The sequence below is a fragment of the Anoplopoma fimbria genome, chromosome 13 (genome assembly GCF_027596085.1).
Source record: "Anoplopoma fimbria isolate UVic2021 breed Golden Eagle Sablefish chromosome 13, Afim_UVic_2022, whole genome shotgun sequence".
Classification (NCBI taxonomy): domain Eukaryota; kingdom Metazoa; phylum Chordata; class Actinopteri; order Perciformes; family Anoplopomatidae; genus Anoplopoma; species Anoplopoma fimbria.
In genome coordinates this window covers 6,042,367-6,185,169 of record NC_072461.1, presented here as the reverse complement: position 1 = coordinate 6,185,169, position 142,803 = coordinate 6,042,367, and the positions used below count along the sequence as shown (strand labels likewise).

At 39.7% G+C, this 142,803-nt stretch overlaps 9 protein-coding genes across 16 annotated transcripts in view; 2 read left to right on the top strand and 7 right to left on the bottom strand.

Moving 5' to 3' along the window:
- Positions 1–8,176, bottom strand: part of rasef (RAS and EF-hand domain containing) — a 17,321-nt gene extending 9,145 nt beyond the window's left edge. Inside the window, exons 1-6 of the mRNA XM_054611524.1 lie at positions 7,872–8,176; positions 3,378–3,524; positions 2,351–2,441; positions 1,091–1,186; positions 425–502; positions 191–306 (exon numbers count right to left, since the gene is read on the bottom strand). Of these exons, the coding sequence (XP_054467499.1) occupies positions 191–306; positions 425–502; positions 1,091–1,186; positions 2,351–2,441; positions 3,378–3,524; positions 7,872–8,176 (833 nt within the window). The remainder of the gene's footprint in view (positions 1–190; positions 307–424; positions 503–1,090; positions 1,187–2,350; positions 2,442–3,377; positions 3,525–7,871) is intronic.
- Positions 8,177–23,538: 15,362 nt separating this feature from the next.
- Positions 23,539–68,085, bottom strand: frmd3 (FERM domain containing 3). The gene is made up of 17 exons (XM_054611273.1): positions 67,981–68,085; positions 53,988–54,092; positions 52,857–52,899; positions 48,657–48,738; positions 45,229–45,326; positions 43,266–43,389; positions 41,874–41,961; positions 40,304–40,392; positions 39,176–39,239; positions 38,798–38,833; positions 38,172–38,180; positions 36,540–36,628; positions 34,332–34,406; positions 32,998–33,066; positions 32,620–32,744; positions 24,627–24,864; positions 23,539–24,019 (listed from the first exon to the last, which is right to left on the bottom strand). The coding sequence occupies exons 1-17, from the start codon at positions 68,083–68,085 to the stop codon at positions 23,539–23,541; spliced, it is 1,920 nt and encodes a 639-aa protein (XP_054467248.1).
- Positions 68,086–69,055: 970 nt separating this feature from the next.
- Positions 69,056–73,998, top strand: LOC129101431 (probable gluconokinase). Of its 2 annotated transcripts, none has more exons than XM_054611261.1 (5): positions 69,056–69,485; positions 70,425–70,455; positions 70,568–70,654; positions 72,502–72,545; positions 73,127–73,998. In XM_054611261.1, the coding sequence occupies exons 1-5, from the start codon at positions 69,448–69,450 to the stop codon at positions 73,506–73,508; spliced, it is 582 nt and encodes a 193-aa protein (XP_054467236.1). In that variant the 5' UTR covers positions 69,056–69,447; the 3' UTR covers positions 73,509–73,998. The 2 variants fall into 2 exon arrangements, with proteins under 2 accessions (XP_054467236.1, XP_054467237.1); XM_054611262.1 differs by having other exon boundaries at positions 69,078–69,485; positions 70,428–70,455.
- Positions 73,999–76,908: 2,910 nt separating this feature from the next.
- LOC129101797 (ubiquilin-1-like) lies at positions 76,909–81,245 on the bottom strand. Its single transcript, XM_054611724.1, has 11 exons — positions 81,105–81,245; positions 80,842–80,984; positions 80,139–80,275; positions 79,737–79,999; positions 79,227–79,388; positions 78,974–79,133; positions 78,634–78,764; positions 78,259–78,342; positions 77,802–77,917; positions 77,504–77,654; positions 76,909–77,052 (listed from the first exon to the last, which is right to left on the bottom strand). Exons 1-11 carry the CDS (start codon positions 81,228–81,230, stop codon positions 76,909–76,911), a joined length of 1,617 nt encoding a protein of 538 aa, XP_054467699.1. The 5' UTR covers positions 81,231–81,245.
- A 424-nt stretch (positions 81,246–81,669) lies between these two features.
- gkap1 (G kinase anchoring protein 1) lies at positions 81,670–87,874 on the bottom strand. The gene is made up of 12 exons (XM_054611018.1): positions 87,687–87,874; positions 86,991–87,251; positions 86,138–86,296; positions 85,611–85,688; positions 85,239–85,377; positions 85,090–85,118; positions 84,796–84,957; positions 83,324–83,410; positions 82,969–83,032; positions 82,788–82,858; positions 82,621–82,698; positions 81,670–82,142 (listed from the first exon to the last, which is right to left on the bottom strand). Exons 2-12 carry the CDS (start codon positions 87,231–87,233, stop codon positions 82,101–82,103), a joined length of 1,152 nt encoding a protein of 383 aa, XP_054466993.1. The 5' UTR covers positions 87,234–87,251; positions 87,687–87,874; the 3' UTR covers positions 81,670–82,100.
- Positions 87,875–88,134: 260 nt separating this feature from the next.
- Positions 88,135–96,895, bottom strand: LOC129101160 (kinesin-like protein KIF27). Its single transcript, XM_054610830.1, has 15 exons — positions 96,598–96,895; positions 96,093–96,293; positions 94,811–95,811; positions 94,371–94,514; positions 94,069–94,245; positions 93,690–93,892; positions 92,673–92,794; positions 92,382–92,519; positions 91,781–91,992; positions 91,357–91,419; positions 91,013–91,183; positions 90,667–90,858; positions 90,320–90,547; positions 89,733–89,931; positions 88,135–89,589 (listed from the first exon to the last, which is right to left on the bottom strand). The coding sequence occupies exons 1-15, from the start codon at positions 96,893–96,895 to the stop codon at positions 88,982–88,984; spliced, it is 3,957 nt and encodes a 1,318-aa protein (XP_054466805.1). The 3' UTR covers positions 88,135–88,981.
- Positions 96,896–98,168: 1,273 nt separating this feature from the next.
- Positions 98,169–103,422, bottom strand: qng1 (Q-nucleotide N-glycosylase 1). The gene is made up of 6 exons (XM_054611736.1): positions 103,196–103,422; positions 101,948–102,094; positions 100,534–100,646; positions 99,805–99,948; positions 98,919–99,114; positions 98,169–98,805 (listed from the first exon to the last, which is right to left on the bottom strand). The coding sequence occupies exons 1-6, from the start codon at positions 103,383–103,385 to the stop codon at positions 98,576–98,578; spliced, it is 1,020 nt and encodes a 339-aa protein (XP_054467711.1). The 5' UTR covers positions 103,386–103,422; the 3' UTR covers positions 98,169–98,575.
- Positions 103,423–105,169: 1,747 nt separating this feature from the next.
- hnrnpk (heterogeneous nuclear ribonucleoprotein K) lies at positions 105,170–119,817 on the bottom strand. 6 transcript variants are annotated; one of them, XM_054611729.1, is made up of 17 exons: positions 119,719–119,817; positions 118,698–118,771; positions 118,403–118,575; positions 117,929–118,026; positions 116,477–116,533; positions 115,485–115,528; positions 113,912–113,984; positions 113,423–113,536; positions 112,926–113,054; positions 112,204–112,538; positions 111,349–111,396; positions 109,500–109,539; positions 108,713–108,728; positions 108,196–108,228; positions 107,979–108,046; positions 107,323–107,492; positions 105,170–106,098 (listed from the first exon to the last, which is right to left on the bottom strand). In XM_054611729.1, exons 3-17 carry the CDS (start codon positions 118,458–118,460, stop codon positions 106,068–106,070), a joined length of 1,314 nt encoding a protein of 437 aa, XP_054467704.1. In that variant the 5' UTR covers positions 118,461–118,575; positions 118,698–118,771; positions 119,719–119,817; the 3' UTR covers positions 105,170–106,067. The 6 variants fall into 6 exon arrangements, with proteins under 6 accessions (XP_054467704.1, XP_054467710.1, XP_054467707.1 ...); XM_054611735.1 differs by having other exon boundaries at positions 113,423–113,530; XM_054611732.1 differs by lacking the exon at positions 119,719–119,817 and adding an exon at positions 119,662–119,682.
- Positions 119,818–119,847: 30 nt separating this feature from the next.
- rmi1 (RMI1, RecQ mediated genome instability 1, homolog (S. cerevisiae)) lies at positions 119,848–128,302 on the top strand. Of its 2 annotated transcripts, none has more exons than XM_054611727.1 (11): positions 119,848–119,953; positions 120,087–120,152; positions 120,267–120,455; positions 120,633–120,850; positions 122,041–122,151; positions 123,031–123,180; positions 124,167–124,237; positions 124,612–124,735; positions 124,987–125,065; positions 125,216–125,405; positions 126,022–128,302. In XM_054611727.1, the coding sequence occupies exons 4-11, from the start codon at positions 120,689–120,691 to the stop codon at positions 127,241–127,243; spliced, it is 2,109 nt and encodes a 702-aa protein (XP_054467702.1). In that variant the 5' UTR covers positions 119,848–119,953; positions 120,087–120,152; positions 120,267–120,455; positions 120,633–120,688; the 3' UTR covers positions 127,244–128,302. The 2 variants fall into 2 exon arrangements, with proteins under 2 accessions (XP_054467702.1, XP_054467703.1); XM_054611728.1 differs by having other exon boundaries at positions 119,885–119,944.
- Positions 128,303–142,803: the final 14,501 nt, after the last annotated feature.

Sequence of the window (142,803 nt, the reverse complement as noted above, 5' to 3'; positions counted from 1 at the left end):
ATTTCAAGAAATTAAACATTAACCTGAAAAGTAACCTGATGAAGGTCTGTGAACTGAAACGTAGTCACCAAATACCCTTAATAAAAGTGAAGAAGACGGTGTGCGGGAGTTTCATTGCTCTAAGAAATTAAACATTTACACACAGCATACATAAGAGAATCAAACCCATATCAAACTTAAATAAGATCACCGTTCAGAGCTGATGCTTTGATCGGTCAGCTCCGTCTTCAGCGAGTCCATCTCACTGCGCAGACAGGCAACTTTGGTCTGAGACTTCAACAGCTCCTGTTTTAACCGCTGGTTCTCCTGCAGAAAGAAACAGTCTGAGTAGCTTGTAAAGTAGAACCTGAGAGAAAAGTAATAACCCAGTCTTTTACAAGATATACCAACATTTATCAATGAGTGGAGGAACATTCAGTCTCACCAGTGTTAGCTCATTTATCTTCTTCTTCAGCGCAGGACTCTCGTCTTTCACAGTGATGTTCTTGTACTTCTCTTCTATCTGATGGACGAGTTCACACATTTAAGATTAAGGTTATTTGACTTGAGTCCAGCGGACATTTGTGTTTTGATGAGTGAAAGACTAAATCAGTCTCGGTTCAGCTTCTTGTGAATGCAGTCAGTGTTGTTCATACAGGACTCTATTTACCACAATTAGGCAGAACCGTGTTTTTCCCAAACATGCACATTACACTTAACTTTTAAGAGGCGTTTTTTTGTTTGCATTTAATTATTTGAAATGTGAGCTTCCCTGCAGCAGTGCAGTCTTTATGAAGCCTGAGCCCTCATGACATGACATGACTTGTTCTTTAAGACTCATCTGATGTTAGTAATGTGCAGCTTAAATTTTTGCAGACATATCTCTAAACTGACATTTTATTATAATGCACCTATTAAGCAAAGTTAAAAAATGCAATTAAAAAATGAATTAGGTTAGAAAATATATAATTTGCTTATTATCTTCTTACTATACATAACACTGAGCAGAATCTAGTAAGAGGGCTGTGACTGCTGGAGTCTTTATTGACCTACAGTGTTGAATGTGTGTTGTAGTGAAAATCAAGTACAGTCAAAGAGGTGAAACATTTACCATCTGCATCCTCTGGATCTTACACTGCAGCTCACACACTTCAGTTTCATAACTTCTCCGTAACTCGCTCAGTGCGGCCTCTGTTTGCCTTTTCTCCTTCAAAGACACAAACAAACGCAAAAACAATCAAAATACATAAAATTATAAGTTGATAGATAGCAGTTTATGAAAGTGTGCATGTGTGTTTGTTCTCTCTGCAGTTATGTCATTTCTGTGACACATTAATCTGTGACTATTTTAGGGCAGGTTTTGACCAATGACGGGGGCCGCTGGGGAATCGATATCAGCAACTGTCTATCTACAGTTTCTAAAAATAAAGTCCTCTCTTATAGGTGTCAGAACATGAGTGCATGCACAAAACACAAAACAAACAGCAGCTCCCAGTTAGCTAAGTCAGTGAAGCACACTTACATAAGTTTATACACACAAACGGTGATAAAACAGCATTTATGTTCCCGGACAAGCTTTAAAGAAACTTCAGGGCCAAAGATAAGATTACAGATAGAATGAATACATGTTAAATAAATCACACGGTCTGATGCCTGTCCCAGCAAGTGATCAGTACTGTTTTCACTTTTCATTTGATGTCACGGAAAGCTAAATATTGTAATCAAATATTTATCATTTCACACACCGTACTGTTTCACCAGTTTCCAGCTTTCCTAGAAACTCACATAAAGTAGTTTATAATTTGTGAAAAAGATTGAAAACAAGGCTAACAATACAGAAAAACTTTGAAATAAAGAATTCAAAAGCACATGCTCCAGTTATATATGCCTGCTTCAATAGTGACAATGGTCAGTAGCACACAATGACAGATATTGCCTCAAATCGATGCCTAAATGTTACTTCTTTCATTTTGGCCATACATGAATTTGCATATTATTTGGAGCCACGGTGCTGGCATGTAAGATTCTCTGTAGATATTTTCATCAAAAATATACCCAGCCATATCACATTAAACGCTGGAGGCTCCAGCATAATCCAGCACTTCCACCTATCTATATTTTCATATCAGGGATCCACAGTGTTGTGAAATCCAGCTGATCTGCAGGCGTGTCTGTGTTTGGATGAGTAATCTGATATTCAGCCGCGTACGTTTGTTTGACATGAGGGAAGAGCTGAACAAACGCACCCTGCTTATCGTTTTTGCCTACATAAACTCTAGGGAAACAAACACATGAGCCAGGAATATTAAAACGTGCTCAGAGAGTGATGGTTTGGGGTTTAAGGGGGTTTTATGTCTGAGTTTTGTCCCACCTGCTCTCGTGTTTTTCTCTCCGCAGCATGAATGCGCTGGTCCATCTCATCTTCCATTTCACTGAGCTGCATAGATGCCTGGTCCTGCGCTCTGCAAAACAATAACAGGATCATTTCACCATCCATCCATAATCTACTGTATACTCACCAATCCTACTAATATAATAAAAATCAAAAATAACCTACTGGTAGCTCTCCAGTCTACTGAACACTGCGGCCCCAACAAGACTCTTTTATTTATTAAAGATCAGATCACTCACTAGCGAAGCCTTAAATACTTTCAACATGGTCTGGATATGATGGGTTTATGTGAAACATGACTTAAACCAAATGTTCTCTTACAATTAAATGTTGCTTAAGCTGCTTAACAAGATACAGGTGTTGCCTTAATCTATACATCAATTTAACCTGGTTGCCACATTATTCAATGCAGATAAATCATGATAATAATGAGATGCTGGTCATTGTTCTTGCTGAGTCTTGGTGTTGCATTTGATCCTTCCTTCTCTTTTAATCAACTCGTAAAGAAAATAACCAAGACTTGACTTTGAGCAGAGTTGACAACACAAAACTCAACTGGCAGATAAGCACGCGGAGTGAATTTATAAAGTGTTATTATCAGCATCATTATTACCTTACAGTAAATATAAGAATGTTATTATGTTTAGACACATTCTTATTTTTTGCAGTCCCATTGTCAACAAGAAGTACTTCTCTTTTATATCCATATCTTATCAAATGCCATTACAGTTACTTAAAAAGCAGCTTGTCTTTAACCAAACTGTATTAATCTAATAAAAAGGACACCAGTAGAAAATATAACTTTAACAATGAGACTCCACAATTCTGTTTCACATCAATGTCAGATAAAAATCTTAATTTCACTTAATTTGTATCATGCAAATGAGTGTTTATGTGTGTGTGTGTGTGTGTGTGTGTGTGTGTGTGTGTGTGTGTGTGTGTGTGTGTGTGTGTGTGTGTGTGTGTGTGTGTGTGTGTGTGTGTGTGTGTGTGTGTCGTTCCCCACCGTTTGATGGCGAGAGCCAGGTTCTCCATCTCTGAGTTCTGCTGTTTGATCTCTTTGGTGAAGTTTATGATGACTTTCTCAAACTGATTTATCAGTCTCGGCTCAGTCAGACTGATGTTCTGGTACAACGTAGCTGCTTGTTCATTCCTGGAAGACAATAAGGATTTGACATCAGCTTTGTTCTGTAGTACCAGCATGTGTGACAATAAGGCTTTGACATCAGCTTTGTTCTGTAGTACCAGCATGTGTTTCTGTAATGTTTCCCCCAACAATATTTTAGGACTTTAAAGAGTTTAGAATCCTGGTTGTTCTGTTTCAGACATAACTGTTTTTTTACAATTTTCTTTTCTATAATTAAAAAGAGAGAGAGACATAATGACAGAGCCAGGCTAACTGTTTCACCCTGTTTTCAATCTGTATGCTAACATAAACTAACCAGCAACTTGCTGTAGATTTAGGCTACTCTACGGACATGATACTCTGTCTTTAATAACTCTCTGCAAGACAGCAAATAAGTATCGTACGAAAGCCTGTGCTGCAGCCTTCCTTAATTGGTCATTAGATCAGAGCCACGCTCTGTGGTTAGTTGCTTCTCCCTACTAATCGTTGCTTCCCTTGTTACCATTATTGACCATGTGTTAACTTGTTGCAACCAACCAAAGGCGACCATGCTTTCGCCATAAGGACCACTCGGCTTTGGAACGACCTGCCGGAGGAGATAAGGCTTGCAGAATCAGTAATCTCTTTTAAATCACTTCTTAAAACACATTTTTCCAGAATGGCTTTTATGTGATGTCGTCATTTTATTGTTTCATTTTCATTTGGTCTTAGTATTTTATCTTATATTTGTTTACTATATTTTACCTATTTCACTTGATTTTATTTATTTTGTTTGTTTATTTGATTGTCTCTTGTTATTTCATTTTGTTTCTTTGTTTAGTTTTATCCTAATGATTGTTTTTAATGTTTCTTCTATTGCACTGTTTTGCTGGCTTGTCTGTCGAAGCACTTTGTAAACCTTGTTTTTAAAAGGTGCTATATAAATAAAGTTATTATTATTATTATTATATGTTTTAACTTGTGCTCATGCTAATGTTGTTGTTTCGGATTTGCCGTTTCAGTAACTGTTGTGAGGTTAATTTACGGTGCGGGAGACATTTTCTTTGAAACTTTAATTTGTCGACCTACTAATATTCTTATTTACTGATATTACTTGGAGACACATCTTAAGCATGTTAGTTGTAAAGCTGTATGTAACCTTAATGCAATACTTCAGTTATTCATTGATAGTTATTTTCTGTTATTTCCAGACCACACACACATCAACACATTGGAAATGTAGCCCATTGTGATATTAACTTTCAAGGTGAGTCTTCAACCATTTCATCATTGTCCAATACACTAAAGATGCAGTGATAAAAATGGACCAAACAAATAACTTCATAGCTATATGTGATGCACGCCTTGTTACAGTTAATTTACCAGAAACAGCATAACTACATTACAGCATGCACCAGAGTTCCCCCACAAAACCATACAGAAACCATAAGGATGTGTCAAGTTGAAGCTTAATCACACACTTAACCCCATGTATGCATATATAATTCGTACTGAAATCATTGTAATGATACAGTGATAAAGCGCTGTGTGTCACAGCACAGTAGTAAATGTGGATTAAATACGTCTACAGTGTGTTTGCTTTCTGACAGGGTGGACTGGCTGTAATGCTAAAGCATATAGACACTGCTGCCTGTCTGTCAATAACTCACAATGACACACGGTGCGCTGAAACATCATACAGTGTCAAACACAAACTGATCATAACAGAAAAACACACACACAAGCACGGAAAGTTGAACATAGAAACTGTTGCTAGGTTGTAGTTGATTTGATCATTTGTTCAGGATCCTTGTTTAAGTCGTGGAAAACAGCTCTACCAACAAGAAAATCTTAATCATAAAGTTTTGCAGACAGAAAGTGCTAGTTTTTTGTTTGGGTTATTCGTCACAGAATTAGAGTCACAAATGAAAAAAGTGACAAGTGACCCACATATTGCAAATAAACTCACTGTTTTACTGTGCCAAAAATGTTTTCCTAATTGTATTTACTTCAAGTATCTCTCCTGATTTCAACAAAACCTTAATTATTGTTCCTCTTTGTTAGGGAGGTGCCTATTATGATAAAGCAAGGATACAGAAATACTTGAAATGGATATTTAGCTTTTCTTTAACACACTCAAAAGCCTGAATCATAATTCAAACCTCTGAAACAGCGCCATGATTTGGTGCTTTTGACTTAAAGACATAATTTATATTCTTACAAAACATGCTGTATACGTAAAAACAAAAGGAATATTTCTGGAGCATTTAAAATAGAGGACATCTTGTGCAGAGGAGCTGTCTTCTTGCCACAGCTGAATAAAAAGTCCCTGCCTCAATCAGCTGAGAGATCCAAATCAAACACACTCATTACATCAGCACCAGTCAGCAATACAATTATTAATAGGAATGTAATTGATTTGTTCCTCTTTCCTCTCTATTTCATATTCAGACAAAATCTTCTTTCATTCCCTGAAAAACAAAGACTTGTCTGAACTGAGCTGTTTTCCAACTTGCCATTTCTCAGCTGACTGCTGTAACAGTGACTCAAACTGCTCGAAGATAAGAGAGTGTTTTTAGCAGACAACACCACTGTGACAATCAATGTCCAGATGTCACAGCAGAACAGCAGCACGAGGACGAGTCCAATGCCAGGCCTGAAGGAACGAGTTTAAAGAAAAGACTATAATAAGACTTTAATTGCATCATAAGTGAATTAGATGTTGGATTAGATTAATTAGAAATGGCCTTAATCTTCATCAGTCAGTTTTGGCTCATAAAGACACAAAACTGTATATTTGAGTCACAACTGAGTCTTAATAGTTCATCCCTCTCAATTCATACAAAGATTCAGGAAGTATCATTGGAGAAAAGGTCTCTACAGAGAAAATGCAAAGCGATGACATTTGGAATAAAAAACTCAAACAGTACTGTGGCTTACATATTCAGAAAGAATCTAGAAACTTGAAAAGACCTGATAGAGAAAATCATGGCTAGTCTATGTTAAGGTGCTAGACATCTATACATTATGTTATAAGTATGTTTGAAAACACCAATAAGGAATAGTAGGCCTAAGTTGTACAAAGGTGCAGGAAAGAATGAGGGTTGCATTTTAAAAATAGTGTCTCAAAATAAACGCAAAGTTAGAAATAGGCTTGACATTAACTGAAAAGTGGTTCACTGTGAATTTCCTTTAGTTTTGGTTCAATGTAGGACCAGTAAGTCTCTCTAGAAATGAGACATGTCATGATAAAATGTAATGATAATATACCATTCAGTGAGTTTTAGTTGTGGTTAGTAAGAGTACAATTTCACAATTATATAGGTTTTTATCTCACTCTCCTAAGGATTTGGACTACATGATTACGCAAAAATATAAAACATGTTAAATTAACAGATGTATAACCATATACCAAGATATTGTTTAGAACATTTATTTATTATTCTCATTATTCATAATTGGTTTACTATTGTCAATGAATCGTTTGATCTATAACATTTCATAAAATGGTGAAATATGTCCATCATAGTTTCCCATAAATTTCTTCAAAATCATCTCAGCAAAGAATCTTTTGGGTAGACTAATGTTTGCCGTTTTTTTTCCTGAAAAATATCTTAAACAGCTATTATGAAATGGTTGCCAACTATTTTTTTCTGTTGACTAATCATTATACATGTTTTAACTATTGAGCACCTGCAGGTTTCATTCTCCACACATCTACTTTGTAACAGATCTCATCCTAATTGGAACAGATATGATAACTTATTCATTCACATTTGGGCTATAATGAGATGCCTTCAGGTAAAACAGACACTCGAGATAAACACATGTATAAAACACAGTCTCTGTCACTGTTTTCTGAGCCGAAGCAAGTTATTCAAATAGCATGGCTGCAGGCAGGGGCGCCGCTAGGGATTTTGGGCCCCATGAAAAGAATCTTTACAGGGCCCCCAACACAGCGGCAAAATTTTTTGATGCTATTTTACATACAATTATGCATTTTAATGGTATTTTTGACTATCATTACCATATTTGTGAAAGAAAAAACATGTGTGATTATATGTTAGTTAATAACTTAGTGTCATTATTTTTTCTGTATTATAATTTCATCATCATTAGGGGCCTCTCTGGGCCCCCCTCCATCATGGGCCCCTAGAATCCGTCTCCTTTACCCCCCCTTTTCGGCGCCCCTGGCTGCAGGTGTTGCATAAGTGGTTTGTACGGTTTTTAATGTCATGGATTTCTCTTTAATATGTCATTTGTGGATCATGATGTCTCGCCATCACCTTTACTTAACCTACACTGCTCTCACTGTTTTGAATACATTCATATCATCTAAAGAATTTCCATATTTTAAGACCATCAGTACAGCACCACCTCCCTGTGTGCGCTCACTTGGGGATGAACTTGGCCTGCTCTCCTAGTCTCATCTCGAAGTTCTCCCAGGCGGCGGACACGTCTCCTCCGTCCGACTCCATGTCCTCTCCGTAGCGGTCGTGGAAGCCGCTGATGAACTCCAGCAGGGTGACGGTCCCGTCGTTGTCCACGTCCAGTCGGTCAAATATCCCGTCAGCCTCGGCCTCGGACACCTGCAGCTCCGCACAGATGGTGAGGAACTCGTCTCTCTCGATCCGCCCGGAGTTGTCCACGTCGTAGGCGTTAAAGAGGACACGCAGCCGGTCCTGCTCCTGTGCGCTCATACCCCTGATCCGGGGAAGAGGCTGGCTGGAAAAAGGAGAAGGCGTTTCAGTGAAATAAGGAGAAGCTAGACGAGCAAACCAAGAAACCCTACAAGTTGTATTCCAAAAACTCCCAACTTCCAGACTTCTTCGCTCTTATCCAAACGTTTCGACAGCTGTTACGCGTTTACAAATCGTCTGATCGAGGTAATCCATTTAAAAAAACCATTTAAAACGTTCAAACGTGGACGCTTCGGCTGCTGTATTGTCTTCAACAAATAATGAACCCTGTTGGTTTCAACCAGTAGTCAGCTGGACGGACAGAAAAGCCGCTGTGTCTGACTCAGGTAACGTGCGAGCCATCAGTGCCTTTGTGTGTGTGTGTGTGTGTGTGTGTGTGTGTGTGTGTGTGTGTGTGTGTGTGTGTGTCAACAATAGAGGAGGTCTGGGCTTCAGGCCCAACGGAAGTGCTTTCATTGTGGAGAAAGACTAATGGCCTGTAATGTTGTTGAATAAACTTTAGAAATGATAGAACCAGAGATTATAACATTTGTAGGATATAATCTCCAAAACATACAAGATATATACATAATAAACTATACCTGAGACGTATAAACATTGACACACAGTATGCTGTACTCCATGTCATTTTCATGTAAAACTTTAGTTTATGTTTTAATGAATTATTCACTTTTTAGATTTTTTTTTTATTGCAGTACATGGAGCTCAAAAGCTAAGGAAAAACGTACAAAATGGACGCATGTATAAACTTTAACAGGTGATCTCTTGACTATCTGTTATTACTTAATGTCTATATTTCATTAAGAATACATTTTAAGAAAAACTTCAGGGCCGGGTTAACTTTGGAGGCCCCAGGGCCAAAGTTCTGGGCCCCAGGGCCAAAGTTCAGCCATCCTCAAGATTAGCTACAAATGTCCCCATAAGGATCTTTCCCTCTGAGTTTATGAGGACGTGTGCATGTGTGTATCTGTGCTTTAGAACGTAACCTCCGTGAAACAATCAGAAAATGATGTTTCACTCTTCTGATTCACGGCTTTGTTCTCACAAACAAAGGTCCATCTTTTCATCCACTCTATAGCTCGCTTGACAATTTCTACGGTTCTCCTCCTGTCGCTCGCTCGTTGAGCCGGAGAAGAGGGGCGAAGTATGAATGCTGTGTTTACAAACGGCAACCAACAGTGTGACTGCATGTTACGCCTTTCATTTCCATGAACAAAAGAAAACCCCACCTTTCAGGCCTGAACATGTCTTTGCACAGTACATGTGACTTTGATAGCTCACCTGGATATGACGTGTTCCCTTTTGTTTGAAAACTCTCCCTCATTTCCTGATGTATTATTTTCCTCTGGTTCGGTGTCATCTTCTTCTACCTGCTTCCGATCTTTGAAGCCACGGATGAACTCCTCTAAAGTCACCGTGCCGTCTTTGTCGACGTCTAGGCGGTTGAATATGCCGTCTGCTTCTTGGGACGGGACATGGAGCTCCTGACAAATAGTAGAGAACTCATCTTTTTCAATCCGCCCTGAATGATCCACATCGTAGGCGTGAAAGAGTGAACTCAGGTGGTTCTGTTGTTCCTTGCTCATGCCTCTTGTTGATGCAATAGCTTTGCTTTAAATATTTTTGTTGTTGTGGCTTTAGAAAAATAGATGAAAAGTCAAGTAGACTAATTCAACATTGCACTTCCTCTTGGTGAGAATCTGATATGGAAGCCAGGTGCATGTCTGGAAAAATCATATCGCTGAAAGACTGAAGGATAAGTCTCAATCCTTCAGCAAACTCACTTTTATATCCTCCCTCCTCTTCAGTTTTTTTCCTTTTTTTACACGTGGATACTCCTGACAAAATCACATTTTTCGAATCTCCAACATTGTGTTACAAATGCTGTTAATGCCGTGACTGGCATCAAGCTGAAAGGCTGCCTCAAGGCAAGCCAAACATAGGAAAACAACACAGTGTCCAGGATCTGCCGGATATTTTTCCGTTTTCCCTCCAAACAGATTAAAAAGTGAATATCATCTTACAAAATATCACATTTGTTACTTTTGATTACTTTCATCTGCATTTCATGTTTGCCATTGACTGCATGCGTGTTCTGATCATGTTTCTAGTTTTAAATGTTATTGAATGAGTCCACTATTCCTTCTCAATACTCAAAGTGACATCCATGGGAAGCCACTGTGGGTTTTGCTTGCATGCATCTTGAATGTAGCAGAGGGCTGGTGTAGCCTCTACACACTAACCAGCATCTTTTCTTGTTTTTCAGGAGTTATCTAGCAGTAAAAGATCTGTTGAAGAAGTTTGTCTGTTTTTCACAAAGTAGCCATTTTAAAGACAACATGTTAATGACTCTGATCAAAACTAGAGGTAATCCTTTCAAATATTCTTAAATGGCTGGATTATATTGAGATGAAACACTGGATGCCCTGCAGGAAAATAAAGCCTTCGGGTTTGGGGGGAGAATTGTGTCTCCAAACACACAGTTTAACAGTTACAGGTCAATACAAATGCATTTTATCCATCTCTGAACATAAGTCATAATCCTCATTTAGACCCAGCAGGCCTCATTTATTACTGAAATATCACAGGTATAAATGCAATAAAAATAAATGTTAGTCTTTTTATTTTGATTCTTTTCAAGATGATCTATTATTACATAGCTGCATTTTGCCCTTCAATATGTTGTGTGTATCTGTCCAGTTGCATGCTGATGTTTGTGCGTGAGTCAGGTCAGGGGCTCAACTTTAACTGTTGCGTTAACTTCCCTGATCTCTCTCTCAGTGGGGAGACGTGCACAGCCGTAGAGATGCAGCACCTTCAACCTAAAGAGAGAGAAACATGGAGGACAGCAAAGAGGAGTAATTTTGTGCTGATATGTCACAGTGCTTTACAGATAACAGTTATCACACTTAGATGTTTGATGTTGGTTATTCTGGCATATCACTCTCATAATTACACCACTAGCAGCTGATCTGTTTTCCGAGTAAACGCAACACACAGTGCATTCGTGCTTGACAGGCTACATTATTGATTAACACTGAAATAGCTCTTACACAGTGCTCATTATAAGGAAGAGGAAAGGCCTGCCTGTTGCATGTTTGGGAATTGTTATATCTTATGAAAGTCCCAAAGAGAAATGTGTTTACCTTTTGCAGCGTCTGCAGAGCTTCAGTATATTCTCTAAGGTGATGTGGCAGAAATTGAGTTTGACAGTTTGGAGTTGTCCGCTGCAGTAATTTGCCAGCAGAGTCAACCTGTGTCACACACATCATTTCTGCAAGTTATTCTAACATTTTCTTCATCAGTTTTATAGCTGATTTCTGGGGATGTGGTGAAAAAGGTTACTCCCATCTTAAGTGGTCACAAAAAACACAATCACAAAAAACAGAGAAATATACAGCTCAGTTTGTTGTGTGACGTGTGTTGTACCCTCTGTTTCCTGTGCCAGTGGAACTAAGATTCAGCTGGTGAAGTCTTCTACATCCCAGAGCCAGAGACTGAACTCCTGCATCTGTGACCGCCTTGCAGCCACTCACATCCAGAGATCTAACACACAAACACACGGTAAAACACACATTACAGCTGCTAACTGTCAAGACGTCCAGACCACATTAGTCAAGACTACCAAACTGTGCACACATGAGTCTAAATTAAAAGAAAACCTGCAGTAAACATTACACATTATGGTACAAATCCTTCTGACGTTTCTGTTTCTGTAGGGATAAGGTAAGACGACACAACGTTAAAGTAAGGATACAAATTCAGGGTATTAATGTCAATCAATACAGCACATGTATGTTAGCTCAAGTTCGTGTGTGTGTACCTGATACAGGGTGTGTATTTACGGATGCTGTGCAGTGTCAGGTCAGTGACTCCAGGACAGGAGCTGAAGGTCAAACTCTGAAGTTGGACACAGTTCTGAAGCAAAGTTTCCACTGTGGCATCAGTGACCTGGTAACAGAAAAGACAGATGCAGAGAGTATATTTACATCTTTTTAAGACTTTGTACCACACAATTCAGAGATTCAATTTAATGATCACATTTGGAGTTACAGGTTTTTCAAACTCACCACCTGTAGTCCAGTGAGATTTAGTGAAATGAGACATTTGAGCAGTGATGTCATCACTGTGAGACAGAGTGCCGTTACTTTTGGCACCTGTCCGATGTTAACATGCTGGATGCCAGGACACATCTGAAACACAGAGAGTGAAAAAACGTACATACTGTACATGTAGTGGAATACATGCTGTTGTTGTTGTGTTGTGTTACATTCATATCACATCCAATCTACATTTCTTGAGAAGACATATAAAGACAAGGATTATTTTTTCACATTCTAGACTAGGCCGGTTCCAGGTTCCGTTCCCGTTTTTTTGCAGCTTACAACATGTTAAATTGTTTACCTTTCAAAATAAAGTGTTTACTTTTCAAAAGTACCTCATATACCGTCTGTAGACAGGATGAAGTGAGGAACTGACAGCCAAACACCTCCAATCTGCGCAGACTAACATGAAAACACACTCACACAAACAGAAACAGACAGACGTGTGTGCATCTCCTGATTATATTTGGATGGATTATCCACAAATAATGCAGGTAAAAATGTAAACGTGATTGTCAAGTCCACTTCAGGAGGTGAACCAAGACATGTTATAGCTAGATGAGAAATACAGCCACACAACCAAAAACATCTCCTGCCGCACATTGACATCCATTGGTAAATATGGACATTGTTATACTGACCTTTCTTTGTGCCTCATGACTAGCTTCATCAGTGGGTCATCAGTGACATGACAGCCGTTCAGGACAACAGATTTGAGTTGCAACCTACAGAGAACACAAATAAAGGATTTACACTTTCTTTCAACCTAAGTTGTCTGCCCATTGTTCCGTAAATTGTATTTCTGTACATTCATGTTAATAGGGTGTATTGTACTGAACTATGGTGTACTAAAGTTAACCAGTGTAGTGGTTAATTTAAGAGGCTATAACATTAGAAGTATGTGCTTCAGCAAAACTTTTCAAAGACATTTTCAAAACGTTTCTGCAGCATGAGGGTACATCATCCAGGGAAGCTTTTTAATGGTGGATTTTATTGTAGCTTGTGAGTTTTTGAATTATAAAATGATAAAAACATATCCAATGAATCGCTGATGATTGACAAGGTGCATATTTTAAATAATTGGGTGACTTTTTAGAGGGTTGGTTAAGACTAAGACATAGAATCATCTGAACCCACAAAAGAGCGTTTAACCCTCGAGTCTATCTGACAACCTAAAACCAACAAATATGGAGATGCATGGGTTTTACATTATAACAACAACATGTTCTCACCATATATACTGAGTCAACCAGCATGTTACCTTAGGATGCATGTTGTATGACAATTGAACAAATCGTTTTTTCTAGCATAACACAGCATTGGGTCAGTTGCTCAGTTTCAATGAGTGTGTGTGTGTGTGTGTTTATAAAAAACTGACCCCGGGCAGCAGTCACTCAGAGCTTTCACTCCCATGTCTGTTGCTCCACTCCAGCCCACATCCACACTGGTCACATGATGACACAGCTGACCGATAAGAGATAGCATCTGGTCACCATGGAGACCAGGACCAGTACAGCCAGTGACCTTGAGTTCCTGTTATTAAGAAATCAAAGGATAGATATAATATGGCATTGAAATCCAGAGCAAAACACTGAAAATGCAAATATATTTCACAGAAATTAAACTTTATACTCTAAATTTGGTCATTTAATTAAACTTGTTGTCTTTAAATGTATTTAAAACCTGTTGCATGTAAGAGAAATTAAGTTTGTAAAAGTATGTAATCTACTGTGTTATAAGAAATATTATAGGTATCATTCACAGAATAAAATGGTTTAGCAGGTGAGTTACTGTTCACTCCAGTAACACCTTATGCCATGTACTTTAATATGTTTTGTTGACATTGACAGCAGGCAGATTCAGGAGGGGGAGTCAATAAAGTCAATAGAAAAATAGAAAATGCATCTCATTGAAAAATTACAAAAGTTTCAGATGCGTTTTTCCCTTCCAAATGGAAAATATTTACATAGACACACAGTTGGTGTGGTAGCTTATTTATGAGGAGGAATTAATCCTACAACTTGATGGAAAACATCCATAAGCTTTCACCAAACATCCGCCCATTACAATATTTCTCTAGCTCTGAGCGATCAATAAAGTACCACAGACTAAAGAAATCTCTTGGTCCGCTTTTGACAGTTTTACCTTTAGAAAGTTTTACCTTTAGAAAGTTTTACCTTTAGAAAGTTTCTACACAGAGAGAAAAACATCTCCAGCCCACAGGAGGTGAGAGACAGGCCACTGCAGCTGTACAGACACAGACTGCGAGGACGACGTCTGCCCACCCAAAGTAACCACTGCTCCGTCAGGTTGGAGTTTGCAATCCTAAGATCTCTCCCTTCAGAAAGAGACAGATTTAGTGTATGAACATGTTTTGGTGATTCAAAATTTGGGCTCTGACCTACAGTGTGTGTACAGTTATGAGAGCATGTGATGGTGCAGGTCTTGGTTATCTTACTGTATGTTTGTCCAGGGAGTGGTACAGTACACCACTGCACTAAAAGTACTTACATCATGAGAACACACCATGTGCTGTGACACACTTTAGAAATCATATGTGGAAATACTGCAGAACATCCCACAGCTGTCTTTAACTACAGTGTTTGAAATTAACCTCAAGAAGTAAAACAGCAATAGGTTAATGTCTTAACACCACTTAATAGCCAAATAATGTTTTTTCCCCCCCAAGCGTTAACAGTGCAGCGGGCTGACTCACAGAGGGTTTGATCAGTGGCAAGTGTGTGCAGACTACAGCAGACCTGCATCACTCTGCACAGATCACTGTGAGGCAGCAGAGACAGGATGGTCAGCCACACTTCATCAGGAAGACACAACCAGCGGTCACACACAGGGACGCCTGGTGGCTGAGAATCATAAAAACACCACATTATTTGATAATAAGACAAAGGATTCTATTAATTACAAATTCTTCTGAAGTATGGAAGTGTAATGGACTTTTTAAGCATTTGACAAATGTGATCATATTGCATGTAGATACAAAGTACAGGAATTAAGATTTCTTACGTTGTATAAGTCAGTTTGGTTACGACATGCACCTGAAAGGCAAGCAAAAAGTTATTGGCTATAAAAGTTACAATTCTTTTGACTTTTTTATTTTTTCATATCATTTGATGTTACTTACTAGAGTCTTTATGAAAGACATAATCACATAATGAGTTAAGTTTAGAGCCACTCCTCCTTGCTGCTATTGCATAAAGTAAACAGAAATTCCTCAAAAGGAACAAAAGTAAATCTGTGTTAGGTGGCACCACGGGTATAAACCCTTAAAATTTCAAATTCATATGACTTGTGGTGACTTTGATTTTTGTAATTTATTAAGTTGAACTCACCTGAAGCTGATGATGCTGGTCTGGGGTCATCACAAAGGGGTGTGTGGGTCTCTGTAGGTGGCAGCCGTTTGTGTCTTAATCTACATGCTGAAGCTGCTTTCACTTTGTCTTCTGGTGTGTGTTTGTTTACTCCAGATGACTGAGGTCTGCAGGACACACATGGGAGGTTCAGCTTGACACAATAGCAAAGTACAATACAACAACAACAGAAAACATTTTAGCTGGCGCTTTTAGAGGAGATAATGTGAAAGAGCATAAATGTTGATATTTTGAGTTCATAATAATTTTGTCTCCATAATTGTGGTATCTTGGCATATGAATGATGAATTTGTAGAATTTCAGTGGTTTATTTTGTAGTGTGAAGGTACCGTGACAAATTCAAATTGATGTTCATGCCCCTATTTGGCAATATTTCTGTTACCTTTGGATTATAACTTTATTGGTTGGAGAAGACTGGGAGACACTTGACTTTTCAAAGAGTCTCAATGAGGCTGCTTGACCCCCAACTTTTGTCTTTTGACTTTTGACACCACTCTGACAACCCTTTACGCCTGGATTACGGACGGTTCTTTCTGGAAACAGACCTGAAAAGAGACAAAGGCAAAGACAAATCACACAAGGACATGTAGAGAGACAAAAATATATGCATGCACACCCACCCACACCCACACACATAAACGTATCATTATTATCATCATAAATAATTTTAATTGGCCTTTTTAAGCTTACCGCCCCTTAAAATGAAGACATGCCTCTCGTCACACGCTGTATAATTCAATGATTTTCAAAAACAACAACAATTTGTCTAGAAAAAGCATGTTATGTTGTGTTTTCTTTCCTGTCCTGCAATTAAAGTTTATTTTGTGAGGGGAACCATAACTCTAGACAGTAATAGGTGGCCCTGGTACAACATCTAACTTTATAGTAATGAATGTCTGCCTTCATATAGGATATTCAATACCTGGGTTAGTGGTGATGGCAGCACTCTCCTCCTCTCCAGGCGCAGTCCCCAGATGCTCCATAGTCGTGTTAATGACACAAACAGATCTACTCTCAGCACAAGTGGCTGCAGGTGTTTCCTTCAGGGTCAAAGTGTCACGATGTTTGGTTTGTCCATGTTCAGTAAGTGTTGCCCCACTTCTATTGTATTGAGATCTGTCATGTTTTTTATTAATGACTCGTGAACTGCTCTTCTTTGTGATTTCTGCAGCTGTCACCCTTTTACTTCCAGCTTTATGTAGATGTTCTTTAATCTCAGGATTTTGTGGTGTCGTTTCTTTAGATGTCATTCTCTCTTTTGAAGATGACACTATGGAGCATCCCGGTACCATATGTTGGCTTTGTCGTGCTCTGAGGTGATTCAATTGATCTACATAAAGCTGGTACTGCTCATATACAGTCAAAGTTGGTGGTATTTTCAAATGTATGTTCCTGTTATCCTTTGCATACACTGCAAAAGCTGAGCTAGATTCCCGTTCTTCATTTATCTTGCCCTTCTTTTTGCCTATCTTCGCATCCTCTGTTTCCTCCTTTGCAACTTCCTTCTTTGCGTTCTCCCTCCCCTCAACTTTAACGTTGTTCAGCTCCATCTGCTGTCCGTTGCCAAACACTGTGCTCTCTTCATTGCTCCAGCGTGATGTGGATTCTGTGGCACCATCTGACGCAAGCATTTGATTTGTGTTTCTGTCTGATAAGTTGGTGTGCTGTCCTTGATTAAATATGAACAGACTGCTTGTTCTGTTGTCTTGGCTCAGAGTTTGTTTATTAACTGCCTCCTGTAGCTCCATACTTTTCATATGTTCGGTAGTTTCTTTGTAGTCCTTCTCTGTCTTCGGGTTAAAGGAGAAGGGGATGCAGGGATCATCTGGAAAATGTCCAAATACCTCACTAGCATCCGCAGTACAGGTGAAGGTATGATGGTATTTAGCTATGGATGGATGCATGTATGCAGACATTTTTTTCTGTGTTCTCCTCTGCTCCTCATCGGTCAATATTAAGCTGTCAGCTCTGCAGAATTGGTAGTGAACCTCTGACCCATTACTGAGGAAACTTTGTGCCCAGTCCAACACATGGCTCAGCTTCTGCTGCTCACTAAATAGAGAGTCACTGAGAAGACGAAGGTTCGGCTCCTTGTTTATGATCAGTCTACAATTCCTAGAGTCCTCCAGGAGTTCAGACACAGTGCGTCCTGCTCCTGTGGGAGGACGCGTCTCCATAGTTGGATTTGCTTCCTGGAAAGTCATTTGTGGCTCATATTTATTAGATTACTCCATTGTCATACACTCATTTGGTGGTCATGTAATCCTTATGCATTCTCTCTTCTTTCAGGAAATTGATGATCAGACTGCACACACTAATATTTTACATGGTCCTGTTAAAACAAAAGAAGCAAAACAACCATTTACATTTGATCCACTATACAAAAAGAATCATCATGCAATAGGCCTGTTATTGTCTCTATGATTGAGAATTGATTTGTCTTTCGAAGCCATAAAGCAACAGCTACTCAACAGCATGATCCAGCATGATAAGAATCAAAAGTCATTCTTACCCCAAATATTTCCACTGTAGAGTAGTTATAGTAGAGCTTTCTTGAGATCATTGGATGAAGAAGTTTTAAACAGAACATGACATTTTCTCATCCAAAAGAGACTCTAATGTACCAGAGTTTGGTCTTGATGGTAAAGGTTTGAATACTCCCAGAAATAACAAAAACATCACCATAGAGACACAAACACAAAGTGCAATCTCAATTTCACACCACATGAGGGAGACAAAGCTTTAAGAAAGTTTTTGGAAACATTTTCTTGGATCTCAGTTTTAATACTTCAATGTGTCCCAAAGGGATAATTACGAAAAAGTTGAATAATTATATATATATATACTAATGAATTGAGATGTTTTTGGATGCCCAAGATATTAACCCAAACTTGATCTTGTTGACCACAATAAACATGTTAAATAATCCACACCTTAGGCGCCATATTTCAATATATATTCAGTAGGGAGCTTTATTGTGGCAGTATTAACATATAAAACAATCCATTTTTTTCTTTTGTAACATACAAACATTCAAAAATTTTGACTTCACAAAGTTCATAAGGCTTGGTTGTCCCAGAAGAGAGGGGAGTCATTACTTAGGGATATTTTTTTCTTTCTTCTTAAATTACATCTCCCAGGGTTTCTTATTAAAAGAGACTGAAAGACCCCCAAAAAACAATCTGACTAACCAATAAAACAACAAATCAGTTTGACTAACAATATAAAAACAACAAAGTGACCGTGCAAGAGAATCTGCTACTGTACATGCCAACACAACACTGAAATAAAATGCTAAACAACAGCTTATTTTTCTCTTTTACCATGTGATGTCCAATAGTTTTGCATAATAGTAGACCTGAGTTCAAATATTTAAAATCTTAAATAAATTATGCAAAATAACTATTTGTGTATTAGATTTAAACTGCTTTGAATTCTGGGTGTTTGTTATCTGTGAAGCATTTTTGTTTTAACGTTACTGATAATTAAAGGTGGGTAATTCAATTTAAGGATTGTAAATACTTGACTCATGTCAGGAACTTAGTAATACAGTAAACCCCTCAGATATGACATCAACTGGTGAGTGATCTTGATAATGTTTTTAATCACAGTTTTATGTAAGTACAGGCAACAAAAGTTGTACTCTCGGTCCATCTATATAATGTTAAACACAAGAGTTTAAGTTTAGTAGCTCAAAACAAGAGCTAAATCTCATAGAGGTGAAATTCCCCCTTAAACTCATAAAGGCTAAACTGATAAGTGAGCTACAAACTGATAAAATGCTACAGTGTCATATGAGGCCAGATGTCTGTTTGATCACAGAATTGAAAGGCCTTTTATTGTACCCAATGAGCTGAGGTGTAGTTTTACTATTCACTGGCCTCAGTTTTTTTTTTATACAGCTTAAAAACTGCACACCTGAACAATTATCGTTCTGAATTCAGTCAGTTAATAGCATGCTACGTTAGCAATGAGGTTAGGGTGTTAGCATTTAGAGTCTGGCTTTTAATGATGTACACACACAGCAAAAGCACAATGAAGCTAACTAGTCAAGCATTAGAACTGCTCTTTAAGAGTTTGTAAAATTATCTTTTCCAAACAGACATCACGAAGTTTCTCTTTTTGTCCTCAGACATTTTTTTCGACCAGCTCAAAGGAAGCTTACAGAATTAGCAACCACATATATTCAGCCTTGTCAAGCCAATGGTTGAAATGAAGCTCAAAGCACATGGCATGAGCTCATTAAACTGCTCCGATGACCAATGCCTATTTTTTATTGAGAGAAAATACTTAAATGTCTCATCTGTTTCCTCTTCCTTCTCTTGGAAATAACACAGAAAACATGCATTCATCTATGATGATCAAGACAGCCAAGCCTGAATCTAGAACGCTTCATATGGACAAAACACGCAGAAGGAAGGAAGGATGGAGATCTTTGAATGGATTTCTTTTTTTTTTTTTGCCACAACTATAAACAGTATTTACAGATGAGGGCATGCAATTTGCATTGAGAGGTCAGAGTAAGAGATACCCCGGGTTAGTTAGAGGAAGATGAAGCACAGAAATAAAGGACAAAAGCCTGGGACAAACTATGTATGTACAGCTGTGTGCATGAGGCCTTTACAGAAAAACTCGTATTTTAAATCTACAGTGAATAACTCAAGCATTTTGGTGCATGTGCATACTGGAGGAGCAACAGTTAAATAAGACAAGACTGTAGTTCATGATGCTATCCCTCTCTGTTAGTTTTCATGGGATGAAGGTGATCATATAGCAGTGCAAATAGATCAGCTCTCACCTCTACTGTGAAGCTCGGAGTCTGTGATGTTAAATGCACACTTTGTCATCATAGTGGTTTGGCCCTTCGCTCGGTTTCAGCGTTGAAACTCATTGCATGTGCTGGAGTAGGAAAATAAATGCTTTGTCCCCTTTGTTAATGCATATTTTCTATATGCATAAAGCTTGTTGGTGCATAACAGAGTTCCACGACCAAGCAGATGCTAGTATGAGGCAGCATCTTTTGATCGATTATAATGAGAGATTACTTAAATACGAGCCTAAATACTGTCTGAGAGCTTAGAGTCTAGAACGTCTATTCTTTCTATCAATGTTACTACTCCTACTTTAAAGGAAGCGTAGCAACTGACAGTCCGCTCTGCAATAAAGCGGTATTGTGGTTCAGCTATGTTGGCCAAACTTCAGTTACTCTCAACAGCAAAAACATTTTGGGTAATATTTTTGGATGCATATGTAGTTGAGTGAAATAGGGCTACAGCAACAAAGCGATATTTAAATCTAGCTACAGGCTTGGTATAAATATATAAAGGGTTTGGATATTCATAATAGCATCATAGCAAGACATGTACTATATGAAGGTTATGGAAACACTTTATGGCATATGCTGTGATAAGATTTTTTCTTTCCTTTTTTTTTTTTTTTGACATATATTTGTTATTTTGAACATAAACTGCTAATGCCCTTTCCTGAGAAGTTGATCCAAGTTGAACTACATTTTGAGCAAAAAAATAAAACAAAAAAAACATCTGTTTTCATTTGATCTGAAGTCCTCTCTTATCTCTGTAGCTATCTGTCCTCTTCTCCATACTGAGCCACCATACTGTTACAGGCAGGCACTGGCTGTATGACGACCAATCATACGGCAAACGGCTGTAAATTTCCAAAAGTGACTGATGCAATTTCTTATCAGAGCTACATGACTCTGATTTAGTCTTTAGCCCAATGATGAGTTGAGTCATAAGGTTACATTGTGAAAGTCTCTGTTACGTTTCATACTGTGACGTCAACTTTGTAAAAGTACACAAAAATAAACTGCATTAGAAAGACCAACATCTACAGTTAATGTATATATCTCTTATTCAAATAGGGACTTTTTAATAAAAGAATCTGGGTTTTAACCTTGATATTTTTCCTCTCTGACACCATCTCTCCAGACTTTTTGGGAACTCCAGCCATATCAGCAGTGAATGTCTGGGAACACAGCTTAATATTTGAACAAATAGAATCACATACCTCCTGATAACTTGTTGGTCACTGACATTAAAATTAGATATAATACTGTCATGTACTCAGTGAAGTGAATTAACAGTTGCAGTCCTCTAAATGATGAGCACACATCCCAAACCTTTAGAGAAATGGCTACAAATCCTTTCTAATTTAATCTAGTGACTAAAATGCTGAAGTTAAATACCTGCAACTTTAGTCCAACTGTGCATCATTCATTTAGTCAGATCGACATTTTCTTCACCAGAAAATGACCAGAGAAAGACCTGTATGAGAGATTTAGACCATTAAGCGCTTCACTTGTCCCATCATGTGTCACGTAGCAGCAGTGTGGCTTTGACTATATACACCTGTTCCTCTGGCCATTTTGAATAAACCATCCTATCACTTCAAATCACTCAGAAATACACACAGGAATCACCCGCAAGTAGCACATCATCAACTAACAAATGACCCAAAATCACAGTTTCATCCACTATGACAACACAATAACTTTTCATCATGAGCCTACAGGTAACCTTTTTGTCCATTAGCATTTCTTAATACATTTATGTTCAAACTCTCTTAAAACACACTGAAAGATGCACTAGTAGCCTTAATTAGTGAGCTAACATTTAGTTCAGAAGACATTTAGAAGTTTAACAAAACACAAGTTTTTCATCACAAACAGACTAAAGTTTCTCTCCTCTGCCGCCCTCCTGTTTCCAAAATGACATCACATAATCTGAAACAGTAGTAATCTGTGGTCTGTGTAAAAGATCTTTGTGCTATCGCCTCTGTAGGAAAAACCCAGGGTGCTACAGGGTAAACAAATGCTGACGGTAGTCTTAAAAAATATGTTAAATTTCTCAACACCCATCACCCCGATAAACTTCAATAAATTTGCTTTTTTTGTAATCTTTTGTAAACTCTTAATTTTAAAACAAGTTCAAAGTAGATCCTCTGACTGAAAAAATCCTGAAAGATCTGGATCACATAAAAATGTACAAAACTTTAAAAACAACTTATTTAAGATTGGTATTAATTATCAATATCTGTCTTTTGTTTTTAAATATATATAATGTACCTCTGACTGTGGCTATTGTTGCGTTCAGTGACTAATCAATCGTTTATCTTCCTGTCCCCACCCACTCCGTCATGACTGACAGGTTCTGTGACCAATCAGGTGTTCCACTCTGAAGGCGAGAACCAATCAGAATGGTTAGCGCTATTTACCAAAGGGTCATTGCATCAGGTAGTCAGCATCAGGAGTGAACAGACCTTTAAAACGAAACCAACCACTTATTTCTTTTTTTTAATCTTGTGTGACATTCTTTCTATCCTCGACTTTCCTTGTTTCTATATTTTCATGTATCTCTCTTCTCAGGTTTTTCCTCCAACACTCACAGTCTTTATTCTCCTCTTTGTTTTCAGTTCATCACTGCCAAAAGTGTCTTAACAAGTGATTGGATCTTAAGATTATAACCGTATTTCTCTTTTATCTCTTTTCTTCAAGACTCCAATTAATGCTGCCAAAGAGGTGAAAATAATCTACTCGTTCTAGTGTTTTTCAATCAGAAATATTGTTGTCAAAAAAGGCTGGACAGTTTATCCATCTCAGGCCTATGTTTAACAAATTAAGCCACTGCGATTTTGTGAGCCCTCCATTTCACCTGCTCTTAAAATAAACAGAACTTTCTCTTAAACAAGTGACATAATTTCACCCCATTGGCAGACTGTTTTTTTTGTCCATCCAGTTGTTGAAACTAAACATAAGATTAAATTACATATTAAGACAAACATTTGGGCATTTTGTTCCCCCCTGCAGTGACTCTTCGCTCTCTCCTTTTCCTCCTCCTTCTCCTCCTCCTCAGTCTGACCAGAGGTTCTCCATGGCCATGCTGATCCTACACAGGATCCAGCGCCGGAGCGGGCAGTAATACTCGTAGTGAAACTGCTCAAACTCCGGCGTCTGGCGGATCTCATGGAGGAACGACACGTCAATGTCTGACTCCAGCAGCAGCAGCAGTGTGGGCACGGTGACAAGCAGGATACCCATCACCACGGCAACAAAGCGGGCCACACTCAGCACACATGCATTGACCCTTTCATTGGACGATAGCAGGCGCAGGCTGCTGGTGAGGACGCCACCCATTCGACCTCTGGAAGCCAGTCGGGTGCGTTCGTAGGCCCGGTCTCGCTCCCTCTCGGCCTCCAGCTGGGCCTGGATGTCGGGGTCGGCATGGAGCTCCCTCAGCATCCTGGCGGGGCTCTGGACCGGAGAGGAGAAGAGCAAGTCCACGCCTCCCTGACTGTCGTCCACTGGGGTGGGCAGCATGCTGGCACAAGGACTGGAGAAGAGCGGGAAGATATTTAAAGAAAACACATTAGTTTCTCATAAGTAGGAAGGAACCAGCGGCTTAAAGAAGAAGAAGGGACATTTCTCAAAGGCTGATGTCAGAGCTGGAGTTTTCCTTTAGCAATAGCAACGGCAGGTTCCAACCTGTCATTTAATAAGACACATTCACACAGATACATGAAGCTACAGACATGTCTGCCTAATTAATGGTGAGGCAAGAGCAAAGAAAGAACAAAGCATGCTGCTAAAGAGCAGTGCATGCAAAGTGCACTGTAGCATGGGAAAAGGATGGATTCGCATGTATTTTGTTTAAATAACAGCACAGCAGCTGTGTTCTACAGTCTTGTAAGTGACTGTTAATATACATCTTATGCTGTAATGCCACTGTTAACTATTTACTGGAGATAAATATGAAGAATTGTAAGCCACTTCTGTTGTATATCCTTTTGACTTTCAACCTATGTAACTACATCAATTTAGGCTTGCCACTTGGGGGTAGCGGAAACAAGCTGTAAACACAAAGCCAAACAGTGAAGTTGCGACCCACATTTTTTTTTATAAAAACATTGATTATAGCTGTGTTATAAAACTCTATTGACCTGTAGACAAGCTCAGAAATGGTGAGAGCACCGCTGGCCTCGTCATCTTCCTCTACTTCATCTTCAGCTTTGGGCGACTGAGGTCGGAGATTTGAGGTTTCCATGGGAACACGTGAAGGATGCAGGTCATTGCCTAAAGCAGAATTTCCTCCTTCATTACTTTGTTGCTCTGTGTCTGCAGGTGCAGCTGAAGGTTTGAGAGGAGACAAGGTGACAGAATCCTTCAGAGCAGCAACACCTGGTGAGAGAAAAAGACAGAAGAACCATGTTTTATATCACATCGTATACTGGGTTCGAAGTTATTTATTATAGACTTACTATCAAAAATATTTCCTATGAGAAATGCAGTTAAACAGCATCATTACATGAGTCAGTCTGAAGAGCTACATATTACTAGAAATATTTTTTATATACAGCATAAAGACATACCTATTAAGGTTAGTAAATGTTTTTTTTCTACTGAGAGGAAATTCTAAGATTACAGTTACAGCATGTGCCATTAGTATTACTCTTTCTACAATGTCCCAATTCTTTATTACAAACTAATTCTATAATACAATGTAAACACAAGGTATCCATGTTGATGATAGTAAGCCATTTTTGGCAGTTTCCAGTATGGTACGGTAAAACACCTTTAAACACAATGCTACACAACGTGATCTAAATGATCTCAATCTAACTTTGACTTTGTAATATTACTTTTCAAAATATAAAACGTTCTCAGTAATTACTGTATTTACTTTTATCTGAGCTGTTGACAGAGTTGCAACACCTTTATCCATCACTTGTCTTTTTTCAGAGTATGAGTATAGTTTCTGGGTCAATGTTAACAGTGTGAATGTGTCACATACACACAACACAGTTATTTTTTATGTAACTGCACCAAAGTGCCACAAATTTTAATGCTGCAGTTGAACACTCGATCCACATGATGGCGTTCCTGTATTTATATTAAGTAGGAGCTGGGGGTAAACGTCCAGTTACATATGGGTCGTTCAGTGAACACCTCTCTAATCCAGACTCTATCTCATGATCACACACACACACACACACACACACACACACACACACACACACACACACACACACACACACACACACACACACACACACACACACACACACACACACACACACACACAGCTAGGAATTGTGAAAAAAGAAAGGTTGAAATATCGATGAATTCATATCAAGACAGGTGTTTGTTTGAACTCAAGGCCAAATTGACTAATCAGTTACCATGCCAACTGATTCAACTATGAGTTGAGAGAAATGAAAGAAGAACAGAGGGGGAGGGAGTGTAAAACCTAAGGAGCGAGTGGTGACAGCTACCATGGAAACAGAGTCAGCAAAAAGGCAAGGAGTGAATGAACTCAGTGAGAGAGAAGGACATTAAACCTGAAAACTGGGAAGCAAGGCCAGAAGCTAGAATTAGTTGTTCAACATCTAAACACCACCGGTTGCTGCTTTAGTAAAATATTAGATCAAACTTGGTCAGTGATGAAGTGACCATAGTTCATCTTCTCACAGTACACAGTTGCACTGCAGAATATGAAAATAACAACATTATTATTTACTATGAACTATGAGGGAAGCAATGGTCATTACACATTACGACTAAACAAATCCGACCTCACAAGTAGAACCTGTGGAAGAAATACTCTCTGCTGTTTTCATATTTAAAATACTGTCTGCGTTCTGTCGGTTAGCTCGGATACAAGGGTCTCCTTAGAAGAGGACATTCACACTACGAGGCGCTACATTCTGTGGCCACCGTAAACACTGCAAACACACACTCATGCATACACGGAACAGGGTTTTCCCCTGTTTTGTTAGTGTTGACAGGCCTATTCATCTTTGTCATGCAACCTCATCTTTGACACTCAAACACCTCCAAAGTAAATTTATCTGTGCATGTGTGCAAGAATAAAGCCATCACTGTACTGTATGTTGACTCAGCTTTTCTCTTTGTCAAGTTCTCAACTCATGCTACTGGAGCAACACAAAAATCCCCTGATACTCAAGAAAAGTTTTAGCAATTGATCTTTATGTATGTTAGGGATGACTACTTTGTTAGTTAAGCACATCTTCCTACGATGGAATAACCTCCCGCTCTCTGTGTAAAGTTTCAAGTGAAACTGAATCAGCTGTAAAGCTTAATCGCTAAACCTGATGAAGATTCAGTGTCGGGTCAAGGACACTTCAGCAGAGTTGAGATACGGAGATAAAATAAGGCTGGTTAGTGAAGGGGCACCCGGATTTCCCGACCTAAAGGTCTACATATTCGTGTAAAAAATCAAACAGATTATTAGGAGTGTAGTTATAAACCGTCTGTATGACAAATTATCATTAATATTAAATAAAAAACTACAAGTACATATATTTTAAATCAGCTATCATACTTTTATCAAAACCTCTCAATCCTATATCTAAAATAGGGCTTTTTTTCATAAATTTGCATTTGCGAAATTATTCAAAATTTTAAGTTTTAAGTATTTAAAATCAAGAAACCTTTCCACCTCAAACTGAAAAATAAGCATGGAAATAACCAACATTCGATTATACAGTATGTACAGTAGTTAATTCAACACACTATAAATATGCATGTTGCATGTTTATAGTGCAACATGCACCCCCCTCACCACACACACACACACACACACACACACACACACACACACACACACACACACACACACACACACACACACACACACACACACACACACACACACTCACACAAATATTAAAGGGATCTCTAGAGAGTCTCAGGATGTTTGACGGACTACACCCACAGTTTGCACCATGCGGTTGCTACAACAAACCCAAACCTGGCAATCCAACTACTGGGCTGACCTAGCTCATACATTTACTGTAAATTAAATTTCTGTGATCCGGATTTAAATGTAGCACACTGGAAAGGTGGAAATGACTGTACTCCAGCTTTCATGTGATGGGTTGAAGAAATACAGAGTTCAATGAAACTGAATGCCACTAAACTTGAAGAAACTGTGAGACAAAAGATGCACTATAATAATCTTGTAAGTATCTTGATTACATATTTTTGCCTTTCGCCACCCAATCTTACTCTGTTCCAGCGTATTTCTCTGAAGTCCAGTACTGATTCCGGCGATGTGTCCCCCATGTCCTACCAGCCGTACATAAACATCCTGCGCCGTGTGATTGGCTATACGTAGATGCAGGCTCCGGCGTGTTGTTATCTTCACCCGGCACCTCAAGGCCTCGGCCACTACTATAGACGATTCAGGCTCATCTGAACACTCCCCTGGGTGGAATACTTCAAGAGGCCCGGCCTGTCCCTCCTCCATTCCCTCACTCTCGAGCCTCTTTGGGGTCACATCCAGCCCGAGTCCCCCTGCCCTGCCTTGGCTCCCACAGCTCAGCATGTCGCCTGCGTTGGGTCTGTCGCTAACTCCCATCTCCAAACTGCTCTGCATGAGGCCGCCTCCAACATCACTGCTTTTTCTGTGCTCAAGAACCTCCATCATTCAGTCTGATGACAAACCCCAAACCCAGCTGTCTGCGGTAAGACCCCCAAGCCCAGACTGACCGCGCAGCCAGCTGAGCTCTGAGGCCTGGATGGGGATGAACCCACACACACACACACACACACACACACACACACACACACCTACATGCCTATACATACACACTGAGAGAGATGGTGAGAGACATACACCAGACACATTCTCTCTCTGATAGAGAGACATGGCGGGCCCTCAAGTGAATGTCAGCGATGTTAACAAAGAGTGGAGGGGCTTTAGAGGAGGATCAATCCCAAAGCTACAGTTTCTATATATAACCAGGTGGTCCTGGGTGCAGAGGGGCAGCTAATCTAACTCTGATTACAAAAGGGGCAGGCCTGACCCAGGAAGGGATGGGGATCACTTTCTTTTCCTCCCGGCAAATCTTTCTTTATTTTCCTCCTATCAGACATATTTATTCTTTTTCACTCTACAGTTATTCTGACATAGACAACCTTTGAACACTCAAATACCTCCCTCTGAGTTATTATTTCATTAAACATCGGCAAACGTAGACTGTGAAAGGACAAAGTCTAACAATGAAATTAATTTAACTGTTCAGTAGTTTGCTTGAGTAAAAAAGAAGACTTGTTGCATCACTCCCGGGGTCCCATTTGTTGTGTTTAGTGATGGCAAGGGAAGGAGTGTGGATTACATTGATGATCAAATTTAAGACATAGAATATGAAGTCTAATCCCAGGAATGTATTCAACATCCATATTTGAGAACTACTAGTCACCAAAGTCATAAGTGCATCTCACTGTATGTGTTTGTGTGATCAAATTTAAGACATAGAATATGAAGTCTAATCCCCATGAAACATCCATCTTTGATACCCTTAGCCAAACACGACCACTGTATGTGTTTGTGTGTGTGTGTGTGTGTTGTGTGTGTGTGTGTGTGTGTGTGTGTGTGTGTGTGTGTGTGTGTGTGTGCGCATGGATTTTGGTAGATAAGAAGGGGACAGGCTGTACAAACAGAACAAGGTCAGCACTGACCTTGGGTCAGCTTCCTGTTTCCCCTCTAATGGCTGAGATTAGTGCTCTGAATATAGACGGTGATCCTAGACCATCTCAAGGACACTTTATCCCAAAAGTCCTTGCAGCAGCCTCCTTTAAACAGTCACCGTCTGACTGTTTAAAGGAGGCTATGTTCTCGAAACAAACTAGTTTGGATGAACTGCTGCAACAAGGAATAATTTACTTGAAGGCGTGCATGGTGTGGCATTCACTGTTACACACAAAAAGGGACAGAAGCAATTGTGTAACGAGAGCTAGACGTTTAAACTCTGCTTACATTCTCATCTCTGTGCATCTGAGCAATTTCTGTAACTTTCGAAAACCACAGTCCAACAGGCACACCCCCTTCAGGCAGCGATAGGCCTGAAGTGCCAAGATGATAAAGTGGGAAGGATCTGAAATTCTCTCTCTTTTTTAATAGATTCATTCTTCACACAACTAGTCAAGTTGTGCCTATTTCGGTGTTTACAACAAAGTACACCAGGAACACCATTGAGGAGAACAAAGGTGTGAAAAAACATGTGCCCCTTTATCCCAATTTGAACGATTCATTGTATCTCCCAACTCTTTATGACACCTTCAAATGTGACCATTTTTTTTTCACCTGCACTTGTTGCACCATAAATATTTACACCACTGCAGTTAGTCCACTTTTAGGAGTTAGACAGTGGCATAAGACCAAAGCATGCTCAGAATCTGACAGGGAACCGCGGAAAAAGCGGTTCAACAAATTAAAAAATAATATACAACTAAAATGACTTCTGTTTTATTGAGTAGCATAGAGTAGCAGGAACTGCAGTAGGAAACAAGGTATTTTGAATTGAGTCTCGTGCCATCACTTAGACTACATCCTGTCAGTGGTGCATGAGGCTTGTGATTTAATGACTACCTCCTGCCCCTCCCTAACCAACCAACTGAGACAGCCGGGACACTTACTGCTGCATTTCTTTGACAATGAGCCAAGAAGAATTGATTTTTCTCTAAATGGTATGAGGGAAGGTGAGAGAAAGACATAGAGAGGAGGAGAGGCAGAGAAAGGGAGAGTCCATCAAGAGTTTGTAGAGAGTGGTAGCATAACAGTGTGACTGAACTGTACATGTGTGAAGAAGTAAAGGCCACGGGTCGGGTTGATGTTTGAGAATGAAGGAGGGAAGGAGGGAAAGGAGGGAAGGAGGGAAGGAGGGAAGGAGGGAGGAAGGAAGTGTGTTAAAGATGGAGGTAAGGAGTTAGGCACCCGGAGAGGTGGGAAGGATAAAGGGTTGGGTCCTGTGGTATGTGGAAGGGATGGATGGATGCATGTATATACAACACAGCAGCATAACTCACTAGTAAGAAAAGGCTGTTTACAACACACACTTTATGGTTTCAGTTGGATTTATGCACTTAACTATCTCTAAACTGTGTCTTGCTGCCAAAATCCAGATGATAGAAACTGTACGAGTTGATAAAAATACAGTACTGTGTACTCACAGCAGTAAGCTTTACTACAGCAGTGAGTGTTTTGAGACACTTTTTTGATTGAGTTTTTTCTCTCAGGCTACAGGCTGCTGCTAACCCTGTGATTGGTGGTGGCTCAGTCTGAGAGGAGAATCTTAAGACTCTAATCATGGTTGAAAAAGTGCTGCCACCTCCACTTCAGGTTTTTGGGTAAGTGCCCTGTGACAGTTTCTAGTGTGATAATGTACTAAAAAGAAGTGAAATGTTCTGGTTCTCACAGGACAGCATACCCAACAGTATATAAATTATGTAAAATGACCCTGACCCTAAACATCTACAGCAGTTAAATACAACATACACAATAATGCAGCAGTAATATTAATCCCTAAAAACATCAGGTGTAATAGAAAAACACCCACAGGGAACACCCTCATGCTTTACATTTAGCTGATAATAGTTCCATACTTTTAGTTTAGTAAGGTTTTGAATAAAGGACTTTTACTTTTAGTGAAGTATTTTCCTAGAGTGGTATTGCTACTTTAATGAGATTGGGAGCATTTCCATTCTCTTTTTAACGGCTCTCACCATGGCGACTGCTAAACCGACAGTGTCGTCGCGGAAACGTAAACACTATTAGCTCGTCTGCACTTTTGCCGTTGTTTGTACTGCTCATGCTGTTAGTGTCGTCAGCTATGAGCCATCGGCTCAGGAATCACAATGTTCAGAGCCATTGAGAGGAAATCGAAATACTTCAAAACTCCCTTAATAATATAATAATTTGCATCATATTTCTTATATTCTGTTGGATTTACATTATAATTAAAAGTCTGATTATCAATTAAATCAAAATTTCTTAATTGTTAAACTGATTAACAACACCTGACTTCTTCCTTACTTTTAAAACTAAATCTATGCCCTTGTCTTACATAACATTTTTGTCTTTTCATCCAGCTCTTTTATATCAAATTTCTTCTGTAATATGGCCTCAAATGTTGTCCTGTATTCATCCTCACTTCCGCCTATTATGCTTTACCACACACACTCCTCCCTCATCTATGGAGGACCACATCCTTCCAAACCTTTAACCTCTCAACCCTACAGTGCATTTCTCCTCTCTCATATTCTCTCCATCTCATGTAACTCCTCTATCAACATCCCGGCTCTCATTTAGTCTTGTGTAATCTTACCATGTGCTCTTCAATACCTGCTTTCTCCTTCCTAACATCAAGATGTATGCTTTAATCAGATAATAGTCACAGTGGAGAGTGTCGGAGAGAAAAAGCGTCAGAGAATAACGATAACATGCAAAACAAGTCACAAGGAACACATGAGGACCCACAGTGTTGTGAGTACTTTTTTATAAAACTACATGAATCTACTCAGGGAAGGTGGTGTACTGGGAAAAGAACACTACAATACCAAATACTTGATTGGGTCTTCTACTCGGCAGTGTTGCTCTGCTTGGCAAAATCCTTCATCGTCAGTTTGCAGATGATATAGTTGAGCATGTTTTCACTATTATGATGCAACCACTGAATAATGAACTATACCAATTTACAGAAAAATTATAACTACTAAAAGATTGCATTGTGCACACAGAAGCACACAAGGCCTTAAACAGAGACAGACCTTTTGGAGCCGAACAAATAACTTCTAATTTCCGTAATGATAACATAAGCTGGCTCTGTTTCCGCGTCCCTCCCTCTGTGGAACACACACAAAGTCAGACAAATGGACACACAGACACACACAGGCATGGTGGTGAACTCGGGGAGGATCATGGGAAGGGTATTTTTAGCAAGCTGCGATTGGTGTCTCCAGGGAGACAAGACTGATGGAGGGATAGGAGCATCAGCTGCTCAATTAACGCTTTCTGTCTGAGGGTTGTGCATCTTCATACACAAGGGAGACCCATGTGACTTTCCAGAGGTCTAAGGCAGGAGGGCATGGTGTGTGTGTGCTTGTGTGTGTGTAGAGCATGTAACATCCTACCAGTGTCTGTAGCCGTCTCTTCGTATTCGTTGGTGGAGGGAAGTGCAGGTACCAGTGGCTCCATGTTCATGATGAGGTTTTTATGGCTCAGAGAGTTAAAACTTCGACTCTGACCAAACTGGGCTCTGAAAACACAAACATCAACTACACTGACTGCTTTGCGCGTTACGTTGAGGTGTGTATTGTCTTGCATAATGAAAGCATGTCTGCTCTATTTACACAATCTTTCCTTGCACATTTTGAGTTCCATAAATGGATGATAATTAGAACTTTACTCGTAATTATCCCTCTGTGGGAGGGTATTACTGCAAACAGGCAATAACTTAATTTCTAACTGTGTAAGAGAGTGCAGTGTGTTATTCCTTTCATTGTCCTTACCTGCGCACGTCTGGTGGCTCTCTCTGAATCTTTGAGCTGGCTTCTATCACCTCCTTTGCAACTCTTCCGCTAACAGGGAGAAACACACATTCATTATAAGTAAGACAAAGTGTTGCATTTTTCAAAACTCCACTTAACAAAATAAAAAAAAATTGAAACAGCAGAATTGTTTTTTATAATACATACAGATCTACTTGAACTCCTCAGGCTGAAATTATGTTAAAGACTCAAACTGCAATGGGAGACCAGTGAAAAGCTGCTAAAATCAGTATAATGCTTTTATATGTGTCTACGTAAAGTTGGAGACAAGAGAGTCTCACTGATGGCACTCAATCAGAAGAGACATGTGAGTTTTTGTCTGTATTTTGCAGTTGTCCTCATAATCAGTGCTGCTGAGAACACAGATTTCTGCCAAGAAGCTATGTCGGTCTGATGGTTGGCCGACTGGAGTTCTGGATTCTGACCACATTGTTTCAAGTCAGAAGGCTTCACCATCCCACCCTTTAGTCTGTTGTTGCAGAGATGATGGTTAGGTTGTAAGTAAGCCGTTGAGATGACACATCTGGGGTTGTCGTCATCCTCTTGTGAATAGTCACAACAATACTGTGTGCTGTAAAATGTGCGTCTATGCTGTAAAATGCTGTACAATTAACCATAATCATCTGGACCAATAGGATAAAGATCTGATCTGTTCTGCTTTTTAAAAACTGCCCCCATTTGTGGGCCACACAGCTCTCTCTGCTTTGCATTTGCACAAATGACCAACAAAATCCACCATATGCTATTACTCATCATTGAGCCCTTGAGCCAGGCTGCTTTAGCTAGCTGATGAAATGGAGCAGACTGAAGTGTAAGGCTGGCAAAGAGCTTTGTCTGAGGGGAGAATCAGAGCTAACATGGCTTATATTAGAGGCATATATAACGAGGCCTTCCTGTGATATGACGGGCGGTCAATTATAGAAGACAAGGCCAAGCTGGATGTTGATACTGAAGTACAAGGAGGAAAAGCAGCATTTGGATCTACAGCATGGTGATGGACTCACAGTAAATCAGCACGTGTGGTAGTTTATGTACATTTCTCAGGTTAGTGCAAAAGGTGAAGCATAATTAAAAAGTAGATTGATGGAGTGGTTGACCGTTAACCTGCTTATGAGCTGTAGAGGAATTTACATTTTTTAAATCTCTCAAGTGGTTATTTCTGACTCTGTTTCTTTCATCGCTAATTGTCCTATTTAACATATATCACAAATCTTTTCCGGTCAAAATTCTGTCTGTCATTCTATAGTCTGTAAAAAAAAAGTCTGTCTTATGAACTAACTAGAATACTGTCTCACCTGTATCTGAACCGACTGCCTTTGAAGAAGATGTTACTGCTGGAAACTGTCTTTATCTGACTTGACTTCGCACACCTGTCAGCGAGAGGGAGGAAGAAACAAAAAGAGATGCAAAATAAGAACTTCATTATCACAAAGCATCTGATGCACAAACACTGAACATTCTTGTTGAGACATTTTTGTTTGTGACTGAAACATCAACCCTGTGCACTGCCTAGGCTCTTAGTGAGCAGAAGTGGAAGGTGTTTCAATGTTTTTAAAATGTCATAAGTCAAACCTTCATGTTTGGTTCAGGATCATTTATCATGCTGCAGAGATGTTGCCGGTGGAGTGTAAACAAACACCTCTGCCCTGCTTAGTGTGCGTGTGTGTGTGTGTGTGTGTGTGTGTGTGTGTGTGTGTGTGTGTGTGTGTGTGTGTGTGTGTGTGTGTGTGTGTGTGTGTGTGTGAGAGAGAGAGAGGTCCAATGTTCGCAAAGCTCTGCTTGGCTGCCATTTACAAACTCAATTCACTCTGATTTGATTAAGCGGCTCTGATGCTTGTCCGACATCCGAGATGACATCCCCTCCCTCTCAGGGACACATGAGCTGCTGTCATTTAGAAGTCAATATCCAGGGTTAGACAAGGCTAGGGCTGTTATGAGAATGCTTTGATAACTTTATGACCATGTTGTCCTTTTGGATGCTTTTCTAAACAAGATGACACAAGCTCTGTGAGAAAACTGGCTCATTGTAGCGGCAAATAAAATAGTATAGCAAAAGAAAATCTTATATTTCAAAACTAAAACCTGTTAAATTAATCTTCTTCATGAGATCTGTTTTTGTTCTCACCACAAGGTCAATTCTAGGTCCAGGTTGTCTAGAGCTTTTGTTTGTATCAGACGATCCTCCTCAGCAGAACTTGGCCTGCTGTCTATGGAATATCAGATGTTCAATTTTACACTTCTCTTCCATGTTGGTGGGGCTGCGACTAAAGATAATTTTCATTATCAATAAATCTGATTATTCTTTGATTCTATTATTGGAATCAAGTAATGTTTGGTATTTTGGTAGTTTTAAAATGGACTTAAACAATTAATCAAAATTGCTAGAGATTGATTTATAGTTGATTAACCAATCGTTTGATTTACTCATCATCTCAGATCTACTTGTTGGCTTAAAGATCAAGACTGAGAGTTCCTTGATGAGCTTAGAAACATGCAGCGGTTGACAAAACAACACATCGTGGCTCATTGGGATCTGATCTCTCAAGGTTCTCAGAGGAGAAGGAGGGATGTTCAAGTCTTATAAAATTGTTGGGATGTTTTTTGTGACAACTTCCTCCACCATTGTAGGACTATAAACTGCATTTTAAAGCTGGGCTGATATTCCCACTGAAAAATGTATTTTGTTTGCTCGTAACCTTGTCACAACCATTACCACAGACATGGTTTAGTCTCCATTCTCTCACTTTTGACTTCACCCCAAGCCTGTTTCCATTCCTGACACGCCATCAGTGTCAATAGTCTCTGTGAATTCAGAGCGAAAACCTCGGAGCGATCAGCTGCTCCCCCAGTGAAGGACAGCAGCATTTTGTAGCAGAGCCACAGAGAGCCCGGAAAATCATTTGAAAATAGCGATAATGTGCTAAAAATCAAGGTGGGAGATGATGGAAAGCAAAGTTGAGCCACTTATGAGTAAGAAAAGGGAAAATCTAATTTATCTTTTTTAAAATAGATAACATTTAAATATATTTAAAAACTGCTGCAACAGTTACAAATTAGATCAGTGCCATTTCAGATAAATATGTAAAATATGTGATAATGCATCTATGTTATGTATCTTTGCTTTTTTCCCAACAAATAGTTGGTGGAAGGGACATTTTTTGGAGAGATTAATGCTTTACAGTCCCAAGAGTCTCAAGTTCAAGAGCAGCTTAATACATTTCCTGGATATATGTGTGTGGGTGTGTGTGTGCGTGTGTGTGTGTGTGTGTGTGTGTGTGTGTGTGTGTGTGTGTGTGTGTCCTCACTAAAGCAACCTTAGGGAACACATTTCAAACTAACCAGTTAATGGGCATGACCATGTTCTGAACTGGGGAAAAGAAGATTTTTGCATCATTGGGGAAAGTTAGGGTAAGTCTATAAGAAACTAATGAAAGTCAATGAAATGCCCCCAAAACACCTATATATGTTTGTCTGTGTGTGTCTGTTTGTGTGTGTGGACGCACTTGTAAAAGGCTTGGTTCTCCACCCCGCACTTCCATAAGTGCTTACACGCCGCAGGGGTCGAGGTGTGAAATGTCAACACCAGTTTCTTCTGCATAGAAAAGGACAAAGACAGAGAGAGATACAGAGAGAGATAGAGAGAGAGAAAGAGAGAAGGCGAAGATGAGAAACGAGATTACCAATAGACGTATCAATAAGGACAAGAGAAGTGCTGAACACGATGGGAGGGAGCTGTGCAAAATGCTGACCCACGGACCTGAAGTCACAAGCTTTGATGATGTAAGGCAGATATAGTGATTTGTCATCAGTGTTCAGCAGTAAAAGCGCTCGTAGCTTGCAGAACATGTTTTTTTTATGGACTAGAAGGAGGGATGAATTCCGGTAAATGTCTAATTTGTGTGTCTGGTAATATGAGATACCGGATCCAATGCTGCTCAACAACAGGGGTGTAGGGTTAGCGGGAGAGGAAACACTGAGATCAATAACATGAGAGTGCACTGATCCAGTTTGTTCGCTTTCCTTGAGCCCCTTAGTCAGCCATATTGCTCAGCCCCCTCAGTGTCACACATCATCATATCAGGTATGTAATTGTGATTTACACACATGTGCTGCAGTGGCCATGTGTGTGTGTGTGAGTGCGTGTGTGGTCATACATGTGTGAAAATAACAGAGCTCCATGTTCAAATATTATTACAACAAATTGTCTTTGGTCCCACTTTGGCTGACATGCAAAAGTACTCTTACACAATGACATGATGTTTTGTGATGCTGATTTAACTGCTCCTAAAGAACATATACGATTGTACTATTTACATAACTTGAATTCTGTTTCTTATTTGCTAGTTAGTTTTTTTTAATTGCTATCCACTGTTGTAATATCAAAACCATTTAAATGAACCATTAACACTTTATTTCTTAGCTGGGACAGCAATAGGTAACTAAAGAGAAATGATACAATAGATGAACTGCATTACAAGCAAGTGTTTCAGTAATAAAGCCATGAAAAGTTGCCATCAGCTCAAAGTGGGACAGTTAAGTTAATGTGTTCCAGGCTCAATAACAGAGGTGAGGGCAAAGAGTGATTTCATGCAGTGACCCCGCACACAGTGGACGACTACACATAAATACACTAATTTAAACTCTGATAAAATACAGTGAAAATGTATATACAGTATACTCACACACACAGACAAACAAACACATATAAAGACACAATCAAAGTGAAGAATACAATCATTTTTCTCAACACAATGTCTGACATTAATTATGCAAAATGGACAGAGAAATAGATTATGCAACATAATATCACATAATCTATTGTTTGCTGATGGAGTATAGCTTATTCTTATAATGTGGCTATGGACAGGGATGCTAATAGAAATTCCAACCATAGAGTAGAATATTTTTATTGACAATGACCCAAAGTAACCGTTCACACACATGAGCTAAAAATACATGAAAATAAATGAATTAATTGAATGAAATAACACAGAAAACCTTTGTATAAAATGATATAAAACAAAATGACACAAAGATGAAAATGTTTTCTCCAATTATAAAGTGAGATGAAGGCAGGACTGTAGGGAGAGGCGTCAAATTGTTTTGTGCTACGATTATTACTAATATTTACTCACCAGTGATGACTATGTTTACACACAGAGAGAAGAGACAGAAACACAAAGATAAAACTGCATCTTCAGCCATTCATGAGTTGCCAACAGACAGACAGACGGACAAAGTTAAGCAGAGATGAGAGAGCGGGTCTGAACTTCTGTAATGAAGAGAATAATTATGAGATTGATTGACGATTGATTGGCTGATTGGTAGATTAAAGAGCAACCTGGCTTACAGTGATGACCAAATGTTTTTAAAGGTACCGGATTGAATCAATACGTGTTAATGTGGGAGTCAGACAGCAATATGAGACACAATCAGCTGTAGCTCTTTCAAAAATAAAGATGGTACGCACATTAATGAGGCACAATGCACCAGAGTTGCTGTTCAGAATCTACCACAGCTCTGGACTATGAGACAAACACTGAGTGTACAGATGAAACATGTGTCCCAAATGCAAGAAACCTGTAGAAGTTGTAACTTGTAATGTTCTTAGTCAGTAGCTGCTGTGTCTGTTTCAAAAATATAATTTATATTTATCAAAGATGTTGGACGTTGTTCAAACATGGATGTAGTGAAGGAGTCTCATATTTGGGCCACAGTCGACACATGGTGTAAGTGAGGAGGTTAGTCGAAACACACCCACCATCCTGTTACAGTGAATCCTGCCTGTTAAGGAGATCTGAAACAGCGACACACACACATATACAGTGTGTGTGATGGGGGACAGGATTGCATAGACAAACAGTCGAGTTTCATAGCACATTCACCTGATGTAACCATTACACAGATGAGGAAAGGGAATAGAGGATGGACAGTACACTTGGAGGTCAGCTAACACAAAACTGAATCCAAATGAGAACAGATGGTAACTGTGCAACTTTTTCCAGATGTGGGCAGCATGATGATGACTACAAGACTTCACAATTCATCATCATGATGGAGGAAACTACACAGCATATTTTATTCCTCATGTTTGCCCTTTAGAGGAGAGAGAACATGCAGGAGGAGGCACTGCACTCACCTCTTTCTGGACCCCGATGACATAAAAGGTTTTCCCTTCAAACTTCAGCTTGCTAACATCAGCCCTGCAGAGAACCATCATATTATGACTCAAAAAGATCGACATGACAACACGAAGTTGACTTAAGCTGAGAAAAATAACCTAATTCTTCAGGATGTTGACAGTGAGTTTGTTTACATTTACCTCTATTAACAGTGATGAAATGTAACTAAGTACATGTACTCACGTACAGTACTTAAGTTCAATTTTGGGGTGCTTCTACTTTATTTGTACTTACCTTCCTTTTTATGCTATTTATACTTTAGAGGGGTAAATATTGTTCTTTTTACTTCACTAGTTTTTTTTATTTGAATTTCAGATTAAAGTTGTATAAAATATTTTGCATTGTTATAAATTAATTTATCCAACTGTACATAGTAACAGTAATAGTAAGCTAGTTAGAATAAATGCTGCCTTGACCAGCTGCAACATTAACTACCAATGCATTAGTAATAATCTAATGAATGAACAGAACATTAATATAAGTTTAACAAACTTTGAGGGATCACTCTACATCATTAGTATTTCTTTTGATATGTAAAGTACATTAAGTTGTTCATTTTTATGTACTTTTGCTGAAGTAAACAAATTAATGCAGAGGTATTGCTTTTTTTTACTCAAGAAAGGATCTTAATACTTTCCCGACTCCTGCCTATCAACAATCGATTTTTAGTTTTTACAACACGGTGTACCAGAGTACTTTATCATTGACAGTTACAATGTACAATCAACAACACCATCGCCAGATGCAGCTATATTTTTGCAGCAAGTTATTGAAGCAAGATCAACATGGGGTTTCATTGAGTTGAACTCTTGTGTTAAAAAGCTAAATAATTTAATATTCATCTTATGAATCATATATAGAGTAACTGATTTGTTCAGCGTGCCAGGGAACAAAGCTCTGCCACCACCACTTAAGTCAAAGGCCATCTTTTTGAATTGCTCATATTATTATCATATTCAGCTCTCTGATAATGAGAAGAAACATAGTCAACATAGAGAGTGTGTTATGAGTTGATTTGATAGAGGCTACACATTTCATTTCCATGCTTACAGATTTGTATTCACAAATTCAGGACAAATTTGTACCATTTGAGGAGGTGGATCCTCTTGTTTCCCTGGAAGACCACAAAACCTGTGGCTGTGAATCCGAGAAAGGCTGTGGAGCCTGTGAAATCCTACAAGCAAACACACAAACACACACACACACACACACACACACACACACACACACACACACACACACACACACACACACACACACACACACACACACACACACACACAGAGTGAGCTGCAGCCCACAGTATTATGGTATACGGGTGGATTAACAGCGTGGAAGTGGTCAATCATCAATAATCTCCATGGTAATGACACCTACATCGAATAACTTGTTTGTTTCAAACTTCAACCCCCTAATTTTCAGCAATTGGCATCAAGAACAAGGCGCTGAAAATACAGACCATGTTTGATATGGTGAGGCAAAATGAAATCAGTAACAACTCCTGAGTAGGAAAAGACCACAATATGTTCCTGTCACTCTGCCACATCATTGTTTATCATCTGTAGAAGTCCTTTCCTCTGCTGGTGTGCCTCTCCGTAATCACTCTATCTCCCTCTGTGTTCCAGACAGTTTCTCTGATTCTTGATCTCCACAGATCTGCATATGTGTGATGCAATAACAGCCGTTTCCAGCAAACCAAATAAAAAAAAACAGCCCCACTGACAAGACGCAAGCAGATAAAGGGGATCCACTCCAAAAGATGGAATTTAAATATCATGTTAATCTGCCCAGCATGCTTTGATACGCCTGTCCATGGGATGGTGTCCCTATTTCACATTCTGACTAGGACAGAGGGGGCGAGAATGCAAAATATTACTTTTCTTTATCAGATTCCGTCTGTTTCAATTATCACAATTGTAAAAAACACAACACAAAAAACACAAAAAGAACAAGTACAAGCAGTCAGTATCAGAGTAGGAAGCAAGGGGCACATTTAAGTGTCAAATACAAACAAGCAAAGTGTAAAGAGGACAGGTGACTATATGTGTGTAATTTACTCTCTCCACTGAAGCCAGAATTTGATCTTCTGCACGAGTGCGTCAACATCATTGGTGAGTATTTTCACCTGTACAATGAGATAGCTGCCACTGAAATTAATTATTTTAATCAATAAGGATGGCAAAATTATATTTTGTTCATTATTTGCTCTCAGAATAACAATAAAACCTGTAAACTCTACAGTGACAACATAAAGCGTAACTTCGTATTGAAGAGATGACAGAGCAGAAAATATGTAATAAACTGTAATAATAACTATTTTAGAACCGTAACCAGAAGTTTCACTATCACAAGACGAGAGCAAATGCCCCAATGACTTTGTCCATTAATAAATGAGTGCAAATGATCATGTAAAAGCCATTATTTTTAAAGGCATGATGTTTATATTTCATACATAAATATACAGTACATACTGCATACACAGAGAGACAGAGAACAACTTGTGACAAGGGTGGACACATGAAGTGGATGTCCTCTAAGACAGTGAGATATGTGATCAATAAAATGCAACAATAGTTTGGCTAAATAACTGAGGTGTGGAAACATTAACAAAGAGATGCACCTTTTTGATCAGAGGAACCTTAAACAACAAGTTACCTTGCATGGGTGAGGGTCAACTCCATACGTCTCGAGGCAGTGAGCCCTTTGGAGCATGTTCAACTCTGCAAACGCAGCACACTGGCCCCTAAAAGAGAGGAGACAAAAGGAGAAGTTTATTTTAAATTCTACCTGCTGATGCTGTTAGCACATTCCCCTTTGGTTTGGTTATGAAAACTGCAGTATGTTGTTGTGTTGACTGAATAAATCTTTAAAAATGGCAGTAATAGCACCATAGACTTACTATGGACTGTGAAATGCTAGTGTGCCTTTTGGATATTGTTGTGGTATTGTGCGTCATACAGTATAAACATATTTGAGCAAGTTATTACATTTGGCCTAGTTTTTGATCATCTGTGTTCAGTGGGAGCGTTAAAGCTTTAATTGCTTATTTGTCCAAGGGCTGTAAAGTTAAGACACTGAGTGATGTACAATGATACTCTTCCTGACACCAGAAAAATAAATCAACTTTGTAATTGTACACACATACATATGCACATAGAGTAAAAGTAATTAAAGAACTGCTTAAAAAGACAACTTACAGACACACACAAAGTGCAACCAACCCCATGTATAAATCACCTAGAGTGTGTTTCTACGGCTCAGTAGTAACCTACATGCTCTTAATCCTGTCAGTCTGACCCAATGGGGCAGACAGAGGGCACTTGGCATCATCTGCCTCTTCGCTGTGGGAAATGAAGGAATTGTCTTTGATGTTTCAATAATTGCTGCAAGTGTGACGGTCACAAACCCAACAACATCACTTATGAGCTTGAACATATTTTAATCTTAATTACTTTCATCATTATATTTATGCAACAACCTCTGCATGCATTAGTCTCCTGCTTTTTTAATTCAGTTTTATTTAAATATTGCATTTTATTCCATAACCAACTTCTCTTGTTAAAGGAGGAGAGTAAAGTCCACAGTTTATAGCTATTTAGTGTGAGTTTTCAGGAGCTTCTAATCACATACATCCAGCTCATTTTACTCCATCCATGTTGATCTAAATAAAAATGTAAATTCTGCAAATCCTGTAGTAGCCAGCAAGGTTTCAAAACTTAACTGTGAATAAATAATTCATGCTCATTCCTCTGCAAATTCATTTCAGTTTATATTTGCTTTAAACTGAAATATCTTCTGCATACAATGCACCACAAATCTCTGGGTATCATCAAATTTGGTCTCTAGCCAGAACAACAGACAACGCTCTGTTGTCTGCAGTAGAAAATTGTCTCCACAGCCTGTTTTTGAAAACACAGATCACAAGAGTGAGCATCCACGCCTGTCACCAAAATCTATCAGTAAACTGATAACAAGGATGCAGCTTCAGACAACAAACAACCCCAGTAGACACACACACACAAACACATGCGCACACAGTTGTTCTACCTGAGCTCATTCTTGTGTATTTCAATAATCTTCCTCTCCAGTTTGAGGGACTGTTTAGGGAACAGCTTGAAGTCTCTGATATAGTCTGACGGGTGCTCCTCTGGGTCGTAGTCCCCGAGCTCAGCTGGAAACAGAGGGTGATGTCAGTGTGACAATCGTCTACAATCGGGTTTAGAGCAGTTTAGAGTTTAGGTGTATATGTAACATAACAATTCAACACTTACAAGCAATTTGAATTCAACATGATATATAAATGTAGTCAATTAACCATAACATTTTGGGAAATACATTGATATCCTTCATGGTGGAGAGTTAGATCAGAGGATTGATATTACTCTCCTGTCTGTACGGTTAATATGGAGCTGGAGTCATCAGTCCGTTAGCTTAGCTTTGCTTAGCTTATATTAGATTAACATAAAGACTGGAAACTGGGAAACAGCTAGCTGCCTCTCCCAGTTTCCAGTCTTTATGCTAAGCTAACTAGTTGTTTGTGAGTAGCCTTGCATTCAGCAAAGAGATGTGAGAGTTGTATCGTTCTTCTCATCTAAGTCTCTGCCAGAAAGAGAATAAAAACTATTCCTTTAGAATCCAATTTAAGATATTTGTATCATCAGCATATAAACTGGTTGCTCATGCCCTGACTAAAGCTGAAATACAGAACTTTTTAAAATATTTTTTATTTCCACAGGATAATTTACTCATAAGAAGCTGAGATTGCCCTGATAGATAAATATGTCCCTTATTGAATCCACAACAAAGTCCTAACATACACTAATTTCTCTTTCAAATCCGTTCTTAATTAGCAGTCACAATGAAGGTTAAATCTGAAACTTGCCTGGAGTTTAATTAAACAGTAATCCTCAACCTATTCTCCAGCTCTGTAATCAACACCGGGACAAAGTGGGACAGGGACCTGCCCTTGTTCAATCAGAGCAGCCAATGATATGCTGCAGACACTCTCTAGGTCGAGATAACTCAGCCAGTCACGCTCTGCTCTCTGGGGATATGAGCCAATCAGAGTGTTTACACAGTTCAGAGATTTGTGTATCAGCTAGAGGGGTTCATTTATATCATACAGCTCAGTTAATTCCACTAGTAATCCATATTAAAGCAAGTGGCTCAATATTAAACTGTTAATGCTAATTAACTGAAGTAAAGAAATGTTCTTATTCCTTTTCCAAGCGGTCAATATACTTCTTGCTTCGTTTTAAAATGTAGGGTTACAACATCAGTGTGATGACTCAATCCAGCTAAAGAAGCAGAGAACAGACAAATGGATCTCTTCCTTCAGACATAACCTAGTTTTATTAAGCGTTAAAGGGACAGTTCATCCCAAAATAAACTCTCTTAACTGTATTACTATTTATTTCCAAACATCACACCAAAACAATCTAGGGGTGCATTTGTAAATCCAATCTGAAGCTGTACATTATAATGAGAGTGCTTTAAAATAAGGTCGCCTACTTTAAAATTGGATGATTTATTACATTTCACAATATTAACAAAAGATAGTCTACCTCAAATTAAAACACTTAATGCTAAAAACGTTAGAGTAAATAACTGCATAGGCTACTAGCTAACTGTAAAACACATCCATGTATCCAGTATATGAATAAAACAAAGTAATAGGCTACACTTAGAAAGGACTAGCAGGCTAGTTTACCATAACGGACCCCTAATTCTACAGTGACTTCCAGTGTAATTGCAGGACTAAACTGGATTAATATAAAAAATACAGAATTAAACAATTACAAGCATTATGAATCTGCCAGGGGCAAACACTAATGTCATGTACAACGTTTGTTAATTGCACAATTCTAGTTCTTACAAGTTATTGCAAATGCAGTAAAGCTAGGAAACAGAAACAGCAAAAACCTGCTCATATCCATATTTACATCTTAAATATAAAAATAATTCAACTGTTGCTGTCCGTTCACTATCTATACATTTAAACTGGCCTCACCCTGTATGATGCAGGCTCCAAGATATGCAGCTTCAGCAAAAGGACAGAGGAGACGACCATGGTAGACATCTCTCTTCAGCTGGAGGTACAGAAGATACCTGGAAACACAGACACAACAGACGCAGTTATTAAGAAAGAGAAACTGACAATGTCACTTAGCCTGAATGTGCTTTATATATAATACTCAAATAGAAACTGTATTTGGTCCACAGCAAGGAAGTGTATAGCATCAAAATGTCTGCACTACTGAAGAAATATGTAGAAGATTTCATGTGGATGTGTGTCATTGGTTATCCTTACTGCAATCATGTGTGTTCATTTAGTATTTATTTTGTAAAATGAGCCAGGATGTTACAAAGGCCGTACAGTAATTGGTATTGTTGTGTCTCATCATCATAACATCACGTTATCTCAACATTAAATTGTTCCAGATGGTTAACAATAAATTTCATAAAACCAATACAGTCTCATGATTATCTAGCTGTGTTACCATGACAATTTAAGAGAGCATTGCTATGGAAACAACTACCATTACAGCAGTGACTGGTTCTGTAGTTACTATGGAAACGGCTTTAATGGAGGCAAGTTCAGGAATGCTGCTAACATGCTGATTTGTCTTGTGTTACCAAGGAGACAAGAAATGACAGTGATGCGGAAACTGTAGGGACATGAGATGCCATGGTTACAGGTGAGTTTCAGCCATCCACACAGTCAGCTGACTCAGTAAACTTGTTTTCTAACACAAGTCGCAAAAGAGAAGCATTAAAGATTGAACGATGCGAAAAGCCTGCTGCTGTAGCTTAACAGTTTTATTTATATAGGTGGTCTGAAGCCGCATGCAGGTTCTATAAATTGGCCTAAAAACTCAGCTATCTTTATCTACCTGACGTTCTCATTTGTGTTTAATTGAATTATTCTCTACTGTCTTTGTTGCATGCAGCAATATCTCTTCTTTCTGTCTTCTCATCTTCTACTTCCTTCTACGAACTCTTGTTCCGATCCTACAGTTACAGTATCTTAATTAAGCCTTTATTAGTCCCACAATGGGGAAATTCGGTTCTCTGCATTTGACCCATCCCGGAGGAGCAGTGGGTTAGGTATCTCGCTCAAGGGCACCTCGGCATGTTGCCTGTAGAGGGGTTCGAGCCACCGACCTTGTGGTTGCGGGTCAAGCGCTCTACCTCATGTGCCACAGCTGCCCCATCTTTTACACTCCTCTAGATTTATGTAACAGGAAGTCCATCATCTGTAACTCCTCTGTAAATTGATACAGTATAAAAATATCAGCTGTCATAATGAGTACAAAACTTTAAGCCTCATAAATTCATTCCATATTCCAAACCTGTTTGTTCTTTTCATTTATGCTCTTTTATGTCCCTGCAACATACTTTGTAAAAAAACATCTTCTTTAAACATTTGTCTCTACTTCTCCAACACTGTGGTTTTATATTAACTCTTCTGATTTACTGCATGAAGTTTAATTTGTGTAGGTCAGCAGTGTTTTGACAGCACACCGTGGGATCACCGAGCAGGTTACGTCCACGCAGTACACTTTAACAGCTGAGCTAATGCTTAACTCTATCAAAAAAAAGCCATATATACATTGAAAGTGTTTTTTCAACCTCAATGCCAAAAGAAAATATAAGTTTTCAACGTTTAATTAAAACCTTTCAATACATTTAATGCTGACAATTTTTAAATTCACTTTCTACTATATCGTCAGTACATAAGTAGTACATTACTCTCTACCTTAGCACTGATGACGTATCACCTCATATGAATGTGATTATTAATAGAACTGGGTTGTTGGTTTTTCATCTAGGGGAGAAATAGTTGAAGAGGAAAATGGCTTCAAATAACATCCTGTAAACTGGAGCATATGCAGCATGCACACATTAGCATAATAGTTTTGGGGATTTTCATGATGGGAAAAAATCCCTCCCCCAAAACTTGATATTGAGCACTTCATTGGATGTCCTCACTGACTGCAGCTCCTTGTGAACCTTCGAAACTCAGCTCGACTTTGATATTCACCCCGCACTCATCAGTAGCAATGTAGTGAAATGGTGCTCCATGAGGACACAGAGATGAGGTTTGCTTTTTCTTGAAGACAAGCTGGTGAAAATAAATGAACACATAGACATGCAGTCCTTTCAAATGTTTAAATGCAAGAGAGTAAGTTCAAAAAGGGACGATAAATAAAAGATCTAGAGAGACATTTAAGAAACTGAAGGACAACTCAATGAAGTGGGAAGCTGAGAAACAGAGAGAAAAGGAGGGCAAGCTTTTAATGACATAGTGATGCACAAAAACAGCTTCAAGTTATACAAGTTGAGTACAGGGAGCTATGCCAATATGAGAGGAGAGATGTGGAGAGACACCTGAGGGAGCAGAGTGGGCTGTGATAGCAGGGAGGAAGAAGGAGGAGAGAGAGGGACCGACAGAAGGGAGTGAGGAGACACCTTAGGGATAAAAAATGAGTGTAGAGATCTGGAAGAGAGAAAGATGGAAAAGCAGGGACGAGAGAGAGCTGGACATGACAGCTCAGATGGGATGAAGAACTCGCAAACAGTCCCTGTCAGAGTCCCTGCTGAGTGAGCATCCCTGCCTGAGAGAAGGTGTGTGTGTGCATGTGAGGAGGAGGATCATTAAAGTTTGTATAAACTAACCAGTGACTCCACAAGTTACAGCAACTTCTTAAATCAAAAATGTGTTTTTTAAAATCACCTCTACCAAACACAGGTTTTTTTAATGAAGTGCATAAATGCATCTGCGGTGCAATATATCACAATGTAGGTTACTACTGAAAGAAGGTGATGGCCAGACACTCAGTAATTACACACAGGAAAATTACTTTGTTGGATGGTACAAAAGTTGCATATTCGCATGAAATCACAGTCAGCACATGTTGCCAAATTCATTAGCGCCTGATCAAACCCCTGTATAATTATGAATCTATTTAGAAAGAATATATTTTCTAAAGAAAGAGATGAAAATAGATCCTTGCCTTTTGGTGAAAATAAGATAATCCAACAACCAGAATTGTGGTGGCAAAACTCCGATATTATGTGCCGGGATCTTACATTTTCTTAATGACAACAAAACACTACTGCATTTCAAAATACTTTTTTTTTTTTTTTTTGGATGTGACTGACATAAATGGTATTAATATTCATTCAACAGGCTTGGGATAGTGTAAGAAACCAACCAAAGGTCACTGAGACAATAAACCACTATGTGGGATATTTTTTGAACCATTCCCATAGCTCTTAAACTGCTGTACGATCAAGCTATAGAAATTAAGTTAATATGCCTAAACATATAATAAAGCTGCTCTGAAGAGAGAGGCATGTCAAGTTTTTACCCATTCTCTCCATCTCTCCCTTTATCACTCATAAACCATAGATTGAATGTGTGTTAGATCTTACTTGGTGAGCTCCTCCTTGATTTTCATTGGCTCGTTGGGATAAAACTTGACCCGGAAACACATCGTGTACGGCTGCTGAGCTGCTGAAAACAAGAGAAGACAGTTTAAAATAAAGATGAATTTAGCTAAGAAAATGAGTTTTGAAGGAAAGAGTGGAGACAGAAAGTAGTTTGAGAAAGCAGAAGAGAAAGATGAAGTTTTTGAGAGAGGAGAGGAAAAAGGAGAGAAGAGAGATAAATGAACGAGTGCAGGACAGAAGAGGAGCAGAGCAATGAGGATTATGTAAAACTGAGGAGAAAAAGAAGTTAGAGACAAAAAAAGAAATCAGGGTATGCCTCTAATACTGATTAGTCATTTGATATAACAGTAATTAGTCATCACCCCCACACACACACACACACACACACACACACACACACACACACACACACACACACACACACACACACACACACACACACACACACACACACACACACACACACACACACAACACAAACACACACAAAGTGCCTCACTTCAGCTTGTCTTTTCCTTTGATCTTAATTCTGAAGCATTTCATTTCTGACTGTGTATGTGTGTGTGTGTGTGTCTGTAGTTGCTGCTTGAGAGAATTTGAGCTTTGAATGATATTTTAATAGGCATGGTAACATACATACACACACTTACGTAAGTTTACACAAACACACAAACGCATACACTCAATGATGTGGTGCACGGATCAAACGACAGCAGTATCCTAAACTGTCTCGCGGGGTCTCACTGATCTGCACAAATAATGTGTGCACAAATTCATGCACACGCATGCTAACATTAAAAGTTGAAGTTGTCAGTTGGAACAGTAAGGTTATGAGAGCTGTTTGCATCCCATTTCCTGTAAATCCGATTAATTTTTTTAACCATTTACAGTGAAGTTTTGTCGTATGAATCAGGTACCAATAAAATGCTTACTGGCTCTTACTGGTGCTTGTATGTATGTAGAGTGGAAGAAAACTAGACAATGGGGCGCTGGGGATTAACAACTGGGGGGATTTTAGGGGAAAAGCAAAACAAAACTGAAGTTTGGGGAAAAAATGGTGTAAACAAAAATGATATTGTGTTGAATCTATTAAGTATTTCTGGTATTATTTATTTCACAGTTACAATTTGCAACTCAAACAGTACAGTAAAGAACCAGAAAGGACTTTGGAAAAATCTCTCATAAACTCATACGGAGAATTTATTGAAGAACATATATGAAGTTTGATTCCAAAATGACGGGGAGCTCTCACCAAGGCTGCTTGTGGTACAGTAATGGGATTTGGGGATGGGAAGTTCATCCTGCCTCATTCATGACATTGTGTTCCAGTGTCATGAATGAGGCAGGATGAAGTTCCCACCAAAGGGTCCATGCCAAAAGTTATAGTCTTATGGTTCAAATGTGACTGTTGAAGTGAAAGGTAATTGTATCTTATGTGTCTTTCATCAATGACTGTAAAGTAAGATTTCATTTCCAGGTCTTGATCATGATATTGGCAGTTCAATTGTCTACAAATGACAAGCACATTTATGTGTTATGAGCAGTCAACACTTTAACTTCAACTATAAACTAAGCCGGAAAAAAGGAAATGGCAGAAGAGGAGGAAGAAAGTGAGCGTCATCTAACGTGGGACCAGAAATCTTTACAGAGTGCCCTCACCACTCTGCCTTTAATGGCGGGATTCCTCTGCGGTATTATCTAGCTATGAAAAACAGCACACATCTACATTATACATGCTGAGCAATATGAAAGACGCAATCCTCCCACCCGCGCTCAAAGAATTTGAGCTGCCTTTTACCGGGGCTTAAGGGACCAAAAGGCTTTATAAAAAAAAGAAAAGAAACAAAAAAATAATGTTTTCAGGGGAAAGTGAATTGGCACAACAGTATGCGCACACATGATGTGACGCATATGCATGTAAGCTTAGACGCACAAATAGAAAATAAATCACAAGCCATGCATCCTAATTTGAAGGTAAATGCTGCCACAGGGAGAAATGATGTGTCAGTACGAGTCAGATCTATTCAGCACTCGTCCTCCATCCCTCTGTCTCATCTCTTTTTCTTTCTTCAGCCTCTCTCATCTCCAACAGTGTCTCTCAAAACTCCTCATTTCTCTCTCTTTTCCTCCCTAATCTGACTTCTTTCTTTAGCTAGATTATCTATCACTGTCTCCTCTCTCCACCCCTCTGAATTAGCCCCCACACATTTCCTCTTTATCACTCGTTTCCCCCCTCTTTCCCTCTTCCTCCATCTCTTCGTCCTCCCCCCTCCTGCCCTCGCGCACATTCTCTGATGAAGCAGAGCGCCACTAACAGCAACTTCATTAATTTATAGCAGGACAGAAAGAGCAGGACAATCATTAAAAGGGTTGGCTGACTCCAGATATGTTTTTGCTGATCGCACAAGTTATTGACACTGTTCTCATTGTGATGCTCGTAGCAGTAAAGCACCAGTTCCAACAGAAGACAATCCGGATTTGGCATCAGTCCATTAGAATGACGAGACAATCTTTCTAGAATAGATTTCAATTTCAAATCATGAAAGAAAAGGTTGAGGAAACCAAGGTGCATTGGATTACAAATAAAATGTTTGCTTATTGCTACAAGGTGGTTGAATAAATATTTTAGGAAGCAAAGGCAGATTTATCTTCCCTTGTTCCTTCCGCTACTACAGCTCCTTTCCAGAAAGGTAAAAAAAAACATTTGCTTCTCACACTTCACTGCATTGTGATTTTACATCAGCATTTTTGATACTACACTGATCAGCTGTTCAGAAGAAGCAAATTAAAAACATCACTCTGGGCTTTTTTTAAAACACATTTTATGGACTAAACAACCACACCGCTGCTTTGGTTGTTCTGCAAGTGTGCGTGTGTGACAGCTGTTTCATTACTTGAGTCAAAGTCAGTGGTGGAAGAAAAAGGAGTAAAGATCTTTCACTTGGCCATTGGACAATGGTGTACAAATATAAGTAAAAGTCCTGCATTCAAAATCTAGACTAGAGTGAAAAAGCATTATCATCACAATATACTTAAAGTACCAAAAGTAAAGGTACTCCTTATAAACAATGGCCCATTTTCAGATTCATATATATTTTATTTCTGAATTATAATTGTTGAATCACTTATGTGTAAATCACTTTAATGTTGCAGCTGGTAAAGGTGGAGTTTTTATTACTTTATATAATGCTGGGTAGCTGAACCTATTATAATATATCAGAAACTATTGCTTGATATATTTTTGTATTAATAATCTAAATCTGCAATATAACGAGTGACTTAAGCTATCACACAAATAAAGTGGAGTAAAAAGGATTTCTCTAAAAGGATCTTATCTAAAATGAGACATATTAGAGGCAAACATCAGTAGGGAAAGGGAAATCAAATGCAACCTGTGAGAGAGATGCAAGAAGACGCCCGACTCCAACAAACTGTTGGAAAAAAACACCTCTGGAGAAGAATCCAATTTACTGGGTTTCAGATAAGATCTCCATCCTTTCATTGGTGATGGTCAACAACAGTCAGTACGCTCTGTGTTGCTGTATGTAGCAGGTATAGGCTCATGGAGTTAAATCATTTACATCAGCATCCATTCAGTTTCACATTATCCATGAAACTTCTCACTGGTTAACTTGTATGTCCTTGAAGGTGGACTGTTTACTTGTTTGATGACTGAGATGTCTACCCGCTGGTTTGTGTTCCCCTTCAATGTCTTTGTATTTCACTTTATCTGTTAGTTAATTTCCAAATAGGCCACTTGTCACTCTGTCTGTCTCTGTTTGTCTGCCTGTGGTGTTGTCTGCTCTGTCACTACTCATGGTGAGTGGTAATGTGAGCGATGTGTCCTGGGGATAAAGTCGCTGATAAGGCCCTAAAACTTGTATACCAGTACATGTCCTTAATGCTATTTGCACATTGTAAAAAAACAAATGTATATACACTTTTTATTTCCTTTTTTACCACACATGATGAATGTCCCATTAAATAGGGTACACGGTGATGTCTGATGGGTTGTTTTTTAATTGTCTGAATATCCAGTGGCTTTAACACTGTTGCGTGCATGCTGTCATGACCCTGTATGTGTCAGAGTCCCTGTGGTATTGTCTGTTTGTCTTGTTCGTTGTTGTGTACACTCACAATCAACTCACAGAAAAACACAAAGGGATCAAAAGTGACACTTACACTTCATCTGCCTCACCACGGGCTTGTTGGGCTCCAGCCAGTGCTGAGAGACAGAGAGAGAGAGAGAGAGAGAGAGAGAGAAGACCAAAGTCACCCTCAAATAACTATTAAATAAGATTTTTAAGGAAAGATTATGTTGCAATTTAAATTCCAAATCAAAAATCTCTTCTTGTATTTGGTGTTCGACATATTGGTCAAGCTCGAACTCAGCAAATTGAGGCAACGTCAAATTTAAATGTACATTTCAAGGATTGCAACTTTTTTACTCTACATACCTTTGGCACATTTGGATATTTTATCCAAATCTATTAAAACATAAAGTGGTTGAAACAACTGCACCCATCCAAGAAGAAAAAAACTTCACTAATGCCATTATTCTATTGTAATGTTATCTTTACTGCACTCTACTGTACTCATGGTGTTTGTGTTGAAACACCTGTTGTTGTTATTCCTTTCTCATTAAGCATTTTAAATGCAGCTTGAGGCCCCCTGAGCTTCTGCTGAGACAAAGCATCTGCTCCTTCTGTGTGTGGGCTGTTTGAAATATGGAGACAGATTTTGTTATTATTTGTCACTTGAACTTGTAATATAATGTAATGATTGACTCCTGATTTATATCCAACAATCAACAACACTTTGGCTGGTAGAGCAGTGTCCTGTTAGTGGTTGTGATCATTAGTTTCTTTAATTGTGTTCTTCTGCTGTCTTTTTGTGCAGCCATTTGAAAAAGAAAGTGTGCATAAATGTGTTGATAAGAAGATTGTGCTTGAGATGCTTCAAACGTGCCCAGAGGGATAATACAACTTGTATTCATTTTAATATTTATTTTCATTGCAATGTTTTATGAAAACTCTAAACAAACAAACTTGAAAAATATTGGAAAATATACAGTTTTACAACAACTTTTGCCTCAAGATAAAATCATGAAACTGCAGTCTTCTGTTCAAACACCAAAACAATTACTCGTTGATCAATAACCAGTAAATTAATCAGTTAAATTAACCAAGAAAAGTAATTCCAGCTTTTAAAATTGTGAGGATTTGTCTCTTTCTCTGTTTTACAGATTTTCAAACTGCATATCTTTGTTCACTCACTCAGGTTGTTCTGCAACTGTGCATGTGTGATAGTTACCCTCTGTTTCTCAGGGTCCACATATCGAATACCAAAGTAGTCTTTTTCAAGTAGGTTGTAGTGGTTACACACATGGTCCAGCAGGAACTGTCCTTTGGTGTCTCTCTGTAAAGACATAAAACACACAAATCAAGTTAGAATTTAATGGCATATTTTGGGAACAGTCGGTTTCTTTTACTTTCATCCAAGCAAAGTTTCCATCCATGCTGATAATAATAAATCCTATAAACCTCACAGCTGCATCCCTTTATCATAGCAAACAATCCCCTCTTGGGTGATTTTCCCGTGATGTACATGTAGTTGTATGAGGGTGAAACATATATGTCAATAACTTTTAGATCTCTTGGCAACAATATATCATTTTGTGTAATTTTTCAGACACAGCCTCCTAACATGCCAGTAAATAAAGTCAATAAGTTGATGAACACAGAGAGATCAATAATCACTCTGCATTTATTACCTGCCCTATAGTCAATATTTTCTCATCACACACAGACGCACCCAAGTATTGTCATGTTTAAGTCTATGTAGCTGATCACAAAACTACACTTTTAGGTGTAAATAAGGTGCAACCATGTGTGCACACACACATTTATAAAAAAATATACACATACGTATGGATGCTGCACATGTGTTTCTCCTATCTCTGAACAAATACACTCCATTTTCACCTTCCTAACCTATTGACTAAAAATTCAATATTACTAAATTGCCAATTTATAGGATCACAGAATACCTCAAGACATGTGATTAAGTGTGTGTATGTGTGTGTTTTGGTCATGTAAGTGCTCTATAACCTACTGATGGAGGTGGATTCAGTGCTCAGTTAAGCACGACTGATTGATTCAGTTGGAAATCATCTGTTTGCCCTTGTTGTGATTTATTCACCACTGGATACACACACAAGGACTTACACATAAACACACACAACACAGCTTTGTCTTTGGCCTAAATATGTATTACTACCAATCGGCACTAATGTCAGGATGCCATAAAATCATGATGCGTCTCCATAGCAACAGATCACTACTTTTACATACTTAACTGTACAAACAAAGACTTATCATGGCTGGTTGTGTCCCAGACATTCTTTAAACTGCAGGAAGAACATGTCCTGATTGTCTTTATTGACTTTGAAGCATTTTTTTTACACACTTCTCTTACATTCAAGGTGCCTGAAAAAATAAGGCAATGCCAAACTGCTCTAGGCTTCCTTCTTTCTACGCGCCATCAGGGGGCGACTCCTCTGGTTACAAGAAGAGGTCTGATTGTATAGAAGTCTATGAGAAAATGACCCTACTTAAACATTGTAAACGTTATTCTATGGTCTCAATGGCTAGTTTCAAGTCTTCTTCAATAAAACAGGATGTTCATTTAGTAAAATGATGATCCCTTCTAGAGTAAAATAGATGATAAAGCAGGGTATGCTTTAGGGTTATGCTACCTTGTGATTTGCAAGTCGCTTACCACGACATTGTCCGGTCTCGAAGTTCCCCGTTTTTTTGTATTACATTTTTAACCCTTTCATAGTGTATTTTCAGTTCATGAAAGTTAATTTTAACATCTTCGGATGCCTAAAAATGTCTTGTTCAGCGCTCGGCCCACCTTCTTGTGTCACTGCAAAAAAAACATGATGGTGTCAGCCAAAAACCAAGATGGCGATGGTCAAATTGCCAAATTCTAGGCCTACAGAACAACAGTCCACAAACCAATGGGGGTCACATCATGGTGACTACATCCACTATTTATATAATCTAAGATCTTAGTCTTCTTTGAATGGAAATGATTGAGAATCAGGCAGAAACTTGTCCAACATCCCTGATGTTTTTCTCTTCTATCAAATGGCTGCCATTTCAGCAATGTTTGGTATGTTTGGGTCCCAATCCACATGCAAGCTAAGGGCATTAGCCTGAGTCATTAGCTGTGTTTGCTAAGTCTTTGTGCAGACATCTGCATCTGATACGCCGCATAGGGTTATTTATTGACAGCAGCTGACTGTGCAGTTGAATGATTACGGCAAAAGGACACTTCCAGCACTCCTGCCGGGCTGGCAGTTCATCAATCCAAAGGCTTGAACCTCGGTAACAGGCCCACTCAGTTCACCATGTCAAATTTAAGTGCACTTTGTTCAGTTATAACAACACTCATACCCAGCGTGATAGCAGAAATACATCTCAATCTCAAGTTAATTGGAGCTTGATATTTTTTCACACACATTTAGCTTTCAGTTCTCTTTGTTTTCATTTTTGCTGACACCTCCCCCATCACCACAATTAACTTCAGGATGTTTGGGGAGGTTTAACTAAGAATTTCCATCTTCCACCTGCTGGCTTTACCTGACCACCAGAAGCGTCTACACTTGTCCTCTTTCCTATCTTCACGGATGGACTCATGAAGATGTATTAAGTCACTGGAGCTTATTGTCAAATAGTTGCCAACCTCACTAAATATTGATTAATTGATCTCTCTTAATGATATGCAATCTGAGGTTGGCCTTTAACTTTCCAATCTTTCTCTTCTCCAAAATCTACTGCAACTCTTCAAACCAACTGCTTCTCTTTTGTGTTGAATAAAAAGTAAAAAATCTTAAAGTGACAACTTTTTTACGGATAGTATAAGTACCTGTTCTACAGCATCTAAACCCTTAAAGCCACTCAACCCTGAAAAGCACCTTAAATTACCCTGTTCAGCCACCTCAGTCATCTTACACAAACATGAAATTCTGTGCATATGTTGTGTTGGCAACCTCTCACCGAGGCAATCTTTGCAATGCATTTCTTGGTGAATCATGCTCCATTTCTCAGTAAACAATCTTGTTATGTGCAGTAATTGCAGTATACTGTAGATGTTGACAGATCATGTAAATGTCACAGCAGCCACTCAAAAATAATAAAAACAGAAACGTCTCAGTGAGTACAAACCGCATACGTTGACTGTCCACAACACCAGCATCAACACAGCGGCTTTATGTTACACACCAATCCAAGCGGGACAAACATAATTTCAGGTCAATGCAACAGACTAAAAAATTATTTAAAATAAAAGGAGTACACTGTATACAATACACAGAAGGAGTTCATATATAGGCTAACGACACAAACACACTACACAGCGCACATTATCATATCAATATTTAATTAAACACCATCCCCAGTTGTTCTGCAATCTACTGTAGGCTGCCAGACACAAACAGGATTGCATAGTTACTATACAGTAACCAGTGATTACCTTTGAAATAACAAGTAGTATTTTTAATTTTTTTTATATTTGAAAGACTGTCTGTCATAATGTCATGTTTTCAATTTCTACACATGAAAATAATATGTGACATGCATGTGCGGATGATTTAAAGTTTTAAAAGGCACAAAACTTTAATATAACTTATTACTTTTGCTGGTCAGAAATTAACAAAGTAACGTAATTGCTTTTTTTGTTGTAATGAGTGATTGATTAGTTGCCAACACAGTTTTCAAAAACATCAACAGCCCAGCTAGGTGGACGTCCCAAGTGACCTTTGTTACATCACCACGGCAACAATCAGCTTTCAGTGATCTCAGAGACAGTGTGTCCCTATTGGCTGGTTCAGGTTTACTGTTATATCACTTTGAGTAGTAAGCTGTAAATCAAGTGGTGTCCCTGTGGGTGTAGCTGTGTGGGGGGGTTTGTCTGTCTACATCTTTTTAGGATTTTCAGCTGATCCGTGACAACAGTGTTACTAAGCTGTTAAATCTGAAGAGTAAACAGACAGGAACACACACACACACACACACTGAGGGAGGAGAAAAATAGCAGAGGCAGAATGAAAACAGTCACGCTGCGAGCCTTTTCTGGCCAGATCATCAAACAACACCTTTCCTCTGTCATTTTCACAGGGCAGACACTCGTTGGGAAAAGGGAGGCGGACTGATGCCAAGAGAGAAGACCAGACAGAGAGTGAACCAGGGCCAAACACAGCGAGAGGATGGAGGAGAGAGTAGGCAAAGACTGAGCTACAAAAGGAGTGACTAAAAGAGAGACTGGAAGATTGACTCAGGTGAACAAGGCAGAGAGGAAGAGAGATATAAAGGGTCTATGTCATGTCCAACAAGGACTGAATACATATTTTATATATCCAAAGGCTGGGCATTAAAAATTAACCTGGTCACCCCGTCTCTACATGATCTCACCTAATGACAGCAAAGTGCTCCTCTCTCTGCCTCGCTTGAACACACAGACACATCCACACACTTTAAATAGAGCCTCAGAGTGGAGTGTATTCAGTTTAGCAGAAGCAAAGTGCACTTTGACGTGTATGTTCAAGTGTGTCTGACTATCCTCTACCATTTTTTCTACATAAAGCCACCAAAAGCAGACCAGGCAAAGAAAAGCTTAAAAAAAAAAAAAGGAAACCATCAGCATATTGAGTATAAAAACACGCATGGAATCAATTATTTATTCCTGCATCTCTGTAAATTCCCGAGAACATCTAGTAAACTTACTGACTTCAAGTAAGTTTTGACCTTGATAGTGCGCAATGCCAAACCAACTGTGGACTGTAATAATTGAAGACGCATAATTTAACTTAGCATCACAAAACTAAGAATATTTTTTCTCCGAAAGATAAATCTCTTTCCCACTGAAAAACCAGAAAGTCGTTTAATTGTCAGATTTTTTTTTGTCCACTGGCAGGGGAAACACACCATGGACACATTATCACTAAGTTGATATGGTGAACTTGTTAGCAAACAGTTATAAACACATCCAAAAGTTACTGAAAAACATTTTCATTAATTTGGAGTTGTGAATGTAAGTCCAATGTTCACTCTCTTTTAGCTCTGTTTTGGTCTCTACCAACTACTGAGGAAAAATGTCTGACTGTAGCTGCTTAATGCTCCATCTCGCTCACTTGCTACTCCGCTTGCTGTTTGGTGCGGAGCAGGTCGTGTACAATGGGTTTATAGAGTTTTCTTTTTTCTGAAAACTACTGCCGCTGAAAACACCAGTAAGAAGAAACCAGAAAATAAAAATGGGAAATAAAGAATACAGAACATGTAACTGACAATAAAAATGTTGGTTCAGGTCATGCAAATCATGCATGGACATATAGCTACATACATACACCATGTTCGATTAGGAGGAGTAAAGAGTGGCAACTTTGAGGGTGATGGAAAATACCTTCTAAATTGTGATACATGTTGTTGATGTTGATCTAACCAAAATAGTTGTCCACTGATATGTAAAATGCAAGTTATCATTTTAAATAAACAGATAGTATATTCTCTGTTAAATGAGTGTTATTCTTTATTCTCAATAAGGTCTTGCATGTCATAAAAACAATACCCATTAGGTCTAAATCAGGTCTGGTCCGATCGTGACTCTTTGACCACTACGAGTCAAGCACTAGGACCCTGGGTGCCCTGGCCCATTTAAACACGCTTGTTGTTTAATTAATATGCATGCCAGCTCAATTATGACTGGTCCGTATCGGCTCATTTCTTGACACGGCATACCTAATTGGCTGAGCTAAAAACGCTGTAAGGGGAAAGAGCGTTAAATTCCTGCAATCCCTGCATGAAGAAACCAACACATACTCCAATCTGCACAAACCGGGAGGGAGTGAAGGAGGAGAAATAGAGTAGTGGGACTTTAAAAACAATGATATGGCCCTTTTTACCTTCACACAAATCAATTTAAAGCAAAGTGGCTGCCTTAAGACAAATGATTCACTAATTTGTGTCTTTTTTCTCTGTTGTCACTGTAGCCACTCCTTAGGGAAATTGAAATAAGCGACACTAGTGGACCAATTTGCTGATTTATTTTCCAATTAGGATGAGTGTGTAATCAGGCTTTTGTGCATGTGTGACAACAACATTGTCCTCCTATTTTTAACAGTGCCAATATTTCTAAAGCCAGTTTCTATTTACCACCAAAAACTCAACCCCGAAGCGAGCCAATGAATGCATCGATCCAGCGGCTTGACCAGGATGCAACAGAGACAAATCAATGTGCCGGACGCAGGCTGAAAGGAAAAGCAATGCAGAGCATCAAAGTTGAAAATGGGAGTTAAAACCTCTTCTCTTTCTATTTCTCATCATTGTTGGAAAAAATCCACAAATCATAAATATGTATTGTGTTTGGCTTGTTCCAATTTTTCATTGACGCTACATGATAAAACAATCACCAAGAATCAACCTGATGTATTTGGTATCTTTGGAAACTTTAGGACTCTATTACATATTAAAATGACGTTCTGTGGTTTTCAACGATGTTTGGCTGCACAGCATGAGTTTCTGATGGCTCGCCAGAGAGTCAATTGGTTTTAAAAGGCTATTTTTGACCATTTTAATGATTAGACAGCTAGTAAAAAAAGTGGGGAAAGCGAGGACGGTAATATCTTGAAAACATTTTTAAAAGTAAGCTACACTGGCAGGACTCACATACAAATCATCCTCTGAGGCTACACTGACTACAAGATTGGAAGTAAGAAGATCAAACACTTCCAGTCAGGGAGCTGAATTATGGAAGCAATCCAATTTATGTTAAGGAGAGAAATCTTTGGAAAGAGATGCTTGAACTCACCACCACCGTCCCTCTCTGTAATAACCTCCTTCCATCACATTATTTATGAGTAAATGTTTGATTAGTAAATCTAGACTGTCTTTGTTTTAGATCTGACAGGGAAAAATTGAGTGAAGCAGTGTGAAGAGACAAGGAATGAAGTCATATCTCAAAGGGAAACCCACACAGCTCCAGTGTAGTATTGATCTCATGAGCTGCACAACAGAGTATGTTGGGTTTAACCTCTTCAACCACTGACCCACAACAGTAATGGACTCTTGCCCCAGAGCTACAGACATGGCATGAGGAAAAAAAATCCTTTATCCTTTTAAATTTTCCTATATTTTATAAACGTTGGGATATGTTACCTTTTACAATTAGGTCAACGACTTCAAGTGACATTTTTTATCCATGCATGGCTCTATAGATTGCAATGTTGGTCTCTACACCAATGTAGTCCAGACTGAAATATTTCAACAAGTGCCATGAAAGACATTCGTGGTCCCCAGAGGAGGAATCCTACTGACTCTAGTGATTGCCTAGCTTGTCCTCTAATACAGCTTTTCCTTGATTTCATTTTTTTAACAGTCTGAAGTGGGCCTCAGTTACAAAACGTTGAGAAACCCTACTGTAATACCACCATTGGGTTCATATTCATCTCAACAACTATTGGACGGATTGGCATGAAATTTGCTACATATATTCAGGTTCCCCTCTGAATGACTTGCAATAACTTTGGGTGATCCTCTGAGTTTTCCTCATGAATGTTCAAATATTTAATACTTTGGTTTAGGACCAAATAGCTGCAAAACGAATGATAATCTCATCGTCCTCAGCTTTTCTTTAAGTAAGTAATAATAAGCATGCCCACCCGCTAAATTACGATAATGATTATGGTGAACATCATACCTGCTAAACATGAGCATGAAAGCATTGTCAGTGTGAGCATATAAGCATGCTGATGTTTGGTCATGGCTTTATTTTACCTCCTCAGACCTCTTCACTGATGATTTTGCCAATTTAGTTTTTGTTTTCTTGTTATTTTTGTTTTAAGCCAATTTTTTTATTTTCTTGTGTCTGTCACTATCCTGCCTCGTTGATATGGTGTGCAAATAATTTAAAATTATAAACCACTATGTAACTTATGTTGAAATGAATAGTGCTAATGAACTAAATCTTACTTCCTTTACTTACAAGGGATAAGTACTCATTTCCTCAAGCAAATGTTGATGTCTATCATTAGCATTTTTGTTGGTTTACATGGGATAAAGTTTAAACAGATGATCATTTCAGGAACACTAATGTACTGTGATATAACGATTTCTCATTTACATATGAACCCTGTGACAGTGACCTTGTCCCAGTGTGGAAGGAGAAAAAAACTATTACTGTATCATCACCTCTAATACTGCAGAGATGCTCACATACACACATACGTTTGCACACAGGCCTGCACAAATTAACACACATGATATAAAGCCTGTCATGTGAACCCATGGTCATGGCTGGCCACACATCCTAATAAGCTTATAGAGTTAGAGCCATAAATTATAAATATATGGACTAGAACCCGTTTCTATTATAAAGGATCTCCATCACTCTCGCTCTGTACAGATGGACACTAACTCACAGGATGGCAGGAGAGAGAAAGTGCGATGATGACGATGAGGATGATGATGCTGACTGTCACCGCAACGCTGCTGATATGAGTGTGTGCACATTGTGGTTGCATTAAAGCAGCTCTCTTATCTTTGCACTGCCAGATGTTTAGAATATTGAGGCAAACAAACAATCCATGAAAAAATAACCTATGAGTTCATGTGTTTGTTTGCTTATTTGCATGTTATTTGGTCAAATTTGTGTGTTTGTATCTGTATTTGCTAGCCACTGGCTAACTCTCATTTTTTCTGATGTTTAAAAGAAATATGGAATGGTGTTTAAATCCTACAGGAAAAGAAGAAAAGTCACACAAACCTACAGTTTTTTGTTTATCTACTTACATTCTAAAGGTTTAAATAAAGATAGAAATGCAGATGTGGTTGAAATAAATAAATACAATGTGGTGGAAGGTTGCGTGGAAGCCTTCTGTTTATTGAAAATACATGAAAAAAACAAGCATGACTGTGTAGATTATTACAGTTTGATATGTTTTAATTGTTCCATCATTTATTTTCAATATATCCGCTCAGGACTCAATGCAATATTGATGCTGAGTGGATTATCCTGATGAAATAAAGAACATTTTATTCAATTATGTCAAACTTGTTACCTCCAGCAGCTGGCTCGGCTGTTTTGAACAGACTATTGACATCAGAAAACACAAACAATTTATTGATTGAAAAAGAGGAGTAAAACCAAAAGGGACTTATATCAACCATGCTGAAGAAAGGTCACATCTTGTTTAAAATATTTTCTTTAAAATATAATTATTTTTTTTTAACCAAATTCTGAAACAGCAGTAAAATAGAGTGAGGGGAGTAAACGCAAATCTCTTGACTCACATAGAAAATTCTAACAAATGACAATGTATTCTGTGCTCAATATAAATCCCTACGTGCATAAATTTAACTATGAGCCGGTAGTTTATCTGCTCATTATTAAAATAAGTAGGTATAGATGTCAAATTTGTGCATGATGCCTGAAAATATCGTATTCTAAATATAGTATGTGTGCAATTGTTCATTTAACCCAGCATGGTGATAGTGAGTAAGTAGTATGCCGAAGTGTCCTTGCATGACTATCAATCAGTACCGTGTCTGACCTCTTACTTTCTCTTCTCTGAGGTTCATTCTTTGACAATTTCCACCTCTTTGAACTTACTTTTCTTTCAACATTTGGCCGCTTTTACACTTTCTACCTTTTCTGGTTTACCCTTTCCTCTTTTTCTCCAGATTGTCTTCATTTTTTCAAAACCTCCCCAGTCTGCCAGTCTCTTTTCAAATCTGTTTCATGTTTTAATCTGATTACAGTAATCTGTTTTTCCCTCAGCTGCTCCACCTTGTTTCCTCTCCCACTCCTTCCTACACCCTGTTGATTTGCTGCCGTCATCCTCTCAGCTTGTGTAATGTGACCAACCATGTCATCGTATATTTTGTCTTATCAACCATCTTTCTCTCTCTCGTTCCCCCTCATCCATCTCTTTTGATGTTTCCCTCCTCCCATCTATCCCACCGTCTCATCTCCCTCTGCCTCCTCCCAGTTGCGCGAGCACAAGTCAGAAAAAGGATTATTTCTCTTTAGTCATCTTCGGAGGAGCATCAAAGAGGCGCTGGCAAGCGGGATAAGAATAGAAAACTGAAGCTATTTATAACTTGTTTCAAAGAATGCCTACCAGCCAAAACAAAAGCACTGCCTGAGAATCACTAACAGACACACAGAGCCGATAGCCGAAAAGGTCGACACCACCTCTGCTACACACACACACACCACTTTGACCAAGTAAAAGGCATATACAGTGAAAAACAATACTATCATCCGTATTCTTCTTTAAATACACTGTAATGTATCAATGCGGTGACTTCCACTGGAATAGAAACAGAGCAATCAGCAGGATATATTGCAAGAATTCAAAAGTTCAAGTTATGGCAAGCTATATTTGGACCAAGTAGTCATTTCTGGCTCAGTGTGTTGAATTAATGTCCGTAATTGCGGAACTTTGGCTCAGTGGCTACTTTTAAATCTTTCATGCATGTGAGCAATGGTTAAGCCCACTCTCCGAACACACACACACATATAGGCACACACACACACTCGTGGTGTGGCGCATCGCTGACAGCTGACTGATGTTGGCCTCATGAAGAACAGTGATCTCCCTTAATTAAACATGATGTGTCACAGAGAAGGAGGAGGGTGGAATGAATTAGATAGAGAGGAGGGGGGAGGAAGGAGATATAGATGAGAGATGTAAAAATAGAAAGTGAGGAAAAGGTGGTAAATACGAAGCTAAAAGTGGAGCAGAGAATTATTACACACACACACACACACACACACACACACACACACACACACACACACACACACACACACACACACACACACACACACACACACACACACACACACACTTTCTACCTGCCTTATATTCATTCTGCTGTCAAGCTGTGTGAGTCAGAGTAAACAACTTAAATATCATTTTGCTTTTTTATACTTCCTTAAGCCTTATGTGTTTGAAATTAGGTTGATATGAAAGAATACAGAATTTGATCGAAAAAGGATACTTAACATTCTTGTGTTAGATTGATGTGAACGAATATATTTGCTACAAGATATTCTGTAAACATGATGTGTGAACATGTTATGTTCTCTATTTATTTATTTATTTATTGTAATAACGTTTTAACTTTGCATTGACACTCACTGTGGTCTGCACATCACTCTGTGTGCAATGTGAAAGTAAATACATCTTTACCTCTTACCATATCCAGAAGACATCACTTCTCTAGCATTGACTTTTTACAAATTTGAAATCTTGATGTCAAAATTTGACTAGAAAAATTGTCATCTCCTGGAACAAACTCCAAGAACATGTGAGGTCTGCTCCAACACTTCTTTTAAAACTTCTGCATTGAACTGCTTATTTTACCTTCTCTTTCACTCTTAATACCATATTTATACGTCTTTTTTTATTAAATCTTGTGATTCTTATACCTATATCTTGCCTTAATTTCTTTAATGTCTTCTGCAAAGTTTGAACTGCCTTCTTCTTGAAAGGTGTTTATATTTCTACTTTGCAGTAATGAGACATGTGTGATCATTCCTGCTATCAATCTTCATTAATTATTTTAGGCAAAATTCCATATAGTCACTTGCCTTAAAAATAACAACACTTATTGTTTGTTGCATTTCAAGATATTTTAGAGTCTTAATTTAATCCATGAAGTGCCATTCCCAATGAGGACCTGGCTAATGCACCCAGGTTTTATGCAAAGTAAAGATTAAGGAAACAAGGTCATCGACGACTCACTTCAAGCAAACTATTCAGTTATGCCGCATTTGTTCATATGCACAATTAAAGAACATTTAAATCAAATTATCTTCATGATGGCAATCAATCCAGTGTTGTCTTTAGCATCCATCCTGACCTACTTATTCAGCATAATGAAGAAAAGCAGCACAGACAAAATAAGAAAGACAGAAGGGATAATGCAGGGGGAAAAAACAACAGGCAAAGTAAGAGATGGAATTCTCCGCGGAGTGGAAAGAGGAGAAGGGCCGTTGTTGAGCAGCAGAAGTGTAGCATGAGGAGCACAGGCTGTCATGAAATATGTAGGAAGGAGCAGCTCAGCACCGGAACACAAAGCCATTAAAAAAAGTGCTGGAAAAGGCAGTCAGCTAGAAATATAAATGTCCATTTCCTTATCGTGCACAAACAGACACACAAAAGCACTACACACTTCCACAATCTCTTGCATATCTTGGTGAAAAGCCCCACTCTGATGTTTTCAGACGTGTACACAGACTTTAACACACTTTTGTGCGCTCAGAGACATAGAAGCACGCAGGTTTAGATGTGAGGGCTGCAACACAAATACACAGACACAACCTCTCCTTCCGTCTCTCTCAGTGCCCTTTATGGTGTTTTATAAATCATTGATTGGCTACATGTAGGAGAGCAGCGAGACGGTTAGTTTGACATGCAGAGTGTTTTCGGTGTTTCAGGGTCGGACAACAGGGCAGAGGCAGCTTACAACCTCCTCTGCAGGTGGCTCAGGATGAGACAAGCTGCGTTCACTCACTGTCTTCTCAACTCACCGGGACATCAACAAGATAAAGATTTGGTGCAATTCTGGAGACAGAATAGGATTTAATACAAATAGTGTTAATATGCTGTTGAGCATTGCACACATTTTTATGCACTGTTCTTTATTAAACACGTATGAGCTCTATAATAATGCGTCATAAGTTGGCAGGTTAACAGAGTTTTACTTTTATCTCTCTGGCAGCAGCTGCAGCTTAGGCCTGGAGGGGCCCAGGAGCCACACAGGATCTAATTTGTTTGTGGAATCACAGGGAAACTTATGTTTTCCTTTGTTCAGGCAGCCCCAAAGGTTCAAAATTAGATCCCAAAGGGAAATTGTTAAAGCCTGCTGTCAGGTTTTATTCGTCAGTTTTAGTTGGTTGGACTGAAGTTTTAAGGTGGAGTGTTGTGCATGAGTTCATTGGTGCCTTAAGTTGATCCTGCATTACTAATCCAAATCTGGTCAGAAACACTGACAGACAGTTAATGCAACCAGCTAAACCCGGATAAATTATCAGAAAACGACATGTTCAGTGCTGCAGCTCTGGAAAGGTAACAACGCAACTCATTTGCTCAAAGTCGGACCCCACTGGCTGGAACTTTAGCAGACGGCAGATCATGATATTGTAAAGTCATTGGGCACATCTTCATCAATCTATATAACTTTTTTAATATCCTGATGACAAGAGGTCATGGGTGACACATTGAGCCAGATTTTGAAATGAAAAGGCAAATCATAAATACAATCGGCCTGTTTGTTAGTGTGGTTACTCTGTAGTCAGTAACATTATAGGACTACAGGGTTACAGATCTCCAATGTTCCTTTTATTGTCTCAGTCTCAAAGGCTGATATCAGATTTGAAACAGATAATTCCACTGGAAGGCTCAGATTTTTGAAACGATGAGTACATTTTTGAGAAGTTTGGAGTAAATCCTTGTCTTTCAATAACAACCTTGTGTTTCCGAAAGTCTACCTTTCAAGAATTTATAAGAATAGCTTGGTTTTGGTTTGACAATGCCGCTGCCTATCAGCTGAATGCTATACAGGAGGCAGGGCCACTTGAAGCCAGCTGGGTTGAAACAACATGTATCATCACCTCTACAGGCAGACAACTAACGTTAAAACACACAAGTAAGCACAACTGTCCACCGTATCTCTCCTCCCTCACACACACACACACACACACACACACACACACACACACACACACACACACACACACACACACACACACACACACACACACAGCTTCACACAACTGATTACAATAAATAACCAAACACCAGTCCTCACTGCCCTCAGTATCCTAAGCATCGTTATCATCACCACCACACCCATCAGCTCCATCATTGCCTGTGCTACGATGAATCAAACTTCATCTGAACTTCCCTCCATGTGGGTCAGATCTTACTTGGATCCAACACACATGCACAGATTACTATTGGGTATGACTTATTTTTTCTCTTTATTGCATAAATCATACAGACAATATGGAGCAAAAAGCATGAACCCTCTCCAGTAAATCACAGCAGCATGGAAACTAGTGGAACAATGCTTCCAGAGGGTGTTTCCTGTAGAAATATATCGATTTGATAAGTGATAATAAACAATGTAGGGAGTAGTTTAATTCACCCATATTATGTATCTGCTGCGTCCACGTGACATTTGCAATAACCACAGAGGACTATATATGAGGTGGATAAGGCTTTTTGTCCTACCTGGATGCTGCAGGAGATCTCGGAGTCGTCCAGTAACCGGATCGTGCAGAGGACCTCCTGGTCCAAGGAGCGGATGCTTGGGCTGCGAAACCGGAGCATTTTCATCCTTCTGTCGGTTCTGTTTCAGCTCCTCATGTCAGCGGATCCACGGGCAGACCAGATACGCACATACGTTATCTAACATACATACACGGAGGACTCAGCCATACACACGCATTGCATGTACATGTATGCGCCTGTCTTGTCACCCCTTGTGACGCCCTTGGGGATGAATGGGTGGATGAGGAGAGGAATGGGTGGATTAGAGGATGGATGGATGCAACAGAGCGGGAGGGAGGAGAGCTTGCATCCGTCTCCTGCCTGCCCACTGGTGGATCTACAGGAGGGAGGGTGGCCTTTCCCTCTGTCTCTCTCTCTCTCTGTCTCTCTCTCTCTCTCTCTCTCTCTCTCTCTCTCTGTCTCTCTCCACATACTACAATTATGATCCCACGTGTGGTGTCAGATGGCCAGCTGGTGAATGTAAATCAACCGACCTGTGGATTTTTTTGAACTCGTTGAAGGATGATTAAAACAAGTGGTGAGGTTAGGGTTACTTTACAGGCTGTTAGTAAAATAATTCTAAAATCTACACATTCCTAGGAGCATATAAAGTGTCAAATACAGCCTTTAACTTGTGCATCAACATGTGCATTTGTGTAAATGTCTGTATTACTATGATATTTGAGAAATGTATAAGATAAAATAAGATAATCCTTTATTAGTCCCGCAGCGGGGACTTTTACAGTTATATATTATAACTATACAATGTTTGATAAGGTGATTTAAGGCGTGCACAGCTGCGGTCAAACATATATATATATATATATCATAATATATATATATATATATATATATATATATATATATATATATATATATATATATATATATATATATATATATATATGTCTAGCAGTAGTGAAGTCAGCTGTAACCATGGACTGTAGCGCTGCTACGTGCACTGAACGGGACGCTGTCGCTTTAACTGCAAACGTAGCCGGCGTGCGTGCTACGTCATCACGTGCTTTAGCAAAACAACCAACGTTCGTTGTCAGGAAGTAGCATATTTTATTTATCGTAGACGTTGGCAAATGTTTTTTCTTTGCTAACGCGAAGTATGCAAGTTCTTATTGTTTTGAGATGTTAAGAAGAAATAATGAAATATGCTAAGTGGTAGGCCACACCTGTGCAGGGGTTTGGTATTAATTAAAGACTGTTACCATGAGTAACTGTATGATCCACTGCCATTACATAACGCTACGGAAGCCCCACCAGCTCATTATAACAGTCCAGTCTATGGTTAGCGGTACATTACACGAGCGCGTTTCTACAGTGGAGATGTTCACATGTGTAAGAGTTGACCAAGTTAAACCAAACTGTTATGAAGGGATTTCTCTGGCTTCAGGTGTGTGAAGATCCACAGACAGGATGATCTACATCATCATGGGAGTCTCGGGCTGCGGAAAGTATGTAAAGCCTACTGTCTGTTGATCTATTTGGGAGTCTTACAAGGTGTCATCTCACATGAGAGGCCTATTGTCTTAGCGCATGTTTAAGTGTATTCAGTCCCATGGGGAAAAAATAATAATAAGATGGGTTTTTTTTACATTATTGATCACTAGGTCGTGGTTTATCAACTATTATTACACAATTAGTTACAGTCCACTGGTATCTCTTACAATGTCAATGAGGAAAGTAGTAAGGCATCTGCAGCACAGACCTGTTAGGGATGCAACTTAACACTAAAATGACATTACATTACAGTCATTTAGCAGACGCTTTTTATCCAAAGCGACTTACAATCAGTAGTATATTACATATCATTCACCCATTCACACACTGATGCCAGGCTACCATGCAAGGTGCCACCATCAGACTCTAACTAACATTCATGCAACATCCAGTTCACACCGATGGCAACCGATGGGAGCAACTTGGGGTTAAGTGTCTTGCCCAAGGACACACTGACTGCTGAAGCCGGGTATCGATCCACTGACCCTCTGATTGGAGAACTACCTTGCTCTCCACTACGCCATAGCCGCCACCATTATCATTATCATCATTATCTGATAATCAGTCGATTTCATTCACGATTGATCAATTCATTTATTTTGTTTACGTTATATCAGAAAATGGGGACAAATGATCATCACCGTTTCCTACTGCCCAGGGCGACCAAAGTGCTTGTTTTGTCTGCTCAATATCCCCAAACTTAAGATATTCAAGTTATTACAACTTAAAACAATATAGTTGCTGGTTAATTTAACTAATTGATTAATTAGTTCACCCACACATTGTTAAAGCTCTATATAAACAAGAGCAAATCTGTGGCAGTAAAGTGTTGCATATTGATTAAAATCTGTTACAAATCTTTCTGTTATGTCTTCCCCCTTTTCTTTTAAAAGAAGCAGCTTCGGTGCCTCTCTATCAGAAAAGGTAAATGGATCCATCCCGCTCACTACAAACACATGAATACACCTCCATAATGTATCTGCACACAGTATGACTTAACACTGCATATTTGTGTGTGTGTGTATGCACCCATCAGCTGGGCTGGCCCCTACACGAAGGGGATCACTTCCACCCACAGGGGAACATTGAGAAGATGGCTCGTGGTGAACCGCTCACAGACCAGGTATTATGTGTGTCTGTGACCGTGTGACTGTGTGTGTGTGTGTGTGTGTGTGTGTGTGTGTGTGTGTGTGTGTGTGTGTGTTTGTGGAGGTGTCTTGTCAGCTCAAATCAACTGTTAGTCATTATACAGTGAGCCATTTCTCTTCTGTCATGAGTAAATCATTGTCTCAGACCTGCAGCCACAGAAAACTCAACAAGTGGCCGGAGGAAGCTTCACTACAGCAGACAGTGAAAGCAGGAGTGGGAGGAAACTGGGCTTTGCAGCCCACAGTCCTTAAATTCAGTTGAGGGATTTATTTCCTGATTTTCTAATATCTTTTTTTCCAGTCCATGCTTACTTTTAAAATAAAGGTAGACCTCAAAACAATTGACTGGATACCTGCCAATGTTGAATTTACAAGCTAACAGGCGGAACAACCCCTGCCAACATTTGGCAGCAGTTTGCTGGTAGCGGTGTTTGGTGGCTCGTGATAACCTCCCACTCACAAATCTGCTTTGAAATCTGCTTTAAACTTCAGTAGAATTACTCCCGGGACCTGCTCTGTCCAATGTTTTAAAAATACTAAACAGTTGGCAGTTTGAGAATGATTGTAAATGTGGGATTACTGTTCGGCTGCTGCAAAAATGTGTCTTTCATGCCAATATTAGAGTTGGCAGGTTGAGCTTGGCATAACCAACCAGGACATGAGAGAATGTGATTCCTCTCATTCAAGTTCAGCTCTTCATATTAAAAGGCACAGCCGGTTGAAATACAGTTTGCTTCAGATCAGTTGTAACCAAATTAGGATTGATTCTACTTCTGATTGCTGTGTAATCAAAGATGTGTTAGTGCTGCCACGTCTGTCCGCCTGATCTCTGTTTGATTCCCTGACTGGTTCTTTCAGACTCTTTGACTTAAGTCCGTTAATCAGGAGATGTTGGCAGTGAGTTCTGACTTGGAATAATAAAATCCACTATAAGCACTTCTCCAAAGCTTTTGCTGCATTACTGCAAATATGAGTGTTGTCAGAATATCTTTGTATTTTTATTTATGTTTTTCGTATCTGAATGTTGATTTTTTTTTTTCAGAGGAGCAATGTCTTCACATAGTTAAATATATTTTTGGTAGTTTTATGAAACAACCTTCAGTTGGATGACGCAGTCTGGCTCCAGCATAGTAAGTTCAGCTCACCCTATCTGTCCAGTGATGTTTCACGGCGTTCTCTGATGGACGATGCCGTGCTAAGAGCCAGAATCAGTGTTGATGTCCTCAAAACGTCAGTCAGCACCTTCTCTTGCTTCCATGGGCAACAAAAAAGCTTAATATGATTTATTTTACTTCTTTAAAGCGGCTACAATCATTATTTTTATGCTAAAAGTGTATCAAATGACAATTGTTAAGGGGTTGCTCACAGTAATAAACCTACACAGAATAATCAGCTGATTTTGCAGCTTCCCCTCAGCTTTGCAGTGCTTTAGCTCTCAATGCTCTCAGCGTCGTTTGCAGCCGTAAACCAACAGGACACTATCTACTCAACACCATGGCAGACAGATACAGTTTAACTGAAAATAGTTGAGTATTTAGCAGCTCAAGAGTCACATATGTCCATCTGGAGTCGGTGGAGACTAAAAACCGAGCTAAAAGAAGATTGAATATTGGACTTCAGCCAGAAACACAACTCCAAAGGAATGTTGCTCCGTAATTGCTGGATGTATAAATAATAAACTGCAAAAAAAACTGAAAAACAATGTGATTGCAAAGATTAAAAACATTTCTTATCAAGCTCAACTGCTGCTGTAGACAATGATGAAATACATATACAACATGCTGAACGAAATATAAACAGTTATGTGGTTGTCTTTCTTCAGGACAGATTGCCTTGGCTTCTCAAACTACATGAAGTCATTGAGAGGTAAAAGCAAACAAACCTTTCATACACAGGCTTTTTATCATGCACATGCACACTCACATGAACATTTTGTACTGAAGGCGCAACACAATTTTGCAGTGACAGAAATGGAGAAGATGGTGTGTTTAGAGAGTGAGAGGGAGCTGAAGAGCAGAGCAGCGTGTTAAGGATATGTGCAGGCGTGAAATTGTCGGAAAAAAAGATCAAAACTATCAAAGATGGTTTTGAAAATTGAGATGAGGGAGCGAGGAAAGGGAGTTTGGGAGAGTAAAAACAGATTAACTGAGTGAGAGCGTAGAGAAGAGGTGGGGAGAGCTGAGAAGTATGCCATCTCTTTCTTAAAACGTCTGGGGCCACATCAAAGACTTCTTGTTGGATTCTTCCACGCTCAGTCAGTGAGCCTTTATCTGCTCCGTCTTGTATCCCTTCGCTCTCGCTCTCTTCACCTCCTCCTTCTTTGTTGCTGTTTTTTTTTCTCCAGATTTCAATTTTTCACATGTCAACACATCATTACAGTGTTCAGTTCTGCAGTTACTACTAATTCTGCCACGCTAACTATGTGCATTTGTGTGTTCCCATCCCAGAGAAAGGTGTTCACGCTCTGATGCTCTCGTGGCGTGCTCCGCTTTGAAACGCCTGTACAGACAGATCCTGCTCTTTGGCTCCAAAGCCCTTGATTCCTCCTCTGGTCCAGACCAAGAGATCCTGCCTCCAACCCCTCCCGATGTCTTTTTTCTCTTCCTACACGGCGACTATGATCTCATTCAGCAGAGGATGGTGGCCCGGAGGGGACACTACATGAAGGCAGACCTGCTGCGATCCCAGTTTGACGCTTTAGAGCCTCCTTTGGATGAGGAGAATGTGTTGCCTTTGGACATAAGGAGGAGCTTCACTGACATGGCCATGGAGGTCCAGAAGCACATCGCTCTCCTCAAGTCGTCAGCATTAACCACAGTCCATATTTAGTTCATGACTTAGAATAAAGAACAGTTTATTGCTTGTGCAGCAGTTGGAGGGTTGGTTTTATCTACTCATTAGTGATTGATTAGAGAATCTTTATGATCCTGTGGTGAAAACATTCTTTTATGAACCTCCAGTAGTATGCCACACAGAAAAAGGCTAGAAATTCACACGATCAGTTAAATGTAGTGTGAATATTAACTGTTTTTGACGTATGAAGGGTGATTTTTTTCAATCAAAAGATCTTTTGACTGCACAGAAAGCATGTTATGAAGGACAAATGCCTTCAGCACATGTTGACTTACAAAAGAACAACAAGAAAAGCTTTTTTAAATGTTTTTTATACAGAAAATGAACCAAACCAAAGGATTTTACAGATCAGATCATATTTTTTGACAGACATGCAACATTTACAGGACAAATTTGGCCTTTTTTGGCTTTGTAGTCACTGTAGTGGGTTGATTCAGAACGGAATTTTGAAAATAAAATCAACTGATGATGGTTTTGGTTGCATATGTATTACCTCAAGTTTTTGAATCCAATATTTAATATTTAATTTACCTATTAATTTAGACTAATCGATTTATCAGCTAATTGCTGCAGCTCTATAGGGAACCCATTAACATTTCAGAACGCTTTCTTTCTTAATACCTGTAAGTTCAGTAATGTTTAGAGGACACAATTAAGATGCGGACAGCAGAGTCCGAGACCTGGGGAAACACACATGATGTTTCTACATCTATCAGTCTAAGTGATTTAACACTTTCTTGTCAAATTCTACTTAATTTAACCCCATTTAATTGTTCCATATTACTCCAGATGATCCATTTGTTCTCTCCTTCAGCATTACAGGTTTCTCTCATCTGCTCTTTTTAATATCTAAGCTGCTTTGCTGGAGTTTCTGACAACTTAGCATCAGCAAATGGATAAGTTTAGTTGAAAGCGACTGTAAATCCTGTTTTTGTATCATTTTATCTGCCAAACAAGCTTTCATACACTGACATCACATGCCAAATGCACCAACCAATCTTAAAGTGCAATCTTCACACTGAATGTGACAAAGTAGAATGTTAAAGGGATTTAGTTTTAACACTTAACTTCTACACACTGCTGTGAGAGCGGTTTAGCTCCTCTGACAATAGCTTGAAACCATTCTTAAGGTCAGATCAGGTCAAGGCTACATGATTCCCATTTCCTGATCTATCTTGAGGATCTTGAGAAGACTCACACACACCCACACGTGACCATGAACGTAACACCCTGACACACTCGACACACTCGACACACACACACACACACACACTCAGCACTGTGGAGCTGTTTTTGTGGTGTGACTCATCTGCAAACCTCAACCCGAATATTTTAGGAGCTTCTAATCCAGAAAAAAACCCTTTGGCTACTCTCATATCTCACACATCCAGACGAACGGGCGCACACACACTGCAGCACACAGACACACACACAGACACACACAAACACACACACACACACACACACACAACACACACACACACACACACAAACACATCACTAGAGATTAAACCCCCTTCAGTATGGCAGCAGCAGACAAACACACACAGGTTGTCAAAGGGATGACATACACACATATCTGATGCCGGAGTAAGTGTCACATGTCTCTTTTAAGTCTCTTAAGAGTGAGGACACAAAAGCAGGGATGGAAAACAGGGCAACCCTCTCAGACTCATACACACATCCTATTACGTACTTAAACAGGTGGCTGAAAATCACCTATAGATACCACTTTGTGCTTGTTTGTTATCAGTATAAATACATAAATTACAGGAACATCTGGCCAGCTGGTATGTCATGTTTGCATCTTTCAGCTGAATATGGAGACAGATTTCAGGGACATGATTTACACTGAATGTAAATAATGAAAATATTAAAGAAATCTAAATATTTTGTGCATAACTCCAGTTGTATAGACCATGTTACTGAGAAGGTTAAGTGTAACTGCCCTCTAGTGTTAGTACTTGAATGGTACAACAATAGATTTAAGAGGTACAGAGAATAGCGTGTATATCTTATATAATAAGTCACTTTGTTCAGTCAAAGAAGATTAACCAGTTTGTGTTTGTCTTCCGTCTTTATTGATCGCTACAACAACTCAGGGTATGACATTATTTATTTTAAGCTTCAGAAATGTGATGATTTCGCTGCTTTTCTCTGTTTAATATAATTGCAAATTGGATTTTGGTCTCGTAGTTGAACAAAACAAACATCTGGAAGAAGTCACTTCTAGGGAAGTCTCCTCTGGGAAGTTGTGATCAATATTTTTGATTATTTTACATCATTTTACATATTTAATTATTAATACATTACTCATAAAACAAAAATAATCAAGAAATAAATTGAACACGAGAGGCATGGAGGAAACATAACTCCCTTTTTAAAGCAGGAAGCCATCATGAATACAAGTAAAATGATAAACAGTGCATACATACATAAATACATACATAATTAAGGAACAAAATAATTATTTTGACTGACTTACATCAGATCCACAAGTCAGCTAGATGAGTCAAAGTATGTTGCTCAGTCAGTTGGTGAAATCCAGAGGAATACAAAATGCACCGCTCCTTATGGCTCAGAAACACAGTAGCATACTGCATTTAGTGGGGCGCTTTAAACAAATCAAAAATGAAATCACAGGTGTTACAATTCAGCGCTGTGAAAGATCATTAGACATAAAGGGCTTCTCAGAAAATATTCACTGTGCAGATCAGAGTTTCTGTGCCTGTGTGATAAATGACACTATGAATCTTTTGGAGCTGATTGTAATTATCTGGTGTTTCTGAGTGTGTTCATCTTATGTGAGCTTCCAAAAACATCTGACCGTCTCTGGGTGTGACAATCTCTCATTACAGTCCAGATGGCAAAATGAAAAGAGGCCTGAGCTTCATGGACAGAGATGAATTTTACATGACCTGACTCTCAATATGTCTGCACTTGCCACAAGTCTACAGTGTGTGAAGTGGATTTCAGTACCTGTACAGAACTGTGATTGTAATCTTTTGTTTCTACCCTAATATTAACCCAAAGCATCACTCTGGAAGGACAAAGAGGATGGAAATATCCTATTTACAATCAGTACAGCAAACGGCAACCTCTACTCAAAAAAGGTAAAGGTGACTGTTAAACTAAGACTGAATATAATTTACTACTTCAGAGGTTAGTAAGGGGAGTTAAGAAATAAATATTAGAATATCTTTGACAGCACAGCAATAAATATATGGCTTGCATATCTGTTTTTTATTTTGTAAAGCATTTTGTAAGCGTTGATAATGATATCATTCTGTTTGAGTGTAGGATATTTTATGTATTATGTATATGTACATTCACTTATGTATGTATATATGCACAGATCAACATCCGAGTGTGGTTGTCAGAGACTGAGCAGATGTTGTATCGCGGTGGTGAGGTCTCCTCCAGTGCTGATGAGGACCTGAAGGTTTGTCTCTCGGTCTCTGAAGCCCATTGAGCTCAGATGCTCCAGCTCGTCCTGGAACTCAGCCTCCTCAACATGGACCTGAGGAGAGTTATTTAATGTCTTACTTATTACAATAACATTACCAAAAAAATATTACTAAAGAAGTTTTGTGCCTCTGGGAAGGAAAATACAATTTGATAAAATTTCATGTGTGTTTCTGCTGAATCTGTTGTTCAATTTCTTTAAATAAATACCACAAATAGATGAATAGAGTTTCAAAGATTCTCTGAAGATAACACAGTAAATTAAGTTAGATTGAATCTTGTCAAGAAGTGCCAGCTGCACTGGCCCTTTATGGGTTGAAATACCCTCGACTGCTTTGAGGTGACATCTGTTAAACCTCTGACCACATCAAACGTCACATCTGGATATGTCCAATCGACTTTTGGTCTGAAATTATAATTTACATATAAGGCCGATATTTCGAATCCTGGCAATGTTCAGATCAATAACAGAAGCAGTCAAGGTTATATATGAAACACTGAAATACCCCATGATTTGTGTCAGCTAGCGCCTGTAGCATCTGTTGCACAAACTGCTGCTGCTGCTGCTCTGTCACCATGGCAACTCGAGGACCATTTCCTGATTGGCTGTTAAGGACAGAGTCAGATGCCAGCTCCGGGGCAGCATTAACATCGGCTCTGCAAGACAGACATAGTGTTAATGTTTTTACGGTTTCTTTATTGCATTTTGCATAAAAGTACTGCTTCTACATAGCAACTCAACCATCTTATGAGTAACCCTCAGGTTGAGTACTGTGAGTGTTTGTTTTGCATATTTATACTTACGTAGGTATCAGTGCAGGAGCCTCTGCAGCCAGAGTCTGTAAACCCTGTTGGATGAGCAGCAGAGCCTCCATGGCTCTGGGGTTCAACATGGCTGACAGCAGCTCTGGACTCTGCAGCTACATATTTATAATAGATATTAATCATAAACAATACACTGGAGTTAGCGTAAAGACTGTGTGGAGCTTACTATGGAAGACTACACCGCTGATGAGGCTAATCATTCATGGGCACATTTTTTTAATGAGAAAACATCCCAGTGATGGCCCATCATCACCACCTTTTGACACACACTGCTAGTGTAGCTAAAAGGACAGGAGCCACTCACAAAATAAACATCTGTTTTAAGGATATATATGTAGGAAAAAGGACATTTTCCCAGTGTTGGACCAATCATAATACTGTTGGTTATCCAGTTGCAAGAAGAGAGGGTGTTTAGTACTGAAGCAAATAAATGAACCTGTTGCAGGAAGAGAGGGATCTGCTGCCTCATCTGCTGCTGCAGCTGTGGATTTCCTGAGAACAAAGGGTGGCTCAGCAGCATCTGAAACAGTATGAAAATGAGAGCTAGAACATCTGTCTGAGTGTGTGGGATTCGTGTGGAGTGAATACAGGAATGTGTTAACAAAGAGGGGAGGGGAGAATTGCAGCCTGGTGCATCACCTCTGGATTGTTTCGTTTTTTTTACCAATTCAAACGCTCATAAATAACAGAACTTAAAAAAATAATGAAATGCTGTTTTCTAGTGAAAATAAGCAACGTGATTACCTGTCATGTGTTCCCTGTCATGCATGTTTAAGTGTTCACATGCACCCATAAATTGTGTATACATCACCTGTGCAGCCAGGTCAGGGTTCTGGCTGAGGCAGCCGAGGAGACTGCTGACGTAGGGGCCCGACAGCAGGCTCTCCATCAGGCCTGGACTGGCTGTGATCTCCTCCAGCAGTGACTGCATGCCTGAGGAAAGAGGTAGGCGACCACAGATACAAGATGAAGAAAAGCAGGGAGGAATGTATAGTTTAGTCAATTTTAAATAATTACCCGATTTTTGGCAGGAAGCTGAGTTTGGTTTGATTACCCAACTTTTCAATGGCACTTGCGTATGGGCATACGTTTCTACTTTTTCTCCTAGTGTAGTTAAACTGTGTGGATTGGTATTTCTGTGGCTGCAGTACCAGTGCTCTGAGGGTTTGGATCAGGTAGGGGCGTGGCAGTCAGTTCTCTGAGAGGATCTGTGGATTGACTGGAGACGGGTTGAGTCCCGTTGTTTTCGCCTTCGGTTGGCTGTTGAGTCCCAGATGATGTAGTCACTACTGGGGGTGCTTCCATCTGGATCTGAGAGAGTAAGTAACACCACAAACTACAGATTCAAAAACAAGATTAGTTTGACATTATCTGCTCAGGAAAACATAATTTCCCAAACTTGACCTGTGATATATTGAGTCTTTTTCTGTCAATCTCCTGAAGGCCATCAGAATCACTAGTGATGGCTTCAGAGTTTTTTTGCTCTGGCGGCAGATTGTCTAATGCTCCGTCTTCATTATGCATCACATCCTCAACGATGTGAGGGTTCCTGATGAGCTCCAGCACCTGGACAGGTGAGCAAGAAGATATTGAACACATGAGTGGGAGAAATTAGTCAAGGGGGAAGCAACTATTTTCAAGTTGCAGTGAAATTGGAAAAACTACCCTTTATAATTCAAATCAAACACCTGTCTTAATAATAAAGTATATTTAAAAAGACATTACGAAGTTTAAAATGTTGAGTCATTTCTTTCTCCTATGTATCCGCTTATTATTATAAAATCTAGATCTTAATAGTTATTTAAGCAATATAAGTAATTATTTGTACACTTGTCCTCTGGCTCATTAAACCGTGTCATTCACTTCTTGCAACAAATCTTTACTTCACACACACAAACACCTTTTTATACCCACCTCTGTGATGACATCTGAGTCGTTGAGCATATCTCCCACCTCTGGGTTTGTCTGCAGGAGCTGCTGGATTTGGGGACTTGACATAATAAGTTGTCTGGTTAGTTGAGGGCTGGATGAAGAGAGGGAGCTCTGCACGAAGGGGCTGCCCAAGACACGGCACATCATCTCCGGGTCAGCCAGTAGTTGGGTCTCCATTTGGCGCTGGAGTGCAGGGAAGAAGCCAGGCCCAGTGTTTGTTAGGCCCAGACTGTCCAGACCCTCCACTATGGAAGCAAGATCAGATCAAAAGAACAAAAATAAGTAAATAAACTGGAGAGCTGAGTAGGATCTGATCACCCCATAGCTGCAATATAAGCCCACATAGAGAGGACAGGAAAAACACCTGTGCTCGGCAGTTCTTACCCAGACAAAGGGGAGAGGTGGGAGACGATGTGATGCTATCAGGATCAGGATCAGGATCGGGAATGGCTGCGAGGTCCGACTCGACCACTTCTGGTGCTGCTGGACCACGGGTTGGCGCAGAAGACGGATGCCGAGGCCTGAGAGGGAAGGACTGAATCTGAATCCAGGGTAGGTGGAGGTGTTGGACGTATTACTTGTCAGTCTGACACTGACACAGCACATGAATGTATGGATTTCCCCATTATGTCAAATATTTGCTGAAATCAAAGCATTTGAGCCATTCATTTTAAATTTGTTTTGGGTGCCCAAACAGGCCACTCAAGGCTTACAAACATGTGCCTCCCTTCCCTTGAGTTAGGACCTGAATCAGGTGCAGATTTTGTTGACCTGCAACTTTTTTTCACAAAACAATTTAGTGCAGGTCTAAATTTAGCAGTGCTTCATTTTCTATTTTGGCTTTCTGTATGATTTAGGTAAAAGTGGTGCTGGTTTACAGACACTGACTATCCTAGTGCACAAACGTAACATGCAATTTATTTAAAAAGGAGGTTAAAACTTTAACTCACAGTTCACAGGCTGCATGTAGAATACTTAAACCGACCAATAACGTGCTTTACTGTGAATTATAATCTCTAGTTTAGTCTCTAGTCTGCCTGCCGTGGCTGATGAGCAAATTATTAAATCAATTTAAGTGTCTGTGTACCGTTTGATCACGCGGAGACTGACTGACTCATCCAGTGCTTTAAGGTGACTCAGGAGTTCTGACTCCCTTAGGACCCGGCCTGAGTGCATCAGGACCAGCTGCTCTGCCGGGACCCCCAGGCTCTCTGCTAGACCCCATTTCAGCTGTACACAAATAAACACACCGACACGTCACAGTTTCTCGGGCAGAAACACGAGCATGAAAACAACAAGCACGTGTTAAATAAATCAAAGCAGCACCAAAGGTACGTTCGTCCTCCTGACCTGTCTGACGGTGCAGCCTCCTCGGACGGTGAAATCCTTGATCTCACTGAGACTTTTGACAGCGACGTGGATCTTGTCGGGACGATCACCTGGCGCTCTTGTCTCATCTCTCACGGAGTCTGACATCTCGGTCCCGTCCGCACTGGTACTGACGACGATGATGATGATGATGATGATGAGCGGACCCGAGGATGAGAGCACAGTTCCAGGGCGGATGTGCGTGTGTGCGTGTCCCGATGACTCGGCAGAAAGATGTGTGGATGAGTGCCAGATTTAATCCGACTGCGCTGGGTGGTGTAAAACATTTTTTTTTTTTTTATAATATACACCAAAACTCAGTAGTAGTAATTGACTATACGCTCTTAAGATTACTTTACACATTAAATAAGACATATTTTCACAGCATCTCCAAATGTCTCCAACGCGGTTCCATTATAGGTCCAAAAGTTATTTTTTTAATTTCTTCCAAAATATTTTCTGTATTTCAGATCAAAGCTCTTAGATTAACACTTTTTAGACTTCTGACAATATACAAAAAAGGGACAATTGTTTTTTCACTGAAAAAGTATTTTATTTACTTAACAGTGAGAAAGAAACGAGATCAAACAAAACATTTTGGCATTGAACACCCCACCAAAAACAGATGTCTGTGCCTGCAGAGGGCAGCACCGCGGACCAACGACCTATTTTAAACACAAAGTTTAAACTTAACCATTTTTTAAAAAGCATCTGCAATTCTTGTTCAGCTGTGTTATACATCCTGCTGCCTCTGGAGTGTGTGTGTGTGTGTGTGTGTGTGTGTGTGTGTGTGTGTGTGTGTGTGTGTGTGTGTGATATTGGGGGGCATGCATTATATGCTGACAAGGAGTCCGTGCTAAAAAAAATAAAATAATAAAAGGAAGAGAAGGTAAGAGAACCATGATTATGATCAGCAGTGCTTTTTCTTCATTTGTTCATTCGTTTATTTCATTTGACTTTTAGGGCCATTGGGGACCTTCATAGATCCATCTCTGGGCCTTTCTTCCCTTTCTTGTTTCCCTGCCAACCAGAAAAAGCCAAGAAAATCATTAATTATACACAGTTATTATTTATTAGTATGACAACATATTTCATTGAACTAAATCAAGTTATGGATTAATAAAAACTGAACAGAACTTTAGGGGTAAAATCAAATAGATGGCAATTGATATACAATAAAACCTTTTAAACAGAAAGCATTTGTTTTTGGTCTTTTATTAAATATATCTTCAATAGTTGCAGAATTGTAATTCTCCCCCATAAAGTTGGCTACTATGACAAACTCCCGCTTAGTGACACAAATCAAGCATCCTCATGTCCTGTGATCGTGTGCCAGCTAGTGAGCCTTTTGGTGGTGCAGACCAGATGTCACTGTGCATGTGTTGAGCCCCAGCGATATGAAGCGACATAGCGCCTTCTCCTCATCTCTGCCTCTTTGTTTAGGTTGCATTACTAATCAGAAGTAAATGAGTGAGTGAGTGAGTATTTGAGCTCTCACCTGATGTTTTGGTTGATCTGTCTGCAGACCTTTGACTTTAGACTTTTCTTGTTCAAGGGCAGCGTGAAGTGATGTTACCTAAATGAAAAAATTCAAATTTACATAAATATACAAATATCTCACACACCCTGTTTCTCTCTCATAATCCTTATACGACCATAACGCACCTGTAATGACAGTTCTTCTTTTATGTGTAGTAGCTCTTCTACCTGTAGAAGGAGTTCTGCTTTATCTTTCACTGAAGGAGAGAAACAACAGAAATATCAGATAGATCGTTTTGAATCGTCATTGGGAAAGAAAAGGACCAGAGCAAAAGGAAGGAGGGCTATTTAGTGTAGTTCAACTCACTCTCTCCTTGTTGGAGCATCTTAAGCAGCTGGGAATTTCTCGCTTTCACCTCTCTGTATTTCCCCTGCAAGAAAAAAACATTTTTGTTGTTTTTAAATGGTTTATGACAAATAAAATCTGTTTTAGTAAATCATCATTGTGTAACTTTGTATTCATTAAAAGGGTTGTAACTAACTAGCAAATGCATACATCAACAGAAAAAAGACAGACTGATATATTTCTTAAGAATGTGTGTATGTTTATGTAGAGATTTCTTTTATTTTGTTTTTTTAAACAAATAAAAGATTCTATCCATTTTCTGGGAAAATCATTGTGAAATTATAGAATAATCTGGAAACTGCTTATGGCTGCTGACCTCCCACTGTACGATGTTCTTCTTTAGCTTATCGATTTCTTGGTCTTTCTTCTCCAGATCGTACTTCAGCTGCTCTGCTCGGGGATCCTAACAGGAAGGACAGGTAGAATAGACCACGTCAGAAAGTAAGGAAACACAAACTTCACTTGGGTGAATAACTCCCCATGTTAGGGAGTTATTCCATAATAAATGTCTGCATATTGTAATTTAAGTGGTACCTCAGGATAGGCAGTTTTCTGGAAAAGGCTAAAATAACACAAGATTTTGAAAATACAACCCTGCTCCTGAAGCTCTCCCCTCTCCGTCCTAAGCCCCTTTCACCAGACGAGCAAGGGCACATGCACACGCGTCATACAGTAAGTACTATTCAATCATTCATTCATTCATTTCCACTATCGTCCTTAGTATTAAAGCAAAAGTACATGAATTGCACAATATTTCAGGTGAAATATTACAGTATGCACACAATACACTACGCTAGCATAAATATCCAACACTGCAATGTGGGAGTGACGACAAAATTCATAACAGACTTACACTTCAATGTAAGCGCAAGTCTGAGATTCCACTTTGCTATGCGTAAAATATTTTTTCAATTTAGTTCAGACATCAATTATCTCCCATCAGCTTTTGATCACAAGGTTGGCATTGATTACCATGGTTACATGTCTCCAACAAGCAAGCAGGCTGTGAGGATGTGACGTGGTAATTACAGTTCAATACTTCTGTTTATTCACCCAAAAGCATGTTGAAGGACAGTACACATAGCGTGTATGCAGTGCGCAGTATGCAATTTTAGTGGCAGCCCCAGTTTACTTCTGGTTTGCAGTTGTATGTAAATGACATCAGCTGACGGGAGAAAAAGTCAAGACACAAACATGGACCCAAGCAACTCTGTTGAAACACGCCAACAGTGAGCATTTGTGTGAGTATAGGTGTATTCACATGGACGGTATTCAAAAAAGAGTTTCCTGGAATGTAGAAATATACAAACATGTTCTGGCAGATATGCAAAAGTACTTAACCTGGAAATGACCATGATATGAGAAATTTGGAACAGCAAGGGAAAAAATAAAACAAAACTATTTACCTTCACCCAAATCTCAAAAAAGTCACTGTTCTCTCAAGTTTCATGCATATTAACTAGATACATGACTATTAATCAGATCGGGGATGTGAGCTTTTACAACATGATAACAAGTTAATCTGAAGAAGAAAAAAAAGAAAATGACACAACCCCCCTGAAATTCTGAGGGTGAAAAGAAAATCATCTTGTAATCCTGTAGAATTTCAACATGTGTTGGTTATCTGTTCTCTTTCTATCAGACCAGATAAAAATATATAAAATAAATACAAATAAAAATGAACAACACGTGCAAGATGTGTTCATGTTCTGGTAATCATGTAGTAGAATGTACACAGAGAGCTAAACCAATAGTTTGTTAAGTTTGTGTTTCTGCCCGTCTGCTCACCGGTTCTTGTTCTGTCGAGGTGATGACCTCTTGTCCGTGACTGTTGGTGTACTGCTCACGTCTCTTCTCCTGTTGGACAATCCGAGTGACATCATCCTCCAACTTGTTGAAAAAACGCTCCTCCTGCCCGACTCCCAACGCTAGGTTAGCCACTCTTGCGTCCTGGAAGGGAGTCAGTTCAGTGTGTTTCAGTAGAGATTTGCCACACAATACATTATAATTAACAACAAATAAAAAAAAACTATGCAAATTATCAACAGGTAATTTAAAAGGATGCTCAAGGACTTTGCTCACCTCTTTCTCTTGTTTCTTATTCAAATGTTCTGCGAAGAGACAAAGCACATTGACATAAATATTATTCTTGGAGCCTGTATAGCTAAAGTCAGCAGCGCATCAGATCATAGTTTGATGACTTTAGATACTGATCAATGAGTTTATCTCACCTGCACTGCCCTCAGCCTGGAAGTCCTGCAGTGAAACTGTTTTTTTGTCTTTTGCCTGCTGATTCTTCTTTTTGTCCTTCTTCCCTCCGCCCTCTTTTCCTCCTCGAGACTTCGGCGAGGATGCGTTTGTGTTGTTGTTCTGAGTGAGAGCAAATCATTGAAATAAACTTAGAATCAAGGTTCCTAACTTCTACACTTTCACACAAAAAAAATCAAGAGCCATAGAAAACTCTACAAAACACATAAATACAGACATTGGCGTCAAAACCTCTCAAGACAAAGATGGACCAGGGACAAGTCTTGGTCAAGCGTCCAAATATACAGATATGTCTGACAACTGTACCCCCTGCCCTCTGTGTGTGGGCCACTTACTGGTTTTTTTTGTTCAAACTCCATTTGGCTTAGAATCAAGGCCTTTTCCAAGTCAGCCTCATAAAGCTCAGAGGTAATCTACAGAGGAAAGAGGAAAACAGATGAGACATTGGAGAAAAATTGTTGTTACAGTCTGTAAAATCAGACAGGAAAAAGTTTAAAATGCATTTATATCAGGGAAAGACAATTAACAACATTACATGCATCTGCTCTTTCCTAATGCCGGAACACAAAACAAGATTTAGAGTACCCTTTCCTCTTCCTTCAAGTTTGCAGTAACAGGAGAAGAAAGGACGTGACACTTTTAGTAATAGCATCTAAAATCCGTTATTCACTTCTAAGAAAACCCTTCTTCTGGCTGATACTGCTGCAAACACCCCTCAAACTTGCCCTCTACAGCTGACCTCTGAGCAGCTCTACTAAATCAGCTGGACGTACTGTGGATTCTTGAATGGCTTGTCAATTATTAAGAGAACATTACCTGTGGTATGGCTCACAAACACACAAATGTTGTTGTTGTTTCTTACCTGCTCATCCCTCTGCTTCCACTGCTGCCACCCCTCTGGAGGCATATTGTGGTCGGCTGCTGCAGGACTGAGAAGTTCACCGGCTATTCCAGACAGCGTCATACAGGGAGGCGGAGCAGAAGACTTCTGAGGAAGCTTCTTGAAGGCCAAATTGCGTAACTGATTGAAAGCAAGATATGAGAGTAATTCAAACACCGTCTCTTGTTATGACTTCTATTGCTATAATTGCTATATTGTTAGCTGTAGAAACCATCACCATGTGTGTGCATCAACAGAAGCATTATATTTTCTGAACTAATCGATGACTTATTCTGTTTATTACGTGTCAAAAGAAATGAAACAATTCCCTTTACGTTTTCCCAGACCCAAGACACCTCTTCAAATACTTATTTTTTAGACCAACAGTCCAAAGATTCAAACTATTTGTTTACAATAGTATAAAAAACAAAAGAAAGGCAGCAAATCCTTAAAAAGAAGAAGTAAAAGACTGAAAGATTATTCGGTTATCACAATCGTTGCAGGTGTACTTTCCATGGATTGACTTGTTGACTATCAGCTCTTCATTTTCATATAAAGTGATTTATGTATTATAAAATATGAATGAAATTGCACAGCCTTGCTGAGGGCCTGGTGTTGTTGGTGATGTGTCTTGAAAGCTGGTGACATGCTTAATTGAGTGAATACCAACACTTGCTCCAAACAACTGAAAGCAAAACAAAACAAAGAATACAATCTGTTTGTATCCTGTGCAGTTTCATTTCAGGTGAAGTGAAACATTAACCATGTCTGTCACAGAGCGGAAGCCATGGTTGCATCCTCAGAACACAGATTTGTCGATGCTCCTGTCGCTCACCTCGTTCGCCTCAGACTGCTGCTGTTCCTTCTTCTTCTTTTTCTTGTCCTTCTTCTTGTCGTTGGCCTGAGCCGCTTTACCCCCGGCTGCTCCTGCCTTCCCCTGCCGAGGCTTCCCGTCCCGTCCGGTCTTGGTGGTGGTCTTCCCCGAGTCGGAGGCGTCGGACTCCGAATCCGAGTCTATCTGGAGCAGGGCGAAGCGGGAGGCGGTGGTGGGGACGGAGATCATCGCAGAAGATGCCATTTCCAAAGGTTAAACTAACTGATGGCAGAAGGAGACGAAGAACAATACAGTTAGGATAACTTGAAGCCGGGGAGAAACCCGACGAGTTAGCCTCTAGTCACAAGCGCCTTTCAAATCAAAACATACTAAACACCTGCCCAACTCTTTATTTAAATAACCAGACCGTACGGCGATTGTATTTACCCGCAACAAGCAGTCGTGATGATGAATGAAATGCGGTTTAACTGCTCAGTGAGCAGGAGACTGGCTGCTAGCATTACATGGCAGTAAGTTAACCTAGCTAGCTAACTGTGCAGCCCGGTCTGGTTAGCTCGAAACAAGTGCAAAACTATCGATGCGTGGCAGTCAAAAACACACTAAAGAAGTCACCTTAGTCTTTGGTTTTCAATACGCCAACTGAGCTGTTTTTGAAGAGACAGTAACCACAGGAAAAGTTGTTAAAGAATACTTTACCTGGTCGTGAAGGTGTTGTCGGTTACTGTAGGTTTCGCTACCAGATGCCGGAGTACAGCAGCCCGGTGGAGACAAAAAGGATAAACGCGATTGGTTATCGCCCTTTGGCTTAACGTGTTGCTCTTTTGCAATCCGATCCCCTTTGTTTCATTGTAAACACGTTGGAAAATAAAAGTATGACCGATCCAAGCATGTCTGTCTTGTTAACCCAGTTTAGGATTTACTGTGGTTTAGTGGAATGAGCACTTTTGTTGGGATCGGGGCTCCATTGGTTATTCTGTCCATGGGTTTGGGGTGAGGGGACGGAATGAGACCACACAATAAATAGCTATCAATAGACACTGAGATATGCATACAAGTACGTTTAATACATTTGACTATAATAAGAGTCACCCATATAAAAAAATAATTTACACAGCAATCAGCATATAACTAATAGCACAGAGTGCAAAGTTTGTATACAGAAAAATCTAATTCATAAAAACACACTACAAAGCTTTATATTACTGTTGTAGTGCAGAAAGCATTGCATCTAGTTTAGTGGTCATTTTAAGTGCTAAACAGTGGTGGAAAGACAAATAAGTTCTCTTCACAAGGCACTATTTGATTACATTTAACAAAAAGGTTGATGGACATGTTTTATCTTTTAAACTAGTATTTGCAAAAAGGGGAGAATCAATTTAGTGGATGCAGTTGTTGGTAACCATAAGGGGAGCTACTATTTTTAACAGAAATAATATTTTAAAAAGTCCTGCTTTTTGAATTAAATATCTCATTCTCACACAATGTTCATACAGTTTTAAAACTTGTTTTATGTCTTTATCTCGGACAATGGCTAGAAACTTAAAATACAATATAAAATGTAATGTGCTCTGATGTATTTTGGGTGTCGCAAGAATTAAGACAAAAGTCTGTAATCTCAAATCTAATCTAATTCTCAAAATGACAAATTTCCCCTATTTTCAAGTGCAAACATTTCCAAGTCATTAATCAGGGCCATTCTGTTGTCATGACAACGCTGGCCTTTCTTCTCTTATTGAATGGCTGAACTCTGAACAGCATTCAGCATAGCCAGGATCTGGCAAATCTGTGATCACCAAGGAAGACGGATAAATAGACAGTGCCATGACAAGAGACTGAAATGGTTCACAGTAAAGACATTTCACTATTAACAACATTTCAGTCACTTTCTTCTCTTCCAGACTTGAACTATGCAGTTGTCATTTTGTCGGACAATTTATGAAGAAAGACTGAGAACACAACCTGTTCAACCTTACATATATAACATGATAACATCATCTGTTAGTGTTTCTGGGCACTTCTATGGAGTCCTCTAGTATTGACTCTGTGCTGGTATCCACAACAGACTGTTGCCTCCTTGTGGCAGACCTACAGACCTGCAGGTCAGCTGGAGAGATCTGTCTCAGCTCTCTGCGAAACAAACGGACTGGTGTCATCTCCAAACTGTCCCCGGAGGGACCCGCCCTCCTTTCACTCCTCCCCTGGGACTGTGTGTGCGCCTGGTTGTATTCGGGCATCGTTGTCGTTTTGCGTGCTGGGAGGTCAGAAGATGAGGAGGGACAATATGTTTGGTGTGCATGTTTCTTCATATGAGAATCGTGCTCAGCGTGCATCTTTGCGTGTGTCGTAGAAATACGTGTTCTCATCTGTACCTCCTCACTGTGCGTCTGGGGTTCCTTTGCACTTGCGTGTGACTGCACATTGTGCTTCTGTCTGTGCTCCTGTGTGGGTGAGGGCTGATCGACGGGGTGAAGGGAGTCACTGACAAGCTCTTTGAGTTTCTTTTTAAGCTGCCGACTGGAGCTTTTATAGAAAAACAGCTCTTTCTCCAGATGCTGCAGTCTGTCTTTGAAATCATGTTCTGCCTGTCCTGAACCGTCTTCTAAACACACACAAGCACACAGGGAGAGAAAAGTTAATGAAACAACATTGTTCATAACATTTTCGTGCAAATATTATGGAGAGGAATAGGACAAAAAGTTTCAGGTGTAAACGACTTCCTCCAAGCTGATCTAGTTTCCTCACCTTTCAGTTCCTGCAGCAGTAGCTGGATGTTGTTCTGGTGATCATGATGCTGCTGGGTGAGCCTGCGGTCTGCATCTAGGGCCAGGCGCTGCAGGGCGACCTCTTTCTCCCTCAGCAGCACATCTTGCTCTCCAGCGTGAAGCTCCAGCTCTTCACAACGCAAACGCAAACGGCGCTCCTCCTCACGAAGACAAACAACCTGGGCAGATTGAAAAAGGTGGGAGGGAGCCAGAGAATATAGCAGATTTAATCACAAATGTGTTGGCTGTACCTTTGTTTTTACTCACACCTGCACAGAAAAATCATGGACAGAGCAAAACATTTGGGATGGAGTCAGCTGGAAAGATGATGGAAGGTTGGAGGGATAATTTAATTAGCATGACAGAAATAGAGCAGCCACTTTTCAGACTAACAAAACTCATCATCTGGAGAGAGCAGCAAGTTAAGGTAAATAATGCAGGAAGAGAAAAGGAGAAACACAAAAATCTTGCAAATAAGAAAGGTGATAGAAAACATAATAAAGGAAGTGAAGCCAGATTTAGACAGTGGTAAGCAAACTTGAATGGAGAGCGTGCATTTTATCTTGCCTTGTTGAAATATTTGACGAGTAGCTCAGAGGCCTCAGGTGGTGAGAGCCCCTTCAGCTTCCTTATGACATCACAGAGTTGGGCGGGTTCAGTGGTTTGTGGCTGTTTCAAAGATGAGTCTGTGATTAACAACTTCTTTTTCTTGTCCTGGATGGAGCGGTTTTTAAACTCCAGAGCTGCATCCAGAGCTTCAATAGCTTCCTCCAGCTGAAGCAGAGAATGCTCCTCCTACATGAAGACACACACAAATCACAGTGCAGAAAAAAAAAAAAATGAAACGATGAAATAAGGTCCTGTGCAATCCCTATATCACTTCTATCACAAACAGTGTTTCCCGTTTTTCTGACCTCCTCAGTGAGCACTCTGTTGTCCTTCAGCTGGAGGTCTAGAGTGACCCTCCTCTTTTTAAGCGTGTCTCTCTCTCTCTCCAGTTCCTCCATGGTGACTCCTCCAGTCGGCCTCACACCGCTGCTGCTCTGCAGCTGCTCCTCCAGGGACTCCAACCGTGTTGACACACGCAGCAGGTCCTGACTCAGAGCCTGAAGAGTCATTGATAAAAGACATCCAGATTCTATAACACCTGTTGTCCATATATCTGTATGTGTCACTAATAAACATACGTTACAGTATTTGCTTAATCATAAAAACCCCCCACAAAAATCACACAGGGGAGCACCATATCTACAGGCTGACCTGACTAGAGCGGAGAATCTTGATCTCCAGTTTGCTTTTCTGTTGCCGACAGGCCTCTCTGCGCAGGAGCACCTCCTCTCTCCTCCTCAGCTCCTCCTCCAGCTCCTGCAGCTCTGCTCTCTTCTGAACCACCCGCTCTTCCTCCTCCTCCAGCCAGACACAGTCATGCAGCTACCGTGACGACAAGAAGGAGCAAAGCGTATGGGGATGGAAAAGGGGAGCAGAGAGGGGGAATGGGGTAAAGGAGGATGGAGATGACAGAGGAATTAAGATAGAAGATAATCACAATGCGGTAAAAATAGAGAGCAATACGTTTTAAGAAAGTATACTGCTTCCATATTTACCTTTTCCTTTAACTCGTCCTGGTGATTGCTTTTGCATTTGGTCAAAACTCCTGCCCTTTGCTCCTATAAACAAAAAAACCCACTGAATGATTTACCCATGCTGCGAGTCAACTATTACATCTTTGCAGTTTTGCATTTCCAAATGAATCTAACTCAACTCAACTGAGATGTTGTTTGTGGATGACTTGCATACTTTTACTAAGGTTTAATTAAGACCTATCAAGGTTAGTTATAGTTTAATCAAACTGATCAAACCAAATATATATTTAAACCCAAGATTAAACCAAAGTTAAATGGATCAACAGTGCTGACATATAGCTTTACAAGAGACTGAATTGTAGTTAAATGTGTTCATCTCTTTTCCCATTTTACTGTCTAGACAACGTGTTTGATGTAACTGGGTTCATCAATCTGTACAACTGACCCTGTATTGGTCCAGTTCTTTGCTTCTGTTGTTCTCTCTCTGCTGCCCGAGGCTACTCTGAAGCTGTGCTCGCTGCAGTCTCATGTGCTGCAGACTGTAGTACATCTCCGCTCGGACCTGCTGGCTCTTCATGGAAAGGCTTGCCAACACGCTGGCTTCTCTACCATCACCACAGTGCCTTCCATGTTTGTCCGCTGCCTGGGTCTCCATGTCTGTCAGACAAATACACACGTTTAGCAATGCAAATATGAAGGTCAAAGTTTGTGAAACTATTATGTTATGATTCACTGGTGTTGTGTAGTAGTTGCCTGGAGCTTAAGTACAAAAGCCCAGCTGATCTAAGGGGAAATACAATATCATCAAAATTACAGTTTGTCTTTCTCTCTGTTGCTGTTGTCGTCCCTGAATTTCTAAATTCACTCAGTCGACGTCTCTGAAAGCTGAACAAAGTTCTTATCTGTACTGTAGGAATGTTTTGACTAACCTTGGCTAACACAATCAAAATGTCCATTGTGCTTGACTCACTGTACCAGGTTTGGTAAAACTACAAACCAACAGACACAGGAATGCAGGTTAACAGTGTTTATTTCTATGGACCCACCAGTTTTGTCAAGCTCTTTGATGAGCTCCTCTTTCATGCGCATGTTGACCGACAGATCTTGGATCCTTCTCTGAGTAACGCTGGCTCTAAGTCTGCCCTTCCTCATCGGGCTCTGCGTGGAGTGGTTTTCCTTGGTCCCTGAGAAGAAATAGCAACTGACAATATAAAAAAGGAAAGAACTTCTTGTACATGAAATAACTCTTGTATATGAAATAACTCTAACCCTTATCAATACAAAAGGACAAGGTAACAACAGACTGTGAAATACATTCAAAAACATATAAATTATACCTGTAGCTCGCTGAGGCTGTTGTGCTAATGGATTTCCATTAGATGTTTGGTCTAGTCCAGAGTTATTATCTTGCACAACGGATTTCTTCTGCCGACTGGTCCATGTTCGGTTTAAAGAACGCCTGGAGTAACGTCACAACATTTCATTAGGCAGATCATTTCAGATTAACTCTGAAAAAACAGCTCGTCTGAATGAAACACTATTGATGTGTGTGAAATTGAGGTCAAGCACTTTTTTGTATTCCTGTGGTGCAAGGCGCATCTATGTTACACTTAAAAACGGGGAGGTATGAGAAGGGAAAAACAGAAAAACAAACCATTGTGCTCTTTACTTCATCTGCACAAAGCGCCCTGATGGATGTTATATCTCCTGAGTGCCCTATGGTGCTTTAAATGGCTATGAGGACCACTAAGACCAGGTCTTCCTTACAGTTTAATCCAAACAAGGTCACAGATATTAGTGTGGTTATTTAGAAAAAGTATTGTGCAACAGCTTGGTGCTGGTTGCACATATTTTAATTAGTTAACTGCATTGTATTGTTAAATGCGGGACTTAAATTGCAGGCTAGAGATGGAATTTGTATTATTATCATCATAAATAAACAGCATATTTGCTGTCATTTAAATGTTTCTACAAGTTGAAACATGTGCTGCATAAAAAATATGACAGTGAAAAGCATCACATAAATGGTTTTGTGTGGTTTGTGAGAGGTCTACTTGAGTGCACCAACTAAAATGAGTGTTTTGGTGAACTCGTCTGAACAGGCAGGTGGCTGACAGCACAAAATGCAATCATCCTTTGCACCAAAATTGTATTGTGTCACTGGAGTGACAAAAAAAAAGCCCTCTACTGTGCCTCTCTTCCCATGTTGATACATGGTGTTCATGCACTACAAAGCGAGAGCAGGTGAGGAATAAATTATTCCCACCTATTAGCTGAAATTGTCTTTGTTGTAGTAAATCACCGGTGGTTGGACAAAGACATAACGAGTAGGCTTGTATCACACAGGCTCTCACCTAAATCCCTCTCTTTCCACAAAGTCATCCTCCTCCTCCTCCTCCTCCTTCTCTTGATCCCCATCTTTGCTCTCTGCCTGATGTTTTATGAACGGACAGTACACCTCATCCTTCTCCTCAATCTCAGCCAGCAGGAGATGACTGCGCGTCTTAAAAGCTGCCATCACCCTCTCCAATGAATAGGCTGGGGGACTGGAGTGAATCTAAAAACACACATGCATTCGGACAGATATATGCACAGCCATGAACATGTGAATGTACAGTATGTAGTGTCATGGCTCTGTACTTACTACAATCAAAGCCACAAGAAAAGGTCAAGTGCAAACAGCATACAACACACAATTACAGCCACACAGAACAAAACAGTGCAGCTACCTACCCTCCTGGGAGGTCCGTGCCCGAAGCTGTGTCTTATCAGGGGGACACTGTGGGGTCTCTTGCCTGAGTTCCCAGAAGCCTCTGTTTCCACGGTTGCCCCTGAGGATGCACCCCTAAAGGTCACAAGGTCGCTGCGGAGACGGTTGATCAGGATCTGCTGGTCCACGAGTTGTTCAGTCTGAAAAAATTCACCCAGAAATGTGCTCACAGATGTTTTATTTGCAGATAAACTACAATGCCGTAGGTGGCAGTGTCCTTTCTTCTGAATTATATTGCTGCACTCAGGACTCTTTGTCTCCTCACCTGTATACGAGTACGTTCCTGTTCTTCCTCCAAGGCCTGAAGGTGGGTTTTCCTCTCTTGAAGAAGTTTCTCTACTGCTTTTTGAATGTGTCTCAGCTCTGCATCTTTCTGCTCCAATAGCTGTTCCTCTATGGTGAGATCTTCCTGAGAGAAAGAGACACAGAGAGAGTTTTTCAAGTCCAAAGTTCAAAGGCCCTCTTATTTAGATTGTATGGTCTCCTCTTAGGAAATTAATGACATCACAGTGGACATGTCATCTTGTAATAAAAGGGGAAAAAAGCACAGGCGTTACTAATAACATTAAGCTGGCTTGATCCCGTACAGGTATGTTAGCATAAAAGGTCCCTGAATGTGCTGGCACACCTTAATGGAATGTATCCTTTATTAATGTTATGTGACCTTTTTGCGATCTGACTTTTATTTTTGCTTGTTATCATTACCTTGCATTTGCTGAGTTCTTCTTTGAGCTTTAATATTGTGATGTGGTGGGGTTGATCTCCACCCCCCTCTGAACAGTCCTTCTCATCAGTTTGATGTGAGTGATTGACAGCCGTTAATCTCTCCTGCCAATCCTGCAGCCGCTGTCTGAAATTAGGACTTGAATTGGGGTTGGGGACATCTGCAAGCAGGGCAGCAGCTTCCTGTGCCAGGATACGGTATTGTGACTGTTCCTCTTGGTTCACCTTCTTATCTGGACCGGACATCCTCATCTGACTGGGCTGTTTGATGGCCTCCCCCTCTCCAGCTCTCCCACCCGTCCTCTCCCTTTCCATCTCTCTCTCCTTGTCTTTCAGTATCTCTCTCAGTGTCTGTACTTCGTGCTTAAGCTCGCCCAGTCGAGCATCACAAGGGTCCCAGGTTGTAGGACATGTTTTAACCTCTGTGTGAGTAGATATAGCTCCAGGACGGTTACGAATGTGACGGGCTTTGGATGCAAACTGCAGGACACTCAGAGTCTCAGCTACACTGTGGTGAGAAGGGCTCACACATGCCACCATCAGCGTATGAGCGGTGCCTCCCAATGAATCACGGAGGAGACGTGTGATCTTGGCATCACGATACGGTATGTGTGCACCATTGCAGTTGTTTCCACGGCGATTTCGACCAGGGTCAGAGAGGGCGCGGATGACGTTGCCCAGTGCGAGCAGGCCCGTGTTGATATGAACAGACTCCTTGAGACGTGTTCCAGTGTTTCCTGTTTTTCCAGCGCGCTCCGAGCCCGCTAGGTCAACCAAACAGAGTTTGGAAGAGCGGACAGATTGTGACGAGGAGTTGTTGCTGTGATCACACTGGATAAGATGAAGGGTGAGGATGGCGTGAGAGCGACTGGAGTGCTCGTTCATCCCTGTGGTGCCAGTGTGGCGCAGGGCATTGCCTGTCTCAAGAACACTTAGTAGCTCCTCTGCTGAGGTGACAACCATCTCTTTGGCTCCCACCACCACTGAAAACACAAACAAAACACAAACAATTATCTTTTTAATCAAACTCTTTTACACTGAGTTGGAATATTACTTTCCCAAGTGGGCAATAATCCAGTGTACAAACTGACCAGGTCCAAACTAGTGTCAAACTTGGTATTCTGTGATGCCTGAAAGTATATGCCTCATGTCATTTGTTTAAGGGAAAAACTCTGATCTCATTCCCTCATATGTGAAACATTTAGAAATAAAAATAACATAATTTGTCACATTTGCTTGCCAGTCAAAAAAACTTTTTGATTACCGGTGTTTCCCCTCTCATCCTCTCTGATATGAAGCTCTTTATGAATGGTGTGCAGCTCCAGCAGGTCTCGTAGTTCCTCCTTGTACAGCTCCATATATGACACCCGCACTTTGGCTTCCACATCATCACCGCTCTTCCTCTGCTCAGCCAGCAACAAGAACAATTCCTCGGCCACGCAGTCAATAATTCCTCCCTCTTCATCTGGGGTTTTTGGAAAGAACAAAAACATTAACATAAACATAACGTACATGTTGCAAAGACCAGAGAGTGAAACATGAAACCAGACTACAAAGATCCCCTTAAACATACAGTAAAGATGACTTGATTTGCCATTATCTCTCATCTTAAACAGACAATTAACAAACCTATGCAATATTTTCCAAGTTCCAGGGTAAAAAAAAAAATGCATCTCCCATCTGTCATTTTACATCAGTCATAAGTAATGAATTGTTGTTCTCTTAAAACCAGCCTCTGGATCTTTCTCATCTTGGGATACAGGACTTACCCAGGTTCCCCCCTCCGAGTGTGTATGTCTTCCCCGACCCGGTCTGTCCGTAACAGAAGACGGTGGCGTTGTAGCCGTGGACCAGGGACTCCACCAGGGGCTGGACGCAGGACTCGTACACCTCCTCCTGGCTGGCTGTCGGACCAAAGGCGTGGTCGAAGGAGAAGAGTCGGTCGGAGCCGAGCATCACCTGTTCGGAGCCCGGCACCACCCGCACACACACCTGGTGGTTGCGGAGGACTTCTTTGGGAAGCAGGGGCCGGATGCGGAGCGCCACCCGGACACACACCTCGCTCATGATGGATCGAAAACGTTTTAATTGAGCTTCTAAACTGGTTGGGTGTGAAATAACCGTGAGCCAGTGAGCTGACGTTACATTTTACCAAAAAAAACAACGTGAAATATTTGCCTTGTTGTGCGTTTTTAGTGTCCACATCCGGCGTGTTGTTAACTTTGTCCCGTCTCCCGTTTGTTGTCGCTACTCGGTTGCCCGGGAAACCGCCTCCGCCGTGCAGCAGCAGTCAAGGAGAGCAGGAGAGGCGTTCAAGAGCCTGTATGCGGGGCGGACAGAGTGACACGGGGAGGAAACAGCGCCCACCTCTGGTATTATGTCTACACAGGACAAACACAGGAGAGAGCTACACATTGCGTTGATGGCATTATGAAATAGGGTAATTTAGAGATTAAAAAAAATAATGTAATACAGTAACAAATAATTATATTATATTATATATTATTATATATATTCATATTTATTCATATGATTATATTTTATTTTATAATGATAATTTCCAAGGAAATTTGTTGACACAGTCTGTACAGAGGCTCACATAAATACATATATATATATATATATATATATATATATATATATATATATATATATATATATATATATATATATACAGTACCAGTCAAAAGTTTGGACACACCTTCTCATTCAATGGTTTTTCTTTCTTTCTTTCTTTCTTTCTTTCTAGTTTTCTACATTGTAGATTAATATTTAAGACATCCAAACTATGAAGGAACACATATGGAATTATGTGGTAAACAAACAAATGCTCAACAAACCAGAATATGTTTTATATTTTAGATTCTTCAAAGTAGTTGAATGAGAAGGTGTGTCCAAACTTTTGACTGGTACTGTACTGATATATATATATATATATATATATATATATATATATATATATATATTAAAATATAATATATATATATATACAGAGGCTGATGCTTCTTCTCGTCCCTTTTCTTCCTTCACGAAAACACTAGATAGATTTCTCCACACAATTTGAGCAACATCATTTTTTCCCCCCACTTTATCCAACTCATTTCCAACCATTTTAGATAAGGTAGCCATCCATTCCAGCTGCTTTTATCTTTCATAAATGCCGCTGTTCGTACTTAACATTGAATTTATCTTGTCAATATTCATGAATCTCAAAATTTGACAGATTAGCAGTTTCCCTGTAGACATCCTGCTTTAAGGTAAGCAGCCACTGATGTGAAATATAATCCCCAGAAATTCATTGCAACATTCCTTTAAAAGAAGCCACTTACAAAATGGGATGAAATAATTTTATTTTTATTGTTTGCTGAGTGTCAGTTCACAAGGTTAAGCCGCTGCAGATACACCAATGTGTCCATCATTGTATGCTCAAATACCGAAGTGATCACTTTGTCTTCATTACAGCGAGATGTTTGATAGAAAATGTTCCACATCAACAGTAAACATTTTAATTGACTGCCAATGAACAGTGTTACTACCCACTTAAACCAACAGACTACATTAAAGCCTGACACCTGTTTCTATTACAGCTAGAGAAAAGCCCATTTGTACATGTATTTGGCAGAGAGACATGATTGGCGTTATCCCAGGGAAAGGCACCTGTACCGGTGCCAAGGCTGCACACTGGGAAGTGGACGAGGTGGCTGTCACCATTACATACAGTGGTATGTAATGGTGCCAGCCACCTTGTCAATAGTAAATACATCTTGTGTGGTGTATTGGAATGTGGGCCATCTCTTTGTGGTGCTGCTTAGCATAAGGCCACAGGTAGAAGTCAATGACTGCGGAGTTGATGTTGCAGGTCTGTCCATCTCTCTCGTGCACCAGCTTGCAAAGGCGGTCTCTGATCAGCTCCACAGCCCAAATCGAACAACCTCGGATCTCCACCTCTCTCCTGTCCCCTGAACTCAGCAGCTCACCTGGGAGAATTGGGAGACAACCGCATAACACACAAGAGAGATTATATCTTACTGCTTCTAAATGATTCATTTTTTTATGACCAGAGAGATGTGCACATACACTCCTGTCTCACCGTTGTTCAGCACCTGCATCAGTGCGTCAGAGTATCGTAGTGCTCCAAGGTAAACAAGGGCCTGAGGGACCCTGTAGTCTGCAAACATGGTGAGCCAGTCCATGTCAATGATGTCACCCTCTCCTCTGGCCTCCATGATGCCCCAGAAATCTGCCACAAGGATCTGGGCTCGCTTGAAGAACGAGATTTTCCTCCCCTTAAACAAACAGTGGGGCAGTGTAACACTCGCTAATAGATACTTGATGTGCTGTTCGATCCACTGCTTTTCATTAAAAATGATGGTGCCAATGCATGAGCAAAGAGTATAATTTGCTCCCTGGCTGTCGGTTTAATATAAAGTGAGCATTATTGCCACGCTGTCTTTGGCCAGGAGATGGAACTCTCTCATCAGAAATTATCTTAAGTTCTTTCAAATGCATACGTTTATCTCAGATCACATACACTTCCTTTGTGTTTTTGAGATGTTTTAAACATTTTGTGTATTCTTAGAATACTGTGAATTCAAATTGTCTTCACAGTTGTGCAGTACACTCATTGAGCATTCAATGAATTTGAGAGAAAAACTGAAGCAAGCCATGGCATTGACTCTGTAAAACTTAAAAAGAAAACCACCTCTTGGTTATTCTTTTCCAAATAGAGTGGAAGTTACAATTAGATGTGTTTGTAAATAGACACCTATCCAGCCAGATATCCTGATTATTCTAGTATCTGAAATGTACTTAATGTTTAAATCATAGTCATGTCTTGTCTGTGAGCTTGACGGTAGTAAAAATCTAAAATTTCATGGAATGCTTTATGGGGTAATTATTCTGGCAAACATGAATTTATCCACAAATTCCCAAACTTGAAAAATATTCCATAACTGTAAGCCCTCTCTAACTCTGACCTCATATGTAGCTTCGTCCCTATAGGAAGGGATCTTCTCCACGATGAACTCCACCATCTTATGGGCGTTGTTACCGGCCTGGCTGATAAAACTCCGGAAGCTTCCGCCATGTTCCTGCAGCACGCAGCCGCCTTCAGTGAGCACCTTGTTAGAAAGATTCAGTATGTGATGTGTTAAAATGTAACTATTACGATAAGTGGGAGGTTAAGAGCAGCACACCTTCAATTTCCAGTTATCATTAAGGGAATATATTTCAGCGAATAATGTATCATCCATTCCCATAAAGATTATATGAGCCTTAAAATCTGTTTTTCTTGGCTAATAAGACAAAAAATGTAAAAGATTTTTGTATTCTTTTCACTTTCCTAAATAATACGTGTGACTCCACACACAAATATACATACACATAAGTAATGCACTCTGTAGGGATGTAATAATACGCTGTGTACCTTCTTTGTTCAGTCTACTGACCAGAGAGATCAGATGATACATCCTGTTTTTTTCTCACCACATCTGTTTGACTTTCAACTGAAAATTCCTGCTTTTGTACTAGTGCTGAAGGTGGTTTTAATGGGCTCATAGCTTTGCATTCAGGAGTGTCAAATACTACTCTCAGTAAAAACACAAAGCACAAATGTATCAATAGTTATACCAACGTAAAATCATTGAAGCAGCTTGTGGATTTTGATGATTGTTTTTATCTCTAGTGCCATGGATGTGCTACAGAACCTGGTGGCGCTCCTGAAGCATGGGCATAGGTGTTTCATTGTCTGATCGAAGGACATGTCCCAACTCCTCCAGGCTCATCTGAGAGAAGTACTTCGGATCAGTGATGGGTATACCTGTGGACAGTGGTGGAAGAAGTATTCAGATCCTCTACTTAAGTAAAACTATCACAGTCTAAAAATACTCAATAACAAGTAAAAGTCCTGTGTTAAAAAAAAAGAACTTAAGTAAAAGAACAGAAGTATAATCAGCTAAATGTACTGAAAGCACCAAAAGTAAAAGTAGCATACTTATTGTGCCAAATGGCTGTATTATATAATAATAATATATTTTATTATTCAGTTTTTATCATTAACTTATTAATGTAAGAGCATTTAAATGCTGCAGTTTGTCAATGTGGAGCCAATATTAGATACTTTATATACTACTAGGTGGATTATAGAACTGCATCATATTTTATAAGCATATCATATGTTTTTTAATGTAAAGTGACTCGTACCTACAGCTGTCAGATTAATGGAGTAGAGTAAAACGTGAAATCATTTTTCTTTGAGATGTAGTGACATAGAAGTATAAAGTAGATGAAAATGTACCTCAATTGTGAACTTAAGTAAATGTACTTATTTATTTTCCACAATCGCCTGAGGAGTGGAGGATGATGGATGTTTATTGTATTTATCTTTATCTAGACAAGAGCTACTGGAGAGAGAGAAGACCCTCAAGCTACTAAGTTATGAAGTTATGGCGTTCTATAATTACAGGAATATAACTCCACAGCAGCCAATTCTCACAAGAGGCTCAAAAGACATCATTTGTTCTGATCTCATGCTGTCAACCCTCGAGATTCACACTCCGGAGCAGAGCTACCTGCGCTTTTCTGAGACAATCTCTTGTAATTATAAAGGCCACAGCGACCACACATTGAGAGCACTATTCCATATGAGACATAATTGATTCATATCCGGACTCATTCACGCTAATTATGAACGATGCACAGGCGCATGCAGAGCTACAAGCAATTTCCCAGCAGTCCAAGTTGAAGCAAAGGGCACATACACAATAATTGGTAATAGCAGGGCACAACAGAAAATAGGAACAAAAAGAGGCATCAAAAAGGGGGCTTGATTATACATCTTTCTCTTCAGGGATGAAGCTGCTAACAAAGAGGGTAAATAATTCTGACATTTTATCACCCAGATTGTTCTTTAATACATTTGCTGTGTAAATTTGAGGAATGCTGCTAAAATGTTGCCCACCAAATGTAAGCTATGATGCGTCACCTCAAATTGCACGGTTGTGTGCAGCCTGAATCAATGTACTATTAAAAAACAAACAAAAGAGTAATTTTTTTTTTCTCTTGTAACAGCCCAGTGATAAAGTAAGCAAAACTAGATGCATCATTTATTGGTACTCTCACCTTCGTCCATGGCCCTGATTATGGCCGCACACAGGGTCATGTAGCCCGTGTACGTGGTCCCTTTATAGGTCACCTCACATTGTTGAGTTTCTTCCTCGGGCCAAAATGAGAAGTTCATGGTGTCTACCACAAACACCCAGTTCAAGGTCTGCAATGTTGAAAAACAAAAATGAATAAGAGAGCAGAAAAAAGGCAGAGAAACTGAGATTTCAATGGAAATGCAGGCATTATTGTACTAAAAACAATATAGGTAAAAGATTGGATAAAATAATCTGTTTTAAGAAAGCTTTCTTCACTTAGTGGAAATTCATTTTTAGGTCTTTCACCAGAGGATGTCAATTTGTGGACACAGGTGACGCTCAAGGTACAAACATTCAATTCACCAGATGCTGTCTTGAATTATTATTTTACTGTTGAGCAAAAATGAACTACTAAGTTGTCATGACATTATTTTGCAAAATTGTGCTTTTCCTCCAGTTTTCATTAATCAAGAATTAAGGCTAACCTGGTTCTAGCCCGCAGAATCACTTCTGTTTTGCTCATCAATTCAAATAGTGTGAATTATATGCAGTGTTAGATGAAGAATTCAGATTCCTTATTAAATAAAAGTTGAAATACCATGCTATTAAATTACTCTATTAGAAGTCAAACTCAAGAATTCAAAATCCTACTTCAATAAAATAGCACAGAAGTGACCTATTATCAGTTATATTATAGAAGTATATCTTATTATTCAGTGTTTACCACTAAGAAAAATTCATCCATGTGGAGCCAAATCTGGATATTTTATTGATAGATTATAGTGCTGCATTAAAATCATAGAGTGAGGATATCATGTTTTATCTAAAATCTTAATCAGCAAATTAACTAGTACTTACAGCTGTCAGATAAATGTTTTAGAGTAAAAAGTAAGATATTTCCCTCTGAAATTTGGCGGCGTTAGATAATAAAGTAACATAAAATGGAAATTCTCAAGTAAGACACAAAAAAAAACCCCTCAAAATTGCTATTAAGTACAGTAGACTAGAGTAGTAAGAGCTTCTCAACATTTATAAAATAGTTGATAATTAAACAATATCCACATCTGAGCAATCTTAGATTCATCTTGATATTATTGGCAGGATTGAAGATTTGAATTCTGGGCCCTCTTTTAATTCATTGCTATTGCTATGTGTACAATGTGATTCACTTCTCATATACACTTATATTTAATATTTCTCTTGCGGGTCTCGGCTGTTGGCAGACTCCCCTGGTCAGACGTCAGTTCTGGAGCTAAAGGATTCGCCTTCTTCCAGCCACTGGCGGTCAGATCTTCACTGTGTCGGAGTCTGTAGAGCATCTCTGCCCCCTTCTGCACTCCTTCCTCTTCGACGAACACATCCCGACTCCGCTCTGCTATGAACTGCCCAGACTCACGTGGAAACAGAAGTGGCTCCATGATGGACGCTGTACTACTGTATAGAAAAGAAACACACCTGACAGGACACATCTAAATATAAATATATTCCTCAGCAGATAACTTTAAAATGAATGACCTGTTTCCTTCAGCTGCTGTACATCACTAAAGGTGTTACGTAGGTTTATTTATTCGCATTGCTGACGACTTCATTTTCTAGTTGTGTGGTTTTCAGGTCCATTATACTCTAAAGACATCTAAGTTGAGTAAGCATGTGCTTTTTTTTTGATGATCTTGGTTCTAAACAGACACATTACAGACTTTGGGTGCATCTTCTTAGAGCATGTATTGATGGGGGAAGATGTGAATCCCAGAGCCCTTTACATACTTAAACACTAATATGCTTCATCTCTGGGAAAGTTCCATTTTAAAGCTGATCTACCTGCTTTATTAGATCATTCACAATGGAATACAACAAGATGGGAGAGACGTAAAGAAGCAGGAACATGTCTTTTTAAAAAGAGAAAAAACTGTGTTGTTTTTACAGTGTTTTTAGGGTCGGACTTCACTCATCTCATGTAGGCGAGGTGCACAAAACATAAAAGCCCTGCACACAGGACCATCTCTGACCAATCCCATTATTAAAACCAAAATAACTAAATTATAACCTTCTTTGTGAACCTCTAAAAGCTGCCCAGATCTACTCCATCTATCTGAAGTGGCCAATGGCTGTGTGTTAATGATGTGTTCCCTATCAGACTGATAATAGCAAACAGTGGCCTCGTGAAGGAAATTCGATTTCACTTCTCTTTCTGTGCTGAGTCAAATCATTTACTCTCCACACAGAACATTTTAAAAAGTACTCGTTTTTAATGGAAAGAGCAGTATTGTGCATGGGTAAAACATAATACCAAGGTCACATATATCACGTCATTACGTTTCACCGAAAACTGGACGAGCAAAGTACATGTCGTAAATGATTGTGGAGTATTTACGTCTGCAACAGACTTTTTACATTACACAGCTTTCCCACCGGGTATTGTTTCGCGAAACAAACTTCTTGTTCGGCGACAATGTACGTTTTGATTTTCCATTCATCAATGGATGTTTGACTTAACTTACCGATGAATGCAGGGGAAGTAACGTTTGAGCCTGCAGCAGGCTCGTGTTGCTTCGTGTTTCCGCTACCTGGTTTCCAGCTGTCGACCAATCAGAGCCTCCGTTGTGAGCTCTTCACCGGCCCGGAGAGGAAACCGGAAATCACATTGTCCATGTTATGGACATGGAAGCTATGATAAGGTATGTTTTCCTTGGTTTTGGATACGTGGAGAAAAGAAAAAAAAAAAGATAGATTGATATATTCCATCTTTCTGAAATGTATATTTATATACACGTTTTGTATAAATAATTTGTGCTAGGCCAGTTGACACCTAAAAAGTGTAATCAGAGGTACAATAAAACCAGTAACCACTGAATTCATAAATTCATGTAAATTTCAAAGCAAAACTGCCACAGAAAAAGTGCAAATTCCAGCCTCTTTAAAGTACTGCTTTTCTTGGTCATAAATTATAATAATATTTCGGGGTTTTGTACAAAACTATTTGCAAATATGATTGGGCTTTTTGCAGATATTGTCACAATTTTCTAAAATTTATGAAAAAATATAAATCACTTAGTCCAAGAAATGATCTACAGATTCACAGATCATGATTCCTGATAGTTATAACTCTAAAGATATAACATGCATGCAGCTGGACTGTTGACTAAACAATCACACAGAAAACTGATCCACCTGCAATGATTTTGCAATTAAAAAAGCAAATTGGTTCAGTAAAAAGTGGCACCATCTTTATTCATTTTACAATTTGACAATGTGAATTCTACAGCATGGAGAGCAAACAAGTGAACAGCACAGGAAATTGCAGGGACAAAATAGATAAGTTCAATTTCATTTGTCAAAACTCTAATAAAATGCCAAAACAAATTTCTAGCTACATCTTTCCATTTTTGAGGAGTACCTTGAAGTATTCTAATTAATTTCATCACACAACTACCATGGATATTCTAACAAATTCTTCTGTATCTGGTTTGAACAAGAGTCCTAACTTAAAGATCCCCAATTCCATTCTGAAGGGTGAAATTTCCCACATTTTAAAATAAAAACAAACTGTTCAAATCCAGATAAATGTAGCTTACATTCTGCATGTTGCACAGAGTGGTAATGTGGTACAACTTTGTGTGAAGGGACCGATATAGACAAGCAAGAGCACACCCAACCCACACATGCTGACGCGCACACTCACAAATACGCGCGCACAGATACACACAACAGATTTAAACAGGACACAAACATACACATACAACTCATAAAAATCGAAACCATCAAAAAATGAAGGTTATGTTTATTTTTGTCTGTCAGGAGACTGAAGAATATTTTGATAGATGCAAGTGTTAGAAACAACAAAGCAAAGTGTATGCGATAAACTAATGGACCACACTCTTACAATGCGGAACATCTACATTTTCTTTTATGCACAGGAATGTTGGACATTTGTTTCATTAAAAAATACAAAAATAAAATTCAAAAAAGACACCCACAATCCAGAATAATAGTCTGAAGGGGATGTGTTGGAAAGGGGCCGAAAGGTTGAGGGGCAGGGGACAGGGGACGGGGGGGGGGGGGGGGGGGCAATCTGAGTCTGCTTCAATCTGAGTCTCCTGGGTCTACAGCAAATGACCAGAGTACTGCTTCACACTGAAATAAAAAGAGTGGAAAAATAAATAAAATACACAAGAAGAAAATTGCAATTCACAAGTCGATGACAGTGTAAATATATAGCTATGCAACTGTGGGAGGATGAAATCTTGGTAGGAAACGGTCGGGGAGGCTGAGCAGGAGGGGAGACAGACAGCGAGGAAGGAAGCGAGCACAGAGAGTAAGACGGGGGAAGATGTGAAATAAGTGGCTGACTGAGAGCGAGGAAGAGGAGGAGGAAAAAGAGGGGTGTGGTTAGTCCTTGTGTCCAAGCAGGTGCAGCACACTGAAGAGGGAGGGGAGGAAAGGAAGAGGGAGGCAGGGTTAGTTACCATGGCAACACTACACTACACTACTCATGAGACAGCGGCGGCAGGTCTACAGCTTAGCATTCAGGCTAGGCTCAAATAGCATCAACAAGGAAGTAGTGTGTAATATACATGCCTACTGGTTGCCAAGGGAGACAGAAGAGGAGGAGCCTGTGCTATTTGGCAGACTGTGATTTGTTGTCGGTTGATCTAACTAAAAACAACAAAATCACTAGTCTTCCACACAGCAGCAGCCAGGGGAAGAATCAATCCACTCCCTGCTTCACAGTGAAACGGCTTTGATGGCAAATAGACACTCTGTTTTCTTTTTTAATTCTACCAATCATATTCAAATATGACAGTCAAAGAAACATGTCAATTACATTGACCCTTTAAAAAGAAAATTCTATAGAGTTTGCCTACTCCTTCACAGCCATTTCATGCAAGAGGAAGGTTTGAACTAGTTGCAGGTTGCATGGAGAAAAAAGGAAGGGAGTTAGTGGAGAAGAGACAGCAGGCAACAGAAACACATAACCCAACAAAAGTTGGTTAACTAGTATTAAGATGCAATTTCACACAGAGACATTCATAATCATAAAATCTTTATATGCGTGGTTCAGAGGGTTGAAAGAGGTAAAAAAAAAAAAAGCATATTTAAAATATTAGAAGCTACTTTTAGCTTGCATGACTTTACAAGACTGCCCTATCTTAGATGGTTGCATTGACAACGTTTTTACAAGAGCCCATCCAGAGCCCACATGACAATGTCAGAGGTTTTAAGAAGAGTTCAACTCCAAGAATAAAAGCTAGTAGGTTTCATGAGCCCAATTTCATGGCATTAACGGTTCAACTACAACTAGGGTGCTGAATCAAGACAGAATTCAGTGTAATATAATAAGGCTATGTCGGAACTTGCCTGTTCTGTAGAAGGTACTGGGCGTTCTGGATCTGATCCTGGGTCCCGGTAATGGTGATTATTCGGTCCTCAGAACCTTCCAGAGGCTCATCGATCTTGATAGAGGCTCCTGACTCGTGGCGGATCTGTTTGATCCGTTGGCCTCCCTTACCAATGATTGAGCCAGCCAGCTGTCGGTGGGTTACAGAGAAGAGCATGAGAGGGGTGGGAAAAAAAAAAAAAAAAAAAAAACAGGCACACAGAAACATTTTACGCACTGGTAATACATGCATGAATCTTAAAAATGTTCATATAGTATGTATGATATGCCAAAGAAAATATGAATTCAAACAGTTAGTAATACTAATTCTCAATCAGTTAGAATAAAAGACTGCTTAAGACTACTATGTTCTTGTCTAGAGTGAGGGCAATGTGTGGGAGACAACATGACTTATTGGTCATGCTGCACAAATAGTGGACTATGACACACACACACACACACGACTAAATGTTATTTATATCGAGGATAATGAGTGTGCAGATGACACAATCACACATGGCAATGTAGGGTTTTTAATCAGTCCGACTGAATGTTATTTGACACGAGGGTATAGTGGGTGAGGTACACTGATCTTTGGTGTACCAGTTTGTATGTTCTGTTGCGGTCATTTACTCACATCTTTAGGGATCGTCACTTGTGTGGTGATGACAGGGCCACCCATGTCATTATAGGAGCCACGTCCGCCTGGTGGGCGGGGACCAAAAAAGACATTCCGGGAAAAAGAGAGAAAGTAAGTAGAGCACTTAAAATAAATCCTCGGCTGCCTGCATTATCACACATGGTTCAGTTACATTTGAATGTCATACTCCGTTAAATAAAGAGTAAAGACTCACCTGACTGGTAGCTATCCCAGGAGGAACTGTTGTCTGAGCAGGAAAGAAAGCAAGAACACTCAATATAAACAATACGTATGTGACATGTGTTAACAGACCATCGATTTAAATACTAAACTCAAACATGTGACTCATCATACATTTTCAAAAGATCTTCTGAAGAATTAGCTCTGCGTGTCATCTTCAACATTTGCTGTAATCTAACTTTAAAGAGACAGTTCACGGTGCCTAGAAGTAAAATGTCATTCCACTAGAGTTTAAATGGAGAGCAATATATTGTTGCAAACCAATAGCCCCAACGCCTAAATGTGAGCTACTATGTCCTTCTAGCCACGTTGACACTGTACATGTTTAATCATTTTGTCTATGAACAACACATTGAGACTAAATGCTACACACTACACTATACTAAAAAGAACACCGAAGGCTCAACCTCAAGACAAGTTAACAGCCTTGAAACCACATTCATATAATGACACAGGAAAAAAAATAAAACAGACAGAGGCTCAGTACTTACCATATCCTCCTCCACTCTGTAAAAAGCAAACAGAAACACAAAAGGGTTACATTCGGTACAGTCGATTCTTTTCATCTTTCTACAAATCCCAGATGAACAGACAGAGGATCGTAAGCACAAATGTATGGATGATGCAGCAGCTTCGTCCAAGGAGTAGACTCGACTAAAAGCCACCCAGTATTCATCCACAAGCCAGACTCCTCCTCCTTCCTTCCCGCCCTCCATCCCCCCTTCCCTTCTCTCCGTGCATCTCCATCAGCCCCCATTTTCACCTGCTATTCAGCTGCTGCTGTCACCAGGGCAACAGGCAATTCAAAAAGCTGTTGCTGAGCAACGGCTGGCAGTATCCTGCTAGCTCTCAGAGAGTGAGAGAGAGAGGGAGAGAGACCTTCCAGTCTGTCAACAAAGCGTTATTATTGCCTAGCAACCACCCATGGCCACCCCCACCCTGCCCACCCCCAACATCCTCCCTCTCTTTGCAGGAAAAACAGGCTGGCCGTGAAAAGTACACAGTAAGAGGGCAATTATAGCTGATTTTTATGGGGCATCTCCGGCTGTGGCGATTATGGTCATTTGGTGGGACGGCTAACACCATGCAAAAACTAGCTCCTATGAGTGTGTGCACATGCATATGCACATGAGTGACCAGCGACGGTTGTAATGGCAATAAACCCCTTTTCTCATTACAGAAAAAAGGACAAACCAGCATATTGCATAGTGCTGGGACCAACCAGTGAGCAAGCCTGAGAATACTGGCAACCAAGAACTGCATGCAAGGGTCACTAACCATGTTATCGCTATAGCGATCCGGTCTGCCTCTTCTGTCACTGATGATGAAATGATTGAGGGGGGAGAAAGAAGGACAGAGAGAATGGGGAGGGGTGGAAAGAAAAAACAAAATGCTTAGAAAAAAAGCTTGACAACATTCCAAAGGAAATTTCTGGTCTAGGTCAAACTGCACACACACGCTGAGCAAGATTACAGTATAAACACATTTCCTCTCAGCCATCTTCCCACACAGTAACAGGAACAGCTCTGACAGTGTTATGGTGAGAGAAGTGACAGGTGGTGGTGATGATGATCAGAGCCAAGGGCTTCTGATTTCCCCCCCCCCAAAACTGAGCTCAAATAATGGAATTAGCTGAAGAAATGTATTTGGCTTTATCTGTTACCTTCATGTCAAACTACAGCCTGTACATAACTCAATACTGCTTGTTGCTTTAGCTCAACAGCGTTTCTCTTTAGCCATGTTGTATTACACATTGGTGTTATTAGCTACGATGGCATAAATATAAAAAAACACATCAGATATAAATCCATTATCATTGTTATGCATCTTACAAGAATGACCTAACATTTTTCTACAAACCGTAACAGCGGTTTATATCAATTTGACAACAAACCAATGCCAGGTCATGACAGTATCATTCTGGTTTTGGGTTGTGCAGAAGTTCCCATTTTACATGTACAACTCTGCCAGAATGCTGCATTCAAATGCAACTGTACATATATATATATAAAAAAAAAAGACTTCTCTAATTACACGTTAGCATGCCATTTTGCAGGGGACTCAAGTGACGAATGTCCGCTTCACATCAGCACAGGACCATTATACACACCACAAATACTTTCTCTCAACCTGGGAATAACTGAGTGAATAGCTGATTGGATGGGTTATTAACACAGGAAAGAGGAGGTTGTACAACATTAGTGTAGTTCCCTACAAAGTGGGAAAGGTGAATTGGGATCAGGGTTAATGACTGAAGCTGCATTCACACCAAATCAGGGATTGCGGCGAAAACGGCAGTCCTCCCATTAATTTGAATGTGGGAAGTGCATTTAAGATGCGGCAGGGGGGGGAACGCTGGGTAGCTGGAATAAAGGAGTCAGCTATGGTTAAAAGGAGAATAAACTTTTGGAGAAACGCAACCAGACGTCACGCTGTAGTGGCCAATCACGTAACCGTTGATCCAGAGCTTTACAACTTTGCCATGAGGGAACACAGAAAATAACTGTTGAACAGCAAATTGGTGTTAATGGGCCATTAATAAGTGACACTCCCATACTGCCGCACAAGCTTGCACTAATCACCGCAAAATCTGATTTGATGTGAACGCAGAGTTCTGCTAGCTAGGGAACTACAGGCAAACAGACAGTAGATCAATGGATGTTTGTAAGGCAGTTATTAATATTGAGAATTGGGGATGAAAGGAAGGCAAAAGTCATACAGGGTGTTATTTTCTCAAGAGTTACGAGAACAAGTGGATAAACAGGCATAATCAACAGACTTCAACAATTAAGTATTAAGGCAGGAAAATATGGGACGGGTAGGAATACCTCAACACTTTCAACTTAATTTTAATTCCTCATGCCTGAAGTATTTACGGATGGAAATTATGCTGAACACTAGTAAAAGAGCCTCATTAAGACCAATGGGTAAAATGCTACTCTACAGTTAGGAACCACCACCCAATGGTATTAATGAGGAATCTGGGCTTCTTTGAATTGCCATTAGAGACCAAATCTATATTGTTGCAAATCTAAGTAATATAAAATGACAAAACATCAAAATGTCAAAGTATCCCTGTTTAGATAAGGTAGCATGTTTGGGCAAAGGTTTGGGGACAGAAACTTACTTGGACCTGTCCTCTGAGCCACGGTACGAGTCATAGTAACGATCTTCTCTGTGGGCGAGATGGAGATGGGAGAAAGACACACACAAACACACCCAGACATACAATGATGAGCACACACAATTTATGGAATGATAACCGTGGTTACAAATGTTTCCAGAGGGGTGCATAGTGCGACACTGGATTACATGCAGAATACTGGACTCAGTCTAACCTCTGAATAAGACAATTTAAAGCAAGTTGAGAACGTGAGCCTGACTGGATACTAAGCACCTGAAGAGGGATTAAGCTCTGTGTATGCAGATGCAGAAGGAACCAAGTGCTCCAGAAGAGACATTTTGAACGGAGCCTAGTATGTCGGAAAAATCAAACACTTACAACTCAAGAGATTAATCGGAGTAAAAAAGACCCTCAACTTCAAACTGATGAGTGGGATCATGCAGTCATTTGGCACTTAAGTGTTCAGTAAAATCAATTTGTATAAGGTAATGAAAACATGCCCGTTTTAACGTAATCTGAGGAAAACCAAGTAGACACAATCACTAACAAATAGGTCTTTACACAATCGTATATAAAGCATTAGTGCCAATCTCCCGATTGCATATTTTTACTGAAACGATAGGCAGTAAAACTGTATTTCACACTATGGTTGTTAAACTGTGTAAATAATCCGCGGTTCTCATGCATGATGAACCATGGGTGTGGCCACTATGGTCCGTTACACCTCTACTAACAAACTCAATTAAGGTCCACACCTTGGCAGGACTCGAGTTTGTGCATGAGTAAAAGAAAAAGCTAAGTAGGAGAACGCCAGAGAAAAGAGCAACAGACGGTAGGTCATTTGTGATCATATCTTACCCTCCTCTGTGTGGGTGTCCCATGGGCATATTGCGTCCACGCCCGCCGCTCCCCCTGCCAACCCTACTCGGGTGGGGTGGAGGAGGACCTCGGCGGGGGCTCATCTCTTCATAATCCCGGCGGGAGGGAGGCATGGGTCCCCGTCCCCCTCTGCTAGAGGGCATTCGGTCAAATCCACGGTCTCCGCCGCTGGACCTGCCCCCTCGCATGGGGAACCCTCCCATAAGCCTGCGACCTCCTCCCCTCTCTTCAAACATTACGGTGAAACCACCATATTCATATGTTTCGTCATAGAAGTTAGGGTCGTAGGGCTGTGCACGGCCCTTTATGGGAGCCTAAAGAAGGAGGACAGAGGGACATCAACTGACCTGCTCAAGGATATTTGAAATACAGTTTACCAGAGTACAGGTGTGGTAGGAATAAATACGCAACTATAAACAACAATACTATAATCACTGACATAAAACAAAATCTCACTGAAAGGGCATTTAATGTTCCGATGCGTCTAACAAAACTACCAAGAAATCTACCGAAGAATGACATGCTGTTGACACATGCTGTTCTTACCAACTTGATTGTACTCCACTATGCAACATTTTATATTTCCAATAATCAATGTATCATCAATCAGAAAAAGCATTCAATATGTTACATTTCTTAAATGTATTATACTTGTCAATCACCAAAAAAATGGCCTCAGGACCACTGTAAAAGATACTCACTTCAGCGATAAGCTCCAGCATAGTCTTGATACACTCAACCACTCTCTCCGTTTTACCGCCGACCAGCACAACCCGGTCTGTCGACTGAGGACAACACTCCTGAAACAGCTTGATGCTGGTCTTTGTGTTCTGGAGACACACAGATACAGGCACACATGAGAATCACAGAAAGAGAGGGAGCTAATACATGATAGCTGATTCTACTCAAGAAAAACATTGATAGTTCACAAATCAAATCACAACTGTGTCATTTTATGGGTATTTTCACATCTTTGAGGTACATGAACTAGAAACAAGACCAATGAGAGAAAAAAAGATGCCCCGTTATACCTCCAGCTGGGTTTATTTCATGAATTGTATTCTTGTTACAAATGAAAGTATGGCAGCGACAGAAGGCTGTGTGAGAATCCATGTTGTACATTACTCACACAATTCAGTCTGTAAACTTTGCAAGTGATTTTGTTGCAAAAAAATTATCCACATCCCCATCAACATACCTCTCTTAGCTCCTTGATCTTGGCCCCCTTCACTCCAATGATCGAGCCAGCCAGGCTCTGGTGGATCAGCAGGCGCAGCTCACAGTCAAAGTCCATACCATTGTACTGCTGGTACTGAGCAAAACATTTAGCACATTAGTAATTCGGTACAGTATAATTAGTTCTCTGAAATTCTCAAACCTGCCCGAGACTGTTGCCATGTGCCTCTTTTAAAAATCCTCAAAAGTCAGTGCAGACACAAGCAAACGTGTTTTGAATCAGTACATAATAATTAACTCAATTAAACCACTTATTTGCAGGTGTAAACAATACCGAAGCGCACAAAACTGTAAAAGAAATCTCGGCAAAACACTGGACATTAACAACACATAGCTTGGGGGATAACTTTTATCATCTACTATTGCTTTCACTTCCAAATAAATGGATTAGTTAATTGGGTTCAAAAGGACTTGACATGAAGAGAAGAATCCTAGTTCAAGAAGTCCTCACCTCTTCCAATGTTGGGATAATCTTCAGCAGGATTTCTCCAACTGTCTCGATGTCGGCACTGATGCTCAGGATGCTTCATAATTCACAAAGATGATGGGGTTGGGGTTGCCAGCAAGACATCCCAGGGGGGAGGGAACAACATTTGAGATTAGAAAATTCATAACATTCCTTTTTATGGCATTAAAAAAAGAACAGTCACACCCGTTTTTGCCAACGCACTACTGAAACTAACAGCTATATGAACTGTTGAGATCCATTTTTTTTTCTAAACTTGGTCATGGTCACTGATAATTCAACACTGTAAGTGGAAGAAATTTTGGTACCCAAATAATGCAATGGAAGAAAACAGTTGTTTATCCAGAGAAAGGAAGAAAAGAGACAAAATAAAAAAAGGACCCAAAGAAAAGTGACTGCATTTGGTGACCACTGAAGGGGCGAGACAGGGGAGGGGGAGGGGGTCTGAGGAGGATCTGGCAGGAATAAGCACCAAAGGCGCCAAAGAGAACTCTATAGTCCTAAAGCATAGCTGGGTGGATGCACACCACAAAGCCTTCAAAGACCCCCAATAAGGTGCCTAAAACAACATTGTGAAGACTTGGAGAACGATGTTTAGATATTGTTTTATCATGTTTATCAAAGCATCCCGTCTTGAAATAATAGCCTGGATAACAATATTGATGCTTAATTTTGGCCAACAATAATATATAGAATTTTCGTGTCTGCACCCACCTAGTTAAACAATAAAATAAACAATAAATTTACTGATCAAGAGAACTTAAGCACAGTTTGTACATGGAAGTAGAATGGTAGACAACTGAGGGTGAGTAACAGAGCAGATTATACCATGGAAAATGAAGTTTGCCACCGCTTTTTAAGGGGATTGTAGAAGAAATAAACATAACACCAAAGAATGCATGGATGAGTGGGTCGGATAGAGATAATCTGTACGTTCAATGGCTCTCGCAGTCAAAGTTTAGATGAAGCAGAAGACAGGAAAGGAAAAACGCACATACACACAACACTTGAATCCTAGCTTGCCTTTTGCGGTAGAGAATGGATGGACAATCACAAGTCTATCAGTACATTTAGAGCATCTCAAGGACAGAATGGAATGGTGCGAGAAGCAGGTGAGTTTATGAAACTAATGAAAAAAACAAGAACACCAGTATATCCACTCTGAGGGGGGAGGGAGGTGAAAACGTAAGAGATAGTGAAGGATAATAATCAGTGGAAATAAAAATAATATTAAAAAAACAGACATATTGCACAGATTAAAGCAAAGATTTTAAAAGACAGTGGCAGATTGTGGAAAAAACCCTGACAACACCAGCCTAAGTTTCTCTTAATGTTGACGTGACTTTAAAAATGGCATATAAAAAGGATGTCGAAATGGCTTTTACAGGCAGATTTGGACATGAACGCATTTAGGCATTTTGACTCAGGCTAAAATACTAAGAACAGGTAGGTTAAAATACAGTGACTTGACAGAGGCAGGATGACTATTTGTTATTCATCTCTTCTTGTTTGTTTGACCTGTAGTCAGGCAGTGAGAGGGAGGAGCTTAGGGACATACCGCTCAGGCCCACTGCTGTCTGGGACTGACACACTGGCATTGTACTGGGCGTGGAATGGGCAGGGGCCAGGGCCATTCGAGCACAGATGTCAATCAAGTAAGGCGCCCATTTAGGGACAGGGCACGATTATGGACAGGGCCAACCAGGGTGTCAGGTGGGCGGGCGCAGGAGGGGCCATCCAGAACATGGGCAACAGAGGAGGAAGTGGGCAAAAGTCAACAGTAAAATAATAAACAAGGGAGAGGGAAGAGGGAAGAGGAATACATTTTTAATATACAGGCTCTACACTGTTCAAATGTGACTTTAATTCGATTCTCTCAGAGATTGGTTTGTCAAAGAGAGAAAAGGAGAAAATGTGACATTGGAAAATGGGTAATGGCATATTAAGAACATGATAAGTTCAATGTTGGGGAATAGACCAGAGACAGTGAGAGAGGGGGTAGAGCAAATTGTGGAGGGCTAGAGACAGAGGCAATGACATTGGATTATTTAAGATTGGTCAGGTTGCCTTATTAGCTGGCGTTGCAGGTGACATCATGAACACCGCACTGTGCCAATAAATTTAGATTAACAAGAGCATCAGTGTTGCCACAACAGCATTGTTAAAATAAATTATCAAGATGGAGAAATGAACTGACATGAAATTGGACTTTCGTGCTATGGGCCAGTTTAGCTGAGGTAATCACATGACTATCATATGAGAATAAAAACATAAAATCAACCCAAAAAGGTTTGTCAGACGTTTTCATGAACAGAGGGCTAATATCAATACAGGCATCAGCTAACCACACCCCATATTAAAACACAGAACAAAATCTTGCCAATTACCAAAGCAAGTTCTTAAACAGTTATCCACGGTAAATAATTGTCAAAACAATAACTGCTGCCCTTTAGAGGGGCTGGATATGTTGAGAGGCTGAACACCAGTGAAGGGAAAAATAAATAATACAAATAAAAATTCTGCGTGTATAATATTTATAAATGTACTCACGTCTGTACGGAGGGCTTTGATGTTTTTGCCACCCTTCCCAATCACAGCTCCTGCATTCTGAAAATACAGAGAACAGTTAACTTATAGCCGTTTTGCAGCAGTTAGTCAAAGGCAAAAAGATAGGTTGTAAAAAATAAGTTTACATTTATTTCCCCTGAAATTGGCAATACAACACAAAATGTTGGATATATCGATTTCATTGTTTTTCCAATTTTTGTGAAATTACCTATCAAAGTAATTCAACCTGTGTTTCTTATGATTTATGGCATTAGAACTGTGTTATAAACTGCACTAAATATTGTTTTTGTTCTCTTTACTTCTAGCCAAGATTATACTGTTTCTATAGAGGTGCAAGACTTATAGATTGATGTGAAAAAGAAGTCCATATTGCATAAAATGTGACAGGAGAAAAAAGACGGAGAAACTGCATGGGGTTAAGAGGTTTGAACCTTTAAGTCAAGTGTTTCTATGTCACAATGCCGGAGTAGTATGGACATTCTATTAGCGTGTTCATTCTGCCTCAACCAGTTCACAAACTCACAGCCTAAGACACCAAGGTCACAATCTTGGTGAACTAATTGCCAAGTGTGAAACTACTACTTCCCACTATGACTTATAAAACTGCCAAGGTTCCATCTCCAGCAGATGTCAAACTACTGTTAAAAAATGTTATAACAAAACAAAATTCGTTTTTAAGCACTGTGGGCTCAATTTTTGATAATTGGATTGTTTGTGGAGGACAGTCTGACGATAAAGCATAGCAAGTTTGGTGTCAATTAAGAAAAAAAATGTGGAAAGAGATTGGTTAAATCAGTTTTCAATTTGAGAAAACCAGAGTAGTGGGCTTCATTATTCTTCCTTGATTGAAGCATCTGAAGATTTCTGCGCAAATTAGCCTACATGTTGGCGAAAATTGCAACCTGCTAGCACCAACAGCAAAATTATTCATTTTCTGTTTTTAAGTTTTAAACTTTTGACAGTTGCCAAGGCGCCACCATTAGGGCTATTGAAGCACAAAGCCAGTTGACAAAGTTTGGAATAGAACTAGACCTATGTGAAAACTTTTATTTTATTTGTATGCATGGGAAGGCAGATTTCCTGGTAGGAATAATAATAATAATAATAATAATAATAATAATAATATCCTGCAAAAAAGAGGGACGACGGGCCCTTAATGGGAAAATGTATATTAAAGTACTGCTATTAACAGACAAGGTGCTGGAGAATATTTCAATTAAAGTCAGGAAGAGCACAATGTCTTAACGACTACCCCTAATAAAGGGTAGAAATTAACTATTGAAAAGGCAGCGATGTGATTAGGGCAAGGAAAAAAATCTGAAAAATGGACGGAGTACAAGAAATCTGCAGTCTTATGAAGGCCTGCACAAAAGTGACAAAAATACAAATAATCACAAACAGGTTGAATGTGAAATGAAAGGCAAACTGATTTACTTTGCTCTGCAGGAGGATGCGAAGCTCAACCATCTCGTCTGAGTTCCTAGAGCGCTTGAATGATTTCTGCTCATCTGCATCCTCAGCAGGGCGCTTACCTGGCATAGGGAGATAAAAAACACACCGACAATGCATACACATTCCTCCAATAGATGAAATGAAAAAAATAATAAAAGACCACAGAAAGGAGCGAAGAACGGAATCATGAGACTTTTCAAACTCTTGTCATATCGTACACAGATCAATTTGTGTAGAACTAAGAAAGACAAAGAGTTTTTTTTTAAATGTGTCTATGAAAACATGGACACAATTTTGCGAAAGGAGACCAGTACATATATATGGCTTAAGTCCCTGACAATTGCAAATACATTTTCGGTCATCAACGTCCAAGAGTAATACAAAGTGAAAAATCTGTCAATAAACTGGTGCATTCTGACAATATAAGCAAAAATGTAAAGTAGGCAGGTTTTATACCGTTTGACTCTGTGTTTCCGAATGAAGTGTCGTCTTGCTGTTCAATTTCTGTCTCCATGGTCTTCTGAGAGTGAAGGAGATGGGATGGGCAACTCTGTCCAGGGAATAGGTGGCAGCAGCAGCAGCAGCAGGGAGAGAGAAGCAGAAAACTGGCCCCCGTGAGCTGTGGAGGTCTGTCAGCATTGTGAAAGGGAGAAAAACAAATAAGTCAATTCAAGCTGTGTGCTGGAGATCCAGCTATTCAAGAGCCCGGCATGAGAGGGCGAGAAAAAACTGGCAGAAAACCGGCACTCACCGATATTTATTACAGGGACAAGGGCGTGTTGATAGGCGGAACGAAATAAGCAAGGACCAAACAGCTGCTGCGACCTGTCGGGGAGGGAGAGGCTAGTTGAAATACTTAAATATAAAAGGTGACAAAAAAGGTTAAGTGGTCGCAAAGGCACAGATTATGATCGCACACGTTTTATTCCTAATTGTGAATGGATGTGACTGATATTTACGTTTAGAAACGTTTCAGGTCAACTAGGTTTACGGACATCCATCCAGGGAGCTTTGGAGACATTATTTACTTAAGGGGACACCATTATCATCAGCATGTGATCACATGTTACGCTGCCTAACATTAATACGGTTGTTTAGGTGGACAGCAGAGCAGGCATTTGCAGTGTTTCGGAGAATCAGGATGTGAGTCAATCAGCCAATATGAACGCTGACGTTAGAGATATACGACTCAACTTCACCAGCAAACATGGCGGGTTTCTCAAGTCAAGCAACATTATAATACATAACTGTAGCCAGAACTTTAAATAACGTCATCAAACAGTTATACAAAGTGCTGACATTGACCAAATCAAAAGTGTGCTAACTAAGCTAACTACGCTAACTAGCCTGGGTTAGCGACGAGCTGCGTCGTGTAGCGTGAGCTCTGAACTCACGCTGGCTAGCTCAACACACGGCGATCCTACCCGCGTTTCAAACACTTTACTAGTTTCATACCAACCAAGACGTCTTGATGTTGCACTCATCTAACGCGAGTGGGTCGATAAAACACGACTTATCGACCAGTACAAAGACCAGTCCCGACCACTCGAGCTAAGCGGCTAGCTAAGTTCGCCATGTTGCCATCACTTCGCCTGGGCACAAGGGGAGCTAACGTTAGCCAGGCCAGCTAATCAGGCAGCGTTGCACCAGACACACAATACGGAACAAAGTGGCTGCAAAATACATCTTTATTAGTATATTACCTGTGCACTTACACTACGTTATGCTCAATGTGGCATTTACAATCAGGGAAATATCGTCAAAACACAAACCTGCAGTGCAACACCTCAATCGTCCCCTTTCCGTCTCTACCGAACCTGGAAATGTACCCGTTTAGCTAAAGAGAGCTGATTGGTTGAGCAGAGACCGGATCTAACAGGCGGGAGTTCCTATTGGCTAAAAGACACATCACTCGCACACGCAGAGGCGTGTCCAGCACGACGCTGGAGGCTCTATTTCCGGGTGCAGTTACATCTGCTGGTTGCTCAAGTTATTCCTGTACGTAAGGTATGATCATCTTCAAGGCTTGTGTGCAGTTGTGTCTTTCTAAGTACGTGTAGAGGCACAGTTTTTATGATTAACTATTGCGGTTGTATGTAATATCCCTTTATAAAGTTAATCATTAACGTGATCATTACAGTTAACTTTGGCGCCTTGGCTGCTTTCCACAACACTTCGTGGAAGAGGCAGCCTCCATGACTCTCAGGTAACTTCTAAATGAACTTGGACATAAACATTTTTAAATATGACTTAATTATTGTTTTTATTATTCTGTCGCATGCCATCCCTGCCTCAATCTGTCTTACTCTCTCCTCCACAGTACCCAGACGTGACCAACTGCAGAGACAGAGGGCTTATAAAAGCTTATGTGACCACAGCAAAACAATAATAAACTAATATCTCTGGTCGATAAATCACCACAAGATTATGTGTCAACTGGTTCCGGAGATACAGAGATGAGATGACATAACATACACATTCCCTTTAAGCCCCCAGGGATTGCAGGCTGGTATGCAATGAATGAAATAAAATGAAACATTTGAACCCCTATGTGTATACTGAAAACCGTAATTTACTAAATGTATCATTACTAATGTGTAATCCAGAGTAAAGCCATTATCAGTATTGGCTTTACTCTAACATGTAGTTGAATATGAATAACGGAACTGTCTTCATATAATAACAGATAAGTGGAGAAAATAACAGGAAGTGGCCTAAATCGAATACAAACAAAGGGCGAGGATGGCCCCTGAGATCCAGGCAGTGGTGCATGCTACCCAAACCTGGCTGCAGTCCTCCCGGCACATCCAGGTGCCCTTTGCCTGGCTGGAAGCCTGCGTGGAGTGGCTGCAGGAAGAAGCAGGAGGAGCAGGTCGTCTGTCACAGCAGCAAATCAACCAACAGGTAGGCAGGATGTCTCGATGTCTCTGTGCAGCTGAATCCAAAATCATCACAGTCTAGAGTTTGCTCTGTTGTCACGGAGATAGCTCAGTTGTGATATGATGATGACTTCAGTATGAGACTTGGGTGATGTGACAACAGGTGGTTGTTTATGGAGAGGGAGAGGATTACTCCCGTCTCTGTTCTAAGATGTCTCTTGCATTGGATGTGACTGTCATCTTGATCCCTCCCTGGCTATCCGCAGACTCCTGGTTGATGACCTTTGACCCCTTCCCAGTTGAAGCTTTAATTGGTTTTGAACTGGTGTTTACAGACAGCTGATTATGCTCTTTTCAGTATTCACTCAGTCTTTTGTTGAAGGTCCTTGCCGTTTCACCTATATAGTGTTCCCCGACCTGAAATATCTAGTCAATCAACAAAAAAATGAATCTACAGTTTTCCAAATATTGTTGACCCCTTAACAAACACACAGAGAGCACAACTCATTGAACCTTTTGAGCAGACGAGAATCCAAAGTCCAAGACCATGCACGGCTCCGGTACTGTCAGCTGAGAAGAGGAAGATCATGCTACAGTGGGCAGTGATCGGTAAAAGTGGGCGATTGAGGAGTGAAAGAACACCTCCTGGTCGGACAAATCCGGGTTTCTATTGCAACATCCTGATAGCAGGGCAATTCTTTTGTGTAAACAGCATGGATTCATCCTGGTGTCAGCTGTACCAGCTGGTGGTGGCGTCCTGTGGGGTATGATTTCCTGCATCATTTGTACACAGTACCTAAATATCGTTGCTGAACAGCTTCATCCTTCTGTGGTCAAAGTCTTTCTATTCTTCTCTTTTTAAATAGATACTTGGGAAGGATAATGCTCAATTTTTCAAGGCACAGATCAACTCCTGTTCGTTTCAGGAACATGACATGATATCAATTCTCTCAAGTGGCCCACATGGTCACTTGCACTTGAACAATTATGGTTAGGATGTTCATATAATGAACAAGAGACCTACTTTTTATTGATTCATAATTTGATGGCCATTTATGTCATGGAAGTCAACAGAAGTAGTGAAGTATAAAAATCTTGTCAAATAACTGATGTTACAGAGTGTCATAAAATAGGTCCTACAGTGGGAAATAAACTTGCTGTGAATGTTAACAGCTTAAATCCTCATGTGCCTCACCGCATGATCTGACATATTAGGCGCTGGACCAGTGGTTGTTGACGGACCTCAGGGACCTAAGCTACCCTGTTCTCCCCGAAGGACTCTCTCAGGTCCAGAAGACTGAACTCAGCGGGACCTTCTGTATCCAGGTACAGGCTTGTTGATCATATATTTTCACACTATATTTTTTCTCTCATGTTTATTGTTGCATGTTATGTTAGGGGCAATGCCCATTGATCAGTAGAAACTTATTAATTAGCCAGAGTTGGCCTAGAAAGGTAATTTTGGCCAGATATGAAAATGCACCTTTAAAAATCTAATAAAACAGCCATGTTAAAAATTAAGAGGACAATATATGAAGCTTCAGCAGGACACAGGTGAAAAGGATGGGAAAAATACAAATATCAGCTGTAACAAAAACCCATAGAACATCCTGTTACAGAGGAAATGGCAGTCCACTTTGAGCAAAGAAATAATCAGAATATTTCCCATTGTTAAATGGAGCTGTCATGGTAAAATGCTCTAATGTGAATATTGAAGTTTGTGTTTGTGGGATCTTAGAAATATGTGGTTGAAGGTATCTTTTTCTTAATAATATAGCAGTCTAAATGATTCTCATTCACTTTACCATGATGCAGAATACAGATTATAATTCAATAAGAAAGAATAACGCGGTTATGCTGCGGTGCAATTTGTGGGGAAAAAAGATGATTGGAATATGGGCAGAATCCATATTATAACAAAGCAACACTGGACTTCAGTTTTCATTCATATGGCAAATGGAAACTCAGCTGGAAACCCTTTTACCCCCAGAGCAATTAAATGTAAATTGGTTCCAAAGACTCAAAGATGGGAGCCACAAGATATATGTTTCTCTCACAAATAAGAATGGCAATTCAAGAAATTCTCATTTACGTATTTATAATTAGTTTTTTTTAATAAGACTGTAGTTTTTCATTTCACTAGATATTTAAGAAATTCATATGTAGGGAAAAGGCAACGTACTCAAAGGTCCCACTGTGTTTTAGGTTGACTCGGTACTGGACATCAGTCAGCCTGCATATGGTCAGATGCAGAAGTGGAGGGGCTCAGATTGTGCCAACGACGAGGTGTCTGCTGTCACACAGTTCACCCAGAGGCCCTGGGAAGCCAGACCAACCCGTATGCTACTATTGCAGGTCAGAGGCATGTATGAAATAAAGTAGGTGTAAAATAAATCTTGTATTTGGATGTTGTGCTTTGTAAAATGACGTCACAGTGGACCAGACAGAATGAACCTTACATGAACAGAATGTTTGATATAAGTCGTCTGCCTCTCAACTAAGACAAATTCATTGTCGTGATAACCAAGACAACCCAGCCATGAAACAAAGTTTAGGAGCTGTATTATTAAAAACAAAAACAAATCACAATAGTCTGAAACTAAACACTTTTAGGCATCTTCAATGAGCCGCGAGGGACTAGAGTGTATTTGACATTATAAATAAAGTGTTACCAGTGCTATTTACCAGTGTGTACAAATGTACTCAATCAACTGTACAACCTTATTCTATGAGTGGCTTTATCTTTATGCGTTTAGTTGGGTAGAACAATGCAGAACTCTGCTTTTCTTCCTAACTGAATCAGAATGGACAGGTACAATCAGTGGGAGCATATGAAAGAGTAAATTGCTGGAATATAAGGCGCAGAGAGACTGTAATTTTCACCTTAAGTAATACACTTGTCACCACTCTATGGTTTCTCAAGAATAGTGCTGGTGTTGCTTAGAAACCTTGCAGTGGCTTTTTTCTTTTTTCTAAGACCTGAAGTCTCAATTCTAGGAGTCATTGGATGCATGGGACCCACCGTGGTTTAACATACAATGGCATACTGTAAAAGGCAGGTTAATAAGACGGATACGTTGATAAGCTTTTACCACCTTCACTGGTTTTGGGAAGTTTTGCAGCTAAACGACCTACCACTGAAAATGCATAGAAATATTTTCATGCCATTTGATCTTCTACTTTTATAATTTCTCAGACATTTTCGAGAAATGTTTCCGGCTAGGGCAGCAATCATTTTTAACCCTCTGTGGTAACAGTTTGAGAATTTTAATCTTCAATCATTTCACAATGCTTTCCCTGTTCAGCTGTTCCTGGTCAAATACACTGTCTCTGTTGAATAGGTGACAGATGGAGTCCAGAGCTTGGAGGCCATGGAGTATCAGTCTGTCCCTGCACTCAGCACAGCTCTAAGGTTAAGAATCAATCTGTTAAACATTTAACTGCATCGTGGTGTCTAAGCATGTTAAGAGACAAACCATGACTCTTTTTCTTTCTTTCTTTCTTTCTTTTTTTGTAGCAATCTATAGCAACTGTGTCTCTAGTTTCAAAATAAAGAATCTGTTTAAACTTATAGAAGCTAAGAAAAACATATTGAATGCTCTTAATTTTTTTAGTATGTTATCTTTTTGGTGGAAATATAAAGGAATCTGAAATTGGAATCTGGAATTCTGAAAAGTTTATAAACATAGTACATATCTACATATCTATCTATAGTACTATATCACTGTAGTTTTACTACTAAAGTTTTAGTACCGTATTTTAAAAATGTAATCTTGTAACCCTCAGGCCTGGTGTGAAGCTGCAGCTGCAAGGGCAGATGGTCTGCAGACTCGGGATGCTTCTGTTGGGGCCGAACAACATCAAGGTTCTGGGTGGTGAAGTGGAGGACCTGGTGGAGAGGAATAACCAGGTACACTGTTTGTTTCTGCTGTCTATCAAATCCAGATTTTTTTGTTGTTGATATGAATACTATTTGGACCTAACCACCTTGTGGTTCATTTTCATTTAATACAGCATTGAGATTAAACCTAGTTTAATGGCCCAGTTGCTGTTTACAGCTCTTAAAGCGGATATAAAAACAAAATCCCAGCTGTTGTCATACAGCAGTGTAAGGCATGCGATAATGTATACAGGTTCAGTGGTATATTTCTACTCTGGCAGGGCAAGGTGCTGTGTCGGACGCTGGGACTTCCTGAGGAGCAGCAGGAGGGCGGAGAGGCCCCCCCAGCACCACGACGAGGTATATTCAAATCTCTTCAACTATTTAGATTTTATATTAAAAAAAAGGCCTGTTTAAGAAGGAAAAGTGACGCCTTCTTTCTCATATAAAGTTAGCCATTTTAGAAATTAAGATAATCCTGATGTAGTGCCTCGTTTGTTTTCTCTTCAGGAAACCAGGAAGTGGAGGACCTGGAGCTAGATGATGCAGAACTGTTGGCCAGTCTGGAGCCCCATGAGGAAGGGGAAAGGGTTCATGTGGGGTCGGTTCCAGACAGTGGCTACGGTACGCTCAATGAGACCTCCACTCAGTCCTCGAGAAGCTCCTCTGTCAGGAGCCTTGTCTCAACAGCCTCATCCAGGTGGGTGGTTAAAGTTGACATTTTGATGCTGGAACTCCTCGGTGTTCACCGCCGGGCAAATATACTTTGACATTTTGAATTTTAGCATAATGTTTGTCTTCAGAAAAAATATCAGCATTTATCCTTCCTCTACTTTAGGAAGCATTTACCACTTTGATTCTATTTCTTATAGACAAACATATTTTCTATATAATTTTTGTCATTGTTGGCATTGCTGTCTTTATCTCTGCATGCTGTCCCCGAACCAACAATTTCTGGCACAATCAGAAACAAATTAAACTAAATTGCCACATAATTTGATCATTTTGATTCGAAAGACAAAGGTAGTTTACTACTTATGATTTAAAAACGAGCTGTCTGGTGTCAAATTATGTTCAATTTACCAACTTCAGACATTTCTCAAAGCTAAGACTTTTGTGTAAACCAGACTTTCATCTTATATCTTGATCTCATTGTAGCTGTAGAATGTAGTGTAAAATGTGACATGAGCTGTAAAACCAAAGTTTACTTTTTGGGGTATACCTCTGGTACAATGGGCCCAACAACATTGTTGAAAATACTTGATGGTTTGAAGCTATATTATTTCAGTCCAACATTATTGGCTGGTCTTTTGCAGAACTGAAGCCTCTGCCCGCTCTTACAGAAGTGGTTTGGCCCACAGCAACAGAGGTGGTTCGGTTCAAGGTCATCGCCACGGTAACGAACAAAAGATCTCAGACCACAACATGGCAGTCGAAGACTTTCCTGATGAAGACTTTGACAATCTTCCTCTGGATGAGTTGGACAATGTTGTTTTTCAACAAAGTAACAATGTTACCATGCAGTCTGTCAGCGGTCCCAGCAGCTCGCCACAGAGCAGCGACAGAATAACGGGAAATCCTCACAGGGCAACAAAAGCCCAAACTGCTCAGTTTGAACAGAACACTTTGAATGGCGCTGGCTCACGGCTTGGTTCTAGCAACTCAAGATCCACCACACAGAAAAGAGACTATCAAGGCTGTATTAAGGAATCTTCAGGGCAGGTTTCTTCCCCAGCAGCAGCTTTACAGCCATCAGATGAGTTAGGCTTTGTTACTAACGATGAGAGGGATTTCATGGATGACGATATGGACTGCTTACTTGCAGAGGTAGAAACTGGTTTGACTGGACGGTCAAATCAGCTCCAAGTTCAACAGGGACCAAGCAGAGACCAAGAGAGCTTTACCAACAAAACAGAAACTTCAGGCTCCAGTCGTAGACTCACCAGCGACTCATCAAGAAGTGTAACAGAAAGTTTTTCTTTTGAGAGCTCACACAACGCACCTCAGGGGCAAAATTATAACCCAAACACTGCAGAATTTGATAGACTATCTGTTAAAATAGACCCACAGAGTGACAGCTTGGTTCCGGCTCTCACTCTGACCTCTCCACCTTTTACATATTTGTGCCTGCTAGAGGAGATGATGTCCAAACCACAACCTCACACCACAGAGATCCGAGTCAAAGCTTTCATTGTGACTCTGGTGGGGAAACTGAGCAGCAACAACGGCCTCTGGCGCATCTGCGCCACCATATCCGATGGAAGCGGTTACCTGGACGTGGAGCTGTCCGATCAGGTTTTGACGGGCCTGCTGGGCTTCTCTGTGGCGGGAAAGGCGGTTTTGAAACGTGACCCAGCCCGGAGAGGTGAGCTGGACACTGGCATGAGGAGGTGTCAGGAGGAGCTGGTGGACATGTGCTGTGTTATGACCATCGAGCTTGAACCAGACGGCAGAAAAGCTGTGGTGACCAAGGCGGACCCGGTCAATGAGAAAGTATTCCAAGAGCTGGAGCAGAGGGTGAGAGACAGGAGAAAATAGACAGAGGAGTGGTTGAGGGAAAGTGGGCGATAATGAGAAAATTACAGGCAGCGGAGAAGAATATATTGCTTTGAGCAGAGATGAAAAATTGCAAATATAAGCATCACCTAAAAAAATTCTCCCTCATGTAATAAACTAAGGTGTTTTTTGGTTTTTTTAAAGATTGGTGATCAACCTGCCCTTCTGCTTTAGATTTGTAGAGCAGAATGTGTGAACTGGATGTCTGATGACAAGCAGGCTATGTGTTGCAATGCATCCCATCTGCTATATGTGAATGTGACATTCTGTCATTTGTCATTACAGGATTTCATTCATCTATTCAAAGACCTTTTTTTCTGCTTGAAATGCACTGCATCACTCCCAAGCAAATTAAAACAGATCTATAATATCTACAATGTGAAGTAAGTTCAAACTTCCAGGTTGTATGTAACATTAACAACTCTGTGAAGAGAGGAGAGAAGCATGTAAGATTAGAGAAGGGAATCGGGGGAGAAAATAATTTGTACTCTGATTGTTGTAATGAATTGCCAGCCTTTGCATTCATTCAGTACATCCATTACTTCTGACTGAAAAATTATTGAATATCCAAGGGCAGCATGGGTCTTTAATAAACTCCCCCGGAGGAGATGAGAGGAAAGGGAGATAAAGGAGAGGCCATGATTTCCGATTATTTCTGTTCATTTCTGTTCATTACAGAGCCTTGTCTGTTTTTGTCTTTGATGAATAAACCCCAAATTTGATGCCGTGCCTGTATTTACTGTATATTGAAATAAAATTGTTCTGAAGGTTTTACTATTTTTTGACTAATAAGACATGCTTGAAGTAAGGGCTTGCTGCTAATTTTATCTTTTTATTCTCCTTGACAAATGAGTATTGTATTCCTCAAGAATAACTATAAAAACAATAACTGGACACGGTTGCAGTGTTTCATTTGGTTTGTAATAGCTTTATTAAACACATCTTTGGGATATTCATAGTTTAGGCACACATAACAGTAATCAAATGTAGCCCTGCAGTATTATGTGGTTGTGTAGCTCTTCAGATGTGTCTGAAACGTCTCTTAAAGATGAATCATCTCAACAATTTGTTCTACTCAAATTGATTTGTGTCTTGTTTGCCATCATACAATATAATTAGGTGTCAGTCTCTCACTTCAATTGCCTCAATGTGAAAATGTATGCAAGTACATATGTGTGCTTACATTGTGTGTGTCTGGGCTCATACATGTTTGTTATTGGTGTGCACTTCCATTCAGGTAGCTGGTCTCTGTTCATTAAGGGCTAATCAGGTTGAACGTCTAAATCAGGGCCCTGCTATGCATGTCGATAACCTGTTATGTGCTAATGAGGCCTGATGTGATGGAGGGGGGCGGCAACCCATAGGGAGATACAAGTGGAATAAATATCGGTTGATAGAATAAATGAAACAAGAGGGGAGTGTTGCCTCAGTGATGCTGCAGTCCTCACTTTATACATACTGTATATATTTAACTGGTAATTAATGAAAGGTGGCTCTATGGGGAGGACCCTGTAGCTCTTTACACCATAAGCAAACTTATATGAGAAATACATTTTGTGTCATGTTAAACAGGTGTATATAGGGTAAAGAAGTAACAACAAAGACGAAGGAGAGGGAGAAATTACTACATGGGGAATAAGAGAAGTTAAGGCCCACTTATAAGTGTACTACTATTATATTAAAGTACCATTATATTTAAATAGTTGTTATCGATTTAAGTTCACCAGGACAAATTGTATGTTGAAAGTCAAAAACAGCTGTATATGATGGTTTGTTGATTTAAAATGTAGAGCTATAAAAAGCTCCAACATGGAAGGTAATTTGAATAGAACATGAAAATATAAATTAAAATGTAAAAAAAGAATGTTGACAAAGATTATGATCAAAAGCTTTTTTTTCTTCTGCTGTTTCAAAAGGTCAAGAATAAACTACTTCTCAACATTTAATTCTCTGTGGACAACAAGTCCTTAAAGTGCCCAGAAAAAAATGAACAAACTCCATCTGTTGATGCAGATCATGTGATAGAAAGTAAGCTCAATATTTTGTCAAAAGATTTTGTCAAAGGTTTTAGTTTTCATCATTCTTTTGAAGGGATTTTTTTCGTACAAATTAACAACTGAGTATCTGATAATGTAAATTAATATATAACACAATGATAATGTGCATTTACTCAATTACTTTAAAAATATATTTTTTTATATATATTAATATTTATTTCTGCTTTTTACTTCAGGGGGAAATATTTGAGTTGTATCTGCTTGAAAGCTTTTACACGTATATAAAAATGATCTTCAACACAGTAAGGTAGTCAAAATTAACCTAACCTCAAACGTCAATCTGTACATTTAATTGTTGTTAATATATCAATAATAATAACCCATGAATATAATATGTATAATAATATAGTACACTTAAAGGGGCAAATGCATAGTGGGTTGTTTTATTTTTTACATTCTAGATTTATTTTACTGATTCCAAGTTAAATGTCCAATGCAATATTGTACCAAAGTATTTTTTATTTTACATTTTTACATATCTGAGTACTTCTTCCATCAGTGCTAATATAAATAAATAAATCCTTCAGCGGTAAATATTCAAGACGGAAGTGGGCAGGAAAAACAGTACACAGGACATGAACCAAACATTTACAGCAGGAATCCTTTAACGAAGCTTATGACCTTAATCATTTCCTCCGAAATATATTACATGTGCATTCTGGGTCGGAGGTTCATTGAAAGGCTGGACTGCACAGTCTTGTGAGGAAATTACAATTTTTGAGTCTTTAAAAGTTTGTCATGCAGCAGCGCATGATAATCGAGATATTTTAGAAGCAGCATGCGAAAGTGCTCGACAGCCCTAATAGCTTTCCATTTGCAATATTATATCCTCGATGTTAGTCTTCCACTTCTGTCTTCAGTTCAGAGCGGTAGTAGGGAGAAAAAAATATGCTTTTTCATTCCCCTGTGAGTTTGGATGTACCTTTCCAAATTGCAGATAGCAGGCGAGCGGAGGAGACTGAGACAGGAGGGACAGAGCGCTCACATTGGAGACGGAGCACTGCGCTAATTTCTCTAATGTTCATATACAGCTGCACTGTACCTCTTTGGTCATTACAAATATCAATGAAAAAAGTACATGAGCAATTCTAATACCCCTCCTGCTGCAGCAGATGTAATTTTCGTTGCCCTATTACATTTATTAATGAAAAATCCACTTAGACAGCTCAACCTCTCTTTTAGGCCCCCATCAAAATGAGCAAATGGTTTCTCTTCATGGCAAAAACATACCTCTTTACGTGTGTGTGCGTGTGTGTGTGTGTGTGTGTGTGTGTGTGTGTGTGTGTGTGTGTGTGTGTGTGTGTGTGTGTGTGTGTGTATGTATGTGTATGCTTGCTGAGGCTTGAGGATGTGAATCATTAAAGGAATTGAAAAATATGAGGAGCCTCGGACCAACAATAAAGTACCTTTCTACTTTGTTTTCGCTCATCTGGGTGGATTGGAAGGGATGATTTTTGTGATTTGAAAAGAAATGATGAAAGCCTCAGAACAAAGTTTTTTTGGCATGTTCATTTATTTTAACTGACCAAAGTTTTTGGTATCTTGGGTATTGAAAATGAAGACCCAATTAATATGGCAATGTCTCAACATATAGATATTCTATATAAATAAGACATCTCATTTTCATTTTTATTCAAATATTTAAATCAATTATCAACATTAACTCAAGCCTGCAGCCGTCACATACACCTATACATTATATCAATAAGGAACAAGTTAACAAAAATAATACAAATCAATGGAGATTTGTCTAATTTTGCCAGTAGAACAGAAATTGTTGGCTGATCTTAGTAAAAGTAACAATACTACAGTGCAGAAACACAATTTAAAGTCAAGCAGTCAATTTAACGTAAGTGAAAATATAAAGGTTGTAGTATAGAACTATACTAACAGTACCAAAAGTAAAACTAACTATATAGAATGGCCTATTTCTGAATAATATGTTGTTAATTATTCAAGCATTAATTAATCAAAATGCTCAATCCATTGAGAAATACACATAGCCAGTATTCAGAAACTGTGCCTTTAGAGGAACAATGAGCAGGATTTAGAGCATTAATATAGTGGTAACCAACTATTCGCTATAAAGATATCGTCGATAAATGTCTATCAGAGCAGAGAATGAAGTCGCTCTCCATCTGCGTGTGTTATCCAAGCTTCTCCTTGCTTTATTGACATAGCTATTGACGGTTCCCCCTGAGGTAAACGTTAGCTTTGTTAGCAAGTTTGCTGTATTTCTTGCTGTTCATGCTGTCAGCACCGTCAGCTTCGAGTCACCGGCTCAGACGTCGCCATGTTGTGAGCCGTTGAGAGGCAATCTAAATGCTCCCAATCTGACATTATGCACCTTTGAACAATCGGTCAGGATTTCTGTACGGTTGTGATGTCACTATACAATATATAGAGACCATTTCCCAGTTTGAAACATAAATATTCTAAATGTGTCCCAGTCTATTTCTAGTTTCAGTGTATCTGAGTGACAGCAACTGACAGGAAGTAAACATGGACCATAGCTGTTGCCTAGCAACGCAATTCCGCTGAAACGCACTAAAACGGAGCATTTGAAACAGAGGGTGATTACAGGTAAATTCAGACAGCTTGAGAAAAAGAAAACATTTCAGCTTGTTCTAGTAAATACCCAAAACACAAGGGAGCAAAAATAATCTGAATCTGAAAAGCAACATCAAAAGCTATCAAATAAATGTAGTAGAAAGAAAGTAAATGTAGTGGAGTAGAAGTATAAAGTAGCATACAATAGAAATACTCAAGTAAAGTACAACTACTTCAAAATTGCACTTAACTTCAGCCAAATGCTTAAGTAAATATAAAGTTACTTTTCACTACCGCAGATCTATTAAAACTTCCTGGTTGAGCCAAGAGCAGTAGGCCATGCTTTAGCAGGTCCAGTTGGGCCATTACATTCTCCAGCCAGCGTTTATGAGATGGTGCTGCAGACGTCGAGCGAGCAGTGTAGAGAAGGCCACAACAACAACTTTGTCAGCTTTGATTTTTAAGTCCTTTATGGCCGTCAAAGGGTTAGGATCAATAACTTTGCCACATGCATTTGATAGGGCATCAAGAACCCCTGCAAACACAACCAGCACATGGCTGTGAGTGCCTGGGTCGCCTCTAAGCATTTAAGGATAGGTGCCTCATTTTTCAAGTCTGTCTAAAAACAATAGCCAGTACCCGTATGAACGGTAAAACAGGTTTTGCCTGATGTAATCATTCCTCCCGTTCATACTGGCCAATAAAAGCCCTAATGTTTGTTCATGTAAGTGATTGGGGACAAAGTCCAAAGTACTTGAGTAAATGTTCCTTTAATGCAATGGGTCATTTCCAGCCACTCTAAAACAACAACATTTTAAACTCTAAAAAAAAACACAAGTAAGACATATTGTCGAATATATTTTAACGGTAAAACTAATGTTAAATGCGTCATCTTTTCTTTCATTGGAAAATTCAGAGATAAGGCTGTTCAAAACAATGTCTGAAGAGCAAGATATGAAAGGACCGTAATGATTTTGAAGATGTAATCTTGCAATTAATGAGAAACAATTAATCCGGTCTTGGACCTACTGATGGAGAATGATGGTTAACTAGACTTAATGGGAAAGCCTATTAGAGCTCCGGCAATTCTGAAAGAGTGCAGACAAATGATTGACAGGCCCACAATACAGCTGGCTTCTCTCTACGTTCTACTCGCATACTACCAAGGCATTACGACCATTTGGATACGAGCAGGATGTACTTGAGCAGCAGGACTTAAAAGAAAAGAAAAAAGGTACCATATAAAGAGACGAATGGGGGATTTTGCTGTGACAGGGAAGAGAATGGATCGCTACCCCCACTTGTCCTTTCTTTCTCCGCAGAGACGAGGCAGCCTGACAAGCTGGCCATTAGGAAGGTAATTGGACAAGCTGTGCAGAGTGCTTTCGCTGCGCCCTTACACCTCTTGAACATCGTGAAGCCTTATTCTATAGCCCTAGTTAATATCAGGAGAATACGCAGGCTGGAAAAGACTACAGACAAACAGGCACATGACAGTGTATCAAACGTAGTGTTCAGGTCAACGTGGCTCTTTGAACTTTCGGAAGGGTGAGCCAGTCTATCAGTCGCCGGCCAGCTGTTCAGGCGTCTACGCACTGTCACTGAATTCCTGTTATGTTTTGTTACTGCAGCTGATCTTTTGGTCATCTGGTCACGTGTTAATTTATGTTAGCATGTGCACCTGTTTGAGTGTGTGTGTGTGTGTGTGTGTGTGTGTGTGTGTGTGTGTGTGTGTGTGTGTGTGTGTGTGTGTGTGTGTGTGTGTGTGTGTGTGTGTGTGTGTGTTCGAGTTAATGCCTTTAATTCATGAGGCAGGATATTAAATGAAAGGTCACCATCAGGAAACCATTGGGATATGGAGGTATCAAGGGGAAATTAGATATTTGGAGGTATGTAGGTTAAAGAGAGAATGCTTACTCTGAATGGGGAGCTTCTATATACAGACAAAAAACAAACCTACAAAAAGTTAATGTTTTAGCTCACTTCTGAGAGGATGTTTAATTGCAGAGGAAGAGAAGTAAAGGTTAAAATGACAGACGTGTCATCAGTGTGAGTCCAAACGACACACATTCTCAGGACTGTCACACACACACATATATACACACAACACACCTAGAAACTGAAAAGCTGTTTGGCGACTGCCTGTGTTGTTGCCGTAGTGATTGGCATGCAGGAAAAAAAGCCTCAGGTTGTCTTGGAAAAATGGCAGAATTCACTGCTGAAGGCTAAACACAACTCGCCTCCCAGCCTTTGCTCTTATGTTATTGAATTGTTTTCTTTGCTTTTATCTCCTCCTCACCCTCCACTGTCGTTTTCTCTTACTTGTTCTTTCGTCTTTCTCCTTTTATGGGCTCTATTCTAGTTCCTCTTCTTCCTCCCTATTAGTGTATTAAAACTGATGTTGTATTCTCTGCAATTTTCCTTGAAAGGAAATAATAATAACAGTGTATCTCGGTTTCCTCCACATTGCTTTAACTGTAGAAAAAAATCTAATTTCAAATCTAATTTTAGACAGAATTACATTATTTTGACACAGAGAAGTTATCTTTTTTTAAATTATAACTACTACGCTGTATTTGTGTTTTAAAATACTAAAAAAGCTTGCGGCACCTTACCAGATTATTATCTGTGTAGGGAGTGAATGATTAATATTCACCGTGTTAGCAAACACCAGGATCAAATCATCGAAAAATAACAGTCCAAATACATTCACTGGGGCTTTGCTCTCCTGTTTTTGCCCACGAGTTGAACAACCATTTCATGACATGGAGTAACTAGGAAGGTACGATAAGGCTTCTCTCAGATATTATCTACAATTAATAGTGTGTACTTTGAGAGACATACATGGTATTAATAATGTTTCTTCCGAAACGCTATTGTCTACTTTTAAATTTTCCTCACAAGTATTCAACATCATTGAAAGTGGCAGCTTCAGTGTTTCATTAACACCAGAAGGTCAACCTGGCAAACACTGTGAACAGTTGGGTGGATTTCTTGTGTTTATTTGGTCACTTAAGGCCCTCACTCAAATCAACATGTTTTGCTTATGGATCTGTCACTTGGATGTTTGACCTTCATTGTGCAGAATGACATTGGTAAAGAGTTTGACACTAGAAGGCTGCTTTCACATGCATCTGCCAAAGGGGGAAAGTTTCTCCGTGCTCACCGCAAGGGTGCGTGATCATTTAGATTGCCTCTCCGGTTCTCAACATAGCCACGACCTGTCCAGAGGCTCGTAGCTAATGCTGCTAACTGTGCTGACAGTATAAACAACAGTAAATGTGCTGACAGAGCTAACAGGGTTACGTACACTAACATGGTGCTACGCTTCTTCAACAACGCTGTCGTTCAGGACTTTATCAGCTTCAACCAACATATGAGAAGAATGCAGAGCTGCGGCTATGAGCTGGCCAGTTGTGGACGCTCACATGAACTAACATGCATTGAAAGCACAAACAGCTGGCCCAGCTCTGAAATAAATATATATTTAAAACAAAGAGGGAGAGCGACTTCCTTCTGTGCTCTGGTAGACATTACTTCACTATATCTTTACATAGCAAATAGTTCAGTGCTGCTATGTTAACGTTCAGAAAGCTCCTTTAAGATTTAAAGTTTTGTTTTGAATTCATACCTGAGTGCTTTGAAGCTGACAGAAGGATAGAAGGATATAACTTCATAGTAGCAAGCCTATACTAAACATATAGAAAAGGTATACTGTATGTTTCAGACACAATGCTTTAGTTACAATAGCATCCTCGGAGTAACTCAAAGAAACTGGGAAAAACTCAAAATCAGGCTTAACATCCCAGTTCGACCCATTTATACTAAAAAAAGAAACTGAGATTCTCTCAGGCATGGCTTTGTTGTTAATAGGGTCTTGTTGCTATGCCAATATGTTTCTATTTTACGGTGGGTAACATGAAAACGCTTGAGAAACTCTGGCCACCAATTAGAAAAAAACGTTTTCCACTCTGGTCTCTCTGGCTCTTTCTTACATTGTGGGGCTCAACAGCAGGGTGCTAATGCTACCTGTCTTTTGTTGGGATTGTTTTTACATCTTATTTTTATTCCAGGTTTCTTATCAGGTATAACATTTGAAACAGATGTTACGGATCATCATGTTTGTATTTACTGTAAGTAGTTATGCTCTCTCTCTCTCTCTCTCTCTCTCTCTCTCTCTCTCTCTCTCTCTCTCTCTCTCTCTCTCACACACACACACACACACACACACACACACACACACACACACACACACACACACACACACACACACACACACACACACACACACACACACACACACACACAAAAAAAAAGCTGTAGCATTTGGGGGAAGAGCAGGGTTATGTTGCAGGAGGAGGAAAAATGTAATACAAATTATACAAACAATCAAAATTACTCATTCATTTATGCACACTCACACAAGAAAAAAGTCTTGGATGTCTATGGGGAAATTATTAAATCTTATTAATGGACCCGATCAGAAATGGTCCAGCTGGCTGCTAACTGTTGCTCGTCCGTTAGAATACATTATCACACTCTTGCAAATGTCTTGCCCTGTAACCATGTTTGTTTTTCTATTGACGTCAGTGCTGCCTAATTGTGTTTTATTGAGCTTTTCATAATGTTGGAAAATGTAAATCTTGAATCTAGTGAATTATTTATTTAATTTTAACATTGGGAAGAGTGGTAAGGTCTTCTTTTCTGCTCATGTTACCCTTAAATCAACAGCCATAAGTAGGATGCAAGTGAATTTCTGTGTTTTTTGTTTCTGCTTGGTGGTTGTCGGCAGTTTTTCTAAACGTGTCAAGCAAGTGTTCGGTCTCAGTTGGCACAGGCCTGGACAAAAATTAAAAGTCATGCATCAGCTCTGCAACCTACAATTATATTTTGTAAACAGATGTAACTTTGAAGTTTCTATATTAATCTACAGCCCTTTTATCTTCATGCAGCCCCATAAAAACACCTACCCATCCTCATGTTGAAACCTCCTGCTTTCAAGCAACTAAATTCAATCATCTGTTACTGAAGAAAACTGAGAAGCCTCTCGCTCTGAAATTCAATTTAATGAGCCTAAATACAACAGTGGAAAAGAAGTGAAGAGGAGAATGAAGAGAAGAAGGGAGGAAATTGTAAGGCGATACAACAAGGATGGACAGAAGGGGGAGAGGGTGCGGACAAAACTGAGCGGAGGCTGAGGGAGAGAGGAGAGGACGAGGGTTTGTGTGGAAGCTAAGAGAGGTCTTAATTGCACCATGAATAAACTTATATGGTCATCTTTTTCTCTTATTATTGTTACAGAATATATGAGTGAAGGCTTGGTGGATCGATTGATTGGTAGATTAAATATAGCAGAAGATAAACAATCTGAAGCAGGATTTGCTTACCTTCACTTTTCAATGAATCTATGAAAAGAAAAAAGTTTGCCCACTGACTGTTTTTTTTATATTTTAACATTTTGCTCTACAATATAAAACACGTCAGTAGATACCCCTCTTGTTAATTTTGAGATATTTATGTGTCTTAAAAGGCGGTTGCTAACAAGTGTTTAAATAAGACTACAAACATCATCACACTGACTAGTTCGCCTTCACAGCCTCGTTGTGTATACTTGCACTCATGCAACTGTGACGTAGTTATTTTTATAGCTTAACACTTTTTACATCTGCCTATTGCATTCATGCTTCAAAAATAATGTTTATTTGTGAAGAATATCTTGCAATAATCAATAATTCAAATGGAAACAAATCCCAAACAGCTCTCTTTGAGCGTTGAAAATACTTGTCCTAAGTCCTGACACTTAATGACAATTGTTAAATTGACGCATTTTGCTGGTTTGTTTTAAGACTTTTTTCTCTTTTATGTGAATTATTTTTAATGTCTTTAAGTTGTCTTTAACTTTTTGCATTTTTTTGGTGTTTAATGGAAATGATATGCAATATCTCAATGGGACTAAAAAAAAGAATGCAGCATTTACTGCTATAAAAAAGCAATGAATTATTTATTTCAGACGAAAATGCTAACTACCAGGATATTGGTGGTTGTTGTTTTAATTTATATATACTTTTTCTCTTTTTTTGTTGATACGCCCTGAGTGGGTTTCTACTTCAGCTCCATTTTATTTGTATTTAACTTTTTCTCTGTCTGATCTTTTCTTTTATAAAAGTGCACAAAAATAGTGCTTTTCTCATTCGTTGCTCTTTCAGCTGTAAAATCGTCTTTGCTTGTTCTCTTTCTCAAGCAACTTATCATTACAGGCTTATAGTGCTTGATTTAGAGTAATTCAGAAACAGATTTTTATGTATGTTTATTGTTTTTACCAAATAAATAAAAAGTAACAATTAAAATTAAAATAACGTTTTTCAGTGAAAGTGAAGTTTTATTTAAATGTCTGGATGCATACTCATTACCTGGTCATACAGATTGCTCTCACTGCAGCTCATATTTAGATGTGCAGTGAGCTGAACCAATGAAGTCTGCGTTGGCTCTTGAAACAGGCCTGATGCACAGTTTAGCTTACAGCTAAGATGCATCTCCTCTTCGCAAGAAGGCCCTAATGCATCCTCAAGGGCCCTCCACCTGCTCTCCACTGCGTCGGTAACCATGGAGATTTGTCTAATACAGAAAACGATAAAGTTAAATAAGTACATATCCAGCATGAACAACAGTAAAACATGTAAACACTTGTTGGATGCCTTGAAAAGACGTCATGAAATATAAAGAAGGGACGTGGTGCTTTGATATGCTTTTAAAATGCATACCCCTCCCCCACTCAAAAAAAGGAGAAAAGGTTGGAGCCATCTTTTTGTAGATTTAGTAGCTTTGTGGAGGGACAGTAAATGGGATCCGAATTGATGGACAGCAGAGCTGGTAGAGGGATGGCACGAGTGTAAAGCCTGAATAGAATTAAAAAATTAAAGCGCACTTGATATTCTTTGGGCCCCTGAGGCCATTAGGGGAGCAGCATGCTCTCCAAATTAGAGTAATGAGGAGTTTGGTACCCAGTGAGCTACATGAAATAAGGAGAGAAGGAAGGAGGGGAGTGTAGGATCAAAACCGAAATCACATGTTTCTTTTTGAAGTAGAGGGCACAGCAAAAATCACCCGATTTCAATCACAAATATCTAATTGCCTCTATAGGTTCAGGAACAGTCCTCTGATGAGTTTGTGTGCAGAATACGTTTGAAACACTCAGGTTTTCAAAGGCTCGGGGGGGTAAACAGAGCAGGGAGAGGTGGGTGGGGTGCCAATGAGAACAGAAAGAAGGAAGCGAAAGATTGAAAGAGGGAGAGAGAGAAAGATGTGATCACACACTGCTGCTCTGATCCCAGCATGTGTCCATCTCTGTCCCAGCCGGACCCCCCGCCTGGCCTCCAGGGAATTTATCTGTGTGTGTGTGTGTGTGTGTGTGTGTGTGTGTGTGTGTGTGTGTGTGTGTGTGTGTGTGTGTGTGTGTGTGTGTGTGTGTGTGTGTGTGTGTGACTGACAGAGAAAGAGTGTGCGTTGGTCAGCAAGCGTATGCCCGTTGGTGTGTTTTCATGTGCAGCTTATGTGCCCATGTGTGTCTGTGTGAGCTCTCCCAGCAGGGGTGAAAGTACATGGGATGAAGGCCAGAGGTTTTTCTCAGAACCTGCCACATACGGGTGTTGTTGAAGGCGTTATTTGTCAGAACAAACGGCAAACACTCTGGACTCCTAAATCTCCCACACTCCTGAATGCAACTGTATCCAAAGAAGCACCATTTTCAGTTCAGAGCCCGGTCTAGAATATATTTAACGGGGCCACATAATGTTCATGGTGATAATAATGGGTAAATATTTAACCCTACATCTGTAGTGTCTTACAGAATGTTGCAAATTTTACAATAGATATCTATAAAATAAAAAATATTCTATTTTTACCACAATATCTCGATCTGTTTAACATGTTCTCCGAACACTAACATCTAGTTAACGTTCCTACTCCAATGGGCAGCAAAAAGATGGTTGATGGCCACGCAAATAAGGAGCTCACTGTTATTATGACAGGGAAAATACATAAACACCACATCTTCCTTCTGATATATACAAATATTTATTACACGTTAAATATAACGCCAGTTAGCTTAGCTTAGCATAATAACTGAAAACAGGGAAAACAGCTAACTAGGCTGTGTCCAATGGCAACAAATCTGCCTCCAACACCTCGAGAGTGCACGAATCAAGACGTTGTCTCTCGCAGGACCAGGACCAGTTGCCAGGCAACCAGAGGAGACTCCAGGTAGTTTCTGGTCCTGATCAGGAAATAGACTAGCATATAAAATCCCATTAACTGGTGATTTTTTTGCTTCGAGATATGATGTGTTCATTAGTGAGCCTTCAAGGAGGTGAAAGGTTCTGTGACCTTTGGACAGAGCCAGGCAGCTGTTTCCATCTGTTTCTAGCCATTAGACTAAGCTAGGCTTAGTAGCTCAGCTAAGCGGCTGCTGGCTCCAATACAGAAATGAGAGTGTTGTTGAGCTTCTCATTCTGATCTCAGAAAAAAGCGCATTCCCAAAATGTCAAACTAATTTTGACATTTTGCATTACAGGACCATGAGGATCAATAGGGTTAATGACCGTTTGCTACCCAGCAAGGATAATTTCTAATTTGGAACGGGTTGAACATAAAAAGCATGTAAATGTTTCACTTTGGGCTCTAGATACTTATGATTGGCATTTTTCACTAGTTCCTAAATATCAATCAATCAGTATATTAATCCATAATGAAAACAATTTAAATTTACAGTCCTCAACCAGCTAACAGTACAGCAGGAAAGCACTAATTACAAATGAAAGTGTCTTATTATAATTACATAATTGTATAATATATATTAGTGTTAGGCTCACAGGGGCCATGTTCCTGAATTGAGTACTTTTAATATTTTTAACATTTTCAATGGATGACTTTTAATTCTAATGGAGTATTTTTACATTGTGGTAATGATAATTTTAATTGAAGTGAAGGACTACTTCTTTCAACCCTTCAAAATCGTGTCCCTGTCTTATTTATCAGTACAACCGCTAAACAAAAAGTTAGGCATTACCATGGAGCGTCTTGAATCTTTTTGTTGTTGTTTTAATACATTTTCAGTGTAGCAACAAAAAACTGATGGAGAAATATTTGAAGAATACAGTACAGTACAGTATTAATTTAAGGAAAGGACATATTACTTCACTTCAAGATGATCCAGGGACCAAGATTTAGTACAGATTATTATGATCTCAACATAAATATCTAATATACTGTAATCTCTGTGTCCTTTTATTTCTATGTCAGGTGATATTTATTATTTTTACTTTATTTAAAAAAAAAAAGTTTATTTAGAAGGGACACATTCACTGACAGTGACATTTAAAAAAGAAGATTCTTTTTTAAAGGTTTCTGTAAATACAGTCTAGATGCATGTTTATAGACATTGGGAATATTAAATTCAAAAGGACATGAAAAGGATTGTAACACTCTAAGCCAAACTTGTGCCTGAGATTTTGTACAAGATTTCAAAACACTTTCAAAATGGCGTAACCTTATAGGTTTATGTGTAACTAATGTTATTTTGACTCTTTCTGACTACTTTTGAGTAATTTTCTGATGAGAAACATGCCTCTCCACTGTTCACCACAATTAATGTAGCACAGCGTCTGCACACGTTCGTCAGGGATTCTACTGTTTAATTTCTCACTCTGCACAAAGACACGTCCATGTAATTATGTGTCAACGAGCAATTAAAGCATCAATTAAAGGTTGTTAGGCAGAAAACATATCATAGATAACAGTGATTAGGCACAATAGTTACATAAATGTTTATGCAGCTTAAGAAAATGAATAAATAAGATGTTTCGATCTATGCTATATATGCCCTCTATCCTTTGATCCTTTTACCATCTCTGTCCGTCTGTTCCTCTCCCTTTTGTGTGTTCTTTGGAGTGCCGGTGGATGACAACTTCATGTCCATCATTCAGTTTTTTCTCTCTCCTCCTCTTCATCCCCCTCTCCTTCTGTTGGAGTGGTGCTACATGACAATCCAATATCCACCAGTCTCAGCCTCCTAATATTCAACCTCTCCTTCTCTGTGCATCTCTGTGTTTCTTGCTTTCACTCCATCTATCCGCCTTTACCTTTCCTCCTATTTCCCCTGTGACATTAAAATATAATAGAAACGTGGAGATATGATTTCATAATCAGCGAATGCACTATCCCACTGGAGTTTGAAAGTAAACCTTTGATATGCTTAAATATGACTGTTAGGGAAAACTCTTAAGCGAAACTTGTATAGTTTTGAAGATTCTCTGTGTAATGCAATATTCCCAAAAGACAATCAATAACACAGACAAATTACTAAAAAATGATGCTGTAAATTTCACATATCACATTTACAGATCTTCTCCTTTTTTAGATCAGATCTTTAATTTGAATCGCCACCTTAACATGGTGGAAGTGTTTGTGTGCCCCAGTGACTCTGAGAGCTGTGTAGTCAGGGGCAATAGCTGGTAGGGTCCATGTCAAAATGCTCCCAGGGGAGGTTTCAAAACAAAGAGAGAGATTCACTGACCCTATATAATTCATATATTATATAGGTCTGTAGGCCGGGCCTTGACAAATGGGGCTCGGCCGGCACAGCCTGAAAAAATCTGCATGATGCCACTCGCAGAGAGGGGCATTAGGCTCTGGTACAGTGTGAGCTGGACAGTAGGCAAAGGAGGACACCTAGGCTTGCCGATTGTGCTTATGCACCAAACGGCAGCTGTGGGTGCCGGTCTCGTAAGGACATCAACGGACTTAAACGCTCAGGGGGGGGGGGTGATTAGGAATAATGGCCTGCCTAATCTGTACCCGAGTGGTACTTTGTTGTTGGACTTTTATGCTAGTCAAGGATTGGTCATAACAAAGACCATGTTCAAGCATTGGGCAATTTAT

What these genes read in the sequence shown, in the direction of transcription:
- LOC129101797 (XM_054611724.1), bottom strand. Translation starts at nt 81,230, where the DNA reads ATGTCAGACTCCGTGAGAGATGAGACAAGAGCGCCAGGTGATCGTCCC. An exon ending in CACCTCTCCCCTTTGTCTGG is followed by an intron (nt 80,000 to 80,138) that starts GTAAGAACTGCC and finishes TTGCTTCCATAG; the next exon opens with TGGAGGGTCTGGACAGTCTG. An exon ending in ACCCTGACCTGGCTGCACAG is followed by an intron (nt 78,343 to 78,633) that starts GTGATGTATACA and finishes ATACTGTTTCAG; the next exon opens with ATGCTGCTGAGCCACCCTTT.
- rmi1 (XM_054611727.1), top strand. Translation starts at nt 120,689, where the DNA reads ATGGCCCCTGAGATCCAGGCAGTGGTGCATGCTACCCAAACCTGGCTG. An exon ending in CCCGTATGCTACTATTGCAG is followed by an intron (nt 123,181 to 124,166) that starts GTCAGAGGCATG and finishes TCTGTTGAATAG; the next exon opens with GTGACAGATGGAGTCCAGAG. An exon ending in GTCTCAACAGCCTCATCCAG is followed by an intron (nt 125,406 to 126,021) that starts GTGGGTGGTTAA and finishes GGTCTTTTGCAG; the next exon opens with AACTGAAGCCTCTGCCCGCT.
- LOC129101431 (XM_054611261.1), top strand. Translation starts at nt 69,448, where the DNA reads ATGATCTACATCATCATGGGAGTCTCGGGCTGCGGAAA. An exon ending in GTGAACCGCTCACAGACCAG is followed by an intron (nt 70,655 to 72,501) that starts GTATTATGTGTG and finishes GTCTTTCTTCAG; the next exon opens with GACAGATTGCCTTGGCTTCT. An exon ending in CTACATGAAGTCATTGAGAG is followed by an intron (nt 72,546 to 73,126) that starts GTAAAAGCAAAC and finishes TTCCCATCCCAG; the next exon opens with AGAAAGGTGTTCACGCTCTG.
- hnrnpk (XM_054611729.1), bottom strand. Translation starts at nt 118,460, where the DNA reads ATGGAGACAGAAATTGAACAGCAAGACGACACTTCATTCGGAAACACA. An exon ending in TCAAAGCCCTCCGTACAGAC is followed by an intron (nt 115,529 to 116,476) that starts GTGAGTACATTT and finishes TTCCACGCCCAG; the next exon opens with TACAATGCCAGTGTGTCAGT. An exon ending in GGACACCCACACAGAGGAGG is followed by an intron (nt 111,397 to 112,203) that starts GTAAGATATGAT and finishes TCTCGCCCACAG; the next exon opens with AGAAGATCGTTACTATGACT.
- frmd3 (XM_054611273.1), bottom strand. Translation starts at nt 68,085, where the DNA reads ATGAAAATGCTCCGGTTTCGCAGCCCAAGCATCCGCTCCTTGGACCAG. An exon ending in TCATCGGGGTCCAGAAAGAG is followed by an intron (nt 38,834 to 39,175) that starts GTGAGTGCAGTG and finishes TCGCTGTTTCAG; the next exon opens with ATCTCCTTAACAGGCAGGAT. An exon ending in ATTTCTGAGCTTGTCTACAG is followed by an intron (nt 24,020 to 24,626) that starts GTCAATAGAGTT and finishes GCTCTTCTCCAG; the next exon opens with TCCTTGTGCCAGCATGCTGC.
- qng1 (XM_054611736.1), bottom strand. Translation starts at nt 103,385, where the DNA reads ATGGAGCCACTTCTGTTTCCACGTGAGTCTGGGCAGTTCATAGCAGAG. An exon ending in AGAACTGACGTCTGACCAGG is followed by an intron (nt 102,095 to 103,195) that starts GGAGTCTGCCAA and finishes CAACATTGCAGA; the next exon opens with CCTTGAACTGGGTGTTTGTG. An exon ending in GGGACGAAGCTACATATGAG is followed by an intron (nt 99,115 to 99,804) that starts GTCAGAGTTAGA and finishes TGTTTGTTTAAG; the next exon opens with GGGAGGAAAATCTCGTTCTT.
- gkap1 (XM_054611018.1), bottom strand. Translation starts at nt 87,233, where the DNA reads ATGGCATCTTCTGCGATGATCTCCGTCCCCACCACCGCCTCCCGCTTC. An exon ending in AGTTTGAACAAAAAAAACCA is followed by an intron (nt 85,378 to 85,610) that starts GTAAGTGGCCCA and finishes GCTCTCACTCAG; the next exon opens with AACAACAACACAAACGCATC. An exon ending in GATGCTCCAACAAGGAGAGA is followed by an intron (nt 82,859 to 82,968) that starts GTGAGTTGAACT and finishes TCTCTCCTTCAG; the next exon opens with TGAAAGATAAAGCAGAACTC.
- LOC129101160 (XM_054610830.1), bottom strand. Translation starts at nt 96,895, where the DNA reads ATGAGCGAGGTGTGTGTCCGGGTGGCGCTCCGCATCCGGCCCCTGCTT. An exon ending in AAGAACTCAGCAAATGCAAG is followed by an intron (nt 94,515 to 94,810) that starts GTAATGATAACA and finishes TCTTTCTCTCAG; the next exon opens with GAAGATCTCACCATAGAGGA. An exon ending in AGATTCTCCGCTCTAGTCAG is followed by an intron (nt 90,859 to 91,012) that starts GTCAGCCTGTAG and finishes ATGACTCTTCAG; the next exon opens with GCTCTGAGTCAGGACCTGCT.